Source organism: Lytechinus pictus, chromosome 6, assembly GCF_037042905.1.
Source record: "Lytechinus pictus isolate F3 Inbred chromosome 6, Lp3.0, whole genome shotgun sequence".
In the NCBI taxonomy this organism is placed as follows: domain Eukaryota; kingdom Metazoa; phylum Echinodermata; class Echinoidea; order Temnopleuroida; family Toxopneustidae; genus Lytechinus; species Lytechinus pictus.
The window spans coordinates 27,709,065-27,830,960 of NC_087250.1; the positions used below are offsets into that span (position 1 = coordinate 27,709,065).

Here is a 121,896-nt window from a genome sequence, read left to right on the forward strand (position 1 = left end):
TGCCCAGGCGACAATTGAACAGTTCATCGCGTCCAAGCGAAATGCAGCTACACCCGTCACCGAACAGACGCATCACCCTGACGACCCCATACCTATGGAACCGAAGATTACGCGATCTAAAAGCAGCCGCCAATCGCAACAAAAGAATGCGTCGTCATCCAGGCAACCAGGCATATCTGAATACCTACGTATAGTCCGGGTTATAATTGAGCAAGGTGCCACACGGAAAAGGAGAAATTTTCATATAGTGCTTCTAGACCATTTTTTTACGCTGAATATGAATATATGAGGTAACCAGGCTGTATCCTGAAAATTAACCCGTGAGGGCGCTTTTTTCAAAATGGCCGCCAAATTTTCAGAACATTCGAATTTTCGTACATAGATTTTGACATAAACATTCCATTGCCACAAAGTTAGTGTCATATGAAAGACAAATAAATTTCCTACAATTTGGTACTATTTGGAGGGGATAAGTAGGTCATTTGGCTGAGATTTTAAGTAGAAAACTGCATTTTTTGCCATTTTTTTCCAAAAATTGAAAATTTTGCAAATACATGATTTTACATAATTCTAAGAGAAATGAATCAATTACCTTGAAATGTTCCAGAAAACTTTATTGATATACTATTATAATGTGGATGAAATTCCAACTCTGTATCATTCTTTTTAGGAAAATTATAAGGTATCAAACTTGAATACTTCATTTTCAGAAATGCCACTTTTTGTATGCATTTCTATAGACTAATACGTATAACATGTATAATACATGTATGTATAATGTATAGTTACAAATTTAATGCAATTATCTCCGCTTTTCAACCACTTGGAGAGTTAAGAGTAGGCTTTTCTCTATCAGCTACATAAAAAAATGTTGGCACATCAAGGTCTGACCCTCTCATGGGGGTGGGGGTGTCGAAGTCACCCCCCCCCCCACCCTGCCCTTGGCTATATCATGTTGTTGTATATTTGTTGGAAAAAATACTGTTTTTGGAGCACCCATGAGGCAACAGGCATATCTGCAATATACAGTTCAGCCACTTTGATTGCGGCTTTGAAGCTGCTTGGAGAGGAAACAGTAGGCTTTGTTCTACCAGCTACATCTAAAGAAGTGGCACATCGAAGCCTATATACCCCTCTCGGGGGGGGGGTGCTTAATATTGCCAATTTATTTGAAAATTCACAATTTTGGACACAACATTGAGGCCAGAAAGCGTTTGTGCTTTGTTATACACCCCATTTTATTTATTTGAAACCACTTAGAGAGGAAAGAGTAGGGTTTGTTCTACTAGCTACATAATAAGCGCTGGCACATCGAACCCTAGCCCTCTCAGGGACTGTCTAAGTCAACCCCCCCCTCTATATCATGTATATTACCATTTCACCATGCTGTGTCACCCATTGAGGCATAAGGGCATTTCTACTATATATCATATAGCCAATTTTATTTTTTTGCAATTACTAGGAGAGGAAAGCGTAGGCTTTGCTCTATCAGCTACATATTATTAAGAAGCGCTGGCACATCAAAACCTACTCCTCCAAGGGGCTGTCTAAGTCAACCACTCCCCCTCCATATCATGTATATTGCTTATCCATGGAAATTACACCATTTTGAATCACCCATTGAGACAAAAGGGCGTTTCTTCTATATAGTACAGCCAATTTCATTTTCTAGCAATGACTTGAAGGAAAGAGTAGGCTTTGCTATATCAGCCACATATAATGAAGTGCTGGCAAATAAAAGCCTACCCCCTCCGAGATGCTGTTGAAATCACCCCATCCCTTATGCATTATTGCATATTTATTGAAAAATTCACCATTTTGAAGCCCCCATTTAGGCAAAAAAAGCGTTTCTGATATATAGTTCTGCCGCTTTTACTGCCTTGAAACCACTTGGAGAGGAAAGAATAGGCTTTGCTCTATCAGTGACATAGAGAGATTAGCTGGCAAATAAAATCCTACTTCCTTCAGGGGACTGTCAAAATTCCCCCCCCCCCCTTGAAATTCACCATTTTGGAGCCCCTATTGAGGCAAAAAGGCGTTTCTGATATAGTTCTGCCACGTTTAATGCCTTAAAACCACTTAGGGAGGAAAGAATAGGTTTTGCTTTATCAGCCACATATAAAGAACTGCTGGCAAATAAAAGACAACCCCCTCCAGGAGGCTGTCGAAATCGCCCCATCCCTTTTTCATTATTGCCTATTTATTGAAAACAAAAATCACCATTTAGGAGCCCCCATTGAGGCAAAATGTCATTTCTGATGATGGTTCTGCCTTTTTTCACCCTTGAAACCACTTGGAGAGAAAAGAATAGGCTTTGCTTTATCAGCCACATATAAAGAAGTGCTGGCAAATAAAAGCCTACCCCCTACAGGAGGCTGTCGAATTCACCCCCACCCCTTTTTCATTATTGCTTATTTATTGGAAAAGTCACCATTTTGGAGCCCCCATTGAGGCAAAAAGGCTGTTTTGATATATAGTTCTGACACTATTACCGCCTTGAAACTACTTGGAGAGGAAAGAGTTGACTTTCCTTTATCAGCTACATATAAAGAAGTGGCTCTACTCTATACCAGAAACACATTTTTTGCCTCAATGGGGGCTCCAAAATGGCGAGTTTTCAAATGAATTGGCAAAAATCGTAAAAAAAAGGTGGGGTATTATCTATATTCCCCTCAAGTGGGTCAGGCTTCGATATGGCAGCAATTCGTTATATACAGCTGAAACAGGGGAACCTACCGTTTCCTTTCCAATCGGTTTCAAGAAAATGAAATTGGGTGTTTTATACAGCAGAAGTGCATATTGCCACAATGGGGGCTCAAAAATTGTGAATTTTCAAATAATTAGGCAATAATAATAAAGGGGTCGGGTGATTTGACAGCCGCCCAGATGGGTAAGCTTCAATGTGCTAGCACTTCTTTATAGGTAGCTAATAGAGCAAAGCCTGTTCTTTCCTCTCTAAGTGGTTTCAAGGCAATAAAAGTGGCAGAGACGCCTTTTTGCTATATATCAGAGATGCCTTTTTACCTCAATGGGGGCTCAAAAATGGTGAATTTCCATAGATATTTATTTATTTATTCAACAAGGGTATCTATAGAGGCTGAAAAGCCGAATTGCATAACCATTTACCATCATCTTCGAGATAGGCTGCAGAGCCCTTTGAAGATTACAGCAGATGATGATGATTTACATAAAAATACAATCAACGTCAAATAAAAAAAAGCTCAATTTACACGAATTCTACATCATAAGAAATATCAAAACACATAGAAAGTTTGTTTATCATGTTGAGGCCGCAAGTATCAAATATATAGATAGGCAATAATGCAAAGGGGGAGGGGTGATTTTGACAGCCCCCAGAAGGGGGTACGCGTTTATTTGCCAGCACATCTTTATATGTAGCTGATAGAGCAAAGCCTGTTCTTTCCTCTCTGAGTGGTTTCAAGGCAATAAAAGTGGCAGAGACGCCTTTTTGCTTTAATTGGGTCTCCAAAATGGTGACTTTTCAACAAATAGTCAAATACCGAAAATTGATGGGGTAAATTCTACAGCCCCCTGAACATTTTGAAGGGAATAAGCTTCGATTTGCCAACACTTCTTTATATGTAGCTGATATAGCAAAGCCTACTTTCCTCTCCAAGTCATTGCAAGAAAATAAAATTGGCTGTACTATACAGTGCGTCCCACAAAAACCGAAACCGAGATTCATCGATGATTTATCATAACTTAATCACAAACACAATAGACAAATGACCTACAATGTACCATTGTAAAGCTTAGAGTCTCCTCTTTCATTTCATTCACGCATGGGTGACCAAAAACAATTTGAAGAGGGGATACCAAAAAGTCATTTGGCGGGCTGTATCTGGGTATCAAAAAGAAAACCACATTTTTAAAAAGTTCAATATCTGCTCTTTAATTTGATACCTCAATTACAGAAAATGGTCAAGAAATAAAAAAGTTCTGGTTATTTGAAATAAGGCTTGAATTTCAATAATTTCATAAAATTAAGAGGTTCTACAGGCTAGCGTTCAAACTCACTTGACACTCCGTTTTGTTGACGATCAGCCATGCATTACATCTTTTGTTAACCATGCGATAGCTTCTGTGGAAAAACGGTGAAAACACGTTTATTTAATGAAATTATGGAAATACAAGCATTGTTTCGAGGGAACATAACTTTTTTACTTCTTTACCATTTTTTGTGATTCAGGTATCAAATAAAAGAGCAGATATTGAACTTTTTAGGCTTGTGATTTTCTTTTTGAAATTCAGATACCCCCCGCCAAATGAGTTTTTTGTATCTTTTCTTCAAATTGTTTTTGCTCACTCATGCGTGAATGGGGAATAATCTAAGTAACATCAGATGAAAGAGGAGATTCTAAGCTTTACATTGGTAGGTCACTTGTCTATTGTATTATGATCAAGTTATGATAAATCATCGCTAAATCTCGGTTTCGTTTATTCTGGGATGCACTGTATAGTAGGAACGCGCTTTTGCCTCAATGGGTGATCCAAAATGGTGAAATATCCAATAAATCGGTAATATACATGATATAGAGGGGGGGGGGGGGGTTGAATTAGACAGCCCCTGAGAGGGCTAGGGATCGATGTGCCAGCGCTTCTTTATATGTAGCTGGTAGAACAAACCCTACTCTTTCCTCTCTAAGTGGTTTCAATTCAATAAAATGGGGTGTACAACAAAGCACAAACGCTTTTTGGCCTCAATGTTGGGTCAAAAATTGTGAATTTTAAAATAAATTGGCAATATTAAACAAAGCCCTCTCCCCCGAGAGGGGTAGGCTTCGATGTGCCACTTCTTTAGATGTAGCTGGTAGAACAAAGCCTACTGTTTCCTCTCAAAATAGTTTCAAAGCAATCAAAGTGGTTGTGCTGTATATAGATATGCTTGTTTTTGCCTCAATGGGTGCTCCAAAAAACAGTATTTTTTGCCAACAAATAGGCAATATACAACAACATGATATAGCCAAGGGTGAGGGGGGTTACTTCGTCACCCCCACCCCCATGAGAGGGTCAGACCTTGATGTGCCGACACTTTTTTATGTAGCTGATAGAGAAAAGCCTACTCTAAACTCTCCAAGTGGTTAAAAAGCGGAGATAATTGCATTAAATTTGTAACTATACATTATAGTATACATGTATTATACATGTTATACGTATAAGTCTATGGAAATGCATACAAAAAGTGGCATTTCTGAAAATGAAGTATTCAAGTTTGATACCTTATAATTTTCCTAAAAAGAATGATACAGAGTTGGAATTTCATCCACATAATAATAGTATATCAATAAAGTTTTCTGGAACATTTCAAGGTAATTGATTCATTTTTCTTAGAATTATGTAGAATCATGTATTTGCAAAATTTTCAATTTTTGGGAAAAAATGGCAAAAAATGCAGTTTTCTACTTAAATTCTCAGCCAAATGACCTACTTATCCCCTCTAAATAGTACCAAATTGTAGGAAATTTATTTGTCTTTCATATGACACTAAATTTGTGGCAATGGAATGTTTATGTCAAAATCTATGTACGAAAATTCGAATGTTCTGAAAATTTGGCGGCCATTTTGAAAAAAGCGCCCTCACGGGTTAATTTTCAGGATACAGCCTGGTTACCTCATAAATTCATATTCAGCGTAAAAAACTGGTCTAGAAGCACTATATGAAAATTTCTCCTTTTCTGTGTGGCACCTTGCTCAATTATAACCCGGACTAGTAGCGAGAAAGCAAGTTCGCGAGAGTCGGCAGTCACAGAGGAAGAAACAAACACAGATGCAACAGCTTCAGGAGATGAAGAAGAATCCGACTCGTATCTATCTCCCGAAACACCGAGCCCTAAAAAACAAGGGGAAAACCCCGTCAAGCGTAGGAGAAAACAGAAAAAATGAAGAAAAAAAAAATGAACAGTAATTATTCTTGAAAGGTGCAGAGATGGTCCATATCTGTTCTAACTTGAAAACGCAGAATCTACACCTCATTTCTCTTAATGTCAGAGGCATTCGGAATAAAGTAAAACGAGGCGTTACATTTTCATGGTTATCTTTTCAAAAAGTGAATGTAATTTTATTACAAGAAACCTTCTTAACAACTGAACTGGAATATGCGTTTAGATCATAAAAATGTGGTGAGCTGTGCTTTTTCAACCATGGAACAAATCATTCTAAAGGCGTTGTGACTATAATAAAAAAACAGGATAACATTGAAATACTCGAAACTTTTGTGAAATTCGACGGAAGGGCAATCGCTGTAAGATTAAGTGTTAAGAAAAAAGTATACTTTCTTCTAAATGTTTATGCCCCTACTAAAAAATCTGAAAAAGAAATATTTTTCAAGATAATGTATAACTGGATAAAAGATATAAAACAAAAGGGTGATTTACTCGTATTTGGAGGTGATTGGAACTGTGTACAAGATCCCAAGCTTGATACCCAAGGTTGTTCACAGGCTTATAAACAAATTAAAGGGTTACAAAATATTCAGAATAAATTTAGTCTAAGTGACGTATGGCGAAAATGGTATCCACTCGGAAAACAATTTACCTGGCGTCAATTAACGTTAGTTATATCATCTCGACTTGATTACTGGTTGATTTCTTCATCATTGTATTGTAATGTTCAAAGTACTGATATCAGACCTGCAATCAAGTGTGATCACTGTGCCATATCACTAAAATTAAGGATAGAAAGTGTTACGAGAGGAACGGGGACATGGAAATTTAATAATTCATTATTACATGATTCTGTCTATAAGAAACATATTAAGTATATTATAAACTCTACATCATTTCAATGCTATATGAATGCAAGAACCAAATGGGACATTATGTGAAAAATAAGGATTCGAGAGTTTACCATGAAATTCGCCAAGCAAAAGCAAATTGAAAAGATGGAATGGTATAAAAGAACGTACGAAATGTACATGTTATTGTGCAGGAATGTTGACAGTGGTAATTACGAAAGAAACGACATAGCAAGAATGAACGATCTGAAAACAGATATTGAAAAATGGTATGCACATAGATGTAGGGGCGCATTTGTAAGATCTCGCGAACGGTGGATGGAATCTGGCGAAAGATCTAACAAGTATTTTCTCAATTTAGAAAAGAAAAATGGAAAACAAAAAGAGATTGACTGTATAAATAAAAATGGAAAAATTGTTACTGGTAATGGAAACGTTCTTAAAGAAATAACAAAATATTACAAAGACTTATACTAAAAAAAGTCTTTAAGTGTACATTCCAAAATAAAAAAGTACCTAAAAAATACAAATTTAACTACTCTTTCTGAGGATGATGCACTGGCTTGTGAATGCTTAATAACAGAAAAGGAATGTTTTGAAGCGTTAAAAACAATGAGAAATAACAAATCTCCCGGCAGTGATGGACTAACTGCTGAATTCTATCGGTGCTTCTGGGATGATTTAAAGTATATGTTGATCGATAGTTTGAAAGTCAAGAGTTGCCTGAAAGCCAGAACAGGCTGTCATTACATTGTTGCATAAAAAAGGTGACAAGAGAGTAATAGACAACTGGAGACCAATTTCATTGTTGAACATTGACTACAAGATCCTTGCAAAGGGTGATTGCATACGTGTCGTACGGGACATTTAGAGAACATTTGACAGTTTTTTGACAAGAAAAACAAAAAATATTCCAGTAACTAAAGGTGATCATCAAGTACTACCAGAGTGTTAGAAAAACCAAGACTTAACATGACTTGAATTCACATCCTGTATAATACAGATTTAAAGTAGTAATGTGTCGTACGGACGCAGAAAAGGTGGCTTTTTTAGAAACCTCAAGTTTGTACTCTAAAGTCTGTGAGTTGGACAGATAATTTTCATAGAAACTGAACTAAAATTGATATTCAATTACCCAAGAACAAACACATCTATGAAAGAAAGCAAAATAATCCTTCATGAATAAATAAAGCAAATTGCAATTTTCGAGAACATTGTGGGGTACGGGACACTCAAAATGTTACGGGACATTTCTAAATTGAAGCCAAACTTTCTTACTTTATGTCTCTTTGACTTCTTCAATCACTTTTTTTGGCTGATGATAATGATAATCCTATCAAACTAAAGACATTCATTATGTTAGAAACCGCTATTGGCTGAATATTTCTTTCAATTATCATAAACAAAAAAATGTGTCGTACGGGACACTTGTGTGTCGTACAGGACACTTCTGTGTCGTACGGGACACTTCTGTGTCGTACGGGACACTTGTGTGTTGTACAGGCACTTGCGTGTTGTACTCGGCAGCCTGAATAAAACAATGATCTTTTTATTAATCAGAAGGGGAGCATTGCCCCTAAATTCTTCGTTTTTAATGAAAAGTCTTTTAATAAGTAGTCATTCAGGACAATATAATTAAGTAACCTCAATATATACAATCGGGAGCAATATGTTATCATTTTTTTCATGATGGGAAATGTACAAGGGTTCACAGCATTTTTACGAGCTGAAAAACTTGAGGTTTTGTGTGAAGTTATATTTAGTGAATTAATTGATGATTTCCAATACACTATTTAAACAATGAATGAATGAAACTCTTTGTGTAAATTATGGGGCTAAAATGTTATAATTTTTCATATAAAATGTATATACACTAGCGTACCTACGGGGGGGGGGGGCACTCTGCCCCCCCTGACGAGCCACAACCCATACAAAAGACATATACCTGCCCCCCCCCTGACGAGCTTGAAGACATTTATAGGGTGAATCAATTTTAAAGGTTTTCTTTTAATGCTCAATGACATATAAATTAACCTGCTCTGACCAGTGAAAATCACCAGTTTAATTGGAGGGATTCACAAAAGAATACGCCTACATGAAATCAATTAAAATGGTTAGAATCACCTATTTCATGTTCTATGGAGATAAAAAAGTACTTTTCAGTTCACTTTACGTCAAATCAATTACTTGAATTAAAATAGGTCTACTATTTATAGTTTCTGAATCCAAATCATGTAATTAAATGTAGTATATATTGTGTGTCGTACGGGACAACTATTAATAGGACGATTATTGACAAATGAAGAACAGTAATTAGATCCTTATGGGATAAATCGATCACCCATGGGTCAAAGATAGAGAAACTGATTTGGTGAAATTGCATCATCAAAAATAAAATTGTAAGAAAAACTTTTGCACTTTCATGTGTCGTACGGGACATTGCCAAAAATAGGTTCGGAAAAATCAGGGCTGCCGCTATTATGGAACATGAAAATGCTGTAGATATTATTTGGAACATTCAATGATACATTATTCCATTGACCTGCAATATTTTCAGTCTTCTCGTGCTTTGCCAATAGTTGTTTCAGGCAGTGTTTGTACTTGACTATTTAATCAGCAAAATTATTGAAAATTGAAAATTCCATTTTCCCCCTAAAAAAACTATATCTGACTTCACTTTTGGTTAAAATTCATTATTTTCATAAAATTTTGGTATCATAGTAAAATATTACACTAATTATGACTTTATTGAAAGCATGTTGAAATTTATGATATTTTTGAAGTTTTAGTGTGGAATCGCCCAAAAGCACTTTGTAAAAGATTGTATACTGTGTTAGAAAACATAGTCTCCGCAGATCAGACTGGTTATTCAAAACAACGTTCCTCTGTACAAAACATCCGCCTTGTTTTAAATACTATTGAATATTGTCACTACAAGAACTCCCCAGGGATTCTAATTTTTCTAGACTTAAAAAAGGCATTCGATAACATTAGTCACGAATTCCTTTTTATGTTACTAGATAGACTGAGGTTTAAAGAAACATTTAAAGTTTGGGCTAAAACTCTTTTTAACAATGCGATAGGGAAGGTAATTAATAATGGTTGGGTCTCCCAAGAATTCAAAATAGAGCAAGGTGTGAGGCAGGGTTGCGCTTTATCAGGTCTCCTCTTTATACTGGTCACCGAAGTCATGGCAGTGAGAATAAAGCAAAATGCTTACATTAATGGAATTCGAATTCCCTCAGAAAATCCAGTCATGCCAGTTGGTATTGTTCAAGAAAATGTCGTTATGTCACAATCAGACAATTGGCAGACGACGCTGTTATTTTTGTAAACTCTATAGAGTCGGGAAATTTGGCTTTGAAAGAAGTTGAAACGTTTGGTCTTTTAGCATGCCCAAAACTAAACTTAATGAAAACAAATGCTATGTCTACCTCTTTTCAAGAAAAGGAACTGGACAATTTAGCATGGACAAACCAGCCCATAAAATACCTCGGTGTATACATTTCCGCCAAACAAAAAGAATGTGAAAGTTTAAATTGGGATTTTAAAATTGAGAAGGTGAGATCTCTTTTGAGGGTATGGAAAATGAGAAACCTGATATATTATGGAAAGATAACAATTATAAAAACACTTATTGTTTCTCAATTTGTATACATTGGGACATGTTTACCAATTCCAAAGAATACTATGACTAAACTTAACAAATTAATTTACAGTTTTCTTTGGGGTTCCAAAAAAGAAAAAGTCAAGAGAGCGGTTGTTACTCGCTCTCCAGCAAATTGGGGGTTTAGATATGGTAAACCTAAGAACCAAATTTTAATCATTACAATTATCTTGGTTCACAAAATACCTTAAAGGTGACAAGTCACAATGGAGACTATTTTTTTTATTCTGGATAAACCTTATCAGAGATGTATCGGAGGTTTTGAGAATGAACTGTTCGAGTAAAAATATGCCTTTTTTATGTACGAAGTTCAAATTACCAGAGTTTTATGTCAACCTACTTATGTACTGGAGTGAACTGAGATACGTTCATTTTAATAACGTTAAAGACGTGTTCGATCAAGTATTATGGTACCGCATACATTCGTAATTCCGAAGCTTCGTTATTCCGAAGGTTCGGATATTCCGAAGGTTCGTTATTCCGAAGGTTCGTATTTCCGAAGGTTCTTAATTCCGAAGGTTCGTTAGTCTGAATACGAAATTAGGTTCGTAATTCCGAAGGTTCGTTAGTCCGAAAACGAAGTGAGGTTCGTACTTCCGAAGGTTCGTTAATCCGAAAAAGAAATGAGGTTCGTAATTCCGAAGGTTCGTTAGTCCGAAAACTAAACCTTATTTCGTTTTCGGACTAACGAAACTTCGGAACAACGAACCTTATTTCGTTTTCGGATTAATGAACCTTCGGAACAACGAACCTTATTTCGTTTTCGGATTATCGAACCTTCGGAATAACGAACCTTCGGAATAACGCCCCAAATGTTCGGATTAACGAACCCTTTTACGTTTTCGGATTAACGAACATCGAGGTATAGGTAGTTTGCGTGTTTCGGAATTACGAACCTTCGGAATAAAGAACCTTTGGAATTACGAACCTTCGGAATTACGAACCTTCGGAATTACGAAGTGTAACCTTATGGTACAATAGCAATATTAAACACGGAAATGACCTCTTATATTTTAAAGAGTGGAAAGCTAACGGGATTGAAAAAGTCAGTGACCTTTTTGAAAATGGGCAGTGGATATCGTGTGACTCCTTACAAAGACGATTGGGCACAAATTCATTGTTAATACATTTCAAATTTTCTAAATTGAAAAAGGCATTTCCAAAAGTATGGGTGAGTGAAACAAGAAATACAGTTTACACCAAAGATGAAACAGAAAATGAACCAGAAATGTTTGAAATATCATCTGGTGATTTCATTAAAGTTTGTTGCATGAAAGCAAAACATTTTTATTTATTACTAAATGAATCAGAACAAGAGAATCCCTCTGTTTCAGGGTGGTGGGAGGAAATTTGTCAACTACCAGTAGATTATGAATGGAAGCACGTATTAGATTTTAAGTTGAAACATATCAGAGATAATAAAGTGAGACAATTTAATTTCAAATTATTGCACAATATTTTGCCCTTTTAGAAAAAAATCTTTTTAAATGGAAGATCTCGTCAAACATTATTTGCTCATTTTGTAACGAACCTAAATCATCTATTTACGTTTTGTTAAAATGTCACCAAGTCACTGATTTTTGGAAAAAGGTTCACATTTTAATACTAGATTGGTTTCAAAAAGACATTTATTTAGAAGAAAAGAATATTGTAATTGGTTTTAAAATCAGTGAGTCTAAATTTAATTTGATTAACCTATTATTAATTTATGCACAATATGCAGTGTACAAAGTATATATGTTAAATTACTTCAAGAATAAATTGTTCAATAGTCAATCAATTTTGGATGGTATTTAAAAATGATTTCAGGAATTATGCTCAGTGGAAATAGAAAAATAAGAAAGATGTTTCAGAAGAACTTCAAAAGTTTCTGTTTTAGATACTCTTACCATTTCTGCATTTGTATTTACTCTTTTTTTCTATACATGTTGATTAATTTTGTATACATGTGATTATATTGTTATTTGATTTGATTTTATGAAATAAAGTACCTCAGAAGAGGAAAAGAAAAAAAAATATATGTGGATTTATTTCCTTCATGAAAATATGATTAGAATTAGTGGTCTTCAAATGCCGTGTTTTATGTGACTAGGAAATGAAAAAATTCAACACGCTTTTAAAGCACTTTTCTTGCTCGGCGGGGATGGACGAGGCGCATTTTTTTCTGTCTAAAAAGGCGCCAAAATCAGGTCAGGTTTTGGCCCCTCCCTACGAAATCCCTGATCTTATTATCATTATTCTATACATGAGGAATTTCGTATAACATTTTTTTACAATGAAAAGAGCCTTTAGTCTTCTTCTCTTCGAACATTTAAATTTCGCTGTAAAGTATGCTCACTGCATATACTAAATTTTGGCCCTAAACATACAAGACATCTTTTTGACATTGTTTGTCGTTTTCTCTACGCACTATCATAATTTATTTCCAAAATTCTTTGCAATTTGAGCAATGATCCACGTTTATCATGAGCTAAAAATAAAAACCATACCTCCTAATTTGTGTATACACTGCACCTTTTCGTGTATCCGTGTTTAATAATACATTATACAAGGATCTTAATTCAACTAAAGAGAAAAAAAAAGTATTAAATTAAGCGTTGTTTTATCGGTTCACAAAACAACGCAAGAAAAATTAAGATTAAATCTGAGAACACTTTCACTGTAAAGGTTTCTGAGAAAGCGAGAGAATGTTTAATATACCCTCGTAATTTTTTGTTCAAATGTTTCTTGAGTTAATTTTAACTTTTCTTGCGTTTTTTGTTTTGTTTTTTAGGTAGGCTACTGTCCCCATTTTCTCTTCGTCATGGCGTCTAAGTTCCCAACAAAGAAGGGTGGAGAGGTAGAGCTTCGTACAAGGAAAGGTCATGACATGACCTGGTCATGTGACAAGCATGGTGAGCCAATCAAATTTTACTGTAAGAAACACAAAATTCCCATATGTCATCCATGCGCCACCAAAAATCACAGCCAGAAACCATGTGAGCTAGACGACATCGAGGATGTTATCTTCGAAAGGAGAAGACAGCTAGATGAAAAACGGCCAAAAATACAGGAACTTCAGAAACAAATGGAAGCCCTCAAAGCGAAAATAAAGACTACATCAACGTCTGGAAGTACTCATCTTCGGAAAATTGACAACAACATTCAAGCTTCATATTACGACAAGATCGAATCTGTTGGAGAAAAGGAGAACAGGATGATTAGGGTTATTAACGAGGAGGCAGATGAGGAAATAAGACTAGTAAATGAGAAGAGAGAAAAACGGATCAAAGACTGCAACACTGAGAGAGAAAAGGAGCGACAAATCATCAGAGACCAAAAAGCAAAACTTTTATCAGATGCAAAGAAAATCATCGAAGTTGTTTCTAAGAAGATCAAAGATCTTGCTAATAAGAATCAGCATGTAATAAACACTGTAGAGAACATTGAATCAACCATCAAACGTATAAACCAACATGATGAAACATTGGTGAATGAAGCTCCTCAAGTACTTGCATCTATTGATGAAAATTTAAGTTTTAATGTTCATCAAGATGTTAGCGATTGTCTTGACCGAATACAGAATGAAGTTGAGAGAGTGAAATTTGTAGAGGGGGAAGTAGGTGGAGAATACTATGGTAAAATTGATGGGTATATCGGTAAATGGGAAATTGTCAAGTCAATTCACATTCCATCGGTTGTTAATTACCTGTGGGTGCGTGGTTTAGTCAGTGATGATGAGATATGTGTGCGAGACACAGATAACAATGACATGTATATTACAAACATCAACACTCAACACACAGAGAAAGTCATTGATGGAGGTGTGTTGATTACATCATATGCGCCCATAGACAGTAACGTAATAGCATGTGGTAAGAGGAGAGGATATTGCACGGGTGACAGGTTGAATGGATGCATCACTCTCTATGACAGACAATGGAAGGTGATTAGAGACATCAGCATACCAAGGAATGGATACGGTAGTCGTGTGTATGTTGATGTTGACAAGGATGGGATGATCATCGCTGCTCAGTACAATCAGTCTAATATCTACGTCATCAATCCTGCTGATGATAAGATAGTAAACACTATTACGATGCAGGGTAAGACGGTGATGGGTGACATACAAGCCTTGTCATCAGGTGATATCGTTGTGGAGACAGGTTATAATGAATACACTGTCATCTCACGATCAGGAGAAGAGAAGGCTGTCATACACTGTGATGAGTGGCTATCGTCACGGTGTCGCGTTGACAAACTGACAGACACACTCTACATCGCGTACAGGGATAGAGCGCGTAAGACATACGCAGTTGATCAGGTGTCACGTGATGGTATCATCCAGGCAAGGAGGATCGTGGAATACGTGAAATTAGGTCGCCTTCACTATTTCAGCCCTTGTCTTGTTACTCCTTCTGGTAACCTCGTAGGGTGTGATGGAGACAAACTTCTTCTCTACAAGAAGACATTAATCTTGTAAATAATCTAGACTATCAAAGGAATCATATCGGATTTGTAAGAGAAATATAGACCAGAGATTTGTTTTCACTTTTACTTCCATTTCAATTTACGTCCTTCTATCTCTATATGTACGTGACTACATTCATATACACATGGCCATGGTGTGTATAATGTCGTATCAATCCATATCAAATAGAAAACTGTCGCTAATGTCCACTCCGTCTAGATTTAGGTCTGTAATGAATGCACTCAGATCCAAATGAATAGTTTACTCGAAACCTGAACAAAATAAATGCAAAATGTGTTAACGAATTGCCTACTTGAACCAGATGGTTATTGTAGAAAGTCTTTTAGAATGGCTGAATTCAGTATTGAACGTGTTAATAACTTATTTCTGTGAAGTGAACCCGATCATTTACCAAACGACATTTCGTTCAATTTCATTCGATGTTATTCTCCTAATAGTGATCGGGTTATTCCTCGATTAAAATTGCTCTCAGCTTTTAAGGTATTTGATTCGAATCAATTCATCAGGACCCCATTTCATAAAAATGTTGACTATGATAGCAACTCATGCTAAAATGTCAATTACCATGACAACAATAACGATTCTGGTTCCTGATTGGCTGATCCAATGAAATTTGATATTCAAACTGGAGTTGTTATCATAGCCAGGTTTTATGAAATGGTACCCTGGTTGATTTCATTGTTTTTTTAGTCTGTGGTAAAAAAAATAAAAAAAAGAACGGGAAGGGGTCAAAACTGTATAAAATTTAAGTTTCGTAATGTACACAATCCCCCCTCATGAAGTTAGATTAAAATAAGATAAAATCTCGTAAATAATGGTGTTTAATAGGGTTCTTGTTTAGTCTACATTCATATGTCAATATAAAGGGAAAGGGATAATGTTTCCCGTATAATTCTTTTTTTCGCCAATTAAATATTCTCTAGTCATGTATAACAAAATAGGTGAGATTTTTCTCAAAAATATTTAGCACACGGTATATTCATCATATTCCTGAAAGTATTGCATCATATTGCTTATTTCAATCAGTGCATTTTTCTTCGCTTGTACAACTTTTACTTTATCCTCATATCGCTTAATATTTTCAACATAGATTACTGATTAATTGTTTCCCTACACGAATAATATCATCTTACACATTGGCTACCTGACTATCAAATCTTAAGTAACAATAATATGGAAGTGAAACATTTAAAAAAAAAAGTTATTTGTGTCGACGTTCTGTAATGATGTATTCGCACCTACTACGTTCAGTTATGTTTATCAACATGAAATTATGTCAAATTAATTTCATTATAAAGATCATATGTCAATAAAAAAACACATGGTAGGCTAGCGTACCATGCTGTAAATAAATAAAACAGGAATCTATTTTTGTTTAACAGACAGAATTAGATAATTTGTCAAATATCTGCCCATAATGTAGCTTTTGTTCGTGGTTTCATGTTAATATAATATTTAACTCGATTCAATCCATTTGTTTATTTCGTTTCTATTTTAAATTGTGTTTAGTGTGTAAACTGGAAGTCTATTCCAGAGGCATTAGCTAAAGTGAATATTCTTAAGATGAAAATGGTTGTATTCTTCTGATCATAATTGATTCACATTGGTGTTATTCTTATACATCCACCCCCCCCCCATCTCTCTTTTAGCCCCTAAATTACCCCCTTGTACTGTGTAATACGACACGGATATCCATGTTGCTGCAATAAGTTGTATATAAATCATTATTGTCTAGGGTGTGTTGTTTTAAGGTAGGAGTATATCATTTTTCAAAAGAAAAAAATCCAACCGAATTTATTCTTACAATAATCACCTTTGTACAGGTTAAGTTTAGCTAGGGTTTATGCTTTATTTCAACTATAAATTCAATTGCCCGTTATTGTCTATATAAAGTATAGGTTATTGAAAGTTCGTTCCTAAAAATGGAACGGGATATAGTGCTATATGTCTACATTTTCATCCGGTGATATGTCAGATCTAACGATTTTTCTTGTTTTTGATTGGCTGAGAAGCGCTGTTACTATGGGTAATGTCAAATGAAACGCTTGACAATCCAAACTTTTTTTTTTATTTGCTCAATATTTGTTGTTTGATCTTATACAGCTAATTACAATTTTCTTCATAAAACTAAGAAAACTAATGTACATAATGAACATTTATATTATGATATAACATGTATAATGTGATGATTTTAGTATCTATTATTTCAAGTGTATATTGCAAGACGAGTAGAAACTATACTTTTTGTTTTTAAAATAATATATTATCATTATACTTTGTTGTGAATTACTAACACTATTGAATAGAAAAAAAAAACAACGTTTGTTGATGTATAGACTTAAATCGAGACGAAATTATTCTTACCTACTTGAGAGCTGAAAATAGTCAAGTGAAAATAGTTCGGAAATATCTTTCTTTACTGTGAGTTAATGTATTTAGTAAATTTCGAAAAAAAAATTGCCAATGCAATATATAGTGCGTCCCACAAAAAACGAAACCGAGATTTATCGATGATTTATCATAACTTAATCACAAATAAAATAGACAAATGACCTAACATTGTAAAGCTTGGAATTTCCTCTTTCATCTGCAATTACTTAAATAATTTTTTATCCACGCATGAGTGAGTAAAAACAAATTTGAAGAGGGGATACCAAAAAGTCATTTGGCGGGCTGTATCTGGGTTAAAAAAAACACGCATTTTGAAAAATTTCAATATCTGCTCTTTAAAGGAGAATGAAACCCTTGAAACCAGCTGAATCCATATCAAAGATAAAAATCAAAGAAACATATTGTTGAAAGTTTGAGGAAGATTGAATGAATAATAAGAAAGTTTGAGGAAGATTGAATGAATAATAAGAAAGTTATGAGCATTCGAATATTGAGATCACTAGTGCCATGTAGATCCTCCCAACGGCAATGTGACCAAGATATGTGATATCACACACGTACAACTCCCTCATTACTTTAGTACTTATTTCACTTATATTCTCACTTTTATAGAGTCTCTATCACAAGTTGAGGTGTTCTCTTTATGAGATGACAAGTACAGAGGTTTCACATTATATAATTGATGAATCGTTTGTCATATGATTAGAATGAGCAAAAAGAGATGTTTTGGGGTATATTTTCGGTGTCCAAATGGGAGAGTTGTACGTGTGTGACATCACAGATCTTGGTCGCATTGCCAATAGGAGGATCTCCATAGCATTAGTGATCTCGACATTCAAATGCTCATAACTCTTTTATTGCTAGTCCTATTTTACTCAAAGTTTTGTTGATCTTATTCTTTGATTTTTCTGCTTTCACAAAAGCTAACTTGCTCCAAGAGTTTCATTCTCCTTTAAATTGATACCTCAATTACAGAAAATGGTCAAGAAATAACACAGTTCTGGTTATTTGAAATAAGGTTTGAATTTCAATAATTTCATAAAATAAAGAGGTTTTACAGGCTAGCCGCAGCGTTCAAACTCACTCGACACTCCGTTTTGTTGACTATCAGCCATGCATTAAGTCTTTTGTTAACTGTGCGATAGCTTCTGTGGGAAACCGGTGAAAACACGTTTATTTAATGAAATTATGGAAATACAAGCATTGTTTCGAGGGAACAGAACCTTTTTACTTCTTGACAATTTTTTAAGATTAAGGTATCAAATAAAAGAGCAGATATTGAACTTTTTAGGCATGTGATTTTCTTTTTGAAATTCAGATACCCCCGCCAAATGAGTTTTTGGTATCCTTTCTTCAAATTGTTTTTGCTCACTCATGCGTGAATGAGGAATGATCTAAGTAATATCAGATGAAAAAGGATATCCTAAGCTTTACATTGATAGGTCATTTGTCTATTGTATTTATGATTAAGTTATGATAAATCATCGATAAATGTCGGTTTCGTTTTTTGTGGGACGCACTGTATAGTGATATACAAATTACTGATCTAATTATCAACCGATCGGAAGAAATATCTAAGATTTTAAATTGATCAAAAATACATGGTGTATTTTGAAGTTATTATCATAGTTATGAAGATGGTGTTTTTAATACACAAATAATCACGTACTATTATAATCAAGAAATTTTGTCAGCATAAATGAAAATAAATGTCAAACAAAATACCGACTTTACATGCTCAATTTATGATGTTTAATATATACAGCTGATTATAATTCGCTTCATAAAATTTGGGAAACTATTGTACATAACATGCATAATGAACATTATTATGATATAATGTATATCATGATATCTATTATTTTCAAGTGTATATTGAAGGATGAGTAGAAAGTATACGTTTGCTTTTGATATAATATATTTTCATTATACTTTGTTGTGAATTACTAACATTGTTGAATAGGAAAAAAAGCCAATGCTTGTTGTTGTATAGACTTAAATCAAGACGAAATTAATCTTAAATACTTGAGAGCTGAAAATAGTCATGTGAAAATAGTTAGGAAATATCTTTCTTTACTGTGGGTTAATGTATTTAGTTCATTTCGAGAAAGTTTTGCCAATACAATATATACATGATATAGTTGTACATAAATTACTGATCAAAAGACCAATTATCAACCGATCTAACTATATCTTCACTATGGGTTATCTACTACATTTCGAGAAAAGCTTACCAATGCACAATCAGTTGTATACACATTATTCATCTAAAAACCAAGTATCAACCGATTTGAATAAATGCTTAATATTTTTAAACTGATCGAAATCTTTGCAGTTTTTTTTTTGAGGTCATTATCATGGTGATGGGGAGGGTGATTTTAATGCACAAACAATCATGTAATGTTATAATCAAATAATTTTGTCAGCATAAACGAAATTAAATGTAAAAAACCCCGACTCTATATGCAGTTCATATTTGTGATTTACAAATGATTTCATTGGATATGTAGGACTAATGGTAACAGAAGAAGGGGGGGGGGGGGATGAGAAGATAAAGGTAAAAGAGAGGGGGTGGCCAAATGGAGGGAAGTGAGAGATTTAAAACATGGAGAGACGAGGAAAGTAAAGATGGAAAAAAAGATGTATAAGTAAATAAAAGGATAAAGAGACGCGGAAAGGAAAGGGATAGAAAAGATGAGAGAGAGAGAGAGAGAGGGGGGGGAGATAGAAGAAGGGGAGAGAAAAGAATGGAGAGACAGTGAGAATAAAGACTGAGAAAGAGCGAGAGAGAGAGAGAAGTGGAGGAGTGAGAATGAGAAATGGAGAGACAAGGTGAATACAGATGGAATAAGAGGGGGAGAGAGAAAGAGAAAAGAAGAAGAACTACCGAGAGACAAGGAATGATAGAGAGAGATGGGGGGAAGGGGACGGGGTGAATTTGTAATTAAGTTTGTATTTGTATTTTCTTTTCTTAGGAAACAAAGAAACCTTACATTAGAAAGTGAAATACATCACAAACCATGTCAATCATAAAAAAAAATCATAACACAATTGAAGAAAGGATGAATTTGAACTCCGTATAGATAGATCTGGCTTGGTCGAAATTAAGTAAAAGAAAACATAACTGAGGGGCTTGCCAAGAACGAATGAATTTAAGAGATAACAAAACATCATAGAAAAGAGTGACAGAGAGAAAGAGGGGGGGGGGAACAATCCGAACGCTACTTTTTTGTTTCACTGGGAAATTTTGTACGATTAAATAATATTAAATTATATTAAAGGGATGGTCCAGGCTGAAAATGTTCATAATAACTAAATAGAATAAAATCCACAAAGCCAAATGCTGAAAATTTCATTAAAATCGGATAACAAATAAGGAAGTTATTGAATTTTAATTTGTCTAATTTTAAATATTTTGTGAAAACAGTTATTTGCATATGGTCATGATTATTCATTAGGTGGGCTGATGATGTCACATCCCCACTTTTCTTGTTCTTATCTTATTACATGAAATCATACACGTTTCATTTCTTCATACATGTGCAAATGATGTGTCTCTATTACGATAAAATAGGTTGCAGCAATAAATAACTAATGCACTTGATCAGTTGCCATCCAATTGTTTTAGCTCTTGGTAGAAAAAGTTTAATAAATCTAATTTCATATAATACAATACAAAAGAACTGGCGGGGATATGACTTCATCAGCCTATCTCATGAATATTCATAAAGACATGCCTAGAACAGTAGAACTCAGTGTTTCACCGGAATGATAATGCAAATCTTTAAAATTCAAATAACTTCGTTATTTTCTACCCGATTTTGATCACATTTTTAGCATATTGCTTTTTGATTTTTTTCTTTTTATTGAGATTTAAATATCTCCAGCCTGGACCATCCCTTTAAATGTGACCATTGTGCTACTTCTAAAAATTCAAAGAACTACGCCACTGTCATATTAAAATTATGTTCAACGCTTCACCAAAATAATATATCAAAATATAATAACACAACACAAGAAATACATTTAATTATAAAATTAAAAAGAAGATTATGGCAATGGCAATTAATGAAAGTGAAATGTATATCTAACACAAAATAATGTATACACTGACAGAGCAACGCACGTTGCTTATTGAATCACCCATTGAAAGTGAATTTCTTCTTTAGAAACCACCCAGTAATGGCTTCCATAAAGTGACAGTGATCTGAAGTCGGGTATCATCTATCGGGAATCCACCTTCATGTCTATCCATTCTACGTCAAAAGATGGCGCTCTTTCATGTCTACATTACACACACATTGAATCACTTGATGAAGATGTGATTTCTGACATTAATAAAATCAGTTGAAATCAGAAGTCCTAGCAGTCTACATTGAAGCAGAAATGAAACGATTGATTTCCGTAATGTCAATACGCTAAAGACGCACTCCCTCACTCCTCACTTTTTTCCTTGCACAGAGCAAATATGCAACTAAATAGCTCATGAAATAAATTCGATGAGATTGAGGAATACCCCCCCCCCCCCATTGCCCAATTGGCAAGCATACACTGTTACTTTACAAACATGCACGTCAGGTCAAAATTTTTATGCAAAAGGAAGATCAAATGAAATATTTTCAAACTGAGAATGTCGTCTTCCATTATAATCGTTGGAGGAATCATGTCGGGTTTTTTTTGGTGAGGCACCGATCCCTTAAATATGCCAAATAAGCTGGAGGTTTCGTGTTGAGATAGAAAGGCCAACGCAAAAAGCAGGGTAAAAACATGGTGTTGTGATCATGTATCAAGATGCTCAAAGCTACCCGTCACAGGCTGAAAATAATATAGAGTAATACTCATTTACCAAAATGCTGAAAATTTTGATTAAAATATGATTACAAAATACTGCTGTTAGTGTATTTTAATGGGCTGGTGATATCACGTCCAGTGCCATAGAAAGGACTTTTCAAATAGCGGGTGCTGGGGGATTCGTTAAAAAAATTGTTAACTAGATGATGCCCGAGGGGATTTCGGTAACTAAAAAAAAAGAAGCAAAACAAAATAATAATAATAATAAATAAATAAATAAATAAATAAATATATAAATAAATAAATAAGTTTCTGCGGCCAAATGTTCCTCTATTTCAATCATTTTTTTTTCTTGTCAACTTGATGGCAATGGAGTGCTTCCTATGTGATAGCATACGCAACACCCTCTGAAAAATCATGAGGGGTGCTTCCGCATCAGTTATTAGATTAAATCATATTCCTCTACTATCTGAAGACTTGTTTGCATGATAAATATATTACACATTTAATCAGTAGTCAATTCATGTTTTCCGTTCTTGGTGGACGAAATTTGACGAAATATAATTTTCCAAAAAAAAAAAAAAAAGAATAAGTGCGGATTAGTCTGCAGGCACAGACCCTGATTAGAACTTCGACCAACCAGTGTGCCTCCACGCAAAGACTAGCACATACAAAACTTGCTGTTCCAAGATAACTTTCAGTACACAAGGCATATAAGTAGGCTGCACATTAAGACCCTTAACTCGAGTGAAGGGTTTGCCCAGCAGACTAAGTGCGGATAGACATCATCAACTTGTTTATTGTATTGTAGCGAACCCGTCCGCTACGGTTTTTAGTTATAATGCAGTAAACGTAGATGGCGCTATAGCATTTGGTGCGTTAGAATTCAATGATCGACTTACGCAACGCACTGCGTAAGGCAGCTCTCGGAGACTATAAATAGCGGAGTTTCGCGGTGATGTCGTCACTTCGACGCTGGCGAAGGTCGGAGTCGGACGAAGAACTCCCTGCGCTCCTCTCCAACTGGGCTGAATCAAGAAAAGTTTTGGAAATGAACATTGCTCGCTTAATTTCTACTACTGCAAATACAATTCTGGATAATTGGTGACGGTGTTAAAGGTGATAACATGTAAGAGATGCTGAATGTATAATTAAATTATGACCGTTGTCATAAACCAAATGTAATCATCGTCTCCAACCTGTGTGATCTATGGAATCCGATTGACTTCTACAGTATAAGCCTTCCCATAGAGATTATACAGCTCCAATAGAAATCCCCTGTAATTCTATATTTCACCTGTTCACACTACCTCTCAACACTCCACCCCCATATATTTTGGGAAAATGGAACACGCCCGGGTCTCTACATAACGCCATACGGAAACCGCTCGCATTAAGGATGGCTAGCAATTCATCAACAGATGAAGGTGATAGAGGCAAGGGACAGGCCGGCCCCCAGCATCTAGGACCCGATCCAAGACGGAGGGCCGCCACACAAATGGTGTCAGGAGTGGGATGGAGAATGTGAGGACATCTGGAACAGATGGCAGCAATACTTCAGGGGATGAATCAGTTTCTACACATTCTGGAATCAAGTTATCTACCAGTAGGGGAAGAAGGCAGAAGACCGAGGCTCTGATGGAGATCGCATAGATGATGAAAAATCAAGCCAAGCTAGCTCAGGACGAGATGATGAAACAGCAAGCCAATGCCCAGGTTATGATGATGCAACAGGCTAAATCTATGCAAGCACCGATGGAGAAGCTGCTTCTATCATTCTCTAATGAGCAGAGTAAGCCTACCAGACGGAGACGAAGAAAACTGAGTACTCGGGGAAGCACAGATAGGTCTACACAAACAGCATCATCAACTGAGGAGAAGGAAGTTCCATCCAATACTACGTGGCGGAATAGCAGAGGCAATCCTATTAATTCGCCAGTAACAAAATGCTGCCAGGAAGACGACATCACCAGCGGTGCAACCAACTGCTGTGCGAGACCCTCCAATTGATGACAGTAGCCTCCAGGCCATAATCCAGCAAGCATTGGAAGATACACTCCAACATGGGCATACGTCAAAACCAAGGTCATCACAGGATGCCCAACAGAAGCCTAGGGGTACCCACTTTATCAAGCCAGACAAAAATGATGGATGTTCATCATGGATTGATTACAGCCAACATTTCGACTCATGCCGAGCAGTAAATGGCTGGGATGATGAAGAAGCGGGGAGGATCCTGGCATCATGCTTACGAGGTCAGGCACTAAGGCTGCTACGGGAACAAAGGCATATGGTAGGCTTCAATGATCTGAAGAGAATGCTGGCCAATCGGTTCTCAGACAATAAACAGGCTGAGAATCATTTACTAGAGCTGAAGCAAAGACAGAGACAGGAGGGCGAGACACTCAAGGAGCTTGCACAAAGCATCAGAGAGCTCACTGCATTGGCCTACCCAGAGCTGGATTTGATGTCCGTGACAGATTGGCGAAGGGACACTTCATGGATGCCCTTGTGAAACCTAAGCTCAGAGAGGCAGTGTTCAACAACCAGTGTAAGACATTGGATGATATGGTACATGCTGCAGTGGTAGCTGAGGCCTTCCATCATTCTGAAGACCAGCGGAGCAGCAGGAAACCTAAGTACAGCAGGGCAATGACAAAGGAGAATGAGGAAGATGAATCAACCTCCGAACCAATTTCAGAAGTGAAAGCTATGGTAGCTACCTTGAAGGAAGAACTCTCCAAGCGTAATGCTGAGATGACCACATTGAAGGAAGAATTGGTAGAGGCCATCGGGACTGCACTACAGCCACAACCTCAGACTGTGGTACCTAGTGACAAGCAACAGCAGAAGCAGAGAAATTCAGACAAGTTTGATGGTAGCTGCTACTATTGTGGAAAGAAAGGCCACATGAAGAGGAAGTGCAAAAAGAGGATGAGAGACGAGGCTCAGATTCATCATGCCGAGCAACAATATCAGAGCTCAACAAACGAAGTAAGGTCGCCCCAGGGGGGCATGGCGCGGCCGTGGAACCTGGAAGCACCAGCCCCTCAATACCAAATGCCACACAGCCAATAGTTACAACCAGGTACAATGGAGAAATCAACAAAGGAATTCTGAAGGGCATGTATGTGTCCAGGTATTGAGAGGACTACACTGGGAGACGCTATTGGTCTATTTGGATGACGTGATCGTGTTCGGGAAATCCATTGATGAGGAGATGGCGAGGCTGCAGCAGGTGTTTGAACGTCTAAGACAGACAGGGCTGAAGTTGAAGCCAAAGAAGTGCAACTTGTTCAAGACTTCTGTTTCATACCTCGGGCACGTCGTCTCTGCAGAAGGTATATCGACTGAGAAGGACAAAACAGAAACAATCAGGACATGGCCCAGACCCGAGTCAGTGAGGGAGGTCCGTGGATTCTTAGGCCTTGCATCTTACTATCGTCGCTTTGTTGAAGGCTTTGCCAGAATTGCTAGGCCTCTGCATCAACTGACAGAGAAAGGACGGAAGTTTGAGTGGAACCAGGACTGCCAAGAAGCTTTCGAGGAACTGAAGCACAGACTAGTCACGGCTCCAATACTGGTATACCCTACCGAGGAGGGAAGATTCATTCTGGACACAGACGCCAGCAATGATGGTATCGGCGGTGTACTCTCCAAGATACAGAATGGCCAGGAACGGGTCATTGCCTATGGAAGCCGAGTCCTAAGCAAACCAGAAAGAAACTACTGTGTAACCCGTAAGGAACTACTTGCTGTAGTAGTGTACCTCAAACATTACAAGCAGTATTTGTATGGTCGCCACGTCCAGGTGATGACTGATCATGGAGCTCTGAGATGGCTGATGAATTTCCGGCAACCTGAAGGTCAGCTGGCAAGATGGCTGGAAGTCATATCAAGCTACGACATTGAGATTATACATAGGGCTGGAAGGATTCACAGCAATGCTGACGCTCTATCACGGAGACCATGCAGGCAGTGTAAGCGAGAAGGAGGCTGCATATACGGAGGAGACACTGGGAATATCAACGTCATCACGGTGAGGAATGACAACCTAGCTGACATCCAAGAGGCCCAGCAGGAAGATCCTTACATAAATCCAGTCAGGAATGCACTGGTGGAAGGGAGGAAGCCATCCCGGGAAGAGGCGACGGCATATCCTTTTAAGGTCAAGGTTCTTCTGGATCACTGGGACCAGCTAGAGGTCAAAGATGGTGTTCTGTACAGAAGGTGGGAATCAGAAGATGGAAGAGATGTCAGGTGGCGTTATGTACTACCTAAAGTTCTGATACCGGAGGTGCTACAGGACCTACACTCCTCTCCAATGGCAGGACATCTTGGTATGACGAAGACTCTACACAAGGTACAGGAACGTTTCTACTGGGTAGGAATGAAGGAAGAAGTCAGATCCTTCATTAGGCAATGTCCAGATTGCGCTCGCCGACAGAAGGCAGGACCAGGGAAAAGAGCTCCGCTACAGCAGAGGCAGAGTGTATATCCGATGGAGAGGGTCGCCCTGGACATCATGGGACCATTGCCAGTTACTGATGACGGGAACAAGTACATTCTTGTGGTAGCTGACTATTATACAAAGTATGTCGAGGCATATGCAATACCAGATGAAAGAGCTGTAACAGTGGCACGGAAGCTAGTGGACGAATTCATCTGCCGCTATGGAGTTCCTAATGAGATACATAGTGACCAGGGCAGGAACTTCGAGTCCAACATCTTCCAAGAAGTGTGTCAACTACTGGGTGTCAGAAAGACAAGGACGACACCGTACAACCCAAAGAGTGATGGGATGGTTGAAAGGTTCAACCGTACGCTGATCAACATTCTTGCTACCCTATTGGATCCAGAGAAGCACCAGCGGGACTGGGACAGGTATATACCCTACGCCACAGCTGCATACAGAAGCTCCACGCACGACACAATCAAGGAGACTCCAAACATGATGATGTTTGGCCGAGAGGTTTCACAGCCTATCGATTTGCAGTTCTCCAAACAGGATGGAAGAGAGTGGACTGACTATGCTCAGCAGCTGAGGGAGAGAATGGAAGAGACATACCAGAGGGCCCAGCAACGTAAGGGTGTTGAATTGAGACGCCAGAAAAGGAACTATGATCGGAAATCAGATGGGAAACTCTATGAAGCTGGACAGTTCGTATGGCTCCGCAACAATGCCAGGAAGAAAGGAGTCAGCCCCAAATTGTCACCTAAATGGGAAGGTCCCTACCAGGTGGTGTCTAGACTTTCCGACGTGACCTATCGTATCCAGAGATCCCCCAGGAGCAAACTAAGAGTGGTACACTTCGACCGCCTGAAGCTCTACAACGGATCTGATGTACCAGAGGCCTGGAGGACTCAGCCAGCCGACCTAACAGACGAGGTGACTACCAATCGTGAACCAGATGTTGTGGATGATGGACAACCTACTCAGGCTTCTACTGAGACTACAGTGGAACCAGGAATTCCATTACCTGATGATTCTAGTGACCCAGACGTCAACCCTTCACGCTATCCTAGGAGGCGGAGAAGGCCTCCAGACTATTTATATTGAACACTCATAACATTCAATCTGCAGATAGATGTGGAACTGTATTCTAGCTGTTTCTAAAACTGACAAATTGTTAATATATATCGTTCTATGGATCTACTGCGTGGTCTAAAAGAAGACGCAAGGATTCTGACGGTTGAAGAATGAACTAATCAGATAGAAGCACTGATCCACACAAACTGTTGAACCAATGTGGAAAACAACCCAATCTATACTGGACTTGTCTATATATAAATGTTTCGCCCTATTTATGTCGTAGTGTAAGTCATTTATTTGTTTTGTGAAACACCACACCATTATCTTTTCGGATAATATTGTTCAAGGAGGTGTCCTCGACTCACATATATTTATAAAACTAATTTTGCATAGAAGCACTCGCTGTAATGTTTATATTCAGAGTTAATGCCCACAGAGTGAACACGTTTCATATTGCTAATGAGAATGATGATAATGTTGCTATCAATGAGAGCTTACAGAAATAAGTTATGGAAGCTGCAGAGAGATTGATTGTACATAGTATCCATATAAGGAGTGTATATAAGAGGACATAACTCTCAGTATGATTAATACAGCGATGCATATAATTCAATACATTTTGGTTGCTTTGTCAAATTGTTTGGAATCCCTCTGCTAATGTGAGGATAAAACAAATGTGAGGACACATTCCTTGAAGAGGGGGGCTGTGTAGCGAACCCGTCCGCTACGGTTTTTAGTTATAATGCAGTAAACGTAGATGGCGCTATAGCATTTGGTGCGTTAGAATTCAATGATCGACTTACGCAACGCACTGCGTAAGGCAGCTCTCGGAGACTATAAATAGCGGAGTTTCGCGGTGATCTCGTCACAACTGGGCGTTGTGGCGTGTGCCTGCAATCCAAGCTGTGTGGGGAAGTTACAAATTGATGCAGAGGTTCGAGGTTCGAGCCCTGGTCACGTCTTTCGGATGGTGACGTTAAAGGTCGGTCCCAGACGTAAATAATCATATCTGATTGATACACGTCTGACAAAAACTAAAATACACACACACGATCTCGTCACTTCGACGCTGGCGGAGGTCGGAGTCGGACGAAGAACCCCCTGCGCTCCACTCCAACTGGGCTGAATCAAGAAAAGGTTTGGAAATGAACATTGCTCGCTTAATTTCTACTACTGCAAATACAATTCTGGATAATTGGTGACGGTGTTAAAGGTGATAACATGTAAGAGATGCTGAATGTATAATTAAATTATGACCGTTGTCATAAACCAAATGTAATCATCGTCTCCAACCTGTGTGATCTATGGAATCCCTATTGACTTCTACAGTATAAGCCTTCCCATAGAGATTATACAGCTCCAATAGAAATCCCCTGTAATTCTATATTTCACCTGTTCACACTACCTCTCAACACTCCACCCCCATATATTTTGGGAAAACGGAACACGCCCGGGTCTCTACATAACGCCATACGGAAACCGCTCGCATTAAGGATGGATAGCAATTCATCAACAGATGAAGGTGATAGAGGCAAGGAACAGGCCGGCCCCCCAGCATCTAGGACCCGATCCAAGACGGAGGGCCGCCACAGTATATTCATGAAGACATGCAGAGGCCCGTCTCATCAGAACAATGAAAGTGCTTAAAATATCAAAAATCTATCATTTCTTATCCGGTTTCAATGACATTGTCAGTATTTTAATTGTCTCATTTTACTTTTTCTATTCAAATCATATTATATCCAAGCCTAGAGTACCCCCTCTAAGCTTCCTTTCTTAGGCACGTCAACCCACATGAAATAATAATATTTGTTGACAACGAAACTACATAATTTTTATCATGTCATCTCTGCCTTCCAGAAGGTGTACGTTGTTCATTGAATCACATGGATCCTTTTAATTTATACAGTCTTTTATATATCTATATAATACACTGAAAAATGAAGAGTTAATGGACGAGGTGTAATGTTTAATACTTAATTATTATATTGCCCCCTTTCCTGTCCAAACGACGGTGTAATATTCGCAACAATCACCCTCATGAACATTTGGTATTTGCATACTATACCAGCATGCTGACAATCACCATGTAGAAGCATGCTCATTATAACTGTAACGTTAAATATTTTTTAAATGATATGTTATTTTTCCTGTTTAACCATCCTTGTGATCCCATACAGAGTGTTGTGCATATGAAGAGTTTAGTTACAAAAGGGGTTAGGTCCACTATGGACCATTTCGAGAAAAAACCATGTTTTTTATTCTCACTTAGGTATTGTTAAGTTGGTGGAATGACACTGTATATCACTGAGATGGACACGTGACTGATTGAACTCTCAAATAACAAGTTTATTAACAACCACTTAGCAACCATGCGCATGCGTAAACATATATCATAACCAGGGCCGTAGCTGGAGGGGGGGGGGGGGGGTATGGGGGTGTGTACACCCCCCCCCCCCCCAACATTCATGGCAGTCGGCAAAATCATGTACCAGTTGCCAAAATGGAGGATAGGGGAAAAAGAAAGAGGGAAAGAAAGGAAGAGAAAAAAGAAAGAAGGAGAGAGGATAGAGAAAGAAAAAGAAAGAAAGAAAGAGAGAGAGAGGGGGAGAAGGGGGGGGGGAGAAAGTGAGATAGAAAGAAAGAAAGAAAGAAATAATAATAATGATAATAATAGGCATTTATATAGCGCCATCTATCTAGAAATATTCTATTCCGAGGCGCGTTGTTATTATTATTAGGTAGGCACTTATGAACCAAGTTTGAAAGGAGACTCGTAAAATTACGTCGCTCTCGCCGATGAATATTCATTAGATCGTGGTCGTGCGTGCTCAATACACACTGAGTACAGCTGGCATGCAGAAAGTTATATGCGAGGAACTTTGGCTCCAGAGACAAGTTGTCAAATAATGTGTGTGTGTGTGTACCATCGGCTGGTAGTAGTCCATGCTGTACTTCAAACCGCGCGTCGGAGAGAGTGCATGGCAATTCGGTAAAACGAAGTTTCCGATATAAAGAAATAATATAACACTATGTACAGTACGTTGAGAGGCAAATGTCAGATCAGGGGAGGCAGGAGTACAATGGGCTTTTTTTAAGGGAAGAATAGTGTAGAATAAAAGGTATCATATATAGCCAATTGATCTAGGTGAGGGATTAAGCTTAGTGAACAATGATGACTTTGATGATTAAAGAAAAGAATGAATATATACCTTACCTGAATATTATGGTGAAGCAAATTTAAAAGGAGGTGAGGCAAGTTTCAATGGAGGTTTTTAAAAAGAATAAACTGTATTATGGTGAAGCCAATTTAAAAGGAGGTGAGGCAAATTTCAATTGGAGGTTTTTTAAAAGAATAAACTGTTCTACAAATTTTAAAGGAGGCGAGGGAAGTTTCAATTGAGGTTTTTAAAAAGAATAAACTGTACTACAAATTAGGGTGAAGCCAGTTTAAAAGGAGGTGAGGCAAGTTTCAATGGAGGTTTTTCAAAAGAATAAACTGTACTACAAATTTAAAAGGAGGTGAGGCAAGTTTCAATGGAGGTTTTTAAAAAGAAACTGTATTATGGTGAAGCCAATTTAAAAGGAGGTGAGGCAAGTTTCAATGGAGGTTTTTAAAAATAATAAACTGCACTACAAATTTAAAAGGAGGTGAGGCAAGTTTCAATTGAGGTTTTTCAAAAGAATAAACTGCGTTAAGGTGAAGCCAATTTAAAAGGAGGTGAGGCAAGTTTCAATGGAGGTTTTTTAAAAGAATAAACTGTACTATAAATTTAAAAGGAGGTGAGGCAAGTTTCAATGGAGGTTTTTTTTTAAAGAATAAACTGTATTATGGTGAAGCCAATTTAAAAGGAGGTGAGGCAAGTTTCAATGGAGGTTTTTTTTAAAGAATAAACTGTATTATGGTGAAGCCAATTTAAAAGGAGGTGAGGCAAGTTTCAATGGAGGTTTTTTTTAAAGAATAAACTGTATTATGGTGAAGCCAATTTAAAAGGAGGTGAGGCAAGTTTCAATGGAGGTTTTTAAAAAGAATAAACTGTACTATAAATTTAAAAGGAGGTGAGGCAAGTGGAGGTTTTTAAAAAGAATAAACTGTATTATGGTGAAGCCAATTTAAAAGGAGGTGAGGCAAGTTTCAATGGAGGTTTTTAAAAAGAATAAACTATACTACAAATTTAAAAGGAGGTAAGGCAAGTTTCAATGGAGGTTTTTTGAAAAGAATAAACTGTATTATGGTGAAGCCAATTTAAAAGGAGGTGAGGCAAGTTTCAATGGAGGTACTACAAATTATGGTGAAGCCAATTTAAAAGGAGGTGAGGCAAGTTTCAATGGAGGTTTTTAAAAAGAATAAACTGTACTAAAAATTTAAAAGGAGGTGAGGCAAGTGGAGGTTTTTAAAAAGAATAAACTGTACTACAAATTTAAAAGGAGGTGAGGCAAGTTTCAATGGAGTTTTTTTTTTAAAGAATAAACTGTATTATGGTGAAGCCAATTTAAAAGGAGGTGAGGCAAGTTTCAATGGAGGTTTTTAAAAAGAATAAACTGTACTATAAATTTAAAAGGAGGTGATCGAGGCAAGTTTCAATGGAGGTTTTTTAAAAAGAATAAACTGTACTACAAATTATATGGTAAAGCCGATTTAAAAGGAGAAGAGGCAAGTTTTAATGGAGGTTTTTAAAAAGAATAAACTGTACTACAAATTATGGTGAAGCCAATTTAAAAGGAGGTGAGGCAAGTTTCAATGGAGGTTTTTAAAAAGAATAAACTGTACTACAAATTATGGTGAAGCCAATTTAATAGGAGGTGAGGCAAGTTTCAATATCTTTAACAGTTTAATGTATTGATACATTATATTTCAACATAGGATGGATCATTTGCTAAGTTTTCATTAATGAATGCTCTCCTTGCCATTGTCAAATGGCCATGACCAAAGGATTTTAGCAACATTTCAGCAAGCTTTACATATGCATGCAAGACCAAAAATTGCTCAAAAGCATGACTTCATGAACAGACACAATACAGATTATGTTACTTGCCAAAAATTAATGTATCATTATTTATACTCGTACTAATTAAAAAAAAATCATATCATGTTTATTAAGAAGGTTTCAGCACCCCCTCCTCCCCCGCCCCAAATAAACACTCAGTAAACAGAAGATAATTAATAAGACAAATATATAGAAATTTATTGAACAGTAAATGAATATAAAAATCATTTTCAATTTTTTTTCTCTCTTTCATAGTAAGTTTTCTATGAATGGCCAAAAAAACCCAGTAAACAGAAGATAATTATTGAAAGAAATATATAAGAAATTTATGGAACAGTAAATAAACATAGAAAATGGTTTTCAATATTTTTTTTACATTATGAGTTTTCTATGAATCGCAAAAATAATAAACAGAAGATAATTAATTAGAGAAATATATAAGAAATTTATTGAACAGTAAAGAAACATAGATAATCGTTTCAAATATTGTATTTTCTTTGCAGTAAGATTTCTATGAATGGCAATAAAAAGCAATAAACAAAAGATAATTAATTCTAGAAATATATAATAAATTTATTGAAAAGTAAAATAAACATGGAAAATTGTTTTCAATCTTGAAAATTGTCTTCCTAGCAGTACAACTTTTGCTTCCATGATCAGAGCAAGGTCTAACATAGACTTTAGACAAAGCTCCATGTCTGATATAACATGTATTTCATTGCCTGATGTCTCATGACATCAGGCATCAAAAGTGCGAATCGGCGCACGGCATGCTCATGAATAATTCATAGCAAGCGGTAAAAGCAAAAATTGTTAAGGCCTCGCAACTAAAGTTGCTTGATCTCGCATGTGTCCGCGGGTTTTGCCATTTCTCTTCTTCGTCAAACTAACCTTATTTTAGCCACTACTGCCTTGTCAAAAGGCTTGATCTAATAAATAAAGCATTATCTCCTTTGATGATGCGTCACCATTCACATTATGCAAATCCAGGTGAAGATCAATGCTGTGCTGTTTCTCTTTCATATTATAAACAATTTATTTTTTATGTGATAGCAAGACTGGTATTTTTACAAGCATTCTTTATTTTCTTCTTATGAAATTAATTTATACCCTGGCACACTGTTTGTGACCTTTTCTAGTAAATATTCAATGACTATGCAATTTGTGTAAAACAGGTATTTTTAAAGGCAGTTGGCAGCTTAAAGGTCAAGTCCACCTCAGGAAAATGCTGACTTGAATAAATAGAGAAAATTCAAACTTGCATAATGCTTAAAATTTCATCAAAATCGGATGTAGAATAAGAAAGTTTTGACATTTTAAAGTTTCGCTTATTTTTTATAAAACAGTGATATACACAACAAGGTGAGTCAGTCGATGATGTAAATCACTCACTATTTCGTTTGTTTTTTATTGTTTGAATTATACAATATTTCATTTTCTATAGATTTGACAATAAGGACCAACTTGACTGAACCATATAGTATCAAACAAAGCTAATTCCACATGTTCAGGGAGGAATTAATCGTTGTATCACTTGACAATGAGGAGAAAATTAGAATATTTCATATTTCCTATAATAAAATACAAAAGAAATAGTGAGTGGATGACGTCATCAGTCTCCTCATTTGCATACAGACCAGGATGTGCATATAACTGTTTTTTTACATTAAGCGAAACTTTAAAATGTCATAACTTTCTTATTTTACATCCGATTTTGATGAAATTTTCAGTGTTATGCTTGTTGATTATTTATCTTTTTATTCAAATCAACTTTTTGTTGGGGTGGACTTGTCCTTTAATGTAATTGTTGTAAAACAGTACTAAATTACTCCATAACAGTATCTATTGTAAAAAATATTTGATTTGTATTAGGTCTACTCTGTGATGGTGTAGTTATACCTTGTTTTAATATTTTCATTACAAGTTGAACATTAAACTACATCACACCAATGACAAAAGGGGTAGAAGCATAGGTTTGCAACCTTTACTTAAAAGTTAAGCTCTTTCAAGAAAAATTTAATCTTCACTATACAAAATGTGAATATGGATTGTTTAACAACTATAAACAAGATTATGTTCTGCCTTCTTGAAATGGTTGCAGGAGGCTTATTCCGGCTTGTGTGGCCAATTTTATCTCCCGACAACTTAACCCTAACTAGGCCGGGCTTTTTGGGCTGTTCAGTGGCCGCCGGGGGGGGGGGGGGGTTGATTCCACCCCCCCTCCCCCCGAGACCTCGGTCGCCGATGGCGCGAGTGCCGCAAAAATTTGCACGCTGGTAGTGTGCGATGTAATCTACAAGGCTGTAATGATAAAATTTTCCAAAATAATGAGATTTTATTTTACATGAATTAATTATGCTAATTTATGCATAAATCATACTTTTTGTTGTAATTCACTAAATAAAGCTCCTAGAATGCTAATTTTTTTTTAAATTATTCTTTGTAGCATTCTTAACAATCTCAATTGAAAAAAAAAATTGTTTTGGAATTCAATTTCTTATGTATTTCATTGTTTTTCAACCTTTTGTTTTTCTTTGTTTTTTTTCACCAGATTTATTGCACAACCTTTTTGAAGCATAATTATGCTAAAATCAATTGATTTCAGCTGTTAAAAGTAAAAATAATCATATCTTTATGACATAAGATGAAAAAACTCAATTTACATTGACTTTGTATATAAAATCACGTTTAGGAACAATTTTTGGTCAGACATGCACTTACAAAATGTTGCGTAATTTCAGAACCGTGTACATGGGGTCGTAAATTTTGTCTCAAAAGATGCGCAAAACTTTTGAAGTATAAACTCTGCAAGTGGTGCGGTCAAAAAAATTTGCGCGGCGGAATGATCGCAGAAAATGTTGAGGGGGGAGTTCATTCACCCCCCCCCCCCGGCCTGTTTAGGGTTAAGAATAGTTGGTCTGATCAACTTTAGACTTGGTCTAAGTGTGTATAATTGAGTAGAGACGATCTGATCAGATTTTGGGGTTAAAAGTCAATGACTCATCAAATACATAATATATCCTGTTCTTGCCGTAACTCAGTAAAGAATCATGTGTGGGATCAACTTCAAATTCAAAGTTAAGGTAAGGATCTGATTATATTGCAAGATTACAGATATGCAGTCGTTATATAAATTCAAATAGTTCATTTTCACATTAACTGTACAGTTGTCAATAGGATGAAATTCAAACTTGGTTCCTGCATGCACATTTAAGGCAGATAATCTCAGTAAATAGTAGTAGTTCAAGTTCATAGGTCACAGACATCAATATGCATGTATACCCAAAATATCTCATATTCCCATGTCGTTATAGAATCATTTGAGGGTTCTACTTCCAATATGGCTTATCTGTGCATAATTATGACTGGTGAAATGTTAGCCCATGAGGTCAAAGTGCATGGTATAACAGTCATGTCCTCAAAAAGCATATTCTTTCATCCAAGTGATATGTGTGACTACAGAGGTTTTGCATATTTAATGAGCTTGATGAAGACCAAAGCACAAGCCACGAGAGGATTAGGATGAATCTGGCCAATTTGCTCATTAGCATAGGGACCTGCACTCTGACTGATAACTTTTTAATCTCCTGAATTCTTTGAAAGGATCAATTTGAAAATTACCTCTTGTGTGAGTGAAGATTTTTAGTCAAATTTCTATTGTCAGCAAGGTCATGTTAAAAATGTAAATATATAATATATTCTTGGTCTAGCAAAGGCAGTGCCATAAATTTTGACTGCATGTAGTTGAGAATCCATCTAGTTAGTCATAAAACATCAACGGCTAATTGTATCCATTCAACTTAGGGTTTCTTACGATACTTGCTAATGTTAAATCATGGAAGAATCACCTGTGTAAATAATGATACATTGTTTGTTAGCATTAATCGGCATGAGGCTGATCAATTTCTTTGATAACTATTTGATGCAAGATTATATGACCTTTGTGTTTTATTCAGTATTTTTAGAATGTCTCATTTCATTTTGAACATAATTTGCGACCATTTTTGCTGCCCACTCAACAGTCTTTGAAGATGTTTGTGCAAAAACTTGATTAGAATGCATACCGTTATCACACAGTACTTGCCAACTTTTAGTATCTTTTATCATGATCCTAGGCCTGCCAGTACTGAAAATAAACGTATTTTAAACTGTATTATAGCGTATATTTTTATTTACTCAAACTGCAGTTGCTTTCCATGATCATGTCCTGGTTTTATAATACTTGCTGTTAACTAATGTAATTGTCACTTGTTTTTTCTAACAGCGAGAATATATTGCTATATGTGTCCAGCCACCCCAATACCAACAATAAATACATTGATTTAAAGATTCTCATTGATCTTGAACAATCACATCCTAAGCTGTAAATTGATTGATTGATTGATTGATTTTATTTGTCAGGCAACTATGAACAAGTACAAGAAAATATGAACAGAATTGTATACCTTGACAGGATAACCCATGAAAGCCGAGATGGCTTATTTCCAATGGGGTCCTTACATCAGTAATTGAAGACAATGTACATCTATGAAAAAACACCTATAGAAATCTACAAACTACATAAATTAAGTCTAGACCACTAAATTAACACGATAAATTGTAAAACTTAATATATAAAAAGACAAAAGCAAATAAGTTTGCCATGAAAAACACGCAGTCAACAAAATATGATTAAAATAATTGTAAAACAGGTTGAGTAAACGATCATTACTTCTAAGTTACATATGATAATTATACTAATAATCAATTTTTAGGTAGCGGTAAATGCATCGTAACTAATACAAGATTCATGAATCGTAAAACCTAAGATATGAAAAAGTACAAATAAGTTTGACATCAAACTTTCACGCAAACAACAAAAGATGATGAAACAATGTAAAACAAGTTGATAAAAAAAAAATCATATCTAAATAGTTATATATAAGACTACAATATTTAACATTACAGAGTGGGGACGTTTTTAAAGTGTTGTTTCAATACTCTTTTAAATTGTGAAAAAGTCTTAACCGATTTAACATGATTAGGGAGGGAATTCCAAAAATGTATACCTTTATAATAAAATGTGTTACCAATTTGACCTTTTCTCATAGGTACAACAAAGTTAAACAGACTATTTCTTGTTTCATGCCCGTGAATATTAGATGACCGTGTAAAATTTTTTGATATGTAATGATATTCGTTTGAATAGAAAATTTTATGAATATGGTGAAGTATAAGTTGTTGCGACCTCAAGTCTATGCGAAGAAGGCCAGCTTTTTCGATTTCATTCTTCCCAACATGTGTTCTTGGGTGTAAGCAGGTAATAAATCTAACAATCTTATTTTGAATAATTATAAACTTTTTTTGATCAACCTTTCCAAGACTGCAGTACCATGCTGCATTAGCATAATCAAATAAACACTGTATTAATGAAAAGCTTAAAATGCGTCTGGATTTCGTATTCATGCAATTTTGGTACCGGTATAGAAATTTCAAGCGAGCATTAGCTTTTTTGACAATAGAGTCAACCATGGATGTACATGAGAGATCACTATTTAATATCAGGCCTAAATACTTCACGGAATTCTGTCTCTTAATTAATTGATTGTTATAGTATATATTGAAATCATCTGTATGCTTAGACTTACCCCGCGAACAAAACAAAATACTTTCAGTCTTACCAACATGTAAGCTAAGCTTGTTATCTATCATCCATTTAACACAATTTGATAATTCTAAGCTAAGTTTTTCACCGATCAGCTTAGGACTTGTATCAGAATAGAGTAAAACACTGTCGTCTGCATATAAAAGTAATTTACTTTCATCAACACAAATACACATATCATTGATATAGCACATAAAAAGAATGGGACCTAATATGCTCCCCTGTGGAACTCCACACTTTATAGGCATAGAATATGAAAGTACATTTTGCATGGATACCACTTGACGGCGATTGGTCAAGTAAGACCTAAACCAATTCAAGCATGCTGAATTCAAACCCATCACTTCTAATTTCTTTAAGAGTATTTCATGATTAACCGTATCGAATGCTTTTTGTAAGTCAAGAAGAACCATGCCAACATAACGGCCTTCGGAAATTTCATTCCTAACAAAATCCAACAAGTGAATTAAACATGTTTCAGTAGAATAACCATTCCTAAAACCAGACTGAAATTCATAAATGATTTTGTATTCTTTAAAGTATTTCTCAATTTGAGAATACACGCATTTCTCCAAAATTTTCGACACTATGCTTAACACACTAATAGGTCTATAATTGCCAACGTGAGTTTTGTCTTTCTTTTTGTGTAGTGGTGTGACTTTAGCGATTTTCATTTCATCAGGGAAGGTACAAGTTGAAATAGATAGGTTAATAATGTAAGTTAAAGGTATAAAGACGTTTTTTGCACCATCCTTTAAAAATCTAGCAGGAACCAAGTCAAGTCCGGTACTTTTTGATATTTTCAACTTGGATAATTCATCTAATACAAACTTTTCTGTGACAGGAGAAAAATTAAAACAGCCTCTTTGTATACCTTTATTGTCGTATAGTTTTTTCAAATTAGGACTGTCGGCCCCAAACTCACTTCTGTCCGTAATGGGGAGCTCACAGGCTAATTTATCGGCCACTGTTGTAAAATAATTGTTGAATTCGTTGGCTATCTTTAGATTATCATGACATAATTCCCCTTCAATATTAATAACACTTTTCTGAATATTTTTTTGTTTGTTTTTTAAACCTAACTCTTTGAGATTCTTCCATAATTTCCTAGAATCATGTTTATTGTCTTCAATTTGATTTTGGAAAAATTCGTCTTTAGCTTTCCTCACTTTTCTTTGTACCACATTTCGCAATAGTTTAAATTTCCTTTTGAGTTCTAAATTACCAATATCCTTTTTCATTTTCCTGAAAGCTATATTTCGTTGTCTTATCAAACCAATAATTTCACTGTTCATCCATCTTTCTGTTCTTTGCTTAATTCTTACTTGTTTTAGAGGCGCACACTTATCAACTACTGACATGAAAATACTTTTGAAGAGTGACCAAGCAATATTTACTTCATTACATTCAAATATAACAGACCAATTGATTTGAGATAAAACGAAATTAAAATCATTTTCACAATAGTTTTTCATACATCGAATGCTTATAGTTCTATGTTGCCCGAATACAGGCCTGATAAGTTTCCTTGAACAATACGTTAAAAAGTGATCACTTAAGCCAATTTCAAAAACACCACTTTGACAAATATTTTCTTCTTTACTACAAATTACATGGTCTATTAATGAAGAAGTGGTAGGTGTAGTTCGGGTGGGTTTCGTTATAAGTTGGCTCAAACCATATAAATTCAAAATATTCTTGTATCTTTTGGTCAGTGCTGATTGTTGTAATAGACAAATATTCATGTCCCCTAAAAGTATAACCTCATCATCTTTTGTTAATATGTCCAATATATCAGGGAGAGAATCAATAAAGTGATTGTCTCTCGGGGGTCTGTAGACTACACCTAAAGTAATAGGCTTTGTATGTGGTAATAGAATGTCGATCCACAATGATTCAATACCATCAGGTGTAAGATCTTCTCTTAGATTAAATGCAATATCATTTTTAATATAAAGGCAGACCCCACCACCATGGTCGCCTGCACGATCTCGTCTTAATATAGAATAACCATCGATATAAATTTCTTCATCATTTATGGACGAATTCAACCATGTTTCAGTAATTGCAATTGCTGAAATTCTACTTTCATTGAGAAGGACGCGTAGTTCAGGAACTTTATATAAGATGGATCTGATATTTAAATGAACGAAATGCAACCCTTTTGCTTTAAATATATTATTAAATGATTTGTATAAAACAGCATTATCAATTCCAGTAGGTGTGTTAAATTCAGGGATAGGAGGTGCATTAACTGTTGAGGTGGGTTGAACATCAATAAAGGATTGTGTAAAAATGGAGTCACAAAATGGCGGCAATGAACAGGTTAAACATATCCAATTCTCATTTGGGTTTTGATTTATCTTGTTAATATTGATCAATAATATCCCTCGCAAGTACTTGATTGAATGCAGAAGTTTGGTGAGAGCTTCAACAAATAAGAGAACAAGATTTGGGGTTCACTTAAGCATGCGATGTGTAATATGTAGTTCAACTACTTAGCAGTGAGCAAAACACGGATATCAAAGTCTTGTATTTTGTCTTCAACTTTTACAACCTCACATTTTGACAGTATATGAAGAATTTTTTTTTTCGGATAAACCAATATTCTAAATATGCGTTTGGAAAACTGAATTACTATTTTGGTTATTTTCTACGAACCTTCCCTGGCAACTTATGATATTTGGGTGGCTGGCCACATTTTGTTTTGTTGAGAAAAAATATCAAAGAGTATATGAAAAAAATATTTATGTAAAAAAGCTTGCCTAGCTGTTAGTATTTTTTCTATTGTACTTTGTCATGTAACTCTGATAGATTTCATTTCGTTACACAAAATGGGGTTCAGTATTCAGAAAAACCATTAACCTTGCCTCAACCACAACAGTACTTGCCAAACTGGATAAATCAACATTATATCAAGCTGTGTAGAAGAACTTAATGATCATGTAGATACCATTAAGTGCATACATATGTAATGTCTTTCAAGCTGTATGACATAGATATTCTTTTCCATCCATCAGCTTCTACTATTTTTTAAAGGTTAGTATTTATTGTCATGTTGGCAAATTGTGAAATAGTTCATGTTGAAATATGTTGTATTACCTGTCATGCATTTGTAATATTATTTTTTTAGAATATATTCTGTCATCATTTTCAGTACATAAAAGTTTATTCAATGTATGCCTTTACCAAAGTTGGCCATAAGCACAGTGGGTACCAACTATCACTGAAGACAACACAACAATTACTCAAAATATATGTATAGCCTTATAAATGTACAAGTGAATAAAATCTACTATGACTACATAGCTTTTCTTTGTGCAACACAGTCATATTTCATTTGGATCAATTCAAAATTGAGTGGTGTTTTGGGGGTAATGCTATGGTAACTGCAGTTCTGTTGTCCTCTGACAGTTGGTGTTGTAATGATGTGATTGGCAGTGTGTGGACGTCATGTTATAAGAGAAAAAAGAACGTTAAAGTGAGAGTGTTGGCTTTGAAATGGACTCAACCTATGAAAGTTAAAGTTTGTGCTGCAGAAACTGGTGTGGTAGTGGGATGATAATGATGATGAGGAACAGGGCTGGTATTCAATGTTACTCTTAAAGCCACAATTTTAAGTATATTTTACTCAGTATTTTGCAAAAGTCACACAAAAAACAGAAACTTGCATGTGTTAGTAATCGTACTCAAATGTCAAAATAATTTTGACACTATAGCGACATACTTTGATGAGTACTTTCACTCAATGAAGGTACTTTGAAAACTCATCTTGTCGAGTATATTTCATTTGACACTATAGTGACACATCAAGTGAGTAAATTTGAATAACTCAATCTAATGAGTAACTTAACCCAGTGTAATGAGTATGTTTAAAGTATATTTACTGACTTTTTGAGTATGTGAGCATATTACACACTTGATTAGTTTTAGCGATAATCTGACGATTAACTGCGCTGAGAAAATGAGTAGTATATGACTCTTGTATGTGAGTTTTGGGGTGTTGAGATCATGCATCCAAGTAATTTTACTCGGATCTCGCGTTAATTGCTTGCGCGCACACGTGATACCGGCCAAAATATGTGCAGAGCATGAAGACTTTTCTGGTAAGTTCTACATGTCTTTTTATTTATTTTCCCCCTTTTCTTCTATAATTACTTTTCTTGACAATAATAGCTTAGACCTACATGTATGGGGCAAACATAAATGCTATTTATGGTGACAACAGGGTGCATTGATCTACATTCTCATCCATCCGAGGCTCACGCCTCTCGGTTTGGGTAACCACACACCAGCCTGTTGTTGCGCCGCTACCCCGAGGGCAAATAAGTGACATCGTCCATGATTTATGTAATCATGGACGATGTCACTTATTTGCCCTCCTCATAAATGACTCCAGCAATCGTAGCGGCACACTGGCCTTCACTCCCTTCTGGCCCCGGGGTAGCGGCGCAACAACAGGCTGGTGTGTGGTTACCCAAACCGAGAGGCGTGAGCCTCGGATGGATGAGAATGAAGATCAATGCACCCTGTTGTCACCATAAATAGCATTTATGTTTGCCCCATACATGTAGGTCTAAGCTATTATTGTCAAGAAAAGTAATTATAGAAGAAAAGGGGGAAAATAAATAAAAAGACATGTAGAACTTACCAGAAAAGTCTTCATGCTCTGCACATTTGGCCGGTATCACGTGTGCGCGCAAGCAATTAACGCGAGATCCGAGTAAAATTACTTGGATGCATGATCTCAACACCCCAAAACTCACATACAAGAGTCATATACTACTCATTTTCTCAGCGCAGTTAATCGTCAGATTATCGCTTTACCTGGCTGTGAGTTTTTTCACCCGTTCTGCTATCATACCTTACAAACTTGAAGAAAAACTCATTTGTACGGATTGTTTTACATACTTTCACTGACAGGGATACTCAAGAAAAGTAGTTAATAAATAATGTCCTTGAAAAAAAGATCAGGTGTAACAGAAACCCAGATTCTCGAGTAAAAACACATACGTTACGAATTTTTGCACTTAATTCTTTATGTAAAAAACAATTTTACTCATGGAAAATAGTTCTCGTTTTTTGTGTGTAAAATACTTATCCATCTTTGGTATTCAATTGCATTTTTTTTGGGCTAAATATTTAGCTTAAATGTAAGTCAGCCATCTACTAGACTTAAGTCTACATATACAAAAATGATACGCACAGAAATACATTCACACATTTGGCACTATTTGGCTCAAAACTTATAACATCACAATGGGTATTAGTATTTACTTCAATTTGGATAAGGTAAATTCTGAGATCTGATCTGCATACAAGTTTAAGCATTTTGTTAAGCTAGCCAAATTGCTAAGTAAAATACTTACAAAATCAAAACTTAGAATTTAATAGGCGGCCGAGGTATTATTTTTTTCCAGAGGACATGTACAGATTTCTTGTTGACAATTAAAGGATGACATGATGATTATTTTGCATAACCTGGCTTATTAAAAAAAATATTATGTATATTCCATTTCAGTGATAATTGCATTTTTGGGGAGGGGATATTACATATTTGGGGAATGGAAAAGTTCAAAATGAATGCATACTTAACCTATTTACGCAGGGGGGGGGGGGGGGGCTCTGAGCTCTGCGATTTAAAAAAAAAGTATTTTGCATGTTTTGAGACCAGTTTTGCGAAGCCCGGGTACTGGGTTCTGAAAATTACCAAACAATTTATAAGTGCATATCAGACAAAAATGGCTCAAAATTGTGATATTTGTGTACCACGTCAATGGAATATGCGTTTTCAACCAAAATTCATAAATGCCTAATTGTTTTTAGTTTTGTTGAACTAAACTGATTTATTTTATGCTGTTACGAGAGTCCCAGCATCGTTGAAAAAAAAAACAATGCAATACAAAGGTAAAAAACCCAAGAAATACATTATCAAAGAACACCACAAAGAGTTTCTAAACCAAAAATTAGAACATTTGGAGCTTCACCATAATACAGTTTATTATTTAAAAAATCCTCCATTGAAACTTGCCACGATCACCTCCTTTTAAATTGGCTTCACCGTGATCTGTATGACACTAAATATTCTTTTAAAAAACCTCCATTGAAACTTGCCTCACCTCCTTTTAAATTGGCTTCACCATAATTTGTAGTACAGTTTATTCTTTTTAAAAACCGAAACTTGCCTCACCTCCTTTTAAATTGGCTTCACCATATAATTTGTAGTGCAATTTATTCTTTTTGAAAACCTCCATTGAAACTTGCCTTACCTCCTTTTAAATTGGCTTCACCATAATTTGTATTACAGTTTATTCTTTTTAAAAACCTCAATTGAAACTTGCCTCAGATCACCTCCTTTTAAATTGGCTTCACCATAATTTGTAGTACAGTTTATTCTTTTTAAAAACCTTCATTGAAACTTGCCTCACCTCCTTTAAAATTGGCTTCACCATAATTTGTAGTACAGTTTATTCTTAAAAAAAAACCTCCATTGAAACTTGCCTCACCTCCTTTTAAATTTGTAGTACAGTTTATTCTTTTTAAAAACCTCCATTGAAACTTGCCTCACCTCCTTTAAAATTGGCTTTACCATAATACAGTTTATTCTTTTTTAAAAACCTCCATTGAAACTTGCCACGATCACCTCCTTTTAAATTGGCTTCACCGTGATCTGTATGACACTAAATATTCTTTTAAAAAACCTCCATTGAAACTTGCCTCACCTCCTTTTAAATTGGCTTCACCATAATTTGTAGTACAGTTTATTCTTTTTAAAAACCGAAACTTGCCTCACCTCCTTTTAAATTGGCTTCACCATATAATTTGTAGTACAATTTATTCTTTTTGAAAACCTCCATTGAAACTTGCCTTACCTCCTTTTAAATTGGCTTCACCATAATTTGTATTACAGTTTATTCTTTTTAAAAACCTCAATTGAAACTTGCCTCAGATCACCTCCTTTTAAATTGGCTTCACCATAATTTGTAGTACAGTTTATTCTTTTTAAAAACCTTCATTGAAACTTGCCTCACCTCCTTTAAAATTGGCTTCACCATAATTTGTAGTACAGTTTATTCTTAAAAAAAAACCTCCATTGAAACTTGCCTCACCTCCTTTTAAATTTGTAGTACAGTTTATTCTTTTTAAAAACCTCCATTGAAACTTGCCTCACCTCCTTTAAAATTGGCTTTACCATAATACAGTTTATTCTTTTTTAAAAACCTCCATTGAAACTTGCCTCACCTCCTTTTAAATTTGTAGTACAGTTTATTCTTTTTAAAAACCTCCATTGAAACTTGCCTCACCTCGTTTTAAATTGGCTTCACCATAATTTGTAATACAGTTTATTCTTTAAAAAAAACCTCAATTGAAACTTGCCTCTCCTCCTTTTAAATTTGTAGTACAGTTTATTCTTTTTAAAAACCTCCATTGAAACTTGCCTCACCTCCTTTTAAATTGGCTTCACCATAATTTGTAATACAGTTTATTCTTTTTAAAAACCTCCATTGAATTAACTTGCCACACCTCCTTTTAAATTTGTAGTACAGTTTATTCTTTTTAAAAACCTCCATTGAAACTTGCCTCACCTCCTTTTAAATTGGCTTCACCATAATACAGCTTATTCTTTTTTAAAAACCTCCATTGAAACTTGCCTCACCTCCTTTTAAATTGGCTTCACCATAATTTGTAATACAGTTTATTCTTTTTAAAAACTTCCATTGAAACTTGCCTCACCTCCTTTTAAATTGGCTTCACCATAATTTGTAATACAGCTTATTCTTTTTTAAAAACCTCCATTGAAACTTGCCTCACCTCCTTTTAAATTGGCTTCACCATAATTTGTAATACAGTTTATTCTTTTGAAAAACCTCCATTGAAACTTGCCTCACCTCCTTTTAAATTGGCTTCACCATAATACAGTTTCTTTTTAAAAACCTCCATTGAAACTTGCCTCACCTCCTTTTAAATTTGTAGTACAGTTTATTCTTTTTAAAAACCTCCATTGAAACTTGCCTCACCTCCTTTTAAATTGGCTTCACCATAATTTGTAATACAGTTTATTCTTTTTAAAAACCTCCATTGAATTAACTTGCCACACCTCCTTTTAAATTTGTAGTACAGTTTATTCTTTTTAAAAACCTCCATTGAAACTTGCCTCACCTCCTTTTAAATTGGCTTCACCATAATACAGCTTATTCTTTTTTAAAAACCTCCATTGAAACTTGCCTCACCTCCTTTTAAATTGGCTTCACCATAATTTGTAATACAGTTTATTCTTTTGAAAAACCTCCATTGAAACTTGCCTCACCTCCTTTTAAATTGGCTTCACCATAATACAGTTTCTTTTTAAAAACCTCCATTGAAACTTGCCTCACCTCCTTTTAAATTTGTAGTACAGTTTATTCTTTTTAAAAACCTCAATTGAAACTTGCCTCGCCTCCTTTTAAATTGGCTTCACCATAATACAGTTTATTCTTTTTAAAAACCTCCATTGAAACTTGCCTCACCTCCTTTTAAATTCGCTTCACCATAATATTCAGGTAAGGTATATATTCATTCTTTTTTTTAATCATCAAAGTCATCATTGTTCACTAATTAGCTTAATCCCTCACCTAGATCAATTGGCTATAATGCCTTTTATTCAACACTATTCTTCCCTTAAAAACACCCCATTGTACTCCTGCCTCCCCTGATCTGACATTTGCCTCTCAACGTATTGTACATAGTGTTATATTATCTCTTTATATCTGAAACTTCGTTTTACCGAATTGCCATGCACTCTCTCCGACGCGGTTTGAAGTACAGCATGGACTACTACCAGCCGATGGTACACACACACACACGTTATTTGACAACGTGTCTCTGAGCTCTGGAGCCAAAGTTCCTCGCATATAACTTTCTGCATGCCAGCTGTACTCAGTGTGTATTGAACACGCACGACTACGATCTAATGAATATTCATCGGCGAGAGTGACGTAATTTTACGAGTCTCCTTTCAAACTTGGTTCATAAGTGCCTACCTTATTATTATCACCCCGGCTTTAGCTCGAGCTGCCTTTCAGCGCTCATGCATTCAAGGAATTAATCCTGCCAGGTACCCATTCACCTCACCTGGATCGAGTGCAGCACAATGTGGATAAATTCCTTGCTGAAGGAAATTACGCCATGGCTGGGATGAAAGAAAGAAAGAAAGAAAGAAAGAAAGAAAGAAAGAAAGAAAGAAAGAAAGAAAGAAAGAAAGAAAGAAAGAAAGAAAGAAAGAAAGAAAGAAAGAAAGAAAGAAAGAAAGAAAGAAAGGAAGAAAAAAAAAGGAAAGAAAAAAAGGGTACTAACTACGAAGAAGGTTACGACTTTTAGAGTAAAGACAACCAGTTGGCAAATCCAAGTCCATGTAGCCAGGCTTAGAGCCCTACTAGTCAGCAAAATACAAAGGACAAAACAGATGGAGCTATAATAACACACAAAGTAAGCTCCCGGTCCTCCCCCAATGTAATTGAGTTTGCAAATTATACCACAATTATTGACGATTTAACAAACACATTAGTTTTGTAAAATTAGAAGCAAGACTAGGTAAATAAATATGGGGTGGGATGAATTTCCAAGGTTTAAGTTGAATAATCAAAGCCAAAGTATAGTTGGCAAATTATAAAGTGGGCCTATTAAAGTGGCAGAACACTATACGCTCTACCAGTCAGCAAAGTGATATACAAGTACTGCCCCGTTTCAGATCTGAAAATAACAGAACTAAAGACTTAAAAAAACTGGTAACTCTTCAGTTGGCAAATTCATGAAGACAAGTCTACAACTTGTAGACTTGTCTACAAGTTTGCAGTTGGCAAAAAACACAAAAATGTTCTAAGTTATTTTTACTAAATTCTGTCGCCGAAGATTTTTTTTTAATTTGTGGTGTCAGAATGTGCTTGGGGTGGGGATGGGTGGGAGTGGGGGCAGGTTGGGGTTGCATCATTCCTGGTGCTCTTATTGTCTGACTAATGAGATATATAGTCCTGTTGTATTTTAAGTCCATATTAAGATTATGCACCAAATTATCTCCTCGCACTTCAAGTTATTATTGTTTTATGTAGTGCCATATGCTTTTTTCATGACTATATACTTAAAGTGATTGCCCCCTTTTAAGGCCTTAATAAAACATTTCCAGTCTGTGCTTACGTCCGCATTGGTGTGGACCGATATAGATACAGGGCTGGTGTTAAATCAACACTGGCGTTTTTGCAGTGCACGAATTCCTAAAGACAGTCCTTAAAATGTCCCTTTTTCTGATCTAATTATAATAAATGGCTTGTCATTTGGGCACTTTTTGGAGTTTTAAAAGTGAAATACGAAGGCTTTCGTGCACACTTTTGGTGAATTTTGTGATAATTTTCAATAGAAAAATAAGTTTTTAAAAATTTAGGGGTCATCATGCCCCCGTATTGTCGTTGCGAGCATTTTGGGGCCAGGGTGAAATCGCCCCAAACGCCTCAAACAGACACTCCAAAATGTATTTGAAGTGCATTATTAGAACTGAAACTTATCTCTACACCAGGAAAAATTAACTTAACAAAATAAGCAACAAGAAATATTTATAAAAAGTAGAAGGGCCTGTACAAGTACACTGATATTTCACTCTCTCAGCTCATATGCACTTGATCGACTTCCATCGAGGATTCGGGCTAAATTCCGCCCGCCACTTCCGGGGACCAACCAACGTAGTATTTCGATGAAGAGCACTCCGTCGATTCACCGGTTGTCCCTACGATACACGCGCGCCTATGGGGATTGTGAACTGTAGGAAAAATCGTATAAAATTACACTTTTTGATATTTCTACGAAGACGAAGTTATATAGAAAATGAAGAATATTACAATCAGACCATATCCCTAGAAAATTGCTTCAAGAAATGTCATTATGAAGAGGAAATGGACAAAAATTTGTGAAGAAAAATCACGAAAAAGGAAATCGCATCATGAATATTGATATCATGGGCGGTCCCACATTTGCATGTTATAGCGAGTTTTCCATTATTTAATAAATAATGGCATTATTTAATAAATAATGGTTATTTGTATATAAATAATGATTATTTGTATATAATGGCAAACTGTAAAAATTGTTTATAAATAATGATTATTTATAAACAATGGGATATTGAAACTAAATTATTATTTATAAATAACGAAGTAGATATTTCATTATTTAACAAATAATCTTTATTTATAAATAATGGAAAACTCGAACATTAAATAATGATTATTTATAAATAATGAGAATAATGGTGCACTCGAAAAAATTATTTATAAATAATGAAGTAGACGTTTTCATTATTTAACAAATAATCATTATTTATAAATAATGGAAAACTCAACAAATTATTTACAATTAAAGAAATGTGCACTGGCATTGATAATAAATAATAATTATTTATAAATAATAGAAAACTTATTTATAAATAACGGAAAAACGAATTGCAATTATTTATAAATAATGAAGTATGTAGTGTCATTATTTATAAATAATGAAGTATGTAGTGTCATTATTTATAAATAATATAAAAACAAATAATCATTATTTATAACTAATGAAAAACAAATAATCATTGTTTATAAATAATGAAAAACAAATAATCATTATTTATAAATAATGAAAAACAAATAATCATTATTTATAAATAATGAAAAACAAATAATCATTATTTGTAAATAATGAAAAACAAATAATCATTATTGATAAATAATGAAAAACAAATAATCATTATTTACAAATAATGAAAAACAAATAATCATTATTTGTAAATAATGAAAAACAAATAATCATTATTTATAGATAATGAAAAACAAATAATCATTATTTATAAATAATGAAAAACAAATAATTATTATTTATAAATAATGGAATGTCGAACTATTATTATTTACAAATAATGAAGTATTACTTGGAATTATATATAAATAATTAGAAATGATATTTTATATAATAGTAGTTATTTACAAATAAAATGTAAATTATATATAAATAATAGGTATTATTTAATAAATAATGATTATATAACAAATAATTGTTCTATATAATATTGGTACATTCGGCGCCTCATATAGTGGTTATTACATGAATGGAACAAAAAATTGATTCCATTGACTCGAAATCCTCCGGAGCACTGCCACTGGAATTGGTGTCAGACGATGAAACAAAGAGCGTGATTGGTTGTAAGCTAGTCAGTCCGCAAATCACGCTATGAGTGCTGTATTGTGATTGGTTATTTTCACCGAGGAAATGAGAAAATCTCGGCAGTTTTTGTATGATATTTTTCATTTTTTTAAGAAAACGTGCAAGTTTTGTCTCTGACGAGTTCGACATATGATTTTAGAATTATTTTTTACACATGTCGACAAAGTTGTAGGTAGATACAAAATTTGAGGCACGAAACGGAAGAAAAAAGCCCGCGGTCTATATTTTGTTCACCTGAAGGTTTTATTCAGCTTGGGTCGGCTGTATTTGGCAGTTAATGATACGCGTACCGCCTTGACCGAACTGTGCGAAGTCTGTGTGGTCTGTGTGGTAGAGATAGGCCGGGCCGTAAACACTACTTCTTGGGGGTGCATAAATTGCCCTAATTAAGTTTATTATTTGTGACAAAATAGAATCACTGTAATTTGTTTATGATATTAACTGTGGTACGACATAAGGATAACGGAGCAGCTTCTGTTTATGTTAAGATATAGACATATAAAGAAAATAGGAAGTTTTCTTCTGATGACCAAAAAGTATAAATATTATTCTCTGATTCTGTACTCCCGAGTTCAGGTTCAGTTGTCTTAGCGACGCGTTGTTTACTACTGCGCGCATTGTGTGTGTACGTGATTATTGCATAGAGATGTATTCGGCGTATTCTGTGTGGTGTAGGGCCTATACACCGTTCATGCGCTGCACGTATACGTATATGCACACATTATTCATCCCTGGATTTGGCTTCTTAAAATGAGACAAGCATGATTTACCGTGAAAATTGACGGAGCTAAATATTAATCAATCAATATGAATTTTATATGTATGAAAGCTTACATGTTACATATCCCTGTCTGGGAACGAGGATTTCCAAATCTAACGCAAAACGCGCTGCTGCCAGGTTGAACATCGTATACCAAAATCCAATCGAGCACAGTGCGACCAATTAATGGATATTGTGCATGATAAGAACAAAAAAGTTAATAGCATTGTAAAGTTTAACCTAAAAGTGACGAAGGTTTTTTTTCAAGAATGGGCATGATTTTACATGTAATGAAAAGGAAATGTTCTCTTCTTCTTCTTATATCTAGGACGAGGATATTGTACCCCCTTTCAATTTTTGATAGGAGAGGAAAGAGTATAAAGAGTTGATATATAGGCATACTAAAATAGACAATCGTGCGCAGTGCGACTAATCAATTAACGTAGATTATGCGTGATAAGTACAAAAAAGTTCATTGGATTGTAAAGTTTGACCTAAAAAACACGGCGGTTTTTTTTCAACCAATCAGGTTGAACCTTATATCACAAGAAAGAGTTACAACCTGTCTATCTGATAGTCTTTGAACTGAGACATTTTGATACGAAAGTCAGACGCTGTAAGAGTTAGACGCAGTGCAAAAAGTTCTTCTCTCACACAAAAACACGAGAAACTGTGTATTTTCAGTAAAAAAACACGGTTGTTTTTTTAGAGAGTCAAAAAGGGGCCTAAGCTTTCGATCCTAGCAGAATCTTCGTCGGAGGCAAAATGACAAACATATAAAGTGGAACAACCATAATATAGACCACATACAAGCTACAGCAACACTAGAAACAAGGAGACAAAAGGGGCATAAGTGAGTAGAGAAGACCAATCAGGTTAGTGAAGGGGATGAAAGAAAATGAGTAGGCAGACACAAAGGGAAGTTATAGTCCAGGATAGGCCCCATAGAAACTTGACCAAACCTTGTTTTTTTATATATACAATATTTTTTAATGGTTTCTTGTCAATTCGAGGGTGCTGATTACGAATCTGGATGATGCCACTCGTGTAACCTTGAGCATTTTCCGCAAATTGGCAAAATCCAACATGGCCGCCAAAATATGCAAATTACCCATGAAAATCCTAAAATTGTCCGCACATTGGCTATGAAATGCATGCAATCGTGTGGCAGGAGTGAAATATATTTATGTTTATATATGGTATACAATTCATGTATGTACAATTGATGGAAGTGAAATAAATAAATTTGAATTTGAATAAATAAATTTGAATTGAAATACTCTCTGAAAAAATAATTTTTGACAAAATATTTATTTTCCTGATATTCAAAATGGCCGCCATAGGCCATTGTATACTCTATTATGTACAATAGGGAAAACTAATTTTCACAAAAATGAGCACTAAACCGCAAAAAATCGCGATGTATGAACGAAGCAATATATGCAAATCATCATTACTAACGAGATATATCATTTATTATGCCATATATGGGAACATTGCTGTAGTTTGATATCTAAATAGCCGCCACTGGCCCAAAGAGTATTATGTACAATGGCAATGGCCGGGGCCAAAACATGACAAGAGTGAGCACTAAAATGCATATTATTAAGATAAACGAGTGGAATACTGACTAAAACATCATTGTTGATATGCCATTTATGTGATAAATGCTGAAATTCAAAATGGCCGCCATAGACCCTATATATTTATCATGTACAATGCGAATGGAGAAACTAATTTTCACACGAGTAAGAAACACAAAATGCATGTAATTGTAATCTACGAGTAAAATATTGTCTGACAACATGTTTTATAGCAAGACATGTTTTTTTTGTCATGCCTGAGATAAATGCTGTATTATGAAATTCAAAATGGCCCCTGCAGGTCCTAACAGTATTATCTACAATGTGAATGGGGACACATAATTTTGTAAGAATTTGGATTTGCTTGACTATGACATCCATATAATCATGTTGTATGAGTAAAATGTTATTTGAATTTTTTTTTTTATTATAGCATTTCTTCTGCCATATAGGTGATAAATACTGTATTTTTACATTCAAAATAACCTCTACAAGCCCTAACTAAATTTTGTAACATGCGAATAGGGTAACTAATTTTCACAAGAGTGAGAATCATAAAATGCAAATAACTGTGATGTACGAGTAAAACTATTGTTTTAAACATGATTTCTAACTAAACACATTACATATTGGTCGTGGAGGTAATAAATACTGTAATTTGAAATCCAAAATGGCTGCCATAAGTCCTAAAAGTATTGTGTACATTGTAACATGGGACATATAATTTTGACAGAATTTGGCTTTTGCTTGACTCTAAATATTGCATATAATTGTGAATTGTGATTTAAGGGTGAAATATTGTCTAAAACCATGGTTTCTAACGAGATATATCATAATGTTGTGTAATTAAGGTGATAAATTCTGCATTTTTAAATTGAAAATGGCCACCATAGGCCCTTATCGTATAATACAATTTTGAGTGGAGACAAATAATCTTCACAAAAAGGGCACATGGCAGCCATTTTGAATGTTGAAATACAGTATTTATCACCTAAATTACATAAGATATGATATATTTTGTTATAAATGATGTTTTCAGACAATATTTCACTCATACATCACCATTTGGCCAAGCAAAGACAAATTCTGTTGAAATAATTTGTTCCCATTCACATTGTGCATGATACCGTAAGGGCCTGTAGTGGCCATTTTGACTTTCCAATAACAGTATTTATCACCTAACTGGCAGAATAAATGTTATATCTTAATAGAAATTATGCTTTCAGACAATATTTTACTCATAGATCACTATTACGTGCATTTATGGTGGTCACTCCTGTGAATATTGGTTTACCACTTTGCATTGTACATAATACTGTTAATATCTATGGCGGCCATTTTGAAAGTAAAAATACAGTATTCAATACAAACTTGAAACCTGAATGATATATTTCGTTAGCAAATACGTTTATAGACAGTATCCCATTAATTTATCACATATATATGCATTTTAGTGCTCACTCTTGTGATTTCTTTGCTCCTCTTTCTCATTGTGCATAATACTTTTATAGCCTTTGGCAGCCATTTTGAATATCCAAATACAACATTCATCACACACATGGCATATTAATAATATATTTCGTTAACAATTATGTTTTTAGTCAGTATTCCACTCGTTTAATCTTAATAATATGCATTTTAGTGATCGCTCTTGTGAATTTTTTGGCCCCCTTTGCCATTGTATGCAATGTTTGTTTGGGCCAGTGGCGGCTATTTTAGATATCAAAATACAGCAATGTTCCCATATATGGCATAATAAATGATATATCTCGTTAGTAATGATGATTTGCATTATTACTTCGTTCATACATCGCGATTTTTGGCATTTTAGTGCTCATTTTTGTGAAAATTAGTTTTCCCTATTCATATTGTACATAATAGAGTATACAAGGGCCTATGGCGGCCATTTTGAATATCAGGAAAATAAATATTTTGTCAAAAATTATTTTTTCAGAGAGTATTTCACTCCTACCACACGATTTCATGCATTTCATAGCCAATGTGCGGACAATTTTAGGATTTTCATGGGTAATTTGCATATTTTGGCGGCCATATTGGATTTTACCAATTTGTGGAAAATGCTCAAGGTTACACGAGTGGCATCATCCAGATTCGTAATCAGCACCCTCGAATTGACAAGAAACCATAAAAAAATATTGTATATATAAAAAAACAAGGTTATGCCTCTCCTATCCTGGACTATTAGTGTAAGTAAGGCCAGTAAAAGACCTCAAGCCAAGAGGGATTAAGATAATGAGGCAGGCAACATCAAACAGGATCTGGAACAAAAATGCAGTGATAGAGGGTATGAGGAAGAGATGAATAACAAGATAATTAGTGAGAGGTGGGTCAAACAGGTTACAAAGAAAGGCATAATAAACTGGTGCATAAGAGTGGGGAAAAAAGGAAAAGAATGGGGAACAACTGGTAATGTGCAAAAGACATATAAGTATATATGATAAAGCATTAAACAAACTAAGAGAAGAAGGTAAGTGTAAATATGTAACTATAAGTGATATGTATATAACTATATCCAAAAAAGAAATGTATATGAAAAAATATGAATACACATATGGTGTAACTGATATTGTAATCCGCTAGGTGTGACAGGAAAAAACATAAGACTATATAGTAGGGGAAAAAAAAAAAAAAAAAAAAAACCTGTATTTGTGAAAAAGAGGAAGCAAATTGCCTAAAAAGGTAAAAGCAAATATAGAAGAGAGGGGGTGTATTATGAAGAAACCATAGTATACATGTAAATAAGCAAATGTGGTAAATCTAAAAGAGGTGATCGAGTGGAGAAAACAAAAAAATATATATAATAATTTTTATGTCGCCTGAATAAGGAAGGAAAAGTGGGAGGAAAGTAGAGGAAGAAACTATAATGTAACTATTCAAAAGAGCTGAGGGGAAAAAATTATATGTATATATAAATTGAAAGTGGATAGGAGAGAATAATCAGTCGTTCCCCTCTTGGATGTTCAGGCCATGAGGTTGGGTGGTGCGAAGTCATCTCATCCAGAGCTTCTCTCTGCTAGTACAGTACGGACTGAGTCAGGACGGTACCTATAGATTCGATGCCCTGTAGCATCATGTCAGTGATGGAGTGGTTGGGGAGGTTAAAATGGCGGCCAACTGGAGTGTCCAGCTTTGCTGTGTTGACGGTGGATCTGTGCCCGTAGAATCGTTTCTTGAGTGTGGTCTTGGTTTCCCCTATGTATTGTACCCTACAAACTCTGCAAGTGATGAGATATACAACATTAGTGGTAGTGCATGTGATGTTGCCCTTGATTTGGTGAGACAGGCTGGTGGAGTTGCTGGTGAAAGTGTCGCCCTCGTGAAGAAGGTGTATTTCACATATATGATGCACCGGCCTGTTGCTGGTGCATTTGAAGGTGCCATGCTGTATATGGGAGAAGAATGGTTAGTGAGGGAGGGTACTTCAGCACGAACAATGAGGTCCCTGATATTCGGTGGGCGTCGGTATGCTAGAAGGGGAGTATCGGGAACGGCCTGTTGGAGACGATCAGAAGTGTGTAAAATGTGGTGGTTATCACAAAGGATTTTGCGGAGAGGGGGTAGATTGGGATGGAAGGTGGTCACAAGCGGTATTCTGTCGGTACCCAGGACCAAAATCCAATTGAAACCAGTTGGATTTCCAACTGGTTTCAATTGGTTTCAATTGGTTTCAACTGGTTTCAATTGGTTTTAACTGGAATTTAACAATCTCCAGTTGAAACCAATTGAAACCAGTTGGGCAACTGGAAATCCTAACTGGAACCAGTTGGGTATTAACTGGAAATGACTTCCAATTGGAAATGATTTCTAACTGGAACCAGTTGAGTAACTGGAAATCCCAACTGGAACCAGTTGGGCAACTGGAAATCCTAACTGGAACCAGTTGGGCAACTGGAAATCCTAACTGGAACCAGTTGGGTAACTGGAAATGACTTCGAACTGGAAATGATTTCTATGTGGAACCAGTTGGGTAACTGGAAATCCTAACTGGAACCAGTTGGGTAACTGGAAATCCTAACTGGAACCAGTTGGGTAACTGGAAATCCCAACTGGAACCAGTTGGGCAACTGGAAATCCTAACTGGAACCAGTTGGGTAACTGGAAATGACTTCCAACTGGAAATAATTTCTAACTGGAACCAGTTGGGTAACTGGAAATCCTAACTTGAACCATGCAGTTGTGTAACTGGAAATCCTAACTGGTACCAATTGGGTAACTGGAGATGACTTCTAACTGGAAAGATGGGTAACTGGAAATGAATTCTAATCGGTACCAGTTGGGTAACTGGAAATAAAACTGGAACCAGTTGGGTATTAAACTGGAAATGATTTCCAATTGGTTTCCAATTGGAAATTTTCCAGTTACCCAACTGGATCCAATTGAAACCAGTTAATTTGCATATTATCTGCCAGTGTGCACAGATTAATGTTTTATGAGATTCATCATCATTAACAATGGATCTATTTAATTCTTTTCAATTTCCTGTGCCACACTTTTTAAAGATAAGTATTTAGAATACTTAGCAGTGAAAACCATGTTCATAAATGTCATAGATTATAATTAAAACAGATTAAAGGATAATTAGTACACCACTAACTGTTACCAAATTACATCAAATAAAAATACATATATTTGAAGATCTTCCATATAATATATACATATGAAAGTCTGTATTTTATCAATGCCCTTTACATTGGTATTAATTGACATATAATACTGCTTCTGTGTTGGCATATGAGCAATAGTTAGTGCAAATGCTAATTAATTTGTAACTAATTAAGTTAATTCATTCCAATTAGTTCCAATTGGATCCAGTTGGAAACCAATTGGTTTCAACTGGTTCCAGTTGAAACCAGTTGCCTCCAATTGGTTTCAACTGGAACCAATTGAAACCAGTTGCCTCCAATTGGATTCAATTGGTTTTAATAGGGAAATTGGAACAACTGGAACCAATTGACACCAATTGCCAACTGATTCCAGTTGCCCAATTGGTTTTAACTGGAACCAATTGGAAACTGGTTTTCAATTGGAACCAGTTGGTTTTAACTGGAACCAATTGGCAACTGGTTTTCAATTGGAACCAGTTGTTCCAATTTCCCTATTGAAACCAGTTGGCCAACTGGTTTCAATTGGTTTTGCCCTAATTGGTTTTAACTGGATTTTGGTCCTGGGTAGTCTCTAGCTTGTCACTTTTAGGTTTGAGAACTTCAGATCTGGGGAGAGAACGAACTTTGTTAATTGCCAGTTGGACTGCCCTGGCCCCGTGGCCCCTGGCACAGAGATGTTTCTGCAAATTCCTGGCATGGAAGGAAAAATCAGGGTCCTCGGAGCAGATACGGTGAAGTCTGAGGGCTTGACTGTAAGCGATGCCGGTTTTGCAGTAACGGGGGTGGCAGCTGGATGAGTGGAGGTACTGGTGGGTATCTGTGGGTTTAGAGTATAGGGTAGTGGTGATAGCTGTTAGACTTTTTCTGGACTGTTACATCAAGGAAGTGGGTTTCCTGTTGGGAGAAATCAGAAGTGAATTTGATGGTCCTGTGGAAAGAATTGATGTGGTCAATGAATGTATGGAGGCTGTCTTCATCCTAGACCAAAAGCTTCGGTCTCTGTTATGTTGGTTGTTCAGCTGAACTCCGTTGGCTTCACTCACCAAATACAGAGACCGAAGTTCTAGCGCGATCTGTACAGGGGACTCAATGGCCATATGTTTATGTACTTAAGATCGGATAAAACGGGGAAGTGAATTTGCGCGACAGCCGAGGTAAGTCACTGTTTTTGTTCCTTTTAACTTGATTTTTCTCCGTTTTTTGGCAATTAATGCCAAGAGGGAATATTAATTTGCATTTTGGTCGCGTTAATTTTCAAATTTTTTATTCATTAAAGACAAAAGTTGAAGAGCCCCGACGGGGGGATTTTGCATTGCAAGTCCCCTAATGGTGGCTGCACGCTAGCGAGCCGTCTGTGTACGAGGAGAAATAAAAAAAAAAAAAAAAAAAGTTAAAAAACTCCTCGAAACAGACGGCTGCCAGCTGTCTATCTTCATCCCTGTTTTTTTAATCAGAATATAAAATGACAGATATCATGAGATGTAGAACAAGTCTAAGATTAAAAAACCGTTTGAACCCGTGAAAAATCTCGAGCGGTTTTTGAGATATGAGTTAAAAGAGCCGAAAATGGGTCTATTTTGTCAATTTTTTTACGCCGGAATAGGGGATTTGCCACGGTGCGCGTTAAGTGAACACACCAAGATCTGTGATGTCACAGTCCCGGGGGGGCCACTTACATTGACGAGTGGATACCATGCGCGACCAAAAAAACACGTAAAAAGGATGTCTTTTTCACGATAGGGCACGTTACGTACGTAACTTGATAAGGGTGTCAAAAACACAAAAATAATGAAAAAAGGGTGTCTATTTCGCTAGGGCAATTACGTGTTTAGGGTCGAATTTGCGGGGATGATAAAACAAAATTAAAATGTTTTATAAAGGATGTCCTTTTTGCCCCAACACTTTGTGTTTAGAGTCCAATTTGCGCGAGGTAACCCGTAACAATAAAACATTCCTGTTCTTGTTTAGGGGTTCATTTCAGGGAATATTTGCCAAGAGTATCGTTTTGTTTCCAATACTTGTTAAGGGTAGGGTTTCACACGCCAATACTTGTTAAGAGGTGCATTTTCAGAATATGGAAATTACGTGTTTAGGGTGCTTTTCGAGACCCCATGGTCGCGCATGGTATCCACTCGTGAATGGAAGTGGCCCCCCCGGGGTCACAGTACACGTACAACTCCCTCATTACTTAGTACTTATTTCACTTATATTCTCACTTTTATAGACTCTATCACAAGGTGAGGTGTTCTCTTTATGAGAGGACAAGTACAGAGGTTTCACGACATTATATCATTGATGAATCGTTTGTCATATGATTAGAATAAGCAAAAAGAGATGTTTTGGGGTATATTTACAGCGTCCAAAAGGGGAAAGTTGTTCATCTATGTGACATATCATAGATCTTGGTCGCATTGCCAATGGGAGGATCTCCATAGCATTAGTGATCTCGACATTCAAATGCTCATAACTCTTCTATTGCTAGTCCTATTTTACTCAAACTTTTGTTGATATTCTTTGATTTTTCTGCTTTCACAAAAGCTAACTTGCTCCAAGAGTTTCATTCTCCTTTATTTTAATCAATGTACTTATTGGTCGCTAGAGATGAGCCACAAGTTCTGCTATCCTTAGGCTTAGCCTGGTCACGTCAGTAACATTTTCTCACGTTTTAGCATTTGACTTCGAGAAAATATTGAATGCTTGAATTTGAAGAAGGGAAAAGGAGGTTACAATTCTCCGATTTAAAATTCAAAGTCCAACATTATTAAGGTACTGAGTGAGTAAATTATAGTAAAATGGAGTGAGGTAAGGCCTTAGTCGTTGGTAATATTATGGCAAGTCCCACATATTCATATTTGTGTAAGTTAATTTGTAACAAATGACGGATAGTGTACTTAAATGGAGCTGGAGATATAGAAAGTGAAATGGGAATTAGCCTACGTCATGACTAGAGTGAAAATAGGGAAATAAACAAGAGATGGCAGTAGATCTACAGCGATTCCACTCATTATATTTGCATGAAAGGAGGTGTTGAAAGTGTGAGGCCGGGCGGGAGAAGTGCCCATTGCAAAATAAAAATTTCGGACACTTGACTGGTCTTCACTTTATTAATTGGACCAAAACAAAAATATATAATCATTCATTGAATCAAATAAAAATCATGTCTATTTCTGAAGTACAAATGTTGAATATTAATGTCATTAAAAAAAGGAATTGAAAAAATATGACCAGTAGATCATGTAGATCTAAACCGTAAACGGAAATTATTTACTTATCATCTCATCAGCTCAGTGGCAAATTGTCCATAGTCTGGACTGGAGTGCCCACGGGTACATTACCGGTACCGCCGCCGTGCACAGGATAACTACTGGCACGGCACTTGCAATGCCTTTTAGTGCGGTTTCTTTTAAACTAGCGATAGCTAAAGATTTTATGTAAGATAAGCTTTGGATATGAAACTTACCAAACGATATAAAGCCAATTTCAATTCCTCTCTGTCTTTCTGGTACTTTATATCAAACATTTTTCTTGATGTTGAAGCAGGCATGCAGCCGATTCGCTGGTTTACTCTATACGCACTGAGAGGGCGCGCGATATTATTTAATAAACTTGCTTGTTTCCGCTTGTTTCCGTCGTTTAGGTTAGATCAGCTGTACTACTGGTTGCGTTCTAGGCGCTCCGCATTTTTTTCGCTGTTCAGCATTATTTTATGATGTAGCGCCATCAGCGATTATACGTGAGATGCCTGTTGATTTTTTTTGGTACAATTTCCTATTATGCGCCGGCGACTTGAATCTAGACTGTTCGATAGGAAAAATTCGCATTTCGATTGTTGTTTGCCTAATTTCCACCGCAGTATTAAGGATCGGACGGAGTAACTGGCTGAGATTTGGAGGTAAGTGTTTAAGGACGTTCCACAGTTATGTTTGTGCGCATTATGATCTGCGCATAGTTTACACTCTGCGCGCTGACGTCACAATGGATGAACGGGTGATTAATTAGATGCGGGTATGCGCTGATTTTTCTCATCTTCTGCACTTAAACTGCAGATCCGATGCGTTATTTCATGAAGCTAAAAAATGGAATTATTCCATGGACCATTAAAAAAAAAAAATATCTACAATTTCAAAATACTTTACTCTTATCTGCAGTGCTGCCAAAAATCACGAATATTACCTCGAGTTTGAATAAATGGGAGAGTGGTTTTGTTTATTTCTTCACATAGATACAAAGCATTGGGTGCATTTTTGGTGTTTCAAAAAGCACATTTGCTCTAATAAAAATGCTGATAGTTTAAAAACAAGCACATGAACCCCTATTTTTTAATGTTTGTACCTCTTAGGTATACCTTCCTCTGCAACTCTGCAAATTTTGGTGAAAATGACATGGATTTTGAATAAAGTGCAGCATTTATTGTACGTTTGTAGTTTGTTACTGAAATTTCACATTTTTTAGATTGGGATTTTGTTATCTCTTACGTCATTTTTAAGAACTGACAGTGCTGTTAAACTTAAAATTGCAAACAAATAGCACTATGAATAGATTCTCCATTCTAACGATACAATTATTAACTCTCTTGCGAAATTTGATGACTTTTTTCACGTATTTTGACTGAGTAATAGAGAATTAAACTCATTGTAGTAATCTTGGACGGTCTAAAAATGCCAAATTCTTTTGAATGCGCAATTCTTAAGAACATCAATTTGGGTGAACTTTGAAGCTCTATAGCAAAAAATCAAGCACATGGACCTATGTTAATTTTTTCATATTTCGAGTATTAAGGTTCTAAAGTATCTATGTGCAAAGTTTGGTGAAAATGGGTGAAAATGACATGGATTTCACTTTAACTGTGGAACGTCCTTAAAATCCATTTTTATTAATAAGATAGAGCACCAATTTTAAAACTAGATTACATTATAAGATTTAGACGAATAAATTTAGTACACTGTAAAGATTTAGGCGTGTTTCATATTCACACATTCTTGGTGATGAATGAAAACGTCAAAGTTCATTATGAAATGACATGCGTTGTGCGAGGTTAGTACAACTAACCTCGCATGCTTGTGTGAGTGGGAGTGTTGGGACTGTATACAATGCCGGATAGATCTGGACCATTTCTGCACAGCGATTTGGAGACCGCTGATTGGTCAATCATGTCATGACTACGTGGTCGCCATACGCCAAAACGGAAACGGAAGTATCGATAGCGGTAACGATATCCTGTCACATTGTATACGGTCTTGGTTCGTGATCGGATCGCTCCAGCTCAGTGTAGCTAGGCCTATTGATCGAATATTATCAAGACGCTGCAATTTATTTTATGCATATTCAAGCGACGCTCCAAAAGGCAGTGGCTGGATGACGTAATTTAATAAGGGTCTTTGTTAAGTTTGTTCTGAAAACGAGCGTACACTCTTCAACAGCACGCATTTCCCATTCAGTCGGCAGATATGTTGGATGTTTTGAAGAGTGCCATATTATTAGAAAGGGTGTCAAATTTTCCGCCGTGGCCATTCCAGTTTTTCTTGCGATAGATTGAACAAGTGCGATCTCGGCAGCGATATTTCTGGTGGAAATCACTTCCCCCTTATCAGATTGTCTGTCTTGAAAAGAATAAAGATTTACCATCATCTTCATTTTACAGTCACCATGATCTCCAAAAGAGTGGAGGTATCACCTAAGAGAGAGAGAGAGAGAGAGAGAGAGAGAGAGAGAGTGATCTCATTGTCAAAACATTTACAAGCAAAGTGTATCATTATCATGTTCTAGATAGATGACACAATATTATTTTAACCCTTTGCCCACCACGGACACCCTCCTGCGCCGCATTAATTTCAAGGTGCAACCTTTAGAGGGGTTTAGCATGGATGGACTCTGCTAATACAGCTCACTTAAGCTTTTGTTTGGAATTGGTTTAGTGTAAAGAAAAGCTTTGCGATGCACTCATCACTAATTTGTGTATGAACAATAGACTAATTGCACTTGGTTTGTATTGTGAATAGAATGTGGCTTGAATCTAACTTGGCTGTCTGCTCTCTGTGACTAGTTGAACAATACAGGCAAAGAGTTAATAATTTTTTTTTTTATTCTTTCTTCCCACCTTTCCTCAGAAGGAGTGTACCGAATATTTACTAGAAGGAGTAGGCCTATTGTTTGCAGAAGATGAATAGCATGATTCAAAGAACAACAAGACTTGTTTCATCTTGTAGACTTCAACTACAGGTGTTTGCAGCATGTCACAGTCACTCACATACAGCAAGGCATAGTGTGATTCACTTTCCTGACAGTCTAAAAACACATGGAGGAGAGGCTAATGTTTCGTATACTGGCAGAGTTTTTAAACCGAATCTGTCAGCATTATCACAACATAGATCAGAGTCAGACATTTGTAAGCTCCAAAGAGCTCTTTGTAGGAATTTGAAACAAAGCTCGTCATTGCTATGTCAGGCGAACCAAGTTAATTGCATAAGTGTCGGTCCAAGGAGACTCAGGGATAGTAGACAGATGTTGAATAGACCGGTGCACCATCATTTCTCAACAAGAGCTTCATATTCTGCAATGAATGTTTGCCGCAAGAGAAGTTATTACCAGTCTGCAGCTACTAGTGCCTTCACATGTTGCAGAGTTCAGAGGTATGGATCCAGCGCTATTGGAAATGAGACCGGTGATCCCCTCTCACCTAAGAGCCCACAGTTCAGATGCTACATGGATCATCTGAGAAATGAGCACCAGGCCATCTCAGATAGACTGCAGGTTAGTACCATTCTCTTTCCTGCAGTAGTATTGAGAGGAATCTAACATTTTATTTACCTGTTCAGGGATCTGTTTCATTAAACTTGTTTTAAACAAATCTGCAAAGCTAATGAAGTCCTTCAATGTGATTGGCTGGTAGTAAATTTGTTATTGAAATGGTTCATTATAATAAGTCTTAATGAAATGGGACCGAGACCCGTTTCCACAAACAGTTGTAAACATTATTGCAACATGCGTACAAACCTTGATTGTGATTGGTTGCTGAGCCATGTTTAAATTCAAATTCAAATTATTCAACACTCATCATAAAAACACATTACAAAATAATACAAGTATTACACAAAGGGAGATATAAGAAATAGAATGACAAACAGAAGGTAGCACTTAATGAGAGTGTCAGAGGTAGCAGAAAGGAGGAGATTCCTTTTATAATTGCTACCCCAACAAAATCCTAAAGTTGAAAGTTGTAGATGTACATAAAAAAATACTACACATGAGATATAAGATATAGCAGTCATATTTTCCCTTTTATTGTTTTGTTTGTTTTAATAGGGAGGGGAGCCGTTGTCAGACTCTAAACAGAAGGAGCTCAGGGGATCCATGATGGAGCTTGGTGAGATCCTTGAGAAATGGAACGAACTGATTTCAATGGAAGAAGAGATCGATAAAATTCAGCATCTTATCCAAGGTAGGTAGTGGTCATGATATAAATGTGATTTTAGAAAAATATGAAAAATAAGAATAAATTTGTGATACATCAGCAGGCATTCTGATTACTAGGAGGAGCCGTAGTGTAGTGGTTCTGACTTTTGCCTTGTAAACAGAGGGTCGTGTGTTCGAATCCCTCCGCAGTCTGGTGTCATTTGGCAAGGCGTTAATCCACACTTTGCAACTCTCGACCCAGGTGCTAAATGGGTACCCGGTAGGATGTGAAAGTCATTGTAGCTTGTCCAGTACTGTGTGCGCCTCACAGGCGACTGACTGGAATAGTCCCCAGGGAGTGGAGGATGCGCACACATTGTGCGCGAAATGACTGATTGAATCCGATGACCTGGGTAATAATATATTTGTAAAGCACGTAGACACGTCGTTCCGATGTATTAAGCACTATATAAAAGCGGATTATTATTGTTATTAACTAAAACTAAAAGTGTTTTTAGTCAATGCTTCTGTGGAATGCAAGTGTTCATGTCCTCCGGCAGTATCCATGACAGTTTATTTCTAATTTGTCTTTAAAGGAAAATGAAACCTTTGGAACAAGACAGCTTGTGTGAAAACAGAAAAATCAAGGAGACAGATCAATGAAAGTTTAAGAAAATTGAATGAAAAATAAGAAAGTTATGAGCATTTGCAGTTTAGATTATTATTGTAATGTAGATCCTCCCATTGGCAATGTGACAAAGATGTGTGATATCACATGTGAACAACTTTCCCATTGTTTCTGTGTATATTTCACTTAAAATGTCTCTTTTATCACATCTATCAGTAGATCTATCAATAATATTTTTATAGGAGGGCTTGTAATACAGATTTTCAAAGAATACATTATGGTTTAACCCTAACTAGGCCGGGCTTTTTTGGCTGTTCTGTGGCCGGGGGGGGGGGGGGGTTGATTCAACCCCCCCCCCTGAGATCTCGGCCGCCGATCGCGCGAGCACCCCAAATTTTTGCATGCTGGTAGTGTGCGATGTAATCTACAAGGCTGTATGGTAAAATTTCCCAAAATAATGAGATTTTATTTTATATGAATTAATTATGCTAATTTATGCATAAATCATACTTTTTGCTCTAATTCACTAAATAAAGCTCCTAGAATGCTAATTTTTGGTAAAAATATTCTTTGCAGCATTCTTAACGATGGCAATTGAAAAAAACTTCGGTTTGGAAATCAATTTCTTTTGTATTTTATTGTTTTATGAATTTCATATGTATTTCTTTGTTTTCAACCTTTTGTTTTTCTTTGTTTTTTTCACCAGATTTATTGCACAACCTTTTTGAAGCATAATTATACTAAAATCAATTGCTTTCAGCTGTTTAAAGTAAAAATAATCATATCTTTATGAATAAGATGAGAAAACTCAATTTGCATTGACTTTGTACACAAAATCACGTTTTGGAACAATTTTTGGTCTGACATGCACTTACAAAATGTTGCGTGATTTCGGAACCGCGTACCTGGGCGTCGTAAATTTGGTCTCAAAAGATGCGCAAGACTTAAAAGTATAAACTCTGTTAGTGGCGCGGTCAAAAAATTTCACGCGGCGGAATGATCGCAGAAAATGTTGAGGGGGGGGGGGTTGATTCAACCCCCCCCCCGGCCATTTTAGGGTTAAGTGTTTGTATCACCATAAGAAGGAGCAAAAAGAGAGATTTAAGGGTATTTTACAGTCCATCAAAGGGAAAGTTGTTCACATGTGACATCACACATATCTGTCGCATTGCCAATTGGAGGATCTCCATAGCATTAGTGATAGCGATATTCAACTGCTCATAACTTTCTCATTATTTGTCCGATTTTTCTCAAACTTTCTTTGATCTTATCGTTTGATTTTTCTCTTTCCACTCAAGCCCACTTAAGTTCCTTGGGTTTCATTTCTCTTTAAAACTAATTGTCAAATTGCAAACTTGTATATTATTATTTGGTCTACCATCAGTTTGTCCACTCACCACAAGGTCTTCTTTCATTTAGTCTAATGCCATTCTGTCTAATAACCAGTTGGTCCAATAGCCATTTAGTAATTATACCATTTGGTCTAATTGGACTAAGTGTTAAATTGTGCAAAGTGAATGAAAATAGTATGGATATTAGACCAACTGGTTATGAGACGAAATGGCCATAGATGAAATGGTGATTAGGCGAAGTGATGATTGGACTATTTTGGGTTAATGGACCAAATGGATGTTAGACAAAATGTTGATGGATGGAATGGCATTAGACTAAATAAAAGTAGACCATGTGGTGAGTGGACGAGTTGGCAAATACCATAATAGTATTAACTTTTATGCAACGGGGCACTGATGTTCTTTGAGACCATTTTCTCCTAATTGATTGGAAGTTTCATGAAGATTGTATAATGTGCAGGTCTCATGCTTGAATGAACCCTGAATTCCTTTTATTCTGTTAATCATTAGATGGTCATGATAAAGAGATGCAGGATCTAGCTCTATCTGAGAAGGATCAACTCCAGGACAGGATTGAAGATTTATCACAAGTGGTAAGACCAAGAAAATCTCAATAGGCTCATTTTTTTCTCAGGTATCGTTTTTTTGTGATGAGCTGTGTGAAGGTATGTGACTATATATATTTTTTTTCTGGTTGCTTTTCTTTAAGCCATATATTACATAATATAACATAATAATTTCTGTAAAATTCAAATTTTCTTTCTTCATTGAGTTGTAGAGCAGTTTTTTAGCTGAACCAGACTATGCTCCACTGTTTTTACCACGTGTGATCGATAAAAAATGAAATAAATGAATATATTTCCTTTGGTTTGAAGGAAAATTGTTCACATGAATTTATTTTGGATGAAAATAGTCCATTTGGATGATTTTTTTAGTAATCTATGCCCATTGTGGATTATGGTAAAATATTACATTTTGCTTTGATGTACAATATATGATTTTTTGCATCATTTTTCATTACATAATTCTGATCTGATTTGGCAGATGCTAATTATCATTTAATGTAGTCATTCTTATTGTCATACAATTCAAATGCTGTTTCAAGGGAGAGGGCCAACAGTACACAAGGCATTGATAGGCTGCACGTATTCAGACCCTTATTTACTGGAGTGAAGAGTTTGCACCACAGACGTGGGGCCAGTTTCATAAAGAGTTACAACTGTTGTAACTTTGCCATTATGGCAACTTCCATGGTAACCTTGATTTTGATTGACTGTTGAGCCCTGTTACCATGGTAGTTGCCATTATGGCAAAGTTACTGCAGTTGTAACTCTTTATGAAACAGGCCCCAGCATTTAATCTTGTCTGATCCATTAAAAGTGTCCTAGACGCGGTAACACAAATCTTTCATTTGATCGTTGAACCGATTTTCATGCTTTATTATGTATTATGTTGTGATCATTATAACAGCAATCAAGCCAGCATATATATTGCATACTCTGCGCTATGCCATTTGCTCTGATGAGGATTGCTCTGCTCTAAATTGCACATACTAATTGAATAACCATCTTCAACCCTGGGTTTAACACTATACCCTATCCAACATACATGTATAACCCTTTATCTTAGATAAAATTAACCCCTGAGTAATTGTCGCAGGAGCAAATGTCGTGTCACTGCAAATCAAGCCATAAATATGATCATGTACATTTAACCGGTGATCAAGTTAGCAAATCTGGGCTCCGTTGCATAAAAGTTACCATCATGGTAACTTTACCTTCCAATGGTAACTTGCATGTAATCCTTGATTTTGATTGGTTGTTGGTCATTGTTACCATGGTAGTTACCACTGGATGACAAAGATACCATAATAATAATTTTTATGCAACGGGGTCCCAGTGTCTGATCAAACCATAAGGTTTGTGTGACAGTCAATTCCATCTCATTTCTTTTGTCTTTCCTCTATAGTTGGTTGACCTTCTAATGTCCTCCGAAGAGACTAATGATAATGATGTCATAATGGAGTTTTCAGCAGGTGTGGGAGGTCAAGAAGCTATGCTGTTTGCCTCTGATATGTTTGACATGTATCAACGATATGCAGATTACAGACGTTGGTCCTTTACAATCCTTGAGTACTTTACCTCAGATATAGGTTAGTAAAAGTCGTATTGTTTGGAACTGGAAAAATGTTGATGAAACGCTCCCCTGTGATAAAGGAGTCTTTGTTATGTATGAGTAGCATGATCATCATGGTATGTTATTTTGAGACGATAGCTCTTTTCTGTCCTTGATATTTTCATCTGGTATCATATTGCAAAGCATGTTCAGATCTTTTCGAACTAATTGACTGATTGCAAACAAAATTGCTAAATGGACTGACTAATCAAGACCAATGTTACATGCGCATTTTGTTCAACATACTAACCAGGAACCAATCAGAAGTGTTCTTTTATATTTACAGGTACTTTTTTTTCTTTTGATCCCCTTTCCTTTCTCTCTCCATATATCTCTTGATCCTGGCAATATGTACGAATGTAGTCTTGGAAGTTTTAATTATACCTAAGATCAATAGTATACAGTATACAGGATATGTTTAAACATTGTACCGTAAAGTGTAATTAATGAAATGTATACTTGTTTTTGTAGTTGTGTAATTCCCATTCATTTCAGTTTGTTAACTAATGTGGATAATTTAAATTAATACCATTTATCTACATGTATCGATCTATTCATCTATCAATGCCTGATCTTTATCTGGATAAAGCAGTTTCTATTACCGAAGAGACCACCCTGTCTAAAAAAATAGATAAATCAGTTACTTCAATTTTTTTTCCTAGGTGGATTAAGGCATGCTACCGTTAGTATCACCGGTGATCAAGCTTATCGTCTTCTAAGACAGGAGGCTGGCGTCCATCGTGTTCAGAGGGTACCAAAGACAGAGAGACAAGGGCGTATACATACAAGCACCATGTCAATAGCGGTACTTCCACAACCTAAAGAGGTATAAACCAAGGGCGTATACATACTATTTCCATGTCTGTAGTGGCACTACCACAACATAAAGAGGTACAAAAACAAGGGCGTATATAAACAAGTACCATGTCAATAGCGGTACTACCACAACCCAAATAGGTATAAACCAAAGGCGTATACATACTAGTACCATGTCAGTAGCGGTACTACCACAACCCAAAGAGGTATAAACCAAAGGCGTATACATACAAGCACCATGTCTATAGCGGTACTACCACAACCCAAAGAGGTATAAACCAAAGGCGTATACATACTAGTACCATGTCAGTAGCGGTAATACCACAACCTAAAGAGATATAAACCAAGGGCGTATACATACTAGTACCATGTCAATAGCGGTACTACCACAACCCAAAGAGGTATAAACCAAAGGCGTATACATACTAGTACCATGTCAATAGCGGTACTACCACAACCTAAAGAGATATAAACCAAGGGCGTATACATACAAGTACCATGTCAATAGCGGTACTACCACAACCCAAAGAGGTATAAACCAAAGGCGTATAAATACAATACCATGTCAATAGCGGTACTACCACAACCTAAAGAGATATAAACCAAGGGCGTATACATACTAGTACCATGTCAATAGCGGTACTACCACAACCCAAAGAGGTATAAACCAAAGGCGTATAAATACCAGTACCATGTCAATAACGGTACTACCACAACCTAAAGAGATATAAACCAAGGGGGTATACATACTTGTACTATGTCAATAGCGGTACTACCACAACCCAAAGAGATATAAACCAAGGGCGTATACATACTAGTACCATGTCGATAGCGGTACTACCACAACCCAAAGAGGTATAAACCAAAGGCGTATAAATACAAGCACCATGTCAATAGCGGTACTACCACAACCCAAAGAGGTATAAACCAAAGGCGTATATATACAAGCACCATGTCTATAGCGGTACTACCACAACCCAAAGAGATATAAACCAAGGGCGTATACATACTAGTACCATGTCAATAGCGGTACTACCACAACCCAAAGAGGTATTAACCAAAGGCGTATACATACTAGTACCATGTCTGTAGCGGTACTACCACAACCTAAAGAGATATAAACCAAGGGTGTATACATACAAGTACCATGTCAATAGCGGTACTACCACAACCCGAAGAGGTATAAACCAAAGGCGTATACATACAAGCACCATGTCGATAGCGGTACTACCACAACCCAAAGAGGTATAAACCAAAGGCGTATAAATACAAGCACCATGTCGATAGCGGTACTACCACAACCCAAAGAGGTATAAACCAAAGGCGTATACATACTAGTACCATGTCTGTAGCGGTACTACCACAACCTAAAGAGATATAAACCAAGGGTGTATACATACAAGTACCATGTCAATAGCGGTACTACCACAACCCAAAGAGGTATAAACCAAAGGCGTATACATACTAGTACCATGTCTGTAGCGGTACTACCACAACCTAAAGAGATATAAACCAAGGGTGTATACATACTAGTACCATGTCAATAGCGGTACTACCACAACCCAAAGAGGTATAAACCAAAGGCGTATAAATACAAGCACCATGTCGATAGCGGTACTACCACAACCCAAAGAGGTATAAACCAAAGGCGTATACATACTAGTACCATGTCTGTAGCGGTACTACCACAACCTAAAGAGATATAAACCAAGGGTGTATACATACAAGTACCATGTCAATAGCGGTACTACCACAACCCAAAGAGGTATAAACCAAAGGCGTATAAATACTAGTACCATGTCAATAGCGGTACTACCACAACCTAAAGAGATATAAACCAAGGGGGTATACATACTTGTACTATGTCAATAGCGGTACTACCACAACCGAAAGAGATATAAACCAAGGGCGTATACATACAAGCACCATGTCAATAGCGGTACTACCACAACCCAAAGAGATATGAACCAAAGGCATATACATACAAGCACCATGTCTATAGTGGTACTACCACAACCCAAAGAGATATAAACCAAAGGCGTATACATACAAGCACCATGTCTATAGTGGTACTACCACAACCCAAAGAGATATAAACCAAAGGCGTATACATACAAGCACCATGTCTATAGCGGTACTACCACAACCCAAAGAGATATAAACCAATGGCGTATACATACAAGCACCATGTCTATAGTGGTACTACCACACCCCAAAGAGATATAAACCAAAGGTGTATACATACAAGCACCATGTCTATAGCGGTACTACCACAACCTAAAGAGGTATAAACCAAAGGCGTATACATACTAGTACCATGTCAGTAGCGGTACTACCACAACCTAAAGAGATATAAACCAAGGGTGTATACATACAAGTACCATGTCAATAGCGGTACTACCACAACCCAAAGAGGTATAAACCAAAGGCGTATAAATACTAGTACCATGTCAATAGCGGTACTACCACAACCTAAAGAGATATAAACCAAGGGGGTATACATACTTGTACTATGTCAATAGCGGTACTACCACAACCCAAAGAGGTATTAACCAAGGATGTATACATACTAGTACCATGTCAATAGCGGTACTACCACAACCCAAAGTGATATAAACCAAGGGGGTATACATACTTGTACCATGTCTATAGCGGTACTACCACAACCCAAAGAGATATAAACCAAGGGCGTATACATACAAGCACCATGTCAATAGCGGTACTACCACAACCCAAAGAGATATAAACCAAAGGCGTATACATACAAGCACCATGTCTATAGCGGTACTACCACAACCCAAAGAGATATAAACCAAAGGCGTATATATACAAGCACCATGTCTATAGCAGTACTACCACAACCCAAAGAGGTAAAAAACCAAGGGTGTATTTATACTGGTATTATATCTATAGCATTACTGCCAAAATCTAAGGAGATGCAACCTATAATGGTACTACCACAGCCTAAACAGGTGCAACTTTCCACAAACATAAAATATTTGAGAATGTTGGTAAAATAGTTTCATAATGTTTTGAAAACTTTTTAGAACACTCTGAAATCATTTTGTGTTTGCTTAATACCCACCTCACTATTGTTTGTCTTATTGGTTAAAAGTTTTATTTATCTTGCATTTGAATCTGTAGCAAGTAGGAAGTATTGTGACATCACTGTCATAGCATTAGTTTACCTCTCCCCTTGTTAGCTACAGTATATACCTGTGCAGCTTAGAATACATGTAGTTATTGGCTAATTCTATGAAGTAAAAAATACCAGCCATTACTTGAAAATAAAAATAAAACTCTAATACCTTGGTCACATTTGCTCTATGGCAGCCATACGGCAAGTAAAGAACAGCCTTTTTAACATTTTTTTTTACCAGCTACATAGGTGATGTGAATAAAAATGAATAAAACGGCTGTTTTCGACTCGCCGTACGGCTGCCGTAGAGCAAATCTGACTGAGGTACTAGTATTAGTTTCATATTCCTGTTGCATGGCCTGAATACATAAAATAGATGTGTTTGGATTACTATAAATAATAAATTGTTCTAATTTCTGTTTTGGGCATAAAATTTTGTATTCCTTTCATTCTGAATTTTTACTCTTTTAACTTAGATTGATCTGAAACTGGACCCTAAAGATCTGAGGATTGAAACAAAGAAAGCTAGTGGAGCAGGAGGTCAGCATGTGAATACAACGGACAGTGCTGTTAGAATTACCCATATACCAACAGGTATTATATATCTACTACAGACAGTGCTATTAGAATCACTCATATACCAACAGGTATTATATATCTACTACAGACAGTGCTATTAGAATCACTCATATACCAACAGGTATTATATATCTACTACAGACAGTGCTATTAGAATCACTCATATACCAACAGGTATTATATATCTACTACAGACAGTGCTGTTAGAATCACTCATATACCAACAGGTATTATATATCTACTACAGACAGGTATTATATATACATGTGGGGGTTTTCTGCCCCTAAGACTACAGTGCGTCCCCAAAAAAACTATACACTTTTGAAATAGCTGCCAAATAAAAAGTATATAACTTCGGGGGGAAAGACTTATATATATGGAAAGCCAATAAAGTCATCAAATGACATCAAAATGTTGGAAAACTATTCATGCTTGAGTGAGCACTACCCACTTAAACAGAGGGTATGAAAATTAGGGTGGGCAGGAATTAGCCTTTCGGTTTCTTTCAGTTTTTGAGAGGCGAGTCCCTTGGAACTTGCAAACTTGAGGGTGTTGTGATGAATTAATGGTCATTCATTATCAATTTAAATTGTTAGAGCAAATTTCATGAATTATCAAATTGAAATTCCATGCATGAGTGAGCGCGAATTGCAAATCTTTAGTGCAGCATTTTAACTTTACAATGTGGATCTCAGCAGTGTGTTGATTGGAGTCAGGAGAATAGGGGTAAGAAGTGACTCCAGTGGGTGAAGTAAGCTGATGGACCTACAGGTCCGCCCCCCCCCCCCTCCTGTTGAGAGTGAGACTGATTGCTATTACATGTACGCATTAAGTGCAGAGCGGACTGTCAATTTGATAATAAATTCTGAAAATTAGGTCATCAACTTTTACCTATCAATCATTTAATCAACAATCTGTTAGTAAATCAACTCAATCAATGTGATCAATCAAATATTCATCTTTTTCAATAAATTATCATTCAAACATTCAGCTTTTTCAATAAATCTTTTCATTAATCATCATAATTAATCAAATTCTTAATAATCATTCAATGGAAAAGAAAGACCCATCAACCATAAGTCACTTGGCATTTAAGTTTTAAATACCATCAAGGAGAGAGAAAGGGGATGGAGGGCAGGCATGAGTACATGACATGTAATTTGTAAGAGAACACAAAGAAGAATGCCCCTTTAACACAGTCTTACCCTATCTCACCCCCAGATACCATCACATTACTCTGACTCTCACAAGCACACTTGCTAAGATCCACATAATAAACTAAAAATGCTACACTAAAATTACAATTCCTGTTTACTCATGCATTACATTTCAATTTAGTAACTCATTAAATTTGCTTAAGAAACCAAAACTGATCTCAATTCATCAGTAATTTATAGCATAACACCCTTAACTTTGCAAGTTCCAAAGGACTCACCTCTAAAAAAACTGGAAGGCTAATTCCTGCTTACCCTAGCAAATGCTAGTCTCTTAGGAGGGGTGAAAGGGGTAGAGAGGGGGGGGGGGGGGGGTTAAGTGTTCTGGTGACCCATATCCCGTCAACCTACTTCCCCCACCTAAGTCCTATCCCTATTCTGACTTCCATGAACACATTGCTGAGATCCACTTGAAAAAGTGAAAAATTGTATTTCATGTTCACTCATGCATTAAATTTCAATTTAATAATTCTTGAAATTTGCTCTAAAACCTAAATTAATAATGCTTGATCATTGATTTATCAAAACACCCTCAACATGTATTGTTACCCTATCCAAAAAACATGTTCATATCACACCCATTCTGAAATCTCTACATTGGTTAAAGGTCAACGATCGCATCATCTTCAAAATCCTTCTCCTTGCATTCCATGCTATTAACGGCTCTGCTCCACAGTACAATTTCAATCTAATCAGCAAATACACTCCTGTCAGGTCCCTACATTCATCCAACTCTGGTTCCCTAGTTATTCCCAAATCCGTTAAGACATGGGGGTTCAAGCTTTTGCTCACGCTGGCCCTGTTCTCTGGAATGATCTTCCCCTGGATATCCGTGAATGCACTTCTATTGACACATTTAAACGTTACCTTAAGACTCGTCTATTCAATGATTCTTACTCTTAATTGTTCCTGAATCTATTACTATTATATTTGTACTTTTTCTCTTTCTTTCTTTCGCTGCGCCTTGTGCACTCTGCCGAGTGGATTCGGCGCATTACAAATCACATATATTATTATTATTATTATTATAAAAGAAAGGTCTGATGAAACACATGACCACCATCCCATGTTATCAATATTTTTTTAACGATACAGTCCTTTATATCAAACGTTAGAAGTTATCTTTATGAATCTTGAATATTTGGTGCATTATACATTATTTTGTCTCGGGTTTGTCAGGTTTGCTTTTTTTTTTGTTCAATGCTATGTTAATTATTGTTTTGCATCTTATGTCTTGTTTTAATTTTCAATCTTACTTCTTTTTAAGTTATTTTTTTTTTAGGATCAAATGGAAGGACAGGTATATTTTGTAAATATCACTGAAATGGGCTACCCTTCATTGAAAAAATTGTTTTGATTTTCACTTATTTTATTTGTGATTTTAATATGGAAAGTAAAAAAACCAAACAAACAATCAAAAACTAGGTGAGAGAAGTAGATGTGAACAATTGAGCATATAAGCAATCAAATTCAAGTTGCAGCATCTTCAACAAGTCTTTGACAAAAGATATATATTTTACTTCTTTCTTATGCCTATTTAGTTCAATTTTGTTTTGATCTTGAATAAGGTATCTCGGCTGAAAGTCAACAAGAGCGTTCCCAACACAAGAATCGTTCGATTGCCATGACGATGCTACAGACTCGAATCTACAACCGGATCCTTGAAGACCAGACCAACTCTGAAAGATCGATGCGTCGTTCACAGGTGGGCACAAGAGGGCGCTCTGAAAAGATTCGTACTTATAATTACCAGCAAGATAGGATCACGGACCATCGGATCAGTCGTAGTATCCATGGAGTAATGGAGTATCTACTAGGATCTGAACACTTAGATGAAATGATGGTTAGTTGTATGGAAGGCGAGGAGTGTCAGAATATACGAGAAAGAATCCTAGAAGTTTATGATATGAGCAAAGAGAACTCAAGATAGGATCACGGACCATCAGATCACTCATAGTATCAATGGAGTATCTACTAGGATCTGAACTCATAGGTGAGATGATGGTTAGTTGTATGGAAGGCCAGGAGTGTCAGAATATACTAGAAAACGTGGAAGAGGGAGGGGTCACTGTTACTAGCAGTTAGACATCATGGTCGTATACAGACTTCCCCAGAATTTCTCTATTGATTTGCCCATTTTACAGTACCCTAAACAAATATATATTTATTCCCTAAACTAAATGTCTCAAATGTTGTATTGTAATGAAAATGTGAAGCTTATACCCTTTCCATGAAATTTTATACCTTCTTACTGGATGTGCTGATATTGCCTGGCTGTTGAAAACAAGACTTTTTACTTGTTATTTTAAATGTGCATTGTGGGCAACTTACTTTTTGTAGTTATTGAACAAATTTACTTGAAATTAAAGCATCTTCAAAATGAATATTCTCTGTAGTTTTTCTTTGATTCCTTGTTTTATACATTATTTTCATCTATTTCGTCTCAAACATTATTATAACCACAAAATCATTATATCAATTTTAGAATCAATTATTCTTTTTATTTGTACATGAAATTTCTAGGAATTTTCTTGCGGTACAAAAGAATTGGTCTCTTATGATTTGAAAGAAGGAATAAAAAAAAAAGAAACCAAACAGATTGTGTGCCAAATGAATCCAGTTGAAACATGTTTATCATCATTAACCTTCTGTCAGGGAAAAAATTTAATAGATTTAATTCCTTTGATTAGACATATGTTCTGACTTAGCCCTAATAAGACTGGGGGGCCCTCCTTGACATTTTTGGGATAAATCTGCCGCACAGATTTTTTTGACCGCGTCATTCGCTGAATTTTTTACTTTCAAGTCTCGCGCAACTTTTGACACCAAAATTGCAACCCCCGGGTACGTGGTTCCAAAATTACGCAACATTTTATAAGTGCATGCAGACACAAAATTGCTCGAAAACATGAATTTGTGTACAAATCCAATGCAAATAGTGTTTAGAGCCAAAATTCATGAATGTATCATTATTTTTCCTTTTACTGCTTAAAATCAATTAATTTCATCTTGTCTATGGTAACAATAAAAAACTAAAAGTCGAAAAACAAAGAAATACATAAGAAATTTAGAATACAATAAAATATATACGAAATAAATGTGATGTTGATTTTTTTACAATAAATTTGATCAGATTCCTATAAAGAGTCTGTGAAACAATATTTAGCATTTTAGGGTCAGTATTTAGTTAAGTAGAGCAAACTGTTGATTTTACGCATAAATTAGCATAATTATTTAGCAATGAGATTTTTCTCAGAATTTGATCTCATAGTTTTATAGATTATGCCATGGGTAACGCGCGTGCCAATTTTCGTTGCTATAGCGTGATTGACGGCCGAGATCATAAGGGGGGGCTGAATCAGCCCCCCCCCCCCCCTCAGTCTTCTTAGGCGTCGAAATGGCCCAGTCTTTTTAGGGTTAAAGATAGTTCATGTGTTGGAAATATTTCGACCCCGGTTATGGTTTGTACATTTGTGTTAGGAATATTAATTAAATCCCAGTCAGGTTGATGCCATATTTTATACAAGTGTTGGAAATATCAGTCTTTAATGCACAGGAAGTTCTCTTTTGTAACAGGAATATTTTACTTCATATGCTTTATGCACTCATCTATTCTTAACATTTTTATGAGTGCTTTCCTAGTTAAGATAGATAGGGTATAATAGGCAGTTGATTTTAGTTTATCAGGGAGATAAGAACCACCTAAAGCTAATACAGACCATAGATCTCCGTTTAGGCAGTAAAGGTTATCTGAGGGAGTCCACGTCGGTGACGAGACTACGAGCCCAGCTGCCGCCCGGTTCTTCATCGACATGCTATTCATGTCAATATCCGGGGCTCGATCTCATCCGTAATCGTCAAAGTCCTATCTGAGGGGCATCGCCATCTGCGGAGCCCAGGGGACCGACTATCGGGGGCCAAGTGGAGCAACGCCAGACGGACAATGATTCTTCTTTATTCTGCCAAAGTTAAGTTATATTTATTTGTGATCATTTCCATATCCATATATATCATGAATGTTTATTTTCTGAAACAAACCGAAATCAGAGAAATTGTGGATGTATCATCATTAACCTTCAAACTATTAAACTTAAACAGTTAAAATGACTTGGCTGTTTGGATGGTCTTGAAGACTGCCTAATAAAGGTGGGGGGGGGGGGTTTTGATGGCATACACCCCCATGGTGGACGTATCATACCCCCCCTCCCCCTCGCTACATATCAGCATCAAAATTTGGCACACCTCTTAGTTCACATTTCTCACGTGAAGTAAAAGACTTTACATAGGCCTATATTGTAAATAAAAATAAACATCAAAAGTTTGTTTCATCCAAATTGAAATGATTGCACATATTTTTTGTTTGAATATCAGCAACTAATTCACTTGTTTGACTTGTTCAAATTAATAATTGTCTTCTTTTCAGTGTCACCAAGTCAACGTTAATTCTTGATTGAATCGTGTAATGCGGGCGAGACCTGCCAGGGGGCGTTCCTCTTATTAATTATTTGTACAAAAATGTTTGCTTTTTCAGATCACAGCAGTTCATTCGATGGCGCTTTGATTTATCTGTCAGTATTAGCTTTTGATCTTTTATATGATTCATAGCTAATGTAAACATGGTAAAACAGAGATAACTCATTTCAAGAGGCCTTCACATAATGAAGAGGTTGGACATACATACACTATGGAATAGCTCTTTTGTTGATTCATCGCTATCATAAATTGAATCTACACCAGGGGGCCGTTTCATAAAGCTGTTTGTAAGTTAAGAGCGACGTTAAGAACAACTGGTGATCCTTTCTTACGCGCTAAACTATCTCCAATGAATATACCATTTACCACAATAAAGGATCACCAGTCGTAGCAAATAAGATATCTTGAGAGGGGTGGGGCAAAATGAGTTAAAAGTGACAATCCTTTCTCTTTAAAGGGGAATGAAACATTTGGAATAATTAGGCTTGTGTCGAAACAGAAAAATAAAAGAATAAGAACAAAGAAAATTTGAGAAAAATCGGACAAATAATGAGAAAGTTATGAGCATTTGAATATTGCAATCACTAATGCTATGGAGATCCTCCCATTGGCAATGCGACAAGGATGTGTGATGTCACATGTGAACTACTTTCCCTTTGATGGACTATAAAATACCCTCAAAATGTCTCTTTCTGCTTTTTCTTGTGGTGATACAAACTCTTTATCCATGATGTATTCTTTAAAAATCTGTATTACATGCCCTCCTTTATAAAAAGAACACATGATCTACTGATAGATGTGATAAAAGAGGCAATTTAAGTGAAATATATACTAAAGTAATGGGGAGAGTTGTTCACAAGTGACATCACACATCTTTGTCGCATTACCAATTTGAGGATCTCCATAGCATTAGTGATCGCAGTATTCCAATGCTCATAACTTTCTCATTATTTGTCCGATTTTTCTCAAACAGTCGTTGATCTGTTTCTTTGATTTTTCTGTTTTCACACAAGCTATCGTGTTCCAAAGGTTTCATTCTCCTTTAATGAATAATATATCTAGTCTAAACCTACCTTCTTGTCCGTTTCTTTTTTCTTTCTTTCTTTCTCTCTCTCTTTATTTATTTCTTTTGTTCTTTCTTTCCTTCCTTCTCCTCCTCCCTCTTCTTCTTCTTTTTCTTCTCCTTCTGTATTCCATTTCCTTACTCCCCCTTTAATTTCTTTATTTCTTTCCCTACCTGAAAATCATAAATATTGAAAAATTACAAGAATAAAATTATATGCAGTTAAATGATGAACCTCTTAGACTAACAGAGAGGAGAAGGAGACTTGCAAAACATGTCTCAAGAATTATTATGTTCTTAAAAATGCAATATCCTGGTAACCTAATGGAAGAAGGAAAAGCTCGAGGCTGTCCCAAGCATCCGTGGCAACAGACTTTCTTCAAAGACATTAGGCGGTGCTGCACCATCCCGAGTTTGCTCAATCTCGAGATTTTAGCCCGATCAGCCCTCTTCGCGATTAATCTCGAGATTCAAGAAACCCCGTCTGCACCATCCCACGAGGAGCTATCTGCTCGAGCGAGGCAACAAGCCCGATATTCCGGGCATGCGCACTTTCGGATCTTGGAGTTTCAACAGCCCGCGCTTTTGAATAACTTCCCGCGATATGCAAGCAATGAACTCCTTTCACTAGTACTTTCGCCGAATTCAACCGGTGTTATGCAACAATCCTTTCAGCTCAGCGAGTGAAGAAGTGATGTATTCTTCGTGAAATATGATGGCGGAGTAGGAGGCAACGACAGAGAGAGAGAGAGAGAGAGGGAGAAGGAGGAAAGAAATGCTATTTGCTCACATTTTGCGAAGGAATAAGACAACACTGCTGTCAGTGTTGTTATTGAATATGACCATCGTCGATGCGATGAGCGCCTCCCCCTTCGGTCTGGTCTCTCCCGGGGTCTCTCCCAAAATCCATTCACTGGTACTGGTGGGGACACCATCGTTGCTTATGAACGCTATTCGCATGTATAAAGTTGACTTTCGCACGTGTTTATGTTTTGACCAAGGCGGAAGTGGAACGCGAATTGCATTATGGACTGACGTCATGAATAAATTACCCCGAGTCCAATCTCGAGTGCGTCTGCACCGACGAATTAGCGGGATAATTCGTAAAATAGCGCGCTATTTTGCAAATAAACCCGAGTTGACTTGGGATTGCAATCTCGAGATTAATCCTACGAACTAGCGCGATAATTGCGTCTGCACCGCCAACTATCTCGAGATTTTTCAGATCGGGATAATTTGCCGGATCAGAAATAGCGCGCTAATTTGAAACTTCGGGATGGTGCAGACGGCCCTATAGAGTTGACCCATATCTTTATACCAATCTGTTGGAGGTTAAAGCGGTCACAGATAATGATAGATTGTTGCCTATAAATGCACTACACAGGAGGGACTAAGTGGTAAGTAAAAAAAACAGGAGTAATTCTGCATCTGATATCCCCTCCCTACCTCCTATTGGCGCCTAATGTGGTCCAAAGTATCACTATTCATATGTAGTAGTTTATTTGATATTCTGATACGAATGCTATTTGCTCACCAGCATTATATCATAAAAACAAATATTAATATTGCTCTGATCAGATAAGGAGAGCTATAAGTGTTGTTAATAATTGTCAGATAGAGTCATATTCTGTTGCTGATAAATTGGGATCTGAATCTGATTCTGCAGTTCTTCATTTGAAGTCTAGGTTTACACATTCAGATTTTAAATAATTGTGAACAGGTAATGTAACTTCTAAATTTTCAAATGATCCATCTTAAAATAGTAATTTGTAATTATAATGGGATGGGAGATGATTATGTTATGCTGAAACACAAGGTACATTAGCTGAAGTAGTTTTTTTTTCATCATCAAGTTTATCTTTTGCATTAATGTTGACATGTATGAGAAGGTGCATGGGTAAGGTACATAACTTATTTCTTGCCATTGAAGCTTATTTTAATTTCATTTCTTCTGAAGCTTTTAACCTCACATCTCTTACATTTTTACTTTTTCCAGAGCTAAACAATCATCAGACATCACATCATGGCATCAAGATTTCCAGAAGGAAACCAAGTTCAACTCCGACCAAGAAAAGGTCATGACATGAAATGGTCATGTGACAAGCATGGTGAGCCAATCAAATTTTACTGTAAGAAACACAAAATTCCTATATGTCATCCATGCGCTACCAAAGATCACAGTCAGAAACCATGTGAGCTAGACGACATCGAAGATGTCATCTTCGAAAGGAGGAGACAGCTAGATGAAAAACGGCCAAAAGTTCAAGGACTTCACAAACAATTGGAAGCCCTCAGCACGAAAATAAAGACTGTGTCAACGTCTGGAAGTACTCATCTTCGGACAATTAACAACAACATTCAAGATTCATATCACGACAAGATCAAATCTGTTGGAGAAAAGGAGAACAGGATGATAAGGGTTATTAACGAGGAGGCAGATGAGGAAATAAGACTAGTAAATGAGAAGAGAGAAAAAAGGATCAAGGATTGCAACACCGAGAGAGAAAATGAGCGACAAATCATCAAAGACAAAGAAGCAAAACTTCTATCAGATGCAAAGAAAATCAGCGAAGTCATTTCTAAGAAGATCAAAGATCTGACTGATAAGAATCAGCATGTAATAAACACTGTAGAGAACATTGAATCAACCTTTAAACGTATAAACCAACATGATGAAACACTGGTGAATGAAGCTCCGCAAGTACTTGCATCTATTGATGAAAATTTAAGTTTGAATGTTCATCAAGATGTTAGCGACTGCCTTGACCGAATACAGAATGAAGTTGAGAGAATGAAGTTTGTAGAGGGGGAAGTAGGTGGAGAATACTATGGTAGAATTGATGGGTATATCGGTAAATGGGAACTTGTCAAATCAATTCACATTCCATCGGTTGTTAGTAAGCCGAGTGTGCATGGTTTAGTCAGTGATGATGAGATATGTGTGCGAGACGTAGGTAACAAAGACGTGTATATTACAAACATCAACACTCAACACACAGAGAAAGTCATTGATGGAGGTGTGTTGATTACATCATGTGCGCCCATAGACAGTAACGTAATAGTATGTGGTAAGGTGAGAGGTGGTTGCACGGGTGACAGGTTGAATGGATGCATCACTCTCTATGACAGACAATGGAAGGTGATTAGAGACATCAGCATACCAAGGAATGGATACGATCGTGTGTATGTTGATGTTGATAGGGATGGGATGATCATCGCTGGTCAGTTAGATCAGTCTAATATCTACGTCATCAATCCTGCTGATGATAAGATAGTAAACACTATTACGATGCAGGGTAAGGAGGTGTGGGATGGGATACAAGACTTGTCATCAGGTGATATCGTTGTGAGGACAGTTAATAATGAATACACTGTCATCTCACGATCAGGAGAAGAAAAGACTGTCATACACTGTGATGAGTGGGTATCGTCCCGGTGTCGCGTTGACAAACTGACAGACACACTCTACATCACGTACAGGGATGAAGCGCGTAAGACATACTCAGTTGATCAGGTGTCACGTGATGGTATCATCCAGGCAAGGAGGATCGTGGAATACGAGCAATCAGATCGCACTAACTTCATGAGCCCTTGTCTCGTTACTCCTACTGGTAACTTTATAGGGTGTGATGGAGACAAACTTCTTATCTACAAGAAGACATACATCTTGTAAATCATCTAGACTATCAAAGGAATGATATCGGATTTGTAAGAGAAATATAGACCAGAGGTTTGCTTTTACTTTTAATTTTTATTTCAATTTACATCCTTCAAGCTCTATATGTACGTGACTACTTTCATATACGCATGGTCACGGTGTGTATATTGTTGTATCAATCCATATCAAATAGAAAACTGTCGCTAATGTCCACTCCGTCTAGATTTAGGTCTGTAATGAACGCCCTCAGATCCAAATGAATAGTTTACTCGTAACCTGAACAAAATAAATTAAAAAACGAATTGCCTACTTGAACCAGATGGTTATTGTAGAAAGTCTTTTAGAATGGCTGAATTCAGAATTGAACGTGTTAATAACTGATTTCTGTGAAGTGAACCCGATCATTTACCAAACGACATTTCGTTCAATTTCATTCGATGTTATTCTCAATAGTGATCAGGTTATTCCTCGATTAAAATTGTTCTCGGCTTTTAAGGTATTTAATTCGAATCAATTAACCAGGACCCCATTTCATAAAAAAATGTTGACTATGATAGCAACTCATGCTAAAATGTCAATTACCATGACAACAATAACGATTCTGCTTCCTGATTGTCTCATCCAATGAAATTTGATATTCAAACTGGAGTTGTTATCATAGCCAGGTTTTATGAAATGGTACCCTGGTTGATTTCATTTTTTTTATTCTGTGGAAAAAAAAAAAAAAAAAGCGGGAGGGGTCAAAATGGTATGAAATTGAAGTTTCGTAATGTACACAATCCCCCCTCATGAAGTTAGATTAAAATAAGATAAAATCTCGTAAATAATGGTGTTTAATAGGGTTCTTGCTTAGTCTACATTCATATGTCAATATAAAGGGAAAGGGATAATGTTTCCCGTATAATTCTTTTTTTCGCCAATTAAATATTCTCTAGTTATGTATAACAAAATAGGTGAGATTTTTTTCAAAAATATTTAGCACACGGTATATTCATCATATTCCTGAAAGTATTGCATCATATTACTTATTTCAATCAGTTCATTTTTCTTCGCTTGTACAACTTTATTTTATCCTCATATCGCTTAATATTTTCAACATAGATTACTGATTAATTGTATCCCTACACGAATAATATCATCTTACACATTGGCTACCTGACTTTCAAATCTTAAGTAACAATGATATGGAAGTGAAACTTTTTTTAAAAATAGGTATTTGTGTCGACGTTCTGTAATGATGTGTTCGCATTACTACGTTCAGTTATGTTTATCAACATCATGAAATTATGTCAAATTAATTTCATTATAAAGATCATATGTCAATAAAAAAAAAACACATGATAGGCTAGCGTACAATGCTGTAAATAAATAAAACAGGAATCTATTTTGTTTAACAGACAGGATTAGATAATTTGTCAAATATCTGCCCATAATGTAGCTTTTGTTCGTGGTTTCACGTTAATATAATATATAACTCGATTCAATCCATTTGTTTATTTTGTTTCTATTTTAAATTGTGTTTAGTGTGTAAACTGGAAGTCTATTCCAGAGGCATAAGCTAAAGTGAATATTCTTAAGATGAAAATGGTTGTATTCTTCTGATCATAATTTATTTACATTGTGGTTATCCTTATACATGTGCCCCCTCTATCTCTCTCTTCAAGTTTACCCCGACAAAAAAATGATTTGAATAAAAAGAGAAAAATCCAACAAGCATAACACTGAAAATTTCATCAAAATCGGATGTAAAATAAGAAAGTTATGACATTTTAAAGTTTCGCTTAATTTCACATAACAGTTATATGCACATCCTGGTCGGTATGCAAATGAGGAGACTGGTGATGTCATCCACTCACTATTTCTTTTGTATTTTATTATATGAGATATGAAATATTCTAATTTTCTCCTAATAGTCAAGTGAAACAGTGATTAATTCCTCACTGAACATGTGGAATTAGCATTGTTAATACTATATGGTTCAGTCAAGTCTGTCCCTATGGTCAAATCTGTGAAAATGAAATATTGTATAATTCAAACAATAAAAAACAAAAGAAATAGTGAGTGATGGACATCATCAACTGACTCACCTAGTTGTGCATATCACTTTTTTGTGAAAAATAAGCGAAACTTTAAAATGCCATAACTTTCTTGTTTTACATCTGGTTTTGATGACATTTTCAGTGTTATGCTAGTTTGATTTTTCTCTACATATTCAAATCAATATTTTGCTGGGGTGGACTTGACCTTTAACCCCCAAATTAGCCCTTTTACTGTATAATACGACATGGGTATCCATGTTGCTGTAATAAGTTGTATATAAATCGTTATTGTTCAAGGTGTGTTGTTTTAAGGTAGGAGTATATCATTTTTCAAAAGAAAAAAAATCCATTCGAATTTATTCTTGCAATAATCAACTTTGTACAGGTTGAGTTTAGGTAGGGTTTATGCTTTATTTCAACTATCAATTCAATTGCTCGTTATTGTCTATATAGTATAGGTTATTCAAAGTTTGTTCCTAAAACTGGAATGGAGAGAGTGCTATATATCAACATTTTCTTCCGGCAATATGTCAGATCTAACGACTTTGCTTGATTTTGATTGCCTGAGAAGCACTGTTACTATGGGAGCTGTTGAATGAAACGCTTGACAATCCCATCTTTTTTTTTATTTGCTCAATATTTGTTGCCTAATATATACAGCTCATTACAATTTGCTAAATAAAATTTGGGAGACTATTGTACATAACATGCATAATAAACATTATTATGATATAATGTATATCATGATATCTATTATTTTCAAGTGTATATTGAAGGATGAGTAGAAAGTATACGTTTGCTTTTGATATAATATATTTTCATTATACTTTGTTGTGAATTACTAACATTGTTGAATAGGAAAAAAAGCCAATGCTTGTTGTTGTATAGACCTAAATCAAGACGAAATTAATCTTAAATACTTGAGAGCTGAAAATAGTCATGTGAAAATAGTTAGGAAATATCTTTCTTTACTGTGGGTTAATGTATTTAGTTCATTTCGAGAAAGGTTTGCCAATGCAATATATACATGATAGTTGTATACAAATTACTGATCAAAACACCAATTATCAACCGATTTGAATATATCTTCACTTTGGGTTATCTACTACATTTCGAGAAAAGCTTACCAATGCACAATCAGTTGTATGCACATTATTCATCTAAAAACCAAGTATCAACCGATCTGAATAAATGCTTAATATTTTTAAACTGATCGAAATCTTTGCAGTTTTTTTTTTGAGGTCATTATCATGGTGATGGGGAGGGTGATTTTAATGCACAAACAATCATGTAATGTTATAATCAAATAATTTTGTCAGCATAAACGAAAATAAATGTAAAAAAACCCGACTCTATATGCAGTTCATATTTGTGATTTACAAATGATTTTATTGGGCATGTAGGACCGATGGTAACAGACGAAGGGGGGGGGGGTGAGAAGATAAAGGGAAAAGAGAGGGGGTGGCAAAGTGGAGGGGAGTGAGAGATTTAAAAAATGGAGAGACGAGGAAAGTAAAGATGGAAAAAAAGATAGAGAGAAAAAATATATATATGAAAATAAAAGGATAAAGAGACGGAAAGGAAAGGGATAGAAAAGATGAGAGAGAGAGAGGGGGGGGGGGAGAAAGATAGAAGAAGGGGAGAGAAAAGAATGGAGAGACAGGGTGAATACAGATGGAATAAGAGCGAGAGAAAGAGAGAAGAAGAAGAAGAACTACCGAGAGACAAGGAATGATAGAGAGAGATGGGGGGAAGGGGACGGGCTGAATTTGAGTTTGTATTTGTATTTTCCTTTCTTAGGAAACAAAGAAACATTACATTACAAAGTGAAATACATCACAAACCATGTCAATCATAAAAATTCATAACAAAATTGAAGAAAGGATGAATTTGAATTCCGTATAGATAGATCTGGCTTCGTCGAAATTAAGTAAAAGGAAAATTAACTGAGGGGCTTGCCAAGAACGAATGAATTTAAGAGATTAAAAAAAATCATAGAAAAGAGTGAGAGAGAGAAAAGGGGGGAGGGGGGGGGGAAGAACAATCCGAACGCTTCTTTTTTGTATCACTGGGAAATTTTGTACGATTAAATAATATTGAATTATATTAAAGGGATGGTCCAGGCTGAAAATGTTCATAATAACTAAATAGAGTAAAATCCACAAAGCCAAATGCCGAAAATTTAATTAAAATCGGATAACAAATAAGGAAGCTATTGAATTTTAATTTGTCTAATTTTAAATATTTTGTGAAAACAGTTATTTGCATATGGTCATGATTATTCATTAGGTGGGCTGATGATGTCACATCCCCACTTTTCTTGTTCTTATCTTATTACATGAAATCATACACGTTTCATTTCTTCATACATGTGCAAATGATGTGTCTCTATTACGATAAAATAGGTTGCAGCTATAAATAACTAATGCACTTGATCAGTTGCCATCCAATTGTTTTAGCTCTTGGTAAAACAAGTTTAATAAATCTAATTTCATATAATACAATACAAAAGAACTGGCGGGGATATGACTTCATCAGCCTACCTCATGAATATTCATAAAGACATGCCTAGAACAGTAGAACTCAGTGTTTCACCGGAATGATAATGCAAATCTTTAAAATTCAAATAACTTCGTTATTTTCTACCCGATTTTGATCAAATTTTTAGCATATTGCTTTTTGATTTTATTCTTTTTATTGAGATTTGAATATCTCCAGCCTGGACCATCCCTTTAAATGTGACCATTGTGCTACTTCTAAAAATTCAAAGAACTACGCCACTGTAATATTGAAATTATGTTCAACGCTTCACCAAAATAATATATCAAAATATAATAACACAACACAAGAAATACATTTAATTATAAAATTATAAAGAAGATTATGGCAATGGCAATTAATGAAATTGAAATGTGAAGGAACCTGCATAAAAAAGCAGAGCTTTATAATGTCTGCTGGTTCCCTAATATGGTTTAGATGCTTTAATATGGTAATTGTTTAACTAGGGGCTGGGGGGGGGGTTCAAGTATATCTAATACAAAATAATGTACACACTGACAGAGCAACGCACGTTGCTTATTGAATCACCCATTGAAAGTGAATTTCTTTTTCTTTAGAAACCACCCAGTAATGGCTTCCATAAAGTGACAGTGATCTGAAGTCGGGTATCATCGATCGGGAATCCACCTTCATGTCTATCCATTCTACGTCAAAAGATGGCGCTCTTTCATGTCTACATTACACACACATTGAATCACTTGATGAAGATGTGATTTCTGACATTAATAAAATCAGTTGAAATCAGAAGTCCTAGCAGTCTACAATGAAGCTGAAATGAAACGATTGATTTCTGTAATGCTAATACGCTAAAGACACACTACCTCACTCCTCACTTTTTTCCTTGCACAGAGCAAATATGCAACTAAATAGCTCATGAAATAAATTCGATGAGATTGAGGAATACCCCCCCCCCCCCCCCATTGCCCAATTGGCAAGCATACACTGTTACTTTACAAACATGCATGTCAGGTCAAAATTTTTATGCAAAAGGAAGATCAAATGAAATATTTTCAAACTGAGAATGTCGTCTTCCATTATAATCGTTGGAGGAATCATGTCGGGTTTTTTTTGGTGAGGCACCGATCCCTTAGATATGACAAATAAGCTGGAGGTTTCGTGTTGAGATAGAAAGGCCAACGCAAAAAGCAGGGTAAAAACATGGTGTTGTGATCATGTATCAAGATGCTCAAAGCTACCCGTCACAGGCTGAAAATAATATAGAGTGATACTCACTTACCAAAATGCTGAAAATTTTCATTAAAATATGATTACAAAATACTGCTGTTAGTGTATTTTAATGGGCTGGTGATATCACGTCCAGTGCCATAGAAAGGACTTTTCAAATAGCGGGTGCTGGGGGATTCGTTAAAAAAATTGTTAACTAGATGATGCCCGAGGGGATTTCGGTAACTAAAAAAAAAGAAGCAAGAAAAAAAATAATAATAATAAATACATAAATAAATAAATGAATATATAAATAAATAAATAAGTTTCTGCTGCCAAATGTTCCTCTATTTCAATCATTTTTTTTTTCTTGTCAACTTGATGGCAATGGAGTGCATCCTATGTGATAGCATACGCAACACCCTGTGAAAAATCATGAGGGGTGCAGCTTCCGCATTCACCCCAGTACCCCCGCTTCATATTTTATTAAGTTATTAGATTAAATCATATTCCTCTACTATCTGAAGACTTGTTTGCATGATAAATATATTACACATTTAATCAGTAGTCAATTCATGTTTTCCGTTCTTGGTGGACGAAATTTGACGAAATATAATTTTCCAAAAAAAAAAAAAAGAATAAGTGCGGATTAGTCTGCAGGCACAGACCCTGATTAGAACTTCGGCCAACCAGTGTGCCTCCACGCAAAGACTAGCACATACAAAACTTGCTGTTCCAAGATAACCTTCAGTACACAAGGCATATAAGTAGGCTGCACATTAAGACCCTTAACTCGAGTGAAGGGTTTGCCCAGCAGACTAAGTGCGGATAGGCATCATCAACTTGTTCATTGTATTGTAGCGAACCCGTCCGCTACGGTTTTTAGTTATAATGCATTAAACGTAGATGGCGCTATAGCAACGCACTGCGTAAGGCAGCTCTCGGAGACTATAAATAGCGGAGTTTCGCGGTAATCTCGTCACCGCATTGCTGCGTCACTTGTGCCACTCTTCTTACTCTCCTGGTGATTTGCTATCGGCCTTCGCTTTCGCTTTTACACAGACCATTTGGCATTCAATTCTGCTTCAATCGTCGGAGATACCGGTGTTAGGACCCTTCTTGCAGACAAGGTAGGAGGTTATTGGAAGTCTCTCCCCCCTCTAACCCCTCCCCCAACTAACACTCTAAATTCAAAACAATGGCGGATGTTGATGAGTCCGACGACTTTGAAATCGTCACCAACAAAAAGAAACGAGCGAGAAACAACAGCTCGCCAGAAAAGAGCGAGGCTCAACCAAACGTTTCAATGTTACAAACAATTTGTCTTGCTCCAATCGAGCAGCAAAAATCAATCTCAAAATTAAACCCAATTCACGTTGCAAATGAAATCAAATCTAAAATTGGGGAACCTAAAGAAATCAAAAAATGGGGACGTTGTATCCTCATAAAATGTAAAGACGAAAGGCAAAAGAAAAGGGCCTTAAATCTAGATAGCTTAGACAACATGCATTTAAAAGCATTTATTTGGATGCAAAACCCGCCAGAAAAGGGTGTAATCACAGGAATTACTCAATCCGTCACGGACGAGGAGCTCCTTGATGAGCTAAACTCTCAAGGAGTGACCGCCGTAAAAAGAATTAAAAAAAGGGTAAACGGCGAACTCACAGACACCACCGCCATTATTTTGTCATTCAAGCAGGGCGAAGCGCTGCCAAAAAGTATCCACATTGGATACATGACTAAAAAAGTCACAAAATATGTACCACCGGTACAAAGGTGCCAAAACTGCCAAGGTTTTGGTCACCTTAAACAAACCTGTAGATTTAAAACAAGATGTGTTAGGTGTGGGGGAAAGAATTTTGAGACAAGCCAAAAGAAAATCGTGGGAACAATACTGCAACACAATCAATAGATTTACCCCTCTTACAGAGGTCTGGAAAAAAGTCAGAGCTCTACAAAAACCACAAAATAGTCATTCTAACCTTCCACTAAAAGTTGATGGGCAAGCTATCCAAAATGACGAAATGAAGGCAAATTTCATTGCAGATAATTTTCATAATCCAAAAGAATTAGACGAAGAAACGTCACTCAATAATACTGACTTTGGAAATATAGAACCCGTGAATAATTTGGAAATAATTAATGAAGATTTTACTCATAAAGAACTTGTTGAAGCACTAAAAGCAACTCCAAACACAGCCTCAGGACCTGACAATATCAGGGCACTGTTTATTAAAAATCTACCCCACAATGCAATCGTCATACTGCTTGATATTTTCAATTTAATTTGGCAAACATCTAAATTACCGCTTATTTGGAAATCCTCAATTGTTGTTCCAATATTAAAACCAAATAAAGACAAATCAGATGCTAAATCTTATAGACCGGTTTCATTAACCTCGGTCTTATGCAAAATTATGGAAAGGATGATAACTAAAAGACTTTTTTGGCTAAACGAAAAATACAATCTGATATCACCCCTTCAATCTGGTTTCACTCCAAATAGAAGTGTTTTTGATAATTTAACAAGACTCGACACAGATGTCCATAAATCATTTATGAATCACGATTTTGTTATAGCAGCTTTCCTCGACCTTGAGAAGGCTTTTGACAATGTTGACCACGAAATTTTGATATCAAAATTACGAACTTTTGGTTTCTCAGGTCATATCCTTGATTGGATAACCGAATTCATCAAAGATCGAACTTATAGAGTAAGGATTAATGATTTCATTTCACATCGAAATGAAATAACAAAAGGGCTCCCCCAAGGGGGAGTCATAAGTCCATTCTTGTTCAATCTTTACATCAATGATTTGGCCCACTCATGCATTTATTCGAATGTAGCTATTTTTGCAGATGACATTGCATTATGGTATAGATGTCGAAACCTTAAAATTGCAACCAAAAAAGTCCAAACAGATATCGATTCCATTGCGGAATGTACAAGCAAAATGAAACTCAAATTATCTGCCACCAAAACCAAAATCATCATTTTCACCAAAAAAACGAAAAATGCCTCCACTGATGTCTATATTAAAGACGATAAAATTGAAGTTGTATCGAATTTCAAATTTTTAGGTTTAACTTTAGATTCTGAGCTCACGTGGAAATACCACATCAGTGACTTATTAATTAGATGCAAAAAAAGAATAAACATATTAAGGTGTATTACTGGCACCCATTGGGGAGCGGATACCAAAACGCTCCTGATTTTGTATCGAGCTCTCATTAAACCTCTGTTGGACTTTGGTTGCTTTTTATTTGATTCGGCTCCTCAAATTCATAAGAATAAACTAGATTCGATCCAATACCAATCCTTAAAGATTATTACAGGCACATTGCCTTCAACATCCTTAAAAAATCTCCAAATTGAATGTGGCGAATTGCCACTTAGCCACCGCAGGGAATTCCTCTCGAAAAAATATAAACTAAATATACTTCATTCAAATACATATCATCCAACTAGAGAATCCTTTGCAGACTGCTGGGAGTACAACTACAAATCACCTACTAATTTACCATTACCAATGAGAACTTTGGAGTACTCACCATCTGTGGAAAAGATTATTACAGTGCCACAACCACCTTGGCACTTTCCTCCTCCGGAAATCGATTTTAGCCTCAAAGAAAGGATTTCTAAAAAAGACAATCCTTCATTACTACAACAAAGCTCTTATGAAACAATTTATTCAAAATATTATAACACCCTTCGAATATATACTGATGGGTCTAAAGATCCTACTTCATCCAAAACAGGCATATCATTTTATATACCTGACCTAAAATATTCAAAATACCATCGTATTTCACCTGTATCGGTCTGCCGTGCTGAACAGGCAGCAATTATTATGGCTCTTACCTGGCTGGAAGATTTCCGCCCTCTATGTGCAACATTGCTAGTTGATTCTCTCAGCACTCTGCAATTGATATCTAACTATGAAAACACTAAGCTACCCCTAATATTAGAAATACTTACAAAATGTAGGGCACTTTCTTATCTAGGTGCTGAGATAACATTTGTATGGATACCGGCACACTGTGGTATCAGTGGAAATGAAGAAGCAGACAAATTAGCTAAATTAGCTTTAACCAAACCAGATATCGATGTCGAAATTTCTCCAAATGTAAGTGAACAAATCAGTTCACTGAAACAACAATTTCGGGCGTTCAGAAAAGAACCACTACTTAATTGCTATTGTAGACGACATGAAATAATTATCCATCGATTGCGTACAGGTTGGATTAGAACAGCCTATTTCCTATTCAAAATCCATAGGCATCCAAACGGCCTTTGCGATATTTGTAAAACCAATGATGATGTGGAGCACTATGTCCTCCATTGTAGAAAATACCAAAACGCTAGAACAAAATTCTTACAAACAGATCCAAATATACCAATATCACTATCTACATTATTTGAAAGCGAAAAGGGTCAGTCGTCTCTCATATATTTTGTAAGGGCGACTGGACTAATAAATGACTTGTAATCCAAAAGTAAAGCAAAGATAATCGGCCTCTTTGAAATTGAACGGTTGTTATCTATAGCACATGTTATCTCAACGACCTCGATTATAACTTTTAATCGTTAATACTTTTAAATAAGTTAAGGCTTCCTCTCGCTAGGAGTACAAGTGTGAGAAAGTTCAATGGGGGTGGGGCGTGGAGGCCTAGCATGGGAGATGCGTACTAAGATAAACACAATAGAAACGCTGTTTAACTTTTAAACAGCGTTTTTACAGTGAGGGGTAAGATAGTCACGTAACAGAAGTGTATACGAGAAACAAGATGGGTTTAATGTCCCGACTAAAATAATTTATTGATAGAAAATTTAAAAATCAATAAGCGTTAATGAGTAAACATTAAATTTATAACTAAAAAACTAACAATTTCTATAAGTTGGTAGGATTTAAGGTAGGGTTAAAGCGTTTATTTAAAAAAATACAAAAAAAAATACAAAATACAAAATACAAAATACAAAAATATTAGTTTAAGTTACTAACAATCTCCATCTCCCTCTCTCCCTTAACCTTTAACAAAGACTTCCAATGAACTCCTATAGCAAGTTTTGAATTTAATCTAAAATGACGATAATGATACTTATGTAACAAAAGTGTACACTTTTCGCCAAGGCCAAAAAGCCAATCAAATTCTGCTCTATTACAGGCACAAAACGCCAGCCAAATTTGCCATCTAAGCAGGCACAAAATTACCTCATCAAATTGCTCTCCTCAAGGGAACCAAAAAGCCACCAAAATTTACGACCTCCCCGGGCAAAATTCATAATAATCAATATTGATCTTCCTGGGCAATTACGCTCCAAACATAATTTTGCTTACTAGCGTCACGACGTGACGGCAGATGTTAAAATGTGAAATAAACATATTCAGTGGGGGTTTGCAAAAGTCTCTCACAGTTTTTCCAGAGTAATTTTGGTCACAATCTCTGTTTTTTTCTCCTGGATTGACTTGTCGCAACAAGATAATGAAAATTGATTTGAAAAATAATATTACCATATAAGACCCATAAATAACTCTTATTATAACACCATGATAATAGATGGTGCATGAAAATAACACCATGAAAACATAAATGGTGCATCAAAATTAATATAACACCATGTTTTCATAAATGGTGCATAAATATCAAAAGCTGGCACAAAAGCCAATCAAAATTCATTTTTCAGGCATTAAAGCCAAATAAAAATTTAAGTTATTAGCTGGCACAAATAGTCAAATTGACTTACGTGCCAATAAAAATAAAATAATAGATAGATAGATCTCGTCACTTCGACGCTGGCGGAGGTCGGAGTCGGACGAAGAACTCCCTGCGCTCCTCTCCAACTGGGCTGAATCAAGAAAAGGTTTGGAAATGAACATTGCTCGCTTAATTTCTACTATTGCAAATACAATTCTGGATAATTGGTGACGGTGTTAAAGGTGATAACATGTAAGAGATGCTGAATGTATAATTAAATTATGACCGTTGTCATAAACCAAATGTAATCATCGTCTCCAACCTGTGTGATCTATGGAATCCCTATTGACTTCTACAGTATAAGCCTTCCCATAGAGATTATACAGCTCCAATAGAAATCCCCTGTAATTCTATATTTCACCTGTTCACACTACCTCTCAACACTCCACCCCCATATATTTTGGGAAAACGGAACACGCCCGGGTCTCTACATAACGCCATACGGAAACCGCTCGCATTAAGGATGGCTAGCAATTCATCAACAGATGAAGGTGATAGAGGCAAGGAACAGGCCGGCCCCCCAGCATCTAGGACCCGATCCAAGACGGAGGGCCGCCACAGTATATTCATGAAGACATGCAGAGGCCCGTCTCATCAGAACAATGAAAGTGCTTAAAATATCAAAAATCTATCATTTCTTATCCGGTTTCAATGACATTGTCAGTATTTTAATTGTCTCATTTTACTTTTTCTATTCAAATCATATTATATCCAAGCCTAGAGTACCCCCTCTAAGCTTCCTTTCTTAGGCACGTCAACCCACATGAAATAATAATATTTGTTGACAACGAAACTACATAATTTTTATCATGTCATCTCTGCCTTCCAGAAGGTGTACGTTGTTCATTGAATCACATGGATCCTTTTAATTTATACAGTCTTTTATATATCTATATGATACACTGAAATATGAAGAGTTAATGGACGAGGTGTAATGTTTAATACTTAATTCTTATATTGCCCCCTTTCCTGTCCAAACGACGGTGTAATATTCGCAACAATCACCCTCATGAACATTTGGTATTTGCATACTATACCAGCATGCTGACAATCACCATGTAGAAGCATGCTCATTATAACTGTAACGTTAAATATTTTTAAAATGATATGTTATTTTTCCTGTTTAACCATCCTTGTGATCCCATACAGAGTGTTGTGCATATGAAGAGTTTAGTTACAAAAGGGGTTAGGTCCACTATGGACCATTTCGAGTAAAAACCATGTTTTTTATTCTCACTTATGTAATGTTAAGTTGGTGGAATGACACTGTATATCACTGAGATGGACACGTGACTGATTGAACTCTCAAATAACAAGTTTATTAACAACAACTCGGAGCCGTAGTTCTTACATCTCGGTTACATGTAGCGTTGCCTAGCAACCCATAGCAACCACTTAGCAACCACGCGCATGCGTAAACATATATCATAACATGACAACTTGGTGCAATATTCTTATGAGAAACTAAATTATCATGATGTACTGCTCTATCACGTGAACATAAAATTGGGTATAAAAGAAATCTACCTGCCTTCAATTTTTTTCTATATATTCTTTTAAAAATCATAATTGTGGACCTACCCTCTTTTGCAACTAAACTGAAATGAATCCAATCTATTTTGACTAAAGAAGTGATTGTTTCATTGCCACTTTTATTCACGTTTTCATGAAAATTTCAAATTTTCTTTGTTTTCATTAGAGCAACAAAAAATTTAGAGGTTTTGAGACAGAAAACAATAAAATTTATGAAAAATGGACCTAACCCCTTTTGACAAATGAGCTCTTCAGAAGAGTTTGTTTGCATAAGGGGTTAGGTCCACTCCAAATAAAAAAATCATTTTTTAAATTCTTCCATATTGCAATATTCTTATGCGAAACTAAATTTTAATGATACCCTACCATGATAACATAAAATTGGTTATAAAAGAAATCTACCTGTCTTCATCTTTTTCATGATATTCTTTTCCCCCAAAAAAATCTGTATGGACCTAACCCCTTTTGAAAAAAAGTGTAATTTTTCTTTGCCATTTTAGTTCGATTTTTAATAGGAATTTCAACTTTTCTTTGGTATCATCTTATAGAGCTACTAAAAATCTACACATTGAGACATAAAAATCAAATTTGATGAAAAATGGACCTAACCCATTTTCCAAGTGAGCTCTTCATATACATCGGAAGTGATCGACGGAAATATGCAAATAAATGTTCAAGTTGATCTAGGGACTGATACAGGATGTAAAACTGCATGTTCAAAACTTGTAGATTATATTCACATTCGTCCACAAAGTGAACAGAGACAGAGGGTGTGAACTTGAAATTATCGGTAAGTTTTGATAATTAGGAATACCCTAATCCGTATTTTCTTCTCATTTTTCCGTATTGATAAACTGGAGAACATGTAAGCTAATACTACATAATCCTGAATCATTTCATATGAATTTATAGGCCTACTTTATTAACACTTGGGATACGAGAAATTTCCTAGTCAATAGAAAATCGAATCTAAACATAATCTTGCTGTAGCCTATAACATTGACACTATAAATGTTAGAGGTGAGAGAATTCAAAATATAAGTATGATAAGAGATGAAGAAGGACAATTTTATTAGGACTCGAACATTTGTTAATAGAGATAATGAGGGTGACTTTTGCATGTGGTAAACGAATGTGGTGAAAGAAATAATTTTCGTTCTCGCTGATGTATGACTTTCTGTGATAATACAGCACCCCCCCCATGGTTATGCACGTGATCAGTAAATTACAAAGAAACATGTTTGAAAGTCTCCGTTTCTTTTAATTTTTCGTTGTTCTTCCTTAATTGGAACCATAGTAGAATATAAAGTTCACTATCAAACCGTATTCACAAAAACAAATAAACGTTGTTTCTGTCTTTTCAATATGAGACACTACACTCAAAGCAAAATATACAAAATTAGAAGAGATGTATTGTGTATCAACATGTTTATTGTAAACTGATGTTTCATACATATTTTGCCCATGCAACCAGCTAACTGTGACACCTCATCCCTCTCTTTCCTCTCTCTCTTTCTTTCTTGTATCACTATAATCAATATGTAAAAGAGAGAGCTCTGGGGCTAGGCCCACCCCAAAAGTTCAAGCACCAAGATAAAATTGAGAAAGAGAAAGAAAGGAAAGGAAGAGGTGTGAATTATATACACATATTTTTTCTTAATTTTCTTATTTTCTTATTATTTTTTATCTATCAGAAAATAAGCTATCCTCTTTTGCTCCCTTTCTTTACTCCGTTTAATGACCTTTTTATCTTTTGGACAATGTTTGGCCCCCTCATTTTGTTGTTGGTTCATCACCGCATTGGCACAAGGCTTTTATATTTGACAAAAGTTTCTGAAACTGTGATCAAAAAAACAATTTTTGTTCTAATATCATTCAGACTAAAAATATTCCTTCTGGATAAAAATGAAGGGAAATTATAAAACTAATCAGCATTTGTAATAATTATCTACTGTATTATCATAATAGTACAAAACAATTGAATCATATTGGATGGTTCAGAACGGAATATCAGAGATATTTCAATAGTTTTGTATAGTAGCCTGTATGGTATGCGGAGGATATCAGTCCTTGGTTCAATATGCTGTCATATTAAACAGACAACTGATTCAGACAAAAATACACATTAAAAATGCATCGCTAAAACCATGGACCGTAGTAGGTTCCATGCTAAAACACTCTGTAGATTACAATCCTTGATATCAGTATTAATGATATATGACCAGTATTGTCAAAGACATGGTCAGTTATTAAATGTTATTTTCATCTACGTTATTATCATTCTTATTATAGTTATGGTGACTTTGATTTTTCGTTATCATAATCAAAATTATTACCATAAATGGTGACAATTATAATAATAATAATAAAGTAGGTGGCCCTAATGGTACTATTATTATGGTAATATTCACCATCAACGTTATCTAACATACACAATGATAAAACATTTAAGTTTCATGCAGAAAAGTCTATAGAAAGTACAAATAAAAAAGGCTTTGAAAATGCCTTGAAATTTCAAGGCTCAAAATCCTCAAGGCCTGAAAGTCCAAGGCCAAGGCATCGAACAAGTTGGCCTTAAGGCGCTTGAAGGCCATGGTCGAGCATCAAGGCACTACAACAATGGTTCTTGATTACAAAAAATGCTTTTAAACTTTCCAAATTTTAGGTCAGGATGTCAATTTTCAGCTTCGTTTTTTGCTCGCTTCAATAATGTTTAGATGTCTGTTTACCCATCCCAGTTTAAAAGTCGAAAAAAAAAAAATCACAGCTCTCTCTCTTCTCGCTCGTATCAGAAGGTTAGTAAGAAAGCTACTTTGCTAATATTTAAACAAAATGCTAAAAATTCCGAATTTAACAATCGGAAAATTTTTTGATCATCGCGTCACGTAATCAAATGTCCAAGATTTAGTGTCGATCTTTGTATGTTGGTAATTCTCTTATTGATGCAAAGCCCAGTGTACGGAACCTTGGTGTTCAATTTAATTCTGAAATGTCATTGGCTTCCCATGTGAATTTGACATGTAGAAATGTGTATTTTCAAATTCATAATATTAATAGTATTAGAAAATCCATGTCCACAAATGTAACTTTATCTGTTTTACATTCATACATTATTTCTCGTTTAGACTATGGCAATGCGCTGTTGTTCAACGCTAACAACGATCAGATCCGCAAGCTTCAAAGAGTGCAAAATGCCGCTGCCCGATTTCTTAGTAAAACTTCTGAAAGAACTTCACTGGTTGCCTGTGGTGGAGAGAATAAAATTCAAGATTTTGTTGCTTACATGGGACGATTATAAATGGTTGTGCTCCTCATTATCTTAACGATCTTATCTCTGAATATGTACCCTCTAGAAATTTAAGATCTTCAGGGACCGGGTTGTTGACAACTCGTAGAATCAAATGCTCATTTGGTGAAAAAGCTTTTGCTCATTGTGCTCCAACTTTGTGGAATGCACTCTCATCAACAATACGCGATGCCAAATCTATAGAGTCATTCAAAGCCAACCTTAAAAAACATAGATCTATTCTCATCATATTTCAAATAACACCCCCTTCTGTTTAATAATTCCCTCTTCGCCTCTGAATAGGAAACTAGATAGAAGGCGCACTCTAAATGCTATTAAAATAAAAATGTTCAGCTTGCGATTTGCGCTCGTATAGAACGTGTCAATAGATAGCTATCGTCTTAAGGATTACAAAACTTAATTTCAAATGTTTAGTCTGAAAATGAAAATTTCAAGCTTATGCTTCGCCCTCGCATTAATATTGTTTAAATAAATAATATCATGTTTTTGTTTGCAAAATTACTTATTGCTCACATTGATTGGTAGGATATGTATTCTTCTCATGTGTTACATGGAAACATTCATTAACAGGTAGCTTTTCAGATCATTATAGTAACATTTTCAACTCCCGCTCGCAATATCCTCTACATTAGCCACTGTAAAACTGTTATTATTAACTCCCTTTTTAGATTAGTGTATTGAAATTTTGGCTCGCGCTTCGCGCTCCCATAAATTATTTAGTTACATACCCATATTGTTAATGATAATTTAACAACTGCTCAGAATATATCACTATACATGAAATATAAAAAAAAAATAGCTCGCGCTTTGTGCTCGCGTTATTTCTTAATGCCTTATCCTGCTATCTTGTGTGGAACACCAAATCTGAAATGAATTAAAACTTCAGTCTTTCGAGAGGAATACCCCTAAAAATTAGCTCTTGGCAGCTAATCGGAATAAAAATATATTTGTTTCTGCCGATCATTATTATTGTAAGATAATGTGTTCTTTCCCCGGATAACAAAAAATTATTATTACATACGCATATTGTTCATGAACAAAAAAAAACCAACTGCTCAGAATATCAAAGTTTATATCACTATACATGAAATATTAAAAAAAAAATAGCTCGCGCTTTGTGCTCGCGTTATTTCTTAATGCCTTATTCTACTATCTTGTGTGGACGCACAAACCTGAGATGTAGTTAAAACTTCGGTCTTTTGAGAGAAATACCCCTAAAAATTAGATCATGGCAGCTAATCGGAATAAAAATATATTTGTTTCTGCCGATCATTATTATTGTAAGATATGTGTTCTTTTCCCCGGATAACAAAAAATTATTAAGCTCTTGCTTTAGCTTTAGATTCCCATCATCCATTAGTGAGATAATTATATCCTCTCAACAATTTTTATGCCTCTTAAAAAGTGTTCAAAGGTTTCCACTTTTGGTCACTATAATAAAATTTTCACCTTGCGCTTTGGACTCGCATCAATCATAAAATTAAGATACACAAATTGTTCTTTATTTTAAAAACGTGCTTAAACTTTTCAATTTTCAGATGGGAATATGAAAATATCCCAGCTCGCACCCCAAGTTTGTATGGCTTAATTAATCATGCTTAAAAAATTCAATTTTCAGTATAGATAAAAAAAAGAAAAATCAGCTCGCACTTGGCACTCGCATCAATTTTTTTATTATAAAGGCATCTTATCTTGAATGATTATACGCGACCACAAAGCGTGAGCTGCATTTATTTTTTATTCTAACCTGAAAAACGAAAATGATCTTTTTCATATTATTATAGAAAATTTCAGCTCGCACTTCGCGCTCACATTTTTTGTATTTATCCCTTGTTAGACACCTTACCGTGTTTTTGAGAATAAATCTCATAATTTATTTAACTTCGGACGGTTTCTACAAAACATATTTATTTTGGTGCCCCCTACAAATGTTCAAGCAGCCCCCCCCCCTCCCAGCTGAATTAAGTCTCAGATACGCCATTGCCTTTAAGATAACATTAATTCCAAGGGATGTTATCAATAATATTTCTAACCTCCCGCTTACACAATTCTAGGCCTACTCTGATTAAAAAATACATGAAATTGAAACCCCCAAATACTTAAAACACAAATCACTCGCGCTTTGCGCTCGCATTAATTCTTTTTGAAGAAAAAGTGACATTACATATATTATATATATGTGGATTTATTTCCTTCATGAAAATATGATTAGAAATAGTGGTCTTCAAATGCCGTGTTTTATGTGACTAGGAAATAAAATAATTCAACACGCATTTAAAGCACTTTTCTTGCTCGGCGGGGAGGGAGGAGGCGTATTTTTTTCTCTCTAAAATGGCACCAAAATCAGGTCAGGTTTCTGCCCCTCCCTATACGAAATCCCAGATCTTATTATCATTATTCTATACATGAGGAATTTCGTATATCATTTTTTACAATGAAAAGAGCCTTTAGACTTTTTTCTCTTCGAACATTTAAATTTCGCTGTAACTTATGCTCACTGCATGTACTAAATTTGTGCCCTAAACATACTAGACATCTTTTTGACGTTGTTTGTCGTTTTCTCTACGCACTATCATAATCTATTTCCAAAATTCTTTGCAATTTGAGCACTGATCGACGTTTATCATGAGCTAAAAATAAAAACCATACCACCTAATATGTTTATACACTGCACCTCTTCGTGTATTCGTGTTTAATAATACATTATACAAGGATCTCAATTCAACTAAAGGAAAAAAAAAAGTATTAAATTAAGTGTTGTTTTATCGGTTCACAAAACAACGCAAGAAAAATTAAGATTAAATCTGAGAACACTTTCACTGTAAAGGTTTCTGAGAAAGCGAGAGAATGTTTAATATACCCTCGTAATTTTTTGATCAAATGTTTCTTGAGTTCATTTTAACTTTTCTTGCGTTTTTTTTTTATTTTTTTTTTTTAGGTAGGCTACTGTCCCTATTTTATCTTCGTCATGGCGTCTAAGTTCCCAAAAAAGAAGGGTGGAGAGGACGAGCTTCGTACAAGGAAAGGTCATGACATGAAATGGTCATGTGACAAGCATGGTGAGCCAATCAAATTTTACTGTAAGAAACACAAAATTCCTATTTGTCATCCATGCGCTACCAAAGATCACAGTCAAAAACCATAGCAGCTAGACGACATCGAGGATGTCATCTTCGAAAGGAGGAGACAGCTAGATGAAAAACGGCCAAAAATACAGGAACTTCAGAAACAATTGGACGCCCTCAATGGGAAAATAAAGACTGTGTCAACGTCTGGAAGTACTCATCTTCGGAAAATTAACAACAACATTCAAGATTCATATCACGACAAGATCGAATCTGTTGGAGAAAAGGAGAACAGGATGATTAGGGTTATTAACGAGGAGACAGATGAGGAAATAAGACTCGTAAATGAGAAGAGAGAAAAACGGATCAAGGATTGCAACACCGAGAGAGAAAATGAGCGACAAATCATCAAAGACAAAAAAGCAAAACTTTTATCAGATGCAAAGAAAATCAGCGAAGTTGTTTCTAAGAAGATCAAAGATCTTGCTAATAAGAATCAGCATGTAATAAACACTGTAAAGAACATTGAATCAACCATCAAACGTATAAACCAACATGATGAAACATTGGTGAATGAAGCTCCTCAAGTACTTGCATCTATTAATGAAAATTTAAGTTTGAATGTTCATCAAGATGTTAGCGACTGTCTTGACCGAATACAGAATGAAGTTGAGAGAGTGAAGTTTGTAGAGGGGGAAGTAGGTGGAGAATACTATGGTAAAATTGATGGATATATCGGTAAATGGGAAATTGTCAAGTCAATCCACATTCCATCGGTTGTTAATTACCCGTTGGTGCATGGTTTAGTCAGTGATGATGAGATATGTGTTCAGGACACAGATAACAATGCCATGTATATTACAAACATCAACACTCAACACACAGAGAAAGTCATTGATGGAGGTGTGTTTATTACATCATGTGCGCCCATAGACAGTAACGTAATAGTATGTGGTAAGGAGAGAGATGATTTCACGGGTGACAGGTTGGATGGATGCATCACTCTCTATGACAGACAATGGAAGGTGATTAGAGACATCAGCATACCAAGGAATGGAGACGATCGTGTGTATGTTGATGTTGACAGGGATGGGATGATCATCGCTGCTCAGTGGGATCAGTCTAATATCTACGTCATCAATCCTGCTGATGATAAGATAGTAAACACTATTACGATGCAGGGTAAGAAGGTGTGGGATGGGATACAAGCCTTGTCATCAGGTGATATCGTTGTGAAGACAGATCATTATGAATACACTGTCATCTCACGATCAGAAGAACGGAAGGCTGTCATACACTGTGATGAGTGGGACTGGTGGTCACCAACGAACGTAGAGGGCAGCAACACACAAGCGTGTTGCTCTAAGGAAGGTCAACTCAATACGCGCATGCAGCTGAGGTACGCGCATATTTTATCATTTATGCCAACGAAATCATACGCCGATCAAATACAACAACAAATTAGTAGCGATCACGAAAACAATATGAAAGAATATGACTACAACGATATCAAAGATAACATTAAAAAATTATGTTGGACAATATACATACATTTAAAAACATACGTTGATATTTAAAACTTTACAAATATAAGTTTTAGAAACTAAATCATTACCAAATCGGTGATTGTTGTTATCAGCGATTTCACCAGACGGCTGTATTAGGTGATTTGCGTCGAGACGATTTTGTGACCACTCGCAAAGCATTTCGGGATTGAATATGACCACCTTATTTTCTCTGAGCTCTTCGCTGAACCCATCATCACAGTGCAGCTGCAGCGCAGCGCGCAGCCAATGCAATGCATCCGATGCGTGGGTTGTTTTTTTCACCGTCCATGCCATGGTCTCGGACTCGGAGTTGAAATTTAGACCCGGATTTCGGGGATACAGCGCCTTTATTTCAGATTTATAGACTTAAAAGTCAAATGACATTTAAAATTTGAAATCTAACCTTGAACAATCATCGTTGATAAACATCAGCCCTGAAGCAATTGCACTTCAATTCAGACTAGGCAAATTGGACGTCATTGTCTATGTTGCTAGAAGGTCTATGACGAGTCGCCTGAAGCCCCAGCGCATCATCAACGTCACTAGCTAGCTGCGCGACCGGCCCAGACTCGGCGCACCCAGGCCAGAAAAATGACCTCGATTATTACGGTGGTTGTCTATGCATTTATTAGTGGTGCAGCGAAATTCAGCAGAAGAAAATAAGAGATATGAGGTATCCTCGTCATAGACTTAATATTCCAAAATGAGGAAAAATGTCAAAATCATGATTATTTAAGCTAAATATTTTCTTTAAAAATAAAAGTAATATCTTTAATATTTATACCCAGAATAACCGATCTAATAATTGTTCATTAAAAAATATTTGAAATTAACAAATGAAAAAAAATCAACTCGACTAATTTCTCAAAACCCCACCTTATTTTTTAAAGTGGTCACAAAATTCGAGCGGAGTTGACCTTCCTTAGAGCAACACGCTTGTGTGTTGCTGCCCTCTACGTTCGTTGGTGGTCACAGTGCCGCGTTGACAAACTGACAGACACACTCTACATCGCGTACTGGGATGGAGCGCGTAATACCATCGCAGTTGATCAGGTGTCACGTGATGGTATCATCCAGGCAAGGAGGATCGTGGAATACGTGAAATCAGATCGCTTTCACTGGTTCAGCCCTTGTCTTGTTACTCCTTCTGGTAACCTTGTAGGATGTGATGGGGACAAACTTCATCTTTACAAGAAGACATTAATCTTGTGAATCATCCACACTATAAATAATAACTTGTGACATTTTGTAAGAAAAAAAAATAGATCACTGATTGCATTGTTTGTGCTTGATTTCATTGTGTTTCCAATCCACTCTTTGTGTTGATTTTATCGTGAGAAACAAAAGAAGAAAATGTTGTAATTAAAACATTGATGGATATTACGAATGTTAAGTAACAAGAATTTAAACCTCATAAATATCGATGTTTGATATAAAATTATCCTTATTCATTCATATGATAATGGACTTGAGGAGAATAGACATAATTTACCCCCCCCCCCCCCCGGCCTATAAATCCGCTCGAAATCAGTTTAATATGCTTCCTAATCATTTGTATGATGGGGTGTCCAAACTTCGCGCACTTTTCAAAAATATTCATCAGGCTTAATTTTGTTCACAAAATATTCATAATTTATACAAAACCAATTCAAGAAATAGTTACCACATTGACGGCAAGATCGTGAACTATAAAATCATGGACGAAAATGTAAAGTAGGTCAAGGGGTTTCGCCGGTATCGCGATCTCAAAATTCTATTCCGATCGGCGAATGCGGGCTGTGCTGGAAAACCGTTCAGAAAAAAGTGACCTAACTTCGCGCACCAAAGCTTTTGTGGAGATTTAAACAAAAACTCAAGTTCAAAAAGTGAAAAATTAAATCAGATTGATGGCAAAATGCTATGGAATCGGTTAGTACCACATTTAACTCACATTTTTGATGATTTCTGCTCAGGGCCGTAGCCAGAAGCATTTTGTTGGGGGGGTGTACCAGCTAAATTTGCCAACTAAATTTGGCGTGACAGCGCCAACGTGAGTACAGGGGGAGTCTGATGGGGGATGCGCCCCCCCTCAATAATCTCATGCTAAAAGATTTTGAATTTTTAGAATTGAATTGGTGGCATTTGGTGAATACTTTAAGGTAAATTATACAAAGATATACAAAGATATTTGCACTTTAAAAATAAAGGCTAGTGTGCCGTAGTTGCTAACTTGCAGTATAATGATATACCCTATGCATTAATAATATAAAAATCAAAGATTTGTTAATTTTTAATTGACCTTCTGTGCAAGATGTCTCAACTTAAATTACAAGAGTGCTACTGCTAACAGTGACGTACCGTGGGTCACGGCATTGGGGGGGGGGGGGCACCAGCAAAAATTTAGAGTCATTAAGTGGGCGCGCGAAGCGCGCTCAATTGCCAGGTATGCTGACCTGATAGACGGAGACGTTTTAAGGACTGTGGCATTAAACGGATATGTATCTTAGTGATCAAATAATGCGAGCGCGAAGCGCGAGCTGAAAATGTTTGATATTCAGTCCTAAAAAGGGACATTATAAGCAAAGTTTTGTAATCATGATACGTACCTGTCTTACAAAATAAACAATGCGAGCGCGAAGCGCGAGCTGAAATTTTTTGTATAACTTAACCCTAAAAAGGGACATTTTCAGGACTATCTTTTGGAATTTATGAAGTGCGTACGTATCTCATCATAGTCATCTAATGCGAGCGCCAAGCGCTTGCTGATTTTGTTAGAATTACACTGGCACATGAAGCACTTTTTTGTGGTCATTGTAATCATGAACATGATACGTATTTCACTAATGAAATATTGCGGGCGAGAAGCGCGAGCTGACAATTTTTGAAATTCAGACTTGAAGAGGGGCATTCTATGGCTTGTTTGTAGGAATTTACTATTTCACTAATTAAGTGATGCGAGCGCGAAGCGCGAGCTGAAAATTTGTTATAATTAGATCAGAAAAAGGAACATTTTAAGGACTGTCTTTAGAAATTCGTGCACTGCAAAAACGCCGGTGTTGGTTTAACACCAGCCCGGTATCTATATCGGTCCACACCAATGCGAACGTAAGCACTGACTGGATATGTTTAATTAAGGCCTTAAAAGGGGGCAATCACTTTAAGTATATAGTCATGAAAAAAGCATATGTCACTACATAAAACAATGATGATAACTTGAAGTGTGAGGAGATAGTTTTTTGCATAATCTTTATGGACTTAAAATACAACAGGACTATATGTCTCATTAGTCAGACAATGCGAGCACCAGGAATGATGCAACCCCAACCTGCCCCCATCCCCATCCTAAGCACCTTCTGACACCATAAATTAAAAAAAAAAAGTTTAGTAAAAATAACTTAGAACATTTTTGTGTTTTTTGCCAACTGCAAACTTGTAGACAAGTCTACAAGTTGTAGACTTGTCTTCATCAATTTGCCAACTGCAGAGTTACCAGTTTTTTAAGTCTTGTGTTCTGTTCTTTTCAGATCTGAAACGGGGCAGTACTTGTACATCACTTTGCTGACTGGTAGAGCGTATAGTGTTCTGCCACTTTAATAGGCCCACTTTATAATTTGCCAACTATACTTTGGCTTTGATTATTCAACTTAAACCTTGGAAATTCATCCCACCCAATATTTATGTACCTAGTCTTGCCTCTAATTATACAAAACTAATGTGTTTGTTAAATCGTCAATAATTGTGGTATAATTTGCAAACTAACAAGGTTGTTCATATTGGGGGAGGACCGGGGGCTTACTTTGTGTGTTATTATAGCTCCATCTGTTTTGTACTTAGTATTTTGCTGACTAGTAGGGCTCTAAGCCTGGCTACATGGACTTGGATTTGCCAATTGGTTGTCTTTACTCTAAAAGTCGTAACCTTCTTCAAAGTTAGTACCCCTATTTTCCTTTTCTTTCTTTCTTTCTTTCTTTCTTTCTTTCTTTCTTTCTTTCTTTCTTTCTTTCTTTCTTTCTTTCTTTCTTTCTTTCTTTCTTTCTTTCTTTCTTTCTTTCTTTCTTTCTTTCTTTCTTTCTTTCTTTCTTTCTTTCTTTCTTTCTTTCTTTCTTTCTTTCTTTTTCTCCCCTATCCTCCATTTTGCCAACTGGTACATGATTATGCCGACTGCCACGAATGTTGGGGGGGGGTGTCGCACCCCCCCCCCCATACCCCCCCTCTAGCTACGGCCCTGTTTCTGCTTGCAAAATGGTGATATCGTGATGCTTGTGATTTCTTCAAAACGGGCGCTAGCGGTGACAAATTTGCCGATCTTTTGCCAATATTTTCATGAATACTGAACTCATCCTAAAGAAATTTTCATTATACTGTAATTTTAGGTCGCTTTTCACGTTGATGATGTCAGATTTTAAGGATATTGGCTAGTTTTTGAGATAAGGACCGTCCGCGAAGTATGGACACGCGCGAAGTTTGGACACACTGCCATACACATATGGTCAATCCTTATATATATATGTTCATTCAGAACTCTTTAAATTAGGTATTCTAATAACTTGTTAAACCGTCCTTATTTTCTTTCATTTGTACATGTCATATCACACCTGATCCACTAATGTTACTTGTTGTCTATATCAGTTAATGAAGTTATCTTTATGCCATCATCATACCACATTGTCTACATGATCAGGATATAAGTATCTAAAGAGTCGATTGATTTGATAACATTCGGTAGAAATGATAACAATTGGTAGAAATGATAACATTCGGTGGAAATGATAACATTCGTTAGAAATGATAACAATTGGTAGAAATGATAACAATTGGTAGAAATGATAACATTCGGTGGAAATGATAACATTCGTTAGAAATGATAACAATTGGTAGAAATGATAACAATTGGTAGAAATGATAGCATTTGGTAGAAATGATAACATTCGTTAGAAATGATAACAATTGGTAGAAATGATAACAGTTGGTAGAAACGATAACATTCGGTGAAAATGATAGCATTCGGTAGAACTGACAACATTCCGTAAAAATGATTACATTCTGTAAATATGATAACATTCTGTAGAAATGATGACATTGCGTAGAAATGTTTTAACATTCAAAGAAATGGCAGCATTCAGTAGAAATGACAGCAATATTTGCTAGACATTCTAGAAATTATAACATTCGGTAGCAAAATATGATGTTATTTTGCGCCCTCTACATTCATCATACATCACTCGTAAGGTAAATTTGATTACATCATCTTATTATTTTCCCTGTCGGCCAATGGTATAACAATTTAAGAACCTGCCTTAATGGATATTAAAATCCTTAACATTCAGTAACACACACGATGTACATTGATAAGACATGTTCATATTTTCCTATTAGTCAGAATTCGACATGACGAATATTTTGCGTTTGTGATTCAATAAGCCCTGTGGCCCAATGGATAAGGCATCTGACTACGAATAAGAATGTTTTATCATAATGTGTATTGTTAGCGATAGTGATAATATTAGATAATACACTATATGTAATTGTGTACATTCTAAACTCGTGTTTAAAGGTCAAGTCCACCTCAGAAAATTTTTGATTTGAATCAATAGAGAAAAATGAGATAAGCACAATGCTAAAAATTTCATCAAAATCGGATGTAAAATAAGAAAGTTATGACATTTCAAAGTTTCGCTTATTTTTAACAAAATAGTTATATGAACGAGCCAGTGACATCCAAATTAGAGAGTCGATGATGTCACTCACTCATTATTTCTTTTGTTTTTTATTGTTTGAATAATACAATATTTCAATTTTTACGAATTTGACGATTAGGACCTCATTGCCTGAACCACAAAATGTTAAAATAATGGAATTTTACGTGTTCAGGGAGGAATAAAACTTCATTTCACATGACAATGACGAGAAAATCAAAATATTTCATATTTCATATAATAAAATACAAAAGAAATAGTGAGTGAGTGATGTCATCGGTTCCCTCATTTGCATACCGACCGGGATGCGCATATAACTGTTTTGTGAAATGAAGCGAAACTTTAAAATGTCATAACTTTCTTATTTTACATCCGATTTTTGATGAAATTTTCAGTGTTATGCTCGTTGAATTTTTCTCTTTTTATTCAAATCAAGTTTTTGTTGGGGTGGACTTGTCCTTTATGCGAATGGCACATGTTATGCTGTTGATAGTTATAATCAATCTTTCTACAAGACAGATATGAGATAGAATTCAGTGAACTATTTGATACTTTAATACTTTCATATCCCCCTCTCATATGTTTATACCCATCCTCTCTTATATTCATATTTCTCCTTTCTCTCTCTTCAACGTATATATTTTTTGCACGATCACCATTTTCTTCTCCATATAATTTTTATGTTTATAAAGTTTGGGGTAAAATTTATTTTTGATAATGATAATCATGTTGTCTAGATTCTAATCAGATTTATAGTAACAATCATCAATATCGTATAAATATCAGCTGTATTATTAATAATTATGTAGATTGTTCTTTCAACCATCGCTCATTATGTAATGTACGAAAGAGCCTTTGCTAAAAATATAAAAAAGCTTTGTATTATGTGTCGTAGTTCTTCAGTATTTCATGTGCAGATGATCAAAGTGTGTTTCATAAAAATGGACACTACACAAATATAATAAATTTATATTATCAGGTGCGTTATAGCTCACAATCATTTCATAGTTCATAGAGTGATATATGTTAGAAACGCTTTTAGATTTTAATATAAATATAAAAGGTATAAACTTTAATTCTTAAAATCTGTTTCGTTATCTCTTTTATAATCTCTTTATATGTGGTTCAAAGAATTCATTTTCTTGCTGGTAAATATACATGTATATAGGAAGTAGAGGCCTTGTTGATCAAAAAGAAGAGAATAGTCAAAACTTTACCATGTTCACTTTTATGAAAAAGATGCACTCTTAAAAATGTTGGGCAACATACGGTCCACACAACAATTGGTTAAAACTTTATCCAATTCTGGGTAGTTTTACACCAATACTGTGTAGTTTTCACCCAAAGCACACATTATTGGTGTAAAACTACCCAGAATTGGATAAAGTTTTAACCAATTGTTGTGTGGACCGTATGTTGCCCAACATTTTTAAGAGTGTGCTTATTAGAATGTCTCCATGTAAAGTATTTAGAACTTTAGTGGAGATTTTCATTGAAGAAAAAAGGGACTGTTTAGGATTGGTTATACAACTTTTGGCAGTAGCGGTGGAACCGATGATGTGATGAAGGTGGGGGTGATTTCAGTACATGTGCTTAAAACAGTGAACATGTAAATATTACTTTGATTAGAATAATAGAAAGTATATGTCTTACTTCTAATGAAATATATTTTTATTACACTTTGTGTGAATTACGAACACTTCTTGAATAGAAAAAACCCAATGTTTGTAGATGTATCATGGACTTTAATCTATACGAAATAATTCTAACCTACTTGGGAGCAGAAAATAGTCATGTGGAAATAGAAAGGAAATATCTTTACTATGGATGATAGTATTAATAAGTACATTTCAAGAAAGGTTTGTCAATGCAATATATAGTTGTATACAGATTACTGATCCAATTATCAACCGTTCTGAATAAATATCTAAGATTTTAAATTGGTTGGAATCTTTGCGGTGTGTATTTTGAAGTCATCATCATGGTTATGAGGAGGGTGTCTTTTAATGCACATATGATTATGTCATTTTGTAATCAAGTAATTTTGTCAGCATAAACGAAATTAAATGTCAAACCAAAAAAAAAAAAAAACACTCTACATCCAGTTCATATTTCTAATTTACAAATGAGTATATTTGACATGTAGGACTGATTAAAAATAATATATAGAACGATGGTGACAGACGAAGGAGAAAAGAATGAGATATATAGAAAGAGGGAGGGGTTGGCAAAGTGGTCGGGAGTGAGAGAAAAACAATGGAGAGACGAGGAAAGTAAGAACGGAGAGAGAGAGAAAAAAGATAAAAATAAAAGGATAAAGAGATGGAAAGGAGAGGGATAGAAAAAATGAGAGAGATGAAGAGAAAGATAGAAGAAGGAGAGAGAAAAAAAAATGGATAGACAGTGAGAATAAAGACTAGGAAAGATAGAGAGGGAGAGAGAAAAGTGGAGGAGTGAGGGGGAGAAATTGCGAGACAAGGGGATTAAAGATGGAATAAGAGAGAGAGGGGGGGGGGGGGTTTAAAGAACTACCGAGAGACAAGAAATGATAAAGAGAGATGGGGGATGGGGTGAATTTGTAATTGAGTTTGTATTGGAGTTTTCCTTTCTCATGAAACAAAGTATAACATTACAAAGTTGAATATATCACAAAATATGTCAATAATAGCAAGTCATAACAAAATTGAAGAAAGGGTGAATTTAAACTACGTAGATAGAATTGGCTTCGTCGAAATTAAGTAAAAGGAAACATAACGGAGGGGCTCGCCAAGAACGATTGAATTTAAGAGATAGGAAAAAAAAAAAAATCTGAGAGAAAAATGAGTGAGAGAGAGAGAGAGAGAAAAAAAAAAGAGGTAGAAAACAATCCAAACGCTTCTTACTTTTTGTATAACCAGGAAATGTAGTACGATTATATAATATTATATTATATTATATTAAATGTAACCATTATGATACTTCAATTTTTTCAAAGAACTACACCATTGTCATATCGAATTCATGTTCAATGCTTCAACAAAATAACACATCAAAACATAATATCACAATACAAGAAATACATTTGATTAAATACATGTGGGGATATGACATTTTCAGCCCACCTCATGAATATTCATCAAGAAATGCCTAGAACTGCCTAGTAATGGAAATCTTTAAAATTCAATAACTTCATTATTTGTTACCCGATTTTGATCAAATTTTCAGCATTTTGCTTTTTGAATTTTATTCTCTTTATTGAGATATAAACATCTCCAGCCTGGACCATCCCTTTAAATACGACCATAATGTTACTTCAGTGTATGCAAAGAACTACACCACTGTCATGACTGTCATATTGAATTTATGTTCAATGCTTCACCAAAGTAATATATCAAAATATAATAACACAATAAAAGAATAAAAGAAATACATTTAATTATAAGATTATACAGAATACAGAAGATTATGACAATGTCAATTAATGAAAGTGAAATATGTAAAATAACCTGCATAAAAAAACTGAGCTTGTTATGTCTGAAGGTTCCTAAATATAGTTGGGATGCTGTCTCTGTTTTCATGGTACTTCCTCAAGGGGGAAGGGGGCTTCAAGTATATCTAACAAAATATAATATATGCATAGACAAACCGAGCAACTCACCTGGTATATTAAATCACCCAATGAAAGTGATTTTCTACTTCATTAGATATTATTAGATATATTACACTCACATTGAATCACTTGATAAAGATGTGGTTTTGGACATTAAATCAGTTAAAATCAGAAGCTATATGCAATCTACATTTAAATTGAAATGAAACGATTAATTTTAAAAGTAAAGACAGAAAGGGAGAGGGAGGGTGAGAGCTGGCATTTTTTTTTCTGAAAAGTTGTAAAATTATTGATCGAATAAGATATTCATTGATCATTGTAAGTGTAAATACACATGTAAAACACGCTACAATATATTTTCTATCTTTCCCAAACCATGCCAACCAGGCTTATAACAATAGTGCTGGGTATATTGTTTTCAATTTTGACAGAATGATTACCAAGATGTTTAGAGAAAAATGCAAGCCACTGCACTGAGGCTGGACTTGACTCTCTTTTTTTTTTTTACAACATTGTTTGCTATATGAACGTTGAGGTTAAGAACAGTTGTTTAAAAGTTCAAACACGTTTTTAAAGTCTTAAACAACAGAGTTCGATTTTTAAAAATAAATCTAATATGCAATATAGGCGCATTGTGGTCTAGTGGTTCTGACTCTAAGGGTTCGAACCATAGCCATTGCGTGTTTTTTTCAGCAAGAAATTTATTCACACAGTGCCGCACTCAACCCAGGTGAGGTAAATGGGTACCCGGCAGGATTGATTCCTTAAATGCACTGAGCGCTGAAAGGCACCTTAAGCTAAAGCCGGGGTAACATCGATAGCAATGCGCCTCGAAATAAATTGTTTCTAGATAGATGGCGCTTTATGACGGACTATTTTTATTAATATTAATTTTATTATTATTATCATTATTATTATTATTATTGTTATCATTATTATTCAATAAATTAGACATGATGGTTGTTTAAACTGTACTGTATAGACAAATATCGTTGTATAAAAACTAAACAGCGCTTAATTATGGTTATAAAATGTTGTTCTTGAACAAGAAATATTAATTAGATCTGGAATATTCATTATGATTTAATACCGAACGAGAGTTACATAAATCAAACAGAAATGATTACCGAAAGAGTTCATGATGCACGGTTTATATGCAAATAAATATTCTAAGAAAATATGAGGAGAGGGGTTGGGGGGGGGGGGAAAGTTCCACCCCTCTCTTTGACAAGAATGCTTAACTGTATGTTTTGTACGCTAGACAAAACCATAAGTTTATTATTAGCGAAACTTCATAAATTGTCTTCTTTATGAATTTGCGATATATTCATTAGGAATTCACCCCAAAAGAAAAATAAAATCTTAACACAGTTCGCCTGTATATTATGTTTATAATATTACATTGCGTGTCAACAAACGCCGTTCTATTACGTTGATAATATTTTTCTGCGTGTCAACAGAGACGGTATGTGTTGATAATAATGTAACGGCTTCCACTGGAACGGTAACAAAAACGCGAAACAATAATAAATAAAAAGAGGGAAAATTCGATTTGATGGGTGTTTTATAAAGTTGTTCATAAGGTACGAATGACTTCATACGCAAGACTGGTACATGTTCTCAGTTGATAAAGTCAGCTACATATTGGCATCCGTTAACCAAAGAAAGTTTCACCAGTAGTATTACTTCATTCGTCATAACTCATGGGCAGCTTTATGAAAAACCCAATCGAGAGATTTTCACATTGACTTCTAACAAAGCATTGCCAAAACCTGCGACTTCCATTATTTAAAGCTATTCGGTTTAAAGTATGTACGTTTACATGTACGTTTTGCGGGTGATAACATTCTAACCTCCGTTAATAGCCGCTATAGAAAATTATATCACGGCAATTATAGATGATAGTAGAAATAAATAAGTGACACTGATTATGCACTTTGAACACTCCACAAGTTATTTTGTGCTTTTTTTAAACATAAATTTTACTAATATTATTATCATCATGTATCTATATATACGCTGAGAAAATGTAAATTTTCACATGTTTCTCAAATGTATGACAGACGTGAAATACATGTAGAGCAGAGGGGATTGGATATGACAGATAATGGTATTTTATTTAGTACAAAACTACACGACTAAGACCAGACTTTCTTTAAATCTTATTTAGCCGAGTCCGTTAGGAATTGATCATTTTCATGCAAACCATTACTCTTGTATTTGTGCTATTAAATGGATTTGATTTTTTTCGCTCGCATATGGTCTTAGTAATCATTTTGGAAGAGAAGGCACCTGTAAAAAGTGACAGGAACTTAAAGTTGGATTCTCGACCAAACTTGTAAAGTGTTTTAGTTACTTAATAAATCTTATTTTATATGGTAGTTTTCATTCACATTTTATGTTGTACCGTAAAAGGCAACATGAAAAAGCTAGCCGCTATGTTCTATTAGGATTCCAACCTTTGACACAATAAACACCATCATGGAGCGACTAATACAGATTTCAACAATTTTTTCAATACTCATTATTAAGAATCAAGAACCATTACTTTACATATATTTAGAAGCCTACAGTAATTTTCTACAGCCTCTGCTATTACATGTAAGTCATGTTCCCAACGTTTGTTACACACTCTAGTGTACCCTATAACATGTATAATAAATACTTAATTTGATCTTAGAATGCTATGTTTAAGAACATATTTCTGATATACCCATTGGCCATATCTTATTTATTGTAAATGTGTAACAAATAAATTCTGATTCAATTCAATACAACCTGTAGTATTTCTTCCGTTTCAGTTATTACTACACCAACCATTACTGTATGTCATTGCTATACTGTAAGCCACATTAAACTTGTAGTTGTATAAAATTGGATCGTAATAATATATAACATTGGGTATTTTATTTGATTTGTGCACTGACCCAGGATGTGGAAAATCCCCAATATGTTTTAAACCACATTGCGCGTCTACTACATTGAATTCGCATTCATTCACACAGTGTGCAGAGATTATTAGCTGAAAGAGCGTGTATACTTGAACTTATCGGTGAGTATGTAGCTTAATGTTTTATTTTTAGGATTAGAAAGAAAAATATGATATTTAAAAACTCCCCCGATTTACTGGGAAGTAAGGAAGCTATGAGCTTAGATAGAGAAATGGTTAACTAGGATGTATAAACACGATGAAAGGGACGCTCCTAGTTTTGTGCACCGCGTTGTGACGTCAGAAGTCAACTTGCCCGTTCATATCAATCCTCGACGCCTTGCAATGGGAACAATAAACTCGCATCAATTATGATCTCAGCATGTTCTTCTGTACATATGTGTTTGCCGTAAGTACACAAGGAAGTCTGAATTGATCGTAGATGTATACTATATGAAATAAATCTGTATGGAAAGATGAAAAGCCTGGTGTCAAGGTTAGGTGTATTAATTAAACGGATAAACATTACAAAGCAAAATCAGCCCTACAAAACACTAAGAATTTCATCGAAATCGGATAAAGAATAACGAAGTTTTAAAGCTTTGGATGATATCGAAGAAAAAATTCTATACCGCGCTATGCATGCCATTTTTATTATTTTGTTTACAGGGTAAATTATGGATATAACATGAACAAAAACTCAGTAATTAAAAAGATACTTACTAATGATACATAAAGATACTAATTAATTGCAACTTGCTAATTAAATGCAATAAAATGTTGTTAATTTTTATCTATCGCATTTAAAGTGCGTAATGAATAGATTCAGCTTTTGGAAAATTCCATTAATAGATAAATGGTTCCAGAACTTCAAAGGGTAACTGGGGATAGATTAATGGATAAATAAAAGGAAACATAACGGGGGGGGGGGGGGGGGGGCTTGCCAAGATATAAGAAAGGGCGATTAAAAAAAATGTAAGAGAGAAAGAGAGGAAAAGAGAACAATCCCAACACTTCTTTTTGTATAACCACAATTACATTATATTAAATTATATTAAGAGTGACCATATGCTACTTCAATGCATTCAAAGAACTACACCACTGTCATATTGAATTTATGTTTAATGCTTCAACAAACCATGTCAATCATAAAAATTCATAACAAAATTGAAGAAAGGGTGAATTTAAACTACGTAGATAGAACTGGCTTCGTCGAAATTAAGGTAAAACGAAACATAAGTGAGGGGCTTGCCAAGAACGAATGAATTTAAGAGATATAAAAAAAAACCATAGACAAGAGAGAGAGAGAAAGAGGGGGGGGGGGGAGAACAATCCGAACGCTACTTTTTTGTATCACCAGGAAATGTTGTACGATTAAATAATATCACATTATATTAAAGGAATGGTCCAGGCTGAAATATTCATGATAACTAAATAGAGTAAAATCCACAGAGAGCCAAATGCTGAAAATTTAATTAAAATCGGATAACAAATAAGGAAATTATAGAATTTTAAATTTTATCAATATTTTGTGAAAACAGTTATTTGCATAATATGTTCATAATTATTAATTAGGTGGGCTAGTGATGTCACGTCCCCACTTTCCTTTTTCTTACGTTATTACATGAAATCATAAATGTTTCATTTTTCATACATGTGCAAATGATGTGTATCCATTGTGATAAAATAGGTTACAGCAATTAATAATTAATGCACTCGATCAGTTGTCAATCCAATTGTTGTGGGCTCTTGGTAGAAAAAAATTGAATAAATCTAATTTTATATAATAAAATACAAAAGAACTAGTGAGATATGACTTCATCAGCCCACCTAATGAATATTAATAAAGACATGCCTAGAACTGTTTCACTGGAATAATAATGCAAATCTTTAAAATTCAATAACTTCGTTATTTCATACCCGATTTTCATCAAATTTTCAGCATTTTGCTTTTTGAATTTTATTATTTTTATTGACATATAAATATCTCCAGCCAGGACCATCCCTTTAAATGTGACCATTATGCTACTTCAGTGAATTCAAACAACTACACCACTATCATATTGAATTTATGTTCAATACTTCACCAAAATAATATATCAAAATATGATAACACAACACAAGAAATACATTTAATTATTAAATTATAAAGAATAAAGAAGATTATGACAATGTCAATTAATGAAAGTGAAATGTGAAGGAACCTGCATAAAAAGCAGAGCTTATAATGTCTGCTTGTTCCTAATATGTTATGGATGCTATTATCATGGTCAAGTTTATCTCACAAAAGACAATGTATGTACCGACATAGCATTCTTGGTTCCACACCCAAGAGGAAATAAAAGAAATTATAGGACACAACGTATAATGAAATGAATGGAAACAATGAATTTGCTGAATTTAATGGAAAATCTATCACATAATTAGAATTCAATTTCAATAGGCAATTTTTTTCCAGCTCCCTTTGCACGCTGGCGACTTTTAACAAATTTTCCACACATTGCTGTTTTGCCCCCCCCCCTCAAAAATTTTGGCTTATTACGCAATTGGGTTAAATAAATGTGTTGTGTAAAAGCTATATATGTATATGCCCGCGATTTGATTAAAATAGCGGCAATCTGCGAGGTTTAAATGGCTTTGATGTCAAGAAGTTCCGGGGGCTCCGCCCCGGATCCCAACTGCACAACACCGCGTATAGAAGGGTTGGGCCATTGTCCCAAAAAGTTCTACAAACAAGAACAAAAAAGGAGGAAAGAAAAGCAAAGGAAAAGTGTAGGATATGATTTTATTTACTGAATATATAGCTCAAAAGTAGATTCTCATGAAAAGGTGATTTTTTTCTAGCTCGCTCGCTTCGCTCGCTCGGGACTTATATAAAGCAGCTTTTAGAACATGTGCTATACTGCGCCCTTCGTTTTTTTTTACTCTTCACGCTACTGCCGCAAAGAATCCTGTTCACAGTGGCGTACAGACCACAAAAAAGGAATCTGAAGAGAGAAGAGTGAAATATATTGTTCTCTGGATATCATGTCAAAATCTATCACAAAATTTGATTTTTGTATTAAAAAGGTCAAAATTTTTGCTCGCTCGCAACTTCTTTTTAAAGATAAATTCTGCCCGATACACAATATCTGGCCTTCTCAAAATAGTCGCCTCATTACACCATTACGCCCGTTCATACCATGATATGACCGGGAATTTTTTTGCTCTTGCCCCCCCCCCCCCCCCTGGCCACCGACCTCTGTTACGCCGATGATCTCTCAAGCCTACATTACACACTCATTGAAGCACTTGATGAACATGTGGTTTCTGACATTAATTAGATCAGTTAAAATCAGAAGTCCCAGCAGTATAACATGAAGCTGGAATGAAACGATTGGTTCCATAGTTTCAATAAGCTAAAGACGCACCCCTTCACTGAAATCACATTATATTTGGATTAAAGAATAGAAATACACGTAGTATGATTTTTGTTTCCTTGCATAGAACAAGCATGCAACTAATTAGCTCATGAAATAGATTAGATGCCACTTTGTTAATTTATTATTCAGAATATGTCATATTCATGTTCTTTTCAAGCGAAACAAGTTTATTTTGTGAGGGAATTTCCGACATTCCTTTTCCCTTCAATTAACTTCAGGAGATCGAGGAATACCCTCCCCCCCCCCCATTGCCCAATTGACAAGAATACAGCACTGTGTTTTAGAAACATGCATGTCAGGTCAAAATATTTATGTGAAAAGAAGATCAAATGAAATATTTTTAAACTGATAATGTCGTCTTCCATTATAATCGTGGAGGTATTATGTCGGTTTTTTGTTTTTGGTAAGGCACCCGCCCCTTGGATATGACGAATAAGCTGGAGGTCTCGTGTTGAAATATAAAGGCCAACGCAAAGAGAAGGGTAAAACAGTGTTGTGGCCACATATCAAGATACTCAAAGCTACCCGTCACAGGATGACTTAATATGATAAGGGGGGGGGGGGGGTCGGGCTGAAAATAATATAGAGTGATAACCAGTTACCAAAATGCTGAAAATTTCATTAAGATATGATTAAAAAATATCGATGTTAGTCTATTTCAATGCATATACAGCTATAATTTTTTCTGAAAAAAAGTTATGTGCATGCCGTCATGAATATTCATTAGATGGGCTGATGACATCATGTCCAGGGACATAGGAACGATTATTTTAAATAGCGGGTGACGGGGTACTCGTTAAAAATAACAAACAAAACAAAAAAGAAAAAAAATAGTTAACTAGATGACGCCTGAGGGGATTTCGGTAAGAAAAAAATAAAACAACAATATTTGCTGCCAAATGTTCCTCCATTTGAATAATGTGTTTTTCTTGTCAACTTGATGGCAATGGAGTACTTCCTATGTGATAGCATACACAACACCCTCTGAAAATCATGAGGGGTGATTGAGCATTCACCCCAGTACCCCCGCTTCACACTTTATTAAAGGTCAAGTCCACCCCAGAAAAATGATGATTTGAATAAATAGAGAAAAATCAAACTAGCAAAATGCTGAAAATTTCATCAAAATCAGATGTGAAATTAGAAAGTTCTGAAATCTTAAAGTTTTGCTTATTTTTCACAAAACAGTGATATGCACAACTGAGTGACATGCAAATGAGACAGTCGATAATGTCCCTCACTCACTATTTCCTTTGTTTTTTTATTGTTTGAATTATACAATATTTCATTTTTTTCAGATTTGACAATAAGGACTAACTTGACTGAACTATATAGTATTAAACAATGCTAATTCCACATGTTCAGGGAGAAATTAATTGTTTGTTCACT

At 35.7% G+C, this 121,896-nt stretch overlaps 3 protein-coding genes and 1 pseudogene across 6 annotated transcripts; all 4 read left to right on the forward strand.

Moving 5' to 3' along the window:
- The first annotated feature begins 13,194 nt into the window (after positions 1-13,194).
- LOC135154584 (uncharacterized) lies at positions 13,195-18,724 on the forward strand. The gene has a single exon (XM_064101316.1). The coding sequence runs from the start codon at positions 13,225-13,227 to the stop codon at positions 14,881-14,883; it is 1,659 nt and encodes a 552-aa protein (XP_063957386.1). The 5' UTR covers positions 13,195-13,224; the 3' UTR covers positions 14,884-18,724.
- A 41,390-nt stretch (positions 18,725-60,114) lies between these two features.
- Positions 60,115-77,111, forward strand: LOC129263944 (peptide chain release factor 1-like, mitochondrial). 4 transcript variants are annotated; one of them, XM_064101318.1, is made up of 8 exons: positions 60,115-60,198; positions 63,540-64,182; positions 64,735-64,870; positions 67,315-67,397; positions 68,773-68,956; positions 69,642-69,805; positions 73,411-73,528; positions 76,296-77,111. In XM_064101318.1, exons 2-8 carry the CDS (start codon positions 63,592-63,594, stop codon positions 76,655-76,657), a joined length of 1,638 nt encoding a protein of 545 aa, XP_063957388.1. In that variant the 5' UTR covers positions 60,115-60,198; positions 63,540-63,591; the 3' UTR covers positions 76,658-77,111. The 4 variants fall into 4 exon arrangements, with proteins under 4 accessions (XP_063957388.1, XP_063957390.1, XP_063957387.1 ...); XM_064101320.1 differs by lacking the exon at positions 60,115-60,198 and adding an exon at positions 60,476-60,736 and having other exon boundaries at positions 62,500-64,182; XM_064101317.1 differs by lacking the exon at positions 60,115-60,198 and adding an exon at positions 61,240-61,324.
- A 4,455-nt stretch (positions 77,112-81,566) lies between these two features.
- Positions 81,567-83,987, forward strand: LOC135154459 (uncharacterized). The gene is made up of 2 exons (XM_064100603.1): positions 81,567-81,660; positions 82,260-83,987. The coding sequence occupies exon 2, from the start codon at positions 82,287-82,289 to the stop codon at positions 83,934-83,936; it is 1,650 nt and encodes a 549-aa protein (XP_063956673.1). The 5' UTR covers positions 81,567-81,660; positions 82,260-82,286; the 3' UTR covers positions 83,937-83,987.
- Positions 83,988-103,248: 19,261 nt separating this feature from the next.
- On the forward strand, positions 103,249-106,104 carry LOC129262761 (uncharacterized; annotated as a pseudogene).
- The last annotated feature ends 15,792 nt before the right edge of the window (positions 106,105-121,896 follow it).

What these genes read in the sequence shown, in the direction of transcription:
- LOC135154459 (XM_064100603.1), top strand. Translation starts at nt 82,287, where the DNA reads ATGGCATCAAGATTTCCAGAAGGAAACCAAGTTCAACTCCGACCAAGA.
- LOC129263944 (XM_064101318.1), top strand. Translation starts at nt 63,592, where the DNA reads ATGAATAGCATGATTCAAAGAACAACAAGACTTGTTTCATCTTGTAGA. An exon ending in GTACTTTACCTCAGATATAG is followed by an intron (nt 68,957 to 69,641) that starts GTTAGTAAAAGT and finishes TTTTTTTCCTAG; the next exon opens with GTGGATTAAGGCATGCTACC. An exon ending in AATTACCCATATACCAACAG is followed by an intron (nt 73,529 to 76,295) that starts GTATTATATATC and finishes ATCTTGAATAAG; the next exon opens with GTATCTCGGCTGAAAGTCAA.
- LOC135154584 (XM_064101316.1), top strand. Translation starts at nt 13,225, where the DNA reads ATGGCGTCTAAGTTCCCAACAAAGAAGGGTGGAGAGGTAGAGCTTCGT.